Below are 138,280 nucleotides of genomic sequence, written 5' to 3' on the forward strand. Positions count from 1 at the left end.
ATGGAAGGGTCTTTTCCGGGGGGGGGGCATCTAGGTTAGAATGGTGGGAGAGATTGACTTCTATGCCCTTTAGCCTGGGTAGGAAAGAAATCAAAACTAGGAGGTGGAGGTCAAGAATTTAGTTCACCTGGGCCAGGGGATTTGAATTCATCAGTTGGTGCTCCCTTACTAGCTCCTTATTTATCTTGATTTTCAACTCTCTATTAGCCATTTTTCTTATGTCATTTTGCAGGGCAAAATGTCTCTTGCTTCTCTCTGTTATCAGATATCATTGTCCCATCTGTCCCCATTGCTAGGCCTATACCTTCTTGCATCTTCCTTTTTCTCCATTGTAGCTAAAACAAAACAAAACAAAACAAAACCCAACAACTATTTTTTTTAACTCATATGTACAAAAATATTTATAGCAGCTTTTTGTGGTAGTATAGAACTTGAAACTAAAAGGGTGACACTCATCTCTTGGCAAATGACTGAACAAATGATTATATATGAATATAGTGGAATATTATTGTGTCAGAATAAACAATGAAAGGGACAGTTTCAGAGAAACCTGGGAAGGCTTTTATGAAATCATGAAGAGGAAAAGTGAGAGAACTAAATTTTGCATAAATTTGCATTAAAAATTTCTATGCAGTTTGACACATGTGCAGATGTTTCTAATGTGTCTCAGCTTTTGGTATTTGCTAGAATCCTCTTAATAATGGAATCCATGTTTGTGAGCTTCTAAAGGACAGATGTACCAGAGGAGTTATTTTCTTAGCAGTATATGCTTTCTGGAAAAAAAAAACCTCAGCAAATGTTTTATGGAAATAATTATGTAAGTGTAGCAAGCAACTACTCTGGTTGGCATAAAGAAAGGATTCCCGGGTCACAGTAAACACACATGAAATTTATTCACTCCATGCCATTGTAGCTAAGAGGCTGGAAGCAGAGGGGCACAAAGTTTAAAGGAGGTTATTGAGGTGGATCAGTTAAGGGAAAAGGCCAGATTAGATGGTGCAGTGGATGGAGCACTAGGCCTGGAGTCAAGAAGACTCATCTTCCTGAGTTCAAATCCAGCCTCAGACACTTATGAGCTGTGTGACCCTGGGCAAGTCACTTAACCCTGTTTGCCTCAGTTTCCTCATCTGACAAATAAGCTGGAGAAGGAATTGGCAGACCACTCCAGTATCTCTGCTAAGAAAACCCCAAAACGGGTCACAAAGAGTTGGATACAACTGAAAAATGACTAAACAACAGTAAGATTTAATGGAGACTAGACCTGTAATGTTAGAATCTTTGCAATACTTTGTAAAGAGAATGACTGTGGAAATCTTTTGTACCTTAGAGGTTCACTGGGTAACTTATGGCAAAACACGTGAGTTGTCAAACTTAAAGGTAATGTATGAATTTATCTTTTACAAAAAGGCAAGTGTTTCAAATGTCCTAACCTTTTCTGTGATGACAAGTAGCTGTCAACAGTATGTTACCCACCAGATATAATTTTTAAAAGGCACACCTAATCTGTCTCTCCTGCTATTTTTCAAAAAATGAATGAGAAAGTAGCTGCTTTTCAAAAGAAAGTTGTGGTATGGAGAAAGCATTTTGAAAATAGATATTTGGAAATGCTTCCACCTTTTTTGTGATTTTGTTGCCAAAAATGTCACCTACAAAAACTCTTAATTGCAAATGTAAAAAAGTTGAAAATAGAATTTTCTAATAACCCATTTAAAAATCTTCCAAAGAGTTTCAGTGAGTTTTGAATTCATTCATTAAACGTTTAAACATTCAGTACCTTCTAGTGTTTAAGAACAACTGAATGACATCAGGGAAGAGGGAAATCTACCACGTTATTTTTAATAACAACCTTTGCATTAATTGGTGGATGGAATTGAAAAATGAATGTCATGATTTATTGAGGCCAACCACTTCTATTTGGATCTAATTATCTATGTGAGGTATCATTTTAGCTATGACAGCCATTAAAACCAAATTTTAAAAAAGTAAAATTAAAACTGAGATAACTTGAATTTAATAAATAAAAATTGAGATAACTTGAACTTAGAACTAGACCTTTAAATTGCTGTATTACAAATAGAAAAAAAAACACATTCCATAACACTGCTCTCATTAAAATAAGAATAATTTTAATATATAAATAAACTTTTTTGGAGTACAAGCACCCATCGCTAGTGGGTTACATGATCAAAAAAATGTAGAGACCAGTTCTCTCTGGAATCTAGCTTGATGTAGATATAGTGATACACACATATATGCAGGAATTTCTTTTTCCCTCTCTATATATTTGTATACAGATGTATACGGGTAGTTTTCCTTCTTTCCCATCCTTTAAAAAATGCTTTTGAGTTAGATAGGCAAGACACTTAGTTAAACATTCTTCCCAGCCTTTTTAAAAGGTGTCCTCGATCCCTGTCCAGGAATCTGTCATTCTTTTACTTTAAATTGTGATCCAAAAGTTCAAGTCTTTCCTCAGACACCAACTTCTCAGCCATCTTCTTAAACCAGTTTCTCTCTTCTGCATCTTTCGCTTTCAACATACAATGAGAAAAACACAACTTATGCCCCTGTAGTCTTCAGTTTCTTGGCCAGCATTTCATAATCTTTGGTAATTTCTTTTTAGTCCTTTCCAGCAATATCATTTGTGCCCAAACAAACATTGAAGCGACTGCTATGCGCACTGGGGATACAAAGAAAAAAAATAATCTTTGTCATTGAGCATACACAAACTACTGATGGAATCAGGCAAGGCTTGAAGTAGGTGCCACTAGGGTGGACCTTAAACAATGACATGGATTCTGGGATATAGAGATGAGGAAGGAGTGGACTCCAGGCCTGTGTAAATATACAGTCAAGAGACCGAATGTTGAGTTAAGAAATAACTAGTAATCTAGTGTGGACAGAAGGCAGAGTTCATGGAAGGGGATTGATGGAATATAAATCAAGAAAGATACATTGGAGCTGGATTGTAAAGAAGTAAAACTCTTGGAGTGGACAGAGGGGCTGGAGTCAGAGAACCGGGTGTGGATCTCTGCTGTTACTTATGACTAGTGTGACTGGGCAAATCAATTCCTTTGTACTCGTTTCCTTATCCATAAAAGGAAAGGTGTGAACAAAATGACTTCTGAGGTCCCTTCCAACTCTAAATCTATGAAAAGCCTCACTGAACACTTTATATTTTATCCAAAAACAAGAGTTCTTACTTTTTGTTGTTGTTTTGATCATGGAAAGCTTTGGCAGTCTAAGTAAAGCCTTGGGATCCCTTCTTAGAATAATGTTTTTAAATGCATAACATACATAGGGTTACAAAGGAAATCAATTATGTTGAAATATCAATTTTTTTAATAAAAGTTCAGAATCCAGGTTAAAAACTTCTGTCCTATAGGAAATAGGGAACCACTACAGGTTTTTGAATGGTGGTTAAGATGTGGTAAGTCTTGTGCTTTAGGAAAATTACTTTGGAAGTTGCGTTGTGGAAAGACTGGCAAGCTAAAAGAGTGGAAGTCTAGGAGACCCATTTGAACACTATTACAATAGTCTAGGTGAGAGATTATGAGAGATTGACTTATGTGGTAACTTAGGATGGTGTAGAAGGAGAGAGAGGGATGGATCAGAGAAACATCTTGGAGGTAGAAAAGAGAGTCATGTTTGGAGATAAGGGGGAGTGAGGCCACCTGTTCCTTTAACAGCCAAGCCCTGGCTATGTACTCATGCTTTTATCAGAATTTTTTAGGTGTTGAATGCCCTTACAAGTGGTCTTCAGGGCTCCCAACATCGACAGATTCAAAATTGTTATCAAGATTATCGAAGGATCATATCTCACTGAGGCTGGACAGAAAGGAAAAATAAGAGCTAACTTTAAACGGAAAGGATTGCTTTGTGAGGCAGCAGGCTCCACAATCATTGGATATTTTCAGTAGAGGGTGGTTGACTGCTTTTTTGGGGAGGGGGGTATTTTTGGCAGGGATCACCAGGAGACCATGGGTTGAATTTGATGCTCTGCCAATTATGATCCACCAGAGGGATGGAGTTGACAAAGCCAAACAAGTGGAGCCCATACAATCCCAGGAAGTTCAGAGGACAAGCATTTAAGTACCTACTGTGTGCCAGGCACTGTGCTAAGCACTTTACAAATATCTTATGTAATTCTCACAATGCTGGGAAGTACTATTATCATCCCCATTTTACAATTGAGGAAACTGAGGCAGGCAGAAGTTAAATGGCTTGCCCAAGGTCACATAGGATGCTAGATTTGAACTCACATCTTCCTGACTTCGGGTCCAGTGCTCTATATTAACTCTACCACCTGGCTGCCTCTAGTGTGGCAGAATATGCTCCACACACACCTGAGTCAAGCAGCACCAACTGGTTTCTTTGGAAAATGGAGAAAAGAAGTTATCGCCAACACTTGCCAAGGTTCTAGGACTGGTTTTGACACTTAGTTGTATGATGTTAGTAAGGCACATTCCTCCCCAAGAAGACTCATTTTTTTTTAAGACTCATCTCTCTGCTTGTGTAAAATGTGTGTGCCCATCAGAGTTTGAAAACTGGCTTAGATGCTTACTAGAAGTCTCTTCAAGTCAGTTTTCCTATCCGTAAAATGAGGTAATAACTTGCAGAATCTGCCTCACAGGGCTGTTGTGTTGCATAACCCTAGTGTTATAGAAGTGAGGGCTATTAATAGTGAGAGAAGCTGCAGCATAGTAAGGAGATCCAGTCCCAGCATGTTTTCTGGGACAAGATGGTCCTGATTTTTAACACTCATTTCCATGCATACCAGCTGAACTTACATTCTTTGACCTAGAACCTCTGGTTTCCCCCTCCTCCCCGCCCCCACTACTGGCTTAGGGTGAGGGTGCATCCAAGGGAACTCTTAAGGTGCAGGAGATACAGGTACTAACTCAGACAAAGGTTTAAGCATGAGGAGAGAGAGTATTATAGGGAGATGACTCCTGCCCCTTGGTTGTACTGCTAAGTTTAAAGCCTACTAATCTTTCAAGATTCAGCTAGACTCACCCTCTATCAAGAAAGCTCTGAAAGCTAGATTGTAAACTCTCTTCAGCCCAGGGACTGTCACTCTTCTCTGCATATCTGTCAAGGTTTTTGCCCATAGTAGGAATTCAATAAATGCTTAAAACACTTCTGGGTCCTCAGATTGCCCTAAACAGACATTGGAATTGGGCATATGGGTTTTAATGGAAACTTTCCAATCAAAACATTTATTAAGTGCCTGCTATGTGTTAGGCACTGTGTTAAGCATAGGGAATACAAAAAGACAAAAGACAGTCTTTGCCTTCTAGGAGGTTACAATCTAACAGAAGAAACAAATAAATACATACAAACCAGCTACATATAGGATAAACAGGAGATAATTAACAGAGGGAAGGCACTAGAATTAAAAGGGCTTAGGGAAGGCTTCCAGAAAAGGGGAGTTTAGTTGGGACTTCAAAGGAAGCCAGGGAGGTCAGCAGGTGGAGTGGAGGAGGGAGAGCATTCCAGCCATGGGGCACGGCCACAGAGAATGCCTGGAGCCAAGAGATGGAGTGTCTTGTTTGTGAAACAGCCAGGAGGCCAGTGTCACCAGATCGAAGAGTATGTGGTGGGAAGCAAGGCTGGGAAGTCAGGAAGGGGCTAGGTTGTGAAGGGCTTTGGATGTCTAATAGCATTTTGTATTGATCAGGGAGGCAACTGAGAGACACCAAGTGTTACACAGTGTTTGCGTATGTAATGTGGCCAGACCTGTGTTTTAAGAATATCACTTTGGTGGCTTATAACTGTCCTCCATCCCCCTACTCAGAACTAAAACCAGTCCAGTGGGTATTTTCCTATTTTAGAATTCAAATGTGAACTGACCCAGTCCAGCTAAATTGGTGGTTCTCACCTTTTTGGGAGAGGACACTCACGGTAGCTTGATTAGGTGTCATGAGTCCTGAAATGCTATGGGCTTCATATTTTAAAAATAAAGATGAATTAAAGTGAATTGTTTTTTGAATTCGATAACACTCTTCCAAGGAGAGCACAAAAACCCAGATGTAGAATACCAGCTCTAGAGTGGGTGGCCCACAAATCCTGCTGCTCAAAGTGAACAAAAATTGGCTAAAAACACTCCTGTCCACACAGGGATCAAGTAAGGAATGGAAAGAGTTCAGCTGGAAGGAATGAGACTCTAACCAAAAGCACACAGGGAATTAGATAAGAATCTCCTTAAAATTTAATTGACTAAATGTGTTACATTCAGTTTCCATGTGTTTCTTCTGGACAAAGAATCGGCATAAATACAAACAAGCTTCTGTGCCTTCTCTAACAAAGAGATAAAATACTTGAGAGGAGGGAACAGAGTTCACATCTTCATATTTACATGTTGTCTTTACTTTACAACTTAGTGCCAGAAATATTTACAGAAAATACAATAACAAAAAAAAAGATCATGTCTTGGCAACATACAGAAGTTCATACAAATTGTATTGTGATTTCAAGCAAATATTGGCTACTGCTCACTGCCAGCCACAACTACAAAGCCTGAGAAAGACACCCTCTATTCACTTCTAGAGAAAGTCTTGAAATGTGAAATTTCAAATGACACCCTTTTTTCTTACCATTTAATAAAGAAAATTAGTTCAGGGACACAAGTTGAGAGAGTGACTATTATATGTGAAGCAGATGTACCCATCTGCTGAGAAACTGTTTGATTCAATGTTCTATGAGTGGTATTTCCTAAGATTTGTCTTTGCAGCAGCTCTCTAAATACAGAAAGCATTTAAGATGGTTTAAATGCACAAAACAATACTTTTAGGAAGATATAATCCAGTGCTTAAATGGGACTTGAAATTGTTTTTAAATAGAAAAATTTAATTGCCAGATAGGTAAGTAATGTCGAATTCTCTGATATCACAAAATTATATAATCTGCCATCCAGGTCAGTTGTACTCACCATTCTGAGTAAAATTTAACCTTCCAATAATATTAAGTTATACTGATGCATTTGGGTACTTGAAAAACAAGTACTTCCCAACAAATGCAAAAGAGGTAACAGTTTGTGAAGGCCTCGTATCCTGGCCAATCTGTAGCCAACACATATTATTTACCATTATTAACTACTTTGCATTTCTTGAAAGGGTATTGGTAGAGGAGAAGGATGGACACAACTCCTCAGAATAGAAAATGCTAAAAGGAGAAGAGAAAGAAAAATGTCACAAAATTATATTGTCTACTGTAGGAATGGTAAAGAGAGGAAAGAACAAATAAAATAGACCAAGAGGATAAGTAGCCAAGAAAGGTGTTAAAAGCACAGGAAAACTGACCGGTCATCCCCACTCATCTTCAGAGCTGCTGAATAAACTGCTGCAATAAACCTGGAAGTTTATTCCAAAAGACATCTTAACAGTAATTTACCTTCAGAAAAGCGTGTGTGTGTGTGTATGTACATGAACATGTGCTACAGAGGTTGTCCTTAGAACTGAAATTCTGTAACTCTACCCTATGTTCATGTAACGCACTCATCCTCCAGGGGAGGTCAAACAGTCCATTAGCTACCTGTAGTAAAGTCACGTATGGTGACTAAATATATTTTTAAGACAAATATATTATAGATGAAGTAAACTAAAGTAGCTTTTGAGGTCCAAAAGTGGTTATTGAGCATATGCAGAAAAATTCAATTATATGGAATAGTAAAGACTTCTATGTGACAACTGAGCACATGCATTGGCCATTTAATCAGTGAACTAAATATGCTTCCCACAGGCCTAATATTAACCAGAGTGATTTGTGTATAGTAAAGACAGTGGGTGAGTGTAGTGATCATGCACTCCCACCAACACTGTGCTGAAATCCAGAGATTTTGATCAGAAAGTTCCCCTACGGCCACAGCAGTTACTTTTACCTGACCTCCAGGCACTAAGGCAGAACTCATGTCTGTTTTTGCTTATGATGCAGATTTTGGGTTTTTAGATTTTCAGAGAGGTTACTGAGCCCCACTGTTTTCTTTCCACTAACAGCATGCATACAATACTCCTTTTCCACAAACATGACATTCTCCATGGCTTATTCATTTATTTGAGAGGGAAATTATGTAGAAATGCTAGTAAAAAGAAGTGGAGTCAGGAACATTTTCTTTTTCATGAATACAGACTTTCCTGACATCAACACTATTGCAAAAATTAAGTTTTATTTGAAGAATATTGCATAAGCATGACATTAGTCAATTACCTTTAAATTTTAGGATTTCAAAAGTTCTAAGTCAGTACTGTAGTCTTCTTGACTTATTAAACTGAAAGATAAGACCAGTTTTTCCTTGCAATGTGCAAACCCCTGTTGTCCCGTCGAGATTTCCCACAAACAGCCAATTAATTTTTATGGTAGAACAAACTTATTATGCTTCCCTTGCTACATGAGCAATTTGGAAATGTCTAATTCTAGCTTGGCTGGAAAGGAAACAGTCATTAGAATTGTATTATACTAGTGGGGGAAAGCTGGGTTAGTAAAAAGAAATGACCTGGATACTAAGGAAGAGTTTAAAAAACAAAACACTGCAGAGCAAACTTGGAAACAAAAGCCGTCAGATTCACATTTCTGCCTACAGATGGCAAACTGCATACCTTACTGAATAATATGAAGTGGACCTGAGCAGGGGAAGGTGGGTGGTTAAAAACTAAACTAGACAGAAAACCAAACAGAACACTGTATCTACCAACTATGCTTTGTGTAAAAGTGAACAAATTCAACGGAAAGTAGTGTGATCAATCTCCTCTGAATTTGAATTGGTTATTTAAATACCTGAAGATAAAATAATCACCAATAAATAATAAAGGGAAGAAAAGAGGAAGAATATTGTCTTACCCTGCTCTAGGAATTGCTATAAGGATACTGTGAATCCACCTAAAATCCTTCATCATAGGAAGAACAGTAAAAGTCAGGTGGATGGGGGGGATGTCTACAATCACAATAGGGATTTTAATGTGTAGCATGTCTTCAGATTAGCAAAGGCTAGAACACAAAACAAATGACAAACAGAAACAATTTCTGTAGGAACCCAATAATGTAGTTATTAATGCTGAGGACATTCCTGGATAACAGGCAATTACTTTTTGCAATACAAACTGACTCAGTGAAGTTTAGTTTATACTTTCAAAATTCATAATTACGCATTCATAATATACATTTTTCTGTTGGGTCCTGACATTAAAAACAGATCATACATAAATCCAAACAATTTTCAACAGTAGTTGTGAGCTGAAATTTATTGAAACCAACAAGTAATCTTGTAACATTTCAACTCTTCTTTCCCAGTGTTTTACAAACACTTTTCTTTCTACTACGCTGAACTGGACACAAGTTGAATGATGAATTTTCACTTGTTTTTCTACACTGCCAGGAAATGAAGAAAGCAGAACTTCCACCCTGGATGTGATCCTGACAGGCTCCTTTCTGTGGTAAATAGTGGTTGTTTTTAGACAGATGGTCTGTATAAATGAGTAGAATGATGGTGACATTGACATATTTGTTATTTTTTATACATGAAGATGAATATTTGAAGATGAATATTTGAATGTCAGACCTTTAAAAATATCTGCACAAGAGATATTTATGGGTTCTTCTTTTTGTAAAGCTGATGGTAGAATAAAAGGCTAGAATTCTTCTCACTTTTCTCCCCAGCACAAGCAACTCCAGATTTGGGGAATCAGTCATTTGAGATTTTAGGAGAGGAACCAATTTGGTACTGAACCTCCTGGAAAAATGAGCGGTGTAAGACTATCTCCGACTGCCAGTTTAGAAACCACTTCATGTGCTATTCCTCTTTTCTTGATGAACACATTTATCAGAGCTGTTTACAGTTTCTCTCGAAATGTACTATTTAAGTAAAACTGTCATTTTAAAAAAGAAAGTTGTATTGGATAAAATTTATACCACTCTATTGAGGGGTTTATGATTGTGTTTGGGAGACCTCCTCTCACCAGAAAGCAGAAAATCTTCTTAAGTTATATTTAGAATAGTGTCTCTTCTGTTTCGGTGATTGAAAGATAAGCTTTTTTTTTTTTGGTGGTGGTGGTACTTTTCTTCTCCAAGTCAATACTAGTAACATATTTCCATTGTTCCCTCTGGTAGCCACCAATCTCTGATCTAATAGCTATCTTTGGAGGACCTTGGTTTAAGAATCGCAGTTCTTGAGCCCAACCTCCTGGAAAAGTGAAGTATAAAATTCTGGCTCTAGCTGCTTATTTCTGTATTTATTGACAATATCTGCAATCTTCTGTTTTCGTCGCACGTGTGGAGGATTGTAGGAGTCACTCTCTAGCCTCTTTCTTCTACAAATATTTATTACAGTCTGCCTTACTAAGAAACCTTAAAAACAAAAAGAATTTTTAAACAAATGTTAAAAGTCATCTGTGTATACTATCAGAATTAAGTTAAAACATTTTTTTGGGGGGGGGGAAATTCCCTTTTTTTTTTTTTGGGCTAGGCAATGGAGTTAAGTGACTTGCCTAGGGTCACACACCTAGTAAGTGTTATGTGTTGGAGGCTGGATTTGAACTCAGGTCCTCCTGAATCCAGGGCTGGTGCTCCATCCACTGCACCACCTAGCTGTCCCTACATTTTTATTTTGTAAACACCTTTGCAATACTTAATTCTGTCTGTGACATTTTAAATCCTCCTAAGGACCAATACAGCACTTCTGAGATAAAGCTCACTGAAGAGAGCAACTAAAAGGGATATAATAAAATCAAAATATCTTCTAATTTTCTCTATCAAGTCCTGGGGTACAGCTACTTTTATTTAAGAGCTATATATCCCGAGTTATATTTTCCCTTGCTTTCACTCATAGGAAAAAGAAAAGCTTAAACACCTTTCTCACTTTACCTTTTTATTAGCAGCAGTAAAAAATAATCATAGCTGTCAGCTCAGCATGATCACTTTCTCCTTTATAGTCTATAAAAAGGCAGTGAAAAGAACAATGAATTGGTGGGGTCAGAAGGCCTAAGACCAAGTCCTGGCTTTGCCATTAACAAACTTGTGGAACCCTGAACAAGTCCCTTGCCCTTACTGGGTCTTAGTTTTTTCTTTGTAAGAGAATTGGGAAGGATAAGAAGAGTGTGAGTTGGTATTTTTAAGGTCCATTAAAGCTTTAAAATGCTATGGTCCTATGGTAAAATAAGTTATAATTTTTTATGCTTAGTATTTAAAGTCCTTACCAAGTGCTCTCCTGCTGACAATCATCCCATCCACCAGTGGGATGACCATGTTAAACTTTCCAGTAGCTCCTTGAATTTTTATTCTGAATAATCCAGTTTTTAGAGGGTGGATGAAAATGACAGGAACTTCTTTTTCAAGGGTGGCTGATGATCTTAAAGAGGGAAAAAAGGGAACAAACTTGTTAAACTAGATAAAACATAGGTGTGTTACCAGTAAGCTTAAAGAAAGGAGTTAATGTCTTTCCATAACATAGTAACTGCCTACAAGGAGTGACTGGGAGGGTATCAGCAGGCCCTGCCTGCTGGAAACAACCCTCCATGACTTCCATGGTAGTATGCTTGGCTCTTTTCCCATTTTTTTCCAGCTGGACAAAAAGAACTGATGTATTATGATTATCTTTAGAAAGGGTTTGGTAAAAAAGGAGCTGGGAGTGGGGATTCACATGTAGTAAAGGAGGTTTGTTTAAAAGTTCTTTCATTAACACTGTTAAGGGAAAAAACCAAAAATCTGGCCTTCCAGAGGAATGGAGCAAATGGATAATTAGGTTTCAATCAGCAACTGCAGTTTTAACTTAAAGGAAAAGTGTGGCACCCCATGAAGGAAAGAACCTGGCAGGGAAGGCACCTCCATCCTGAAGTGATATCTTGAGGGAGGGGTGGAAAGTGCTAAAGACAAACTTCACAATATTTCTTGGACAGTGTCTCCACACAGATAAATCCCATGAAAGAGGTTTTATTGTCAAAGTGGCCAGATATGTCCCAAAGTATCATGAGAAAAATGACATCTCAATGAAAGGATACCTTACTTGAAGAAAACCTGGAAAAGATGTGATCTACAAAGATAAATGAAGGGCAGTTATTTGTGGGATAGAAGGGCTCTTCATTTTGTAAATTCCTCTAAGTTTAAAGCAATCTGATTTACATTTAATTTACACAAACATTTTCAGGACCACACCTATTATATGAGGCAATGTTACCAATTTGAAGGTTCAAGTCATTTCTTGGTTACTGCAAGCTAATTTCCTTTTTTTCAATAGGGTCAATCAAAGTAATAGGAGATGAAGGGGATTTAGACAAAACATACTTCAAAAGTAAACTCCTGCCAAAAAAAAAAAAGGTGCCCTTTTACCCATGTGAAATCCAAATTCTGCCACTTTGGCAACAAAAGCAACACTTTCCCCTGCAAAGCACTGCAGCAGTTGAGTGTCTGGGCTCGAAGGGCAGCAAAGGCACAGGAAGGGAATGGCTCCTGCATGAGCACAGCCTACCTCAGAGAAGTGCTGCTGTTCAGAGTTGTTTCTACACCAGTGCTGATCTCTGACATCAGATCAGAAAGGGGAAAGTTTTCTGCAAGAAATCAGCATTTGATCACAATTATGATTTTGCTACATCTCTGCTTACTTGAAAGTGAATAAAACCCAGCATGTTTTACTTAGTTCCTAAACAACAGACAATAACAGAATAGCAAAAAAAGCCGCCAATCAAACCAAACAATAAAACCTTTTATGAAGCTTCCAAGCAAGGTCAAGACAGGCTTAGGTTAATTAATTCATGGCTCCAAATGGGTTATTCAAAAGGGATATTGATGGGATAATCTAACCTTTGGGGACCTCAAAGAGCACCTTTGGAACCTTCCCATAAAATACTGCTTGGCCACAGTCTGAAAAAGAGCACTGAGTTCAACAGACCCACTGGTCTGACCCCACATGCATTTGTTATGCTCTTATGTAGTTTATATGACTGTAAGGAGAAAATTATGTACAGCTACAAATGAAAAAGGAAAAAAACCTCCCAAACTTTTAAACTCTACCATGACTTCTCACCTCCCAACCAATATAAGGAGAAATATTCATAAAAAGAAGTCCCAGGGAAAGCTTATGTGAACCAATACAGAGTGAAGTAAGTAGAACCCAGACAACAATGTACACAAGGAGGACAATGTAAACGGACAGAACACAGTGATAATTACCACACTGGCCCCCAAAGTGAGCCTGCCTCCCTTCCCTGGAGATGCTGGGGGGCAGGGGAACAAAGACGGTGTTGTCAGGCCTCCATACACCGACAGATGTGGGGGATGTTGCTTAGTTTTGCTGAACTGTTTATTTCTTTTTTAATCTTTATTTCAAGGGAAGGCTTGCTGGGGAGGGGAGGGAGCAGAAGGGATATATTTGGAAATGAAGGTAATGTTAAAACAAAAGGCATCAGCTATTTTAAAAAGGTTCCATGGGGTAAAGGTGGAAAAAAGCTTTCTTCTCTTTCTCTTTATGGGTGTTTGAAGAAGAACTGGGGAATTTTTTGTAGAGCAGCAATTTTATTTTATTTTTTTAGGTAATTGGGGTTAAGTGACTTGCCCAGGGTCACACAGCTAGTAAGTGTGTCAAGTGTTTGGTCTGGGGCCAGATTTGAACTCAGGTACTCCTGATTCCAGGGCCAGTGCTCTATCTACTGCGCCACCTAGCTGCCCCTACAGCAGCAATTTTAGTTGAAGCATCAATTGTGGCAAGATGAACTTTAAAAAAATTGAAAAAAATGTTGTTCTTACATCACCTTAATTTCTAAATATAACTCTCTCCTATCCAGAGTGTCATCCCTCATAATGAAGAAAAAAAAGTTCAGTAAAACTTACCAATACATTAACTGAATATGTCAGAATAAATAACATTAAGCACCCAAAAATCTTTCACCTCTACAAACAAGGGGAAAAGGGGCATCTTCTTATCTCTTCTTGAGGGGCAAGCTTGATCATTATTAATTACACAGCACTCAGTTTTGGTTTTTTTCTTTTCATTTTACATTGTTGTAGCATTTAGTATATATTGTTTTCCTGGTTTTGCTTCCTTCACTTTGCATCAGTTCAAATAAAAAGTTTTCCAAGCTTCTCTGAATTCTTCATGTTCATCTTTTCTTATGGCAACATAATATTCTATTACATTCACATAATAAAAATAATGACAATAACTAAAAGTACATAATCACTTTAAGGTTGGTCAAGTGTTTTATATGAGTTCATCATTTGAGCCTCACAACAAATCCGTGCAGCAGGTGCTAGTAATACCCTCATTTTACAGATGAGGGAACTGAGAACAGAGGTCCAATGACGCTGGCAAGTGTCTGAGAGAGAAGGTGAACTCAGATCTTCTCGACTCTAGCCGCTATACTACCTAGCTGGCACTAATTATTGCATCATAATTTGTTTAATCATTCCCCACTCAGCTGGCATCTAGTTTCCACTTCTTTGTTGCTACATGCGGTGTTCTACAAATATTCTGATGTCTATGAGGTCTTTCTAACTTTGACTTCCCTGAAATACATGTCTTTGAGGGGCGTCTCTTAGTGAAAAGGGCACATACGGACACTTTAAATCACTCAGCATAATTCTAAATCACTTTCCAGAAAGGTTAGAGACCATTTTGCAAGCTCCACTAACAATGTATTAGTGTACCTGCCTTTCCCATAACTGTTCTAACATGTTTTTCCATCTTTTGACATTTTTATGGTATATGCCTTTAAAACTTCTTACTTCAAGGATCCATCTGAATCCTCCCTCCACCACAACTCCCTGTACAATTTTAATAGACAGTTTTGTGTATTGCTCCAAACCCCTCAACGCCAGCTTTGGAGGACGGCCTATCCTGCTCTGAGCCTCTGCAGGCTGGCAGGACCTGCTCCAGCTTGTGCTCTGCAAGGATATGTCATCATGAGGCAGTGCTTTAACAGAAGCTTTTAAAAAATGTGATGGAAAATTTCCCCAAGTCACCGTTACTGGTGCTATGTTGTTACATTTAGACTTACAAAGAAAAACCTGATACTCTTACCTATGTCATCATAACGTTCAACCCAGACAACAGACACCTTAGTCTCTGGTCCCATTGGTGGAACAGTTCGGCCCTGAGGCAACTTCTTTAGACGGGAAGTAGGACTTAACTATAAGTGGGAGAGAAAAGAAAATGAATTACAAAGGAGTTTACTCCTTGATTAATTGGCAAAGTAAAATTTGTTAATAGTGATTCGTTTATTAATAGGAGCAATTTAAGTCAATATTTATTCATCTTTCTATGTGCAGAAGAAGACTATGCTGGACACGTAGGGTAAATTCAAAGTTTAGGTAAGATATGGTCCCTGCTGTCACGGAGTACATATAGTCTATTAGGGAGAGATGACATAAATTCAGATAACTCTAAAATGAAATAATACATAAATGCATCAGTGAGATTTAACATAAAGTGCTGACTAAAGAAATCTAGTTCTATAAGAAGGAAGGTTTGAGAAGAATCTTAGCCAATTCCAGGCTCCCAATCAAGACATAATTAGGAGATTGCTGAATGTATTGATAAGCAAATATATGATTATGTCTTATGTATAAGGCACTGTTTAATGCTGTAAACCATGCAGGAAAACATATGTTGTAGATTGAAGAGAGGGAAGCAGAGGACATTTGATAAAAAGGACAGTGCCAAAATATTAGCTATAAACATACAATTATTAGTTATAAATCTACAAACACTATAAGTGTTTGAAAACATACTAATACATTGCCTTACCTTCTGAGAGGAATTAAGATTGTCTGTATGATTAGGGAAAAGTTCAAGGGTAAGTGATGGTTGTTTTAGTATTCCAGGCAGAAGATCCATATTTGAATCACTTTCTTGGTCTGAGACGTTGCTTTCTACTGAATCAGCTGCGGAGTATAACAATAACAACAACAATAATGACAAATTTGCTAATTTTTTGAGCCAAAAGAGTTAAAAATTACATATGTCAATGACTGCATTAACTTAACCTCCCAAGACAATGCATTAAAAATGCCCATTCATTTATTATTTTTGGAAAATATTTTAAATAGGTCTGTAAAGAGGCAGAGGAAGGTCAATTTTGAGTAAAATGAAAGCTTCTCAAAAGCCAGGGCTGTTTAGTTTTTAAGTCTTTTTATCCTCAGTGCCTAAGCACAGTATTTAGCACAATATTAACAGGCATTTAGTAAATGTTTTTTGAATTGAAAACACAAAATCTTGTTTCAAAGACTTACTTTATTGTTTAAATAATATAAAATATTAGATATATTCAGAAATACTAGGGCTAAAATAATTCCATAATATATGAATATTAATTCAATCCAATTCACATTTAATAAGTAGCTCCAGTACGCCAGGCAACTGTGCTAGGAGAGGAAAACAAAAGTGTGTGACCCAGAATTTTAAGAGCTTGACAGAATGTTGCAGTCATTTAGCCTACCTTCTTTCATTTTGTCCTCAATGAACAATCTAATGGGACAATGAGACTGACATATGAAATAATCAGGTTAACTACAAGACAGAATCTAATAATTATGATAATGACATAATGGTTTAAGCTTTTTTAATCCTTTATACATCTTCTTATGATTCCCACAACAATCCCTGCAAAGTAGGGCCAGGCCAGACATCCCCATTTTAAGGTGAGAAAACTAAGGCACAGAGGTTAGATAACTTGCCCAAGGATACCCTGGCTAGTTAAGTGGCAAAGGTAGATTTCTGAACTCAAGGCTTCTGACTCCAAATCCAGTGTTCTTTTTACCTCTTCTCTTCTCCCTTTATATTCTTTTACTTGGTAATCTCAACAGCTCCCATGGGGTCAATTATCTATGCTGATGATTCTCAAATCTACCTACCCAGCTTTAACCTCTCTCTTGATATCCAGTCTCCTAGATCCAGGTACCTACTGGAAATTGTGAACTACATGTCCTGTAGACACTTTTAAGTTTAATAAGTCCAAAACTGAACTAAGTATCTTTCCCTCCACCAACTCCCCTGCCACTTTTCTTGCTAAGTTTCTGCTTACAGTCAAGGGCATCACCATCCTCTCAGTCACTCAGGCTCAAAACCTCAGAGTCATCCTCAAATCTTCACTGCCTCACCTCCTCCACTCCCTAAATCTAATCTATTGCCAAGGCCTGTGTTGATTTTTCCTCTGTAACATCTCTCAGATATGCCTCCTTCTCTCTGACACTAACACCACCCTGATGCCGGTCCTCATCACCTCATGCCTGGACTGTTGCAATAGCTGCTGGTGGGTCTACCTGCCTCAAGTCACTTCCCACTACAATCTGTCCTCCAAGGTGATCTAGAAGTGCAGTTCTGACCATGTCACCCTCTTCCTCTCTTAACAAACTCTAGTGGTTCCCTATCACCTCTGGGGTCAAACAGAAAAATCCTCTGGGATTCAAAGTCCTTCATAACCTGGACTCTACCTTTCTTACACCTCATATCCCCTCTCCCTCCACATTCTCTACAATCCTTCCTTGCTTTTCAAACAAGACCCATCATTTCCCAACTCTGGGCAATTTTACTGGCTGTCTCTCGTACCTGGAATGCTCTCCTTTCTCATCTCTGCTTCCTGGCTTTCCTGGATTGCTTTAAGTCCCAGCTAAAATCCCACCTTCTACAAGAGGTCTTTCCAGATTCCTCTTAATTCTAGTGCCACCTTTCAGTTGACTGTTTCCAATTCATCCTGTACATAGCTTGTTTACGTGTAATTGTTTACATGCTGTCTCTTCCATTAGACTGTGAATCTCTGAGGGAAGGTACTTGTCTTTTGCTTTTCTTTATATCCCCAACACTTAGCACAGTGCTTGGTACATAATAGAAGCTTACTATCAATCTACAAACATTTATCTAAGCTCAAGGAACTCTGCTAGACTCTGAGAAATGAAGATGACAAAAAAAAATCAAAGTATTTATACTCAAGAAGCATGTTACCTAGCTGGGTGAGACTACCATGTACATAAATGTACATATACACATATGTACATAGATACATATGAAACAGATACAAAGCAGATACCAGGCATTGAGAGGTAGGGGAGGTCCTTCGATAAGCTAGAAGGATCAGAAAAGGCTTCCTGTAAAAGGTGGTACCTGAGCGAACTTTGAAGGAAACTGGGAATCCTGAGGGTTAGAGGCAAAGAGGGAATGTACTTCAGGCATGGAGTTCAGTCAGTACAAAGGCACGAATATGGTAGATGGAATGTCATGTAATAAGGAAGAGTAAGAAGGCTAGCTTGGCTGGACTGTACTATGTGGGAAGAGAAATAATGTGTAATAAGGCTAGGAAGGTAGGTTAATGGTAGGCAACATAGGTCTTTAAATGCCAAAGAAAAGTTTATATTTTATCCTAGAGGTAATAGGGAACCACTGGAGTTGACTGTGTAGGGGAATGACATTATTTGATTTTCAACTTAGAGAAATATCTGTGGTAGCTGTGTGGAGGAAGACTTAGGGTTGAGAGAGACTTGAAGCAAGGGAGACCAATTAGGAGGTTATTGTATGAGTTCAGGCCAGTGATGAGGAGGGCGTGAACTAGCCCGGTGACCATATGAGTAGGGAGAAGGGGTTGGATGTCAGAGGTGGTGTAATATGTCATAGCCGAATCAAGCGGCTCCAGTTCGTGGAGTAGACATTACATGATTTAAGAGGTCAAGAAATGGCAAAACCCTTTTGGGCAAGAGATTTAGGGAAGATTTATAGATGAGATATGTCTTAAGACAGACCTTGAAAGAGATGATAAGCAGTTATAACATTCTCTAAGATTAACAAACCATGACACACAGTTACAACTACCATGCTACTTTAAGAATACCCTGATTCTTTCTTCTACATTCCCATGCTCTCGCCAGGCAAACACCTACTTACCTCCTTCTACAAACTTGGCTGGCTAAAACCTGGGATTGATTCTTGTCCTGGCAAGATGTATAAGAAGTTTCCATTAGATTGTGACACCCTTGAGGGCAGGTACTGTTCTTCGCCTTTCTTTGTATTCCTTGTGCTATGCTTAGCATGATGCCTGGTACACAGTTAGTGCTTAATAAATGCCTGTAGACTGATCAGGGCAGGAATGTGCTTCAGAACCAAGGTTTCCTTAGAAAAATTGTCTTACATTTGCTCCGCTTCTGTCCCTGCAAGTTTGATTCTCATGAATATTCTAATTTCTGTTTTCTAACTAACAAATAAGTAGCAAAATCAGTACTGAACCCAAGTTCCTGGAGAGAAAAGCCAGGAATACAGATCAATATACTAGCCTGGAAAAAAATAAGCTTGCGGTGATTCATAAGGTTAGCTAGTCAATAAGCGTTCATTAAGCACTTACTATGTGCTAGCTGCTATGCTAAAAACACTGAAGACACAAAGAAAGGCAAAATACAGTCCTTGCCCTCAAGGAACTCACATCCTAATGCAGGGAGACAACACATAAATATGTACAGAACAGATGGAAGTTAATTTCAGAGGGGGAAGGCAGCAGCAGCTGAGGGAGAATGGGAAAAGCTTCTGGCACAAGGCAGGATTTGAGATGAGTCTTGAAGAAAGCTTGGGAAATAAAGAAGCTGAGGGGAGGTGGAGTATTGAGGAGATGGGAAAGGGAGTGTAGTCTGTGAAAAACAGCAAGCGGGCTGGTGCAGCAGGATGGCAGGAGCCAAGCCGGGAAGAGCTGAAGAACTCAGCTTCTCTTCTAAGAGCCAGCCTCAGGAAGTGAGCATGACTTTTATGAAGATGGGGATGTCAGCTCCCCAGAAAGGAGTGAATGGAGTTTCTATTCCTGGAAATCATTGAGACAATGTGGAAAATAGCCTAGGTTTTTCCATGCCCAAAGACGTGGGATTAGAACAAAAAACATCCTGAGCTCTCTACTAACTTGAAGAATGCATGTGAAAAATATGTAAAAGGACCATTTTGGATCAAGTAAAATCATCAAAAACTGGAAAACAAGGCTGATCATAAGAAGTTATAAAAAGATAAGGCTTATTTAGTCTGAGATAGACAGGTGAGGGGTAACTTCTGGTAAAGAGTTATTATAATGACGGTTAAAAATGTAAAAGAGACTTTGTTAAAAATTAAGAGGAAAAACAACTGTTTTGGATGCTATACATACAATAATACACAGAGGCAGAAGAATGCAGAAAATGTTCTTACTTAAAGATTCCACAGGTGAGGGAACAACAAAAGCCATTTCTGTAAGGGCATCAGCATAATACAACACCTTTTTCTGTCCATTGAAAATACTTGCTCCGATATCTTCACATGGAACTATTTCCTCTAGGAACACAAAACCAAGTGTTACAAGGAGTATACAAGTTCAGCAGAATGCCAACTACCTAGCTTCATAGCATTTTATATAGTTGCTAAAATTGTATAGTGGTAAAAGGGAAGTCTCTATCCATTACCAGCTTCTGTGTCAGAACATAATGTAAATATTCTAGAAAAGGGTTTTCCATCAACACTTTTGATTTTGTAATTATAAAAACTAATTTATTCGGTTCTGTAACAACTTTCCCATATGGTAACTAGCTCCTAGTTGGTAAAGCCTTTACTTTGACACTAGAAGGGAGGTATGGGAGCAGAGGTATCATCCACTGTCTTATTGGGGAGGGAGGAAGAAAGTGGAAAGAAGGGAAAGGAAGAGGAAAAGGAAAGAAGGATGGAAGGTGGAAGGAAGAAGGAAAGAAGACAGAGAAAAAGGGAGGGAGGGAGGGAGGAAGGAAGGAAGGAAGGAAGGAAGGAAGGAAGGAAGGAAGGAAGGAAGGAAGGAAGGAAGGAAGGAAGGAAGGAAGAAGGAAGGAAGGAAGGAAGGAAGGAAGGAAGGAAGGAAGGAAGGAAGGAAGGAAGGAAGGAAGGAAGGAAGGGACCAGGCTGTGGCAGGGGCCAGGGTTGCCATTTTAGAAGGCATGTGTGTACATGTTATGTTCTCTTGTTATTATTACTTTCAGTAGACAAGCACTGACAGTCGGTTTTAGGTTCCATTTTCTTCCTAGATATCTTGAAAATTTAGTAAACTAAATTAAAATGTTTACAGAATTTTCCTAATAGAAGTTAGGTAGAATAATGGACATATTAGATACCATTGCTAAGTTTAAATTAAAAAAAGCAATTTGCCTCAAAATCTTAATATTTTTTAGTTGAATAATATAGTTTTACCTTGTTCAGGTACATCAGTATCACCGTGAGTGTTAATAGACCAACTTGTTGAAACATGTCCAGTCCAACCAGGGTGCTTCCCTATATCCACCGACCAGCCAAGAGACAACAAAAATTCTAAGAAATGAGGCTGAACATTTTTGGAAGACTCAGCATTCTTCAGAATCTGAAATACATACCAGGAACAGAAATAATAAAGGAAGAAACCAATTAAAAAAATCTGAATTTAAAAATAAAAAATAATTTGACAACTTTTTTAAGTATTTGGTAACTTAAAGTTAGTACCAGTTCATAACCATCTTAATAAATGGTCCTAAATACCATTCCTTAGTTCAAAGAGAAAAACAACTGTAAAGTAGCATGTGTTCTCACTCTGGAAACCCTTTTCCACAATATATATATACTATGCAAATCAGGAGCAATACTAAGGGTTCTTTTTTCATTGTCTTTAGCTGCCCAACATGTAAAGGGAGTGATCTGCTGACAAGATGGGGCAGTAAACTATTCTTTAGACTCACTTCAGGAGCTCTGATTGGTTCACAAAAAACAAGCAATTACTAATTCAGAACAAAAGAGGGGAAGAATAGTCTGTATGAGTTCTTGGTACATATTTATTAAAACTTGATCTTTTTATTCCTTGAGTATCCCTCAAAAATTTTATAAGTTCTAAAACGTCTTGTAATAAACTTCATGCAATTTAAATTCCATAAGACGTGAACCATCCCACAGATATTAATACAAATTTCTTTCATTTTGTTTTTTTTTCCTTCTCACCAGTTTAATTGCTGGACATCCCATCCCTGTGCTATTTCTTCTCAGCAAAAGTTTATATTTTATGCTATTTCCTCTGTGATTTGTCAAGGATGTAATTTTTTCTTTCATCTACCCCTTAATTCTAACATTTAAAAATGCTTTCATATTCTCCTTGAGTCCTTTTTCGAAATTTTATTTGATTTCATGTTCTGGGTTCTATCACCTCTACAAATCTCTTGAATCTGATCCCTCCAAACCTTCAATATTTCTTTATACTCTAGCTTGATAATCTGGTCCACCTTAAAAAAATAAATTACTAACTTAGTCACCATCAACACCACCTCCAAAAACAAATGAATGCAAAACAAGGGATAAAAATCTCATCCCAAACCCACAGTCTTTCAACAAGGCAGAATAAACAAATTTAAACATTAAGTAGCATAAGCCAAGCTAACCTTATTTCTTTTTTTGAAAATGGGATTACATAGTCTAATTGCTAATAAATTTCTATGTGCTAGAGAAAGGGAAATTGAGTTTCATTTCTACTATCTGAAGCTTTATTTCAACGTAAACCAAATTAATTTACTTGAATATTCATCTTTCTACTTGAGCAACTTAGGTAGAGAAAATGAAATCTCCAGACAAAAAACATATTGCTCTAAATAGATAAACAAGCAAATAAACAAACAAACCCCAGGTTTATTTGACTGGTAGGTCAGAGGACATCTACAGATACTATTTACCTAGATTTTAGCTAAGCATTTCATTAACATTCTCATCTATTCTTTCAGACAAGTTGCAAGGATATGGATTAGACAACAGGACAGTTAGATTCAGAATTAGTTCAGGGTTTGCTAGTAAAAGGCATCAAATGTCCGTTTTTGGGCCTGGGCTATTTAACATTTTTATCAATAAGTAGAATAAAGGCATAGACAGCAGTCTTATTACATTTGGACATGACTCAAGGCTGGGAGGGATAGGTAATGCATTTAATGAAAGGATCTAAAAAGATCTTGACAGGCTAGACACATTGAGTCGAATCTAAGAAGATAAAATTTCATCAGGATAATATAAGGCAGTCCTATATAGTGGAGACAATTCTGGGCTTAGAAAATTCTATGTCTAGGGCAGCTAAGTGGTGCAGTGAATAGAGCACTGGCCTTGGAGTCAGGAGGACCTGAGTTCAAATCCAGCCTCAGACACTTAACACTTACTAGCTGTGTGACCTTGGGCAAGTCACTCAACTCCAACTGCCTCACCAAAAAGCAAAAAAGAAGAAGAAGAAGAAAATTCTATGTCTGACACCTGCTGTGCCACCCTGAACAAATCACTTAAGTTCTATACAACTCAGGCAACTCTCCATGATTTATTTATTAAAATGCAGACAGGTTAGATTCTGTATAGGGAGGAAGGTAGGGAAGGAGTTTCTCAAGCTAACCAAAACATAGGTCCTTTGAATATATGTAAAGCTTTATGCTTGCGTTCCAAAAAAAAAAATCAACCTCAAAAGTACAAAATGGGGGAGAGAAGGTCACATTTTTGGCATCTGAAAAACACCTGAAGGTTTTTATGGACTACATAATTTTAATAGTGTGATACAGCAGCTAAAAAAACTAATGCCCTCTTGTACTGCACAGGCAAACACAGTGTTCAGAGCAAAAGTAATTAAAGTCCCTACTATCTTCTGCTCTCATCAGACTAGATTTGTAGTACTTTCTTTGCTTCTGGCCATCACATTTTAAGAAGGATATTGATAAACTGGACAGTGCCCAGAGAAGATGAGACCAAGATGGTGAAGGGCCTCAAGATCATATGCAACATGATTATTGGTTGAAGAAACTGAGCATATTTAGCCTGCAGAAGAGAAGACTTGAGAGAGGGAACTGATGGCTATTTCGAAACACCTGAATAGCTGTCAATAAGGAAGGGATTAAGGTTGTTTTGTCCAGAGGGTAGAAATTTTAAGGAAAATTTTGGCTCACATTAAGTAAACTTTTTTTTTTTAACAAAAATGGAATGGGCTGCCTTAGGAGATAGTAGTTTACATCTCTTTAAATCAAGGCTGGATATCCACTTGTTGGGTATATTATGAAGAGGGAAATCGTGGTCAGACAGAAGTTGGACTAGATGGTCTCTGCAGTCCTTTCCAATTTGGATCTGGTGATTCTAAAAGAAAACGTTTTTGTATTCTCCTCCAAAATCGCCCAAAGCATTGCCATCTTTTGGCTTTTTTCTCCTTCCTCTTGTGTTTCTTAAAAACAAAAAACAAGAAAAACCCCAAAAAACAGTAGGGAGGCAGAGCCAAGATGGTGGAGAGAAGCCAGGAAGTTGCCTGAGCTCTCCCTAGTTTCCTTCGGAAACAACATTAAATCAAGTCTCTAAAAAGATTCTGCAGCAACAGAATCCACAAAAAGACAGAATGAAACAATTTTCCAGCCCAAGATAACTGAGAAGGACCTACAAGGAAAGGTCTGTCTTACTTGGATAAAAGGGGAACACAGCCCAATACAGGTAGTATCCAGGCAAGCCAGCAGGAGGCTCTTAGCTACCGCACAGATCAGCAACTGAGGTTCCATGGTTCTGGCTCAGCAGGCCAGCTGTGAAACCTCTAGCCCCAGTGCAGCAGACAAACTGCCAGCCCCAGAACCCAGGGCACAATAAGCAAGACTAGACTAGACCACAGTGGGCAAGCCGCCAGCCCCAGAGGCTCTAGCACAGATAGCCAGTGACCAGGCCCTTACCCCTCTGTTGCAAGAAGCTTGGGACAGTGCCCCCAGGAACAGAGCTCAACCTTTTCAAATAAGCAAAAAACAAAAAAGAGCCCTGACCATAGAAAGCTACTATGGCAATAGAGAAGATCCAAATACAAACTCAGAAAAGGACAACGATGTCAAAATGCCTACATGCAAAGCCTCAAAGGGATATGAATGGTCTCGAGCCCAAAAAGTGCTCTCGTAAGAGCACAAAAAGGATTTTAAAAATCAAGTAAGAGAGGCAGAAGAAAAATGAGGGAAAGAAATGAGAGTTATGCAAGAGAATTATGAAAAAACAGTCAACAACATGGAAAAGGAAGCACAAAAATTGACTGAAGAAAACAACTCCTTAAAAAATAGAATTAGCCAAATGGAAGAGGAGGTACAAAAGGTAACTGAAGAAAATAATACATTAAAAATTAGAACTGGGCAAGTGGAAGCTAATGATTCTATGAGACATCACGAATCAGACAAACAAAATCAAAAGAATGAAAAAATAGCAGAAAATATAAAAACACCTCACTGGAAAAATAACTGACCTGGGAAATAGATCCAAGAGAGGTAATTAAAGAATTACTGAACTATCTGAAAGCCATGATTAAAAAAAAAAAGCCTAGACAACATCTTTCAAGAAATTAACAAAGAAAACTGCCCTGATACCCTAAAACCAGAGGGTAAAATAGTCATTGAAAGAATCCATCGATCACCTCTTGAAGGAAATCCTAAAATGAAAACTCCAAGGAATACTGTAGCCAAATTCCAGAACTATCAGGTCAAAGAGAAACAATTCAAATATCAAGGAGCCATAGTCAGGATTACATAGGATTTAGCAGCTTCTACATTAAAGGATCAGAAGGCTTGGAATATGATATTCTGGAAGGCAAAAGAACTTGGATTACAACCAAGAATCAACTATCTAGCAAAACTGAGTATAATCTTTCAGGGGAAAAGATGCACATGAAATGAAATAGAGTACTTTCAAACATTCCTGATGAAGACTAGAGTAAAGGTAAAAGGTGGAGCAGAATACTTCAGCTTAAGTAAAAAAAGCAGGCGTAGCAATCCTAATCTCACACAGAGCAAAAGCAAAAATTGATCTAATTAAAAGAGACAAGAAAGGAAACTACATCTTGCTAAAAGGTACCACAAAATAGGAGGTAATATAAATACTAAACATATAAGCACCAAGTGGTATAGCATCCAAATTCTTAGAGGAGAAGTTAAGTGAAAAAAAGACAGTAAAACTATACTAGTGGGGGACCTCAACCTCCCTGGAGAGACCTGAATGGGGACAGAATGGAACATACATTTTTCTCAGTGGTACATGGCACCTACACAAAAACTGACCATGTATTAGGGCACAAAAACCTCATAATCCAATGCAGAAAGGCAGAAATATTAAATGCATCCTTTTCAGATGATGATGTAATAAAAATTACATGTAATAAAGAGCCAGGGAAAGGCAGATTAAAAATTCATCAGAAACTAAATAATCTAATTCTAAAGAATGCATGGATCAAATTACAAATCAGAAACAATCAATTTCATGAAAGAGAAAGACAATAATGAGAAACCAGCAAAATTTATGGGATACAGCTAAAGCAGTATTTAGGAGAAATTTTATATCTCTAAATGTTTACGTGAATAAAATAGAGAAAGAGCAGATCAATAATTGGGCATGCAACTAAAAAAGCTAGAAAAAGAACAAATTAAAAACCCCTAATTAAATACCAAATTAGAAATTCTGAGAATCAGAACAGAGATTAATAAAACTGAAAGTGAGAAAACTATGGAGCTAATAAATAAAACTAAGAGCTGGTTTTATAAAAAAAAAAGTAAGCCTTTGGTTAATTTAATTTAAAAAAAGAAAGAAGAAAACGAGGGCAGGTAGGTGGCACGGTGGACAGAGCACCGGCCCTGGAGTCAGGAGGTCCTGAGTTCAAATCCGACCTCAGACACATAACACTCACTAGCTGTGTGACTCTGGGCAAGTCATTTAACCCCAACTGCCTCACAAAAAGAAGAAGAAGACAATCACCACCACCACCACCAAATTACCAGTATAAAAATGAAAAGGGTCAAATTTACCACCAATGAAGAGGAAATTAAAGCAACAATGAAGAATTATTTTATCCAACTGTATGTCAATAAATCTGACAATCTAAGTGAAATGGATGAATATTTACAAAAATATAAACTGCCTAGATTAACAGAAGATGAAATAAAATATTTAAATAATCCCATTTTAGAAAAAGAAACTGAACAAGCCATCAATGAACTGTCTATGAAAAAATCTCCAAGGCCAGATGGATTTACAAGTGAATTCTACAAAACATTTAAAGAATAATTAATTACAATACTCCATATAAACTATTTGGAAAAAGAGGTGAAAGAGTTATACCAAATTCCTTTTGTGACACAAATATGGTGCTGATCCAAAACAGCGAAAAAAAATTATAGACTAATTTCCCTAATGAATATTGATGTAAAAACTTTAAATAAGGGGCAGCCAGGTGGCGCAGTGGATAGAGCTCCAGCCTTGGAGTCAGAAGGACCTGAGTTCAAATCCAACCTCAGACACTTGACACACTAGCTGTGTTACCCTGGGAAAGTCAATTAACCCCAATTGCCTCACCAAAAAACAAACAAAACAAAACAAAAATTTTAAATAAAATATTAGCAAAGAGATTATAGCAAGTTATCACAAGGACCAGGTGGGATTAATACCAGGAATGCAGGGCTGGTTCAATATTAGGAAAACTATTAGTGTTATTTACTATATCAATAACAAAGCAAACAGAAATGATATGATTATCTCAATAGATGCAGAAAAAGCTTTTGACAAAATACAGCACCCATTCCTATTAAAAACACTAGAATATAGGAATAAATGGAGTTTTCCTTAAAATGATAAGTACCATCTATCTAAAACTATCAGCAAGCATTATCTGTGACAGGGATAAGGTAGAAGCCTTCCCAATAAGATCAGGGGTGAAAAAAGGATGCCCATTATGACTACTATTATTCAATATTGTACCAGAAATGTTAGCTTTAGCAATAATAAAAGAAAAAGAAATAGAAGAAATTAGATTAGGCAATGAGGAAACAAAACTATCACTTTTTTTTTAAATAAATTTTTTTTAAAAACATATGTTTTTAAAACTTTGGGTTACAAATTTTCTACCTTCCTCCCTTCCCACCCACCCTCATTGAAAAGGCAAGCATCTTGATACAGGTTATACATGTGCTGTCATGCAAAACACTTCCATAGTAGTCATGTTGTGAAAAACTAAGTATATTTCTCTTCATCCTATCCTACCCCCCATTTATTCTATTCTCTCTTTTGACCTTGCCCCTCCTCAGAAGTGTTTGCTTCTGATTATCCCCTCCCCCAATCTGCCCTCCCCTCTATCAACCCCCGGCTCTCTTGTCCCCTTCTCCTCCTATTTTCCTGTAGGGTAAGATAGATTTCCATACCCCACTGTGCATATTATTCCCTCCTTAAGCCAAATACTATGAGAATAAGATCCACTCATTCCCTCTCACCTTCCCCCATTTCCCCTCCACTGTAAAAGCCTTTTCTGGTTTGTTTCATGTGAGATAATTTACCCCATTCTACTTCTCCCTTTCTCCTTCTCCCAGTATAATCCTCTCTCACCCCTTAATTTTATTCTCCAGATATCATCCCTTCATCTTCAACTCACCCTGTGCCATCTATCTATCTATCTATCTATCTATCTATCTATCTATCTATCTATCTATCTATCTATCTATCTATCTATCTATCCATCCACCCATACATATAATTCCCCCCCACACACACACTAATACTGACAAAGGACTCATGAGTTACAAATATCATCTTTCCATGCAGGAATGTAAACAGTTCAACCCGGATAAGTCTCTTATGATTTCTCTTTCCTGTTTACCTCTTCCATGTTTCACTTGAGCCTTATATTTGAAAGTCAAATTTTATATTCAGCTCTGGTCTTTTCCTCAGGAATGCTTGAAAGTCCCCTATTTCATTGAATGACCATTTTTCACCCTGAAGGATTATACTCAGTTTTTCTGGGTAGGTGATTCTGGGTTGTAATCCTATCTCCTTTGCCCTCTGGAATATTATATTCCATGTCCTCTGGTCCCTTAATGTAGAAGCTGCTAAATCTTGTCTTCTCCTGATTGTGTTTCCACAATACTTGAATTGTTTCCTTCTGGCTGCCTGTAATATTTTCTCCTTGACCTGGGAACTTTGGAATTTGGCTACAATATTCCTAAGAGTTTTCCTTTGGGGATATCTTTCAGGAGGTGATCGGTGGATTCTTTCAATTTCTATTTTGCTCTCTGGTTCTAAAATTTCAGGGCAGTTTTCCTTGATAATTTCCTTTTTTTTTCTTTTTTGCTAGGCAGTGGGGTTAAGTGACTTGCCCAGGGCCACACAGCTAGCAAGTGTTATGTGTCTGAGGCCAGATTTGAAGTCAGGTCCTCCTGAATCCAGGGCCGGTGCTCTATCCACTGCACCACCTTGCTGCCCCGATAACTTCTTGAAAGGTGATGTGTAGGCTCTTTTTTTGATCATTGCTTTTAGAAAGTCCAATAATATTTAAGTTCTCTCTCCTGGATCTATTTTCCAGGTCAGTTGTTTTTCCTGCGAGATATTTCCCATTTTCTTCTATTTTTTCATTCTTTTGGATTAGTTTTACAGTGTTTATTTCTCATAAAGTCACTAGCTTCCAATTGCTCCATTCTAATTTTTAAGGAAGTATTTTCTTCAGTAAGCTTTTGGACTTCCTTTTCCATCTGGCCAATTTTGCTTTTTAGGGCATTCTTCTCCTCATTGGCTTTTTGGACCTCTTTTGCCATTTGGGTTAGGCTATTTTTTAAGGTGTTATTTTCTTCAGTATTTTTTTGGGTCCCCTTTAGCATCACTCTCAGTTTTTCCTCTACTTCTCTTACTTGCTTCTCAAAATCCTTTTTGAGCTCTTCCATGCCCTGGGACCAAATCATATTTTTCTTAGAGGCTTTGGATGTAGAAGCTTTGGCTTCGTTGTCTTCTTCTGGTTGTATGTTTTGATCTTCTTTGTCACCAAAGTAAGATAATATAGTCTGACTCTTTTTGTGCTGCTTGATCATGATCCCAGCCAATTACCTGAGTTCCTTCCAAGGTGCTATGATCAAGGGTGAGGTGTTTACTCCTTTTCTGTCCTGTGCTCTGCTCTATGAATGACCACAAGAGCTCTTGTGAGGAAGATTTCCTCTCCACAGCCACTACAAACTCCACCGCTCCTTGCCCCAGGACTGCCACCCAGAACTGTGATCCAGATCCAAGCATGGGAAAAGCAAGAGAATCCTGCCTCAGCAAAGAGATCTCTGCAATCCCCCTCTGATCAGCCACTCGATTTCCCCTCAGTCTGTGGGCTGGAAACAGGAGGAAGCTGCGACCCTGGGGCTGACCTCAGGGAACGGGGCTGGGACCCTGAGCTTCTCTCTCACCACAGAAACAGACTTTTCCTACTGACCTTCTAAGTTCTCTTTGGTGTTCATGGGTTGAGAAGTCTGGAAACCACCACAGCTGCCTGCGATTCAATCCTCTGAGGCTTGCTCCAGGTTGGCTGCAACCTGTGTGCCCATGCCGAACTGCACTCCTCTACCAGCCTGACACAATACACCTTTCTGATCAACCATCTGGGGGCTGGAAATTTGTTTCACTTTGTCTTTTTGTGGGTTCTACTGCTTTAGAATTTGTTTAGGGCCATTTTTATAGGTATTTGGAGGGGTTTGGGGGAGAGCTCAAGCAAGTCGCTACTTTTACTCCACCGTCTTGGCTCCACCCCCAAAACTATCACTCTTTGCAGATGATACGATGGGACACTTAGAGAATCTTAGAGAATCAACTAAAAAATCTACTTGAAATAATTAACAACTTTAGGAAAGTTGCAAGATACAAAACAAACTCGGATAAATAATCATATATTTCTATATATTACTAACAAAGCTCAGCAAGAAGAGATAGAGAAATTCCACTTAAAATTAACTGTAAACAATATAAAATATTTGGGAGTCTCCTTGTCAAGACAAATATGAACACAATTACAAAACACTTTTCACGCAGATAAAGTCAGATCTAAACAACTGGAAAAATCTCAATTGCTCATGTGCAGGCCGAGCTAATATGAAAAAAAAAAAAGAAAATTCTACTTAATTAATTTACCTATTCTGTGTCACACCAATCAAATTACCAAAAATTATTTTATAAAGCTAGAAAAAAAATTCATCTGGAAAAGGTCAAGCATATCAAGGGAATTAATGAAATGCAAATAAAAATTAATGAAATGCAAAAAAATGCAAATGAAGGTGGCCTAGTGTACCAGATCTAAAAATATATTATAAAAAGCAGTAATCATCAAAACTATTTGATACTGGCTAAGAAATAGAGTGGTGGATCAGTGGAATAGATTAGGTACATAAGATACAGTGGTAAATGATCATAGTAATACACTGTTTGAGAAACCCAAAGACTCCAGCTTCTGAGATAAGAAATCACTATTTGACAAAAACTGCTGGGAAAACTGGAAAATAGTAAGGCAGAAACCAACATCTCACACCATATACCAAGATTAAGATCAAAATGGGTACACGATTTAGACATATAGGGTGATACCATAAGCAAATTAGGAGAGCAAGGAATAATTTACCTGTCAGATCTATGGAGAAGGGAAGAATTTATAACCAAACAAGAGACAGAGAATATTATGAAACGCAAAATGGATAATTTTGGTTACATGAAATTAAAAAGGTTTTGCACAAACAAAACCAATGCAACCAAGATTAGAAGGAAAGCAGAAAGATGGGAAGCAATTTTTACAGCAAAGTTTCTGATAAAGGTCTCATTTCTCAAATATATAGAGAACTAAGTCAAATTTATAAGAATACACATTATTCTCCAATTGATAAATGGCCAAAGGATATGAATAGGCAGTTTTCAGATGGAGAAATTAAAGCTATCTATAATCATATGAAAAAATGCTATAAATCACTATTGACTAGAGAAATGCAAATCAAAACAACTCTTAGGTACCACATCACACCTATCACACTGGCTAACATGACAAAACAGGAAAACGATAAATGTTGGCAAAGATGTGGGAAAACTGGGACACTAATGCATTGTTGGTGTAGTTGTGAACTGATCCAACCATTCTGAAGAGCAATTTGGAACTATGACCAAAGGGCAATCAAATTCTTTGATTCAGAAATACTACTACTAGGTCTGTATCCCAAAGAGATCATAAAAAAGGGAAAAGCACCTACATGTACAAAAATATTTATAGTAGATCTTTTTGTTGTGGCAAAAAACTGGAAAGTTAGGGAATACAGATCAACTGGGGAATGGCTGAACAAGTTGTGGTATACGAACGTAATGGAATACTATTATGCTATAAGAAATAATGAGCAGGCTGATTTCAGAAAAACCTGGCAAGATTTATATGAAATGATGCAAAGTGAAGTAAGCAGAACCAGGAGAACATTGTACACAGTAACAGCAACATTGTGTAATGATCAACTATGATTGACTTAGCAGCTCTTCTTAGCAATACAGTGATCTAAGCCAATTCCAAAAAGCTCATGATGGAAAATGCAGAGAAAGAACTATGGAATCCAAATGCAGACTGAAGCATACTATTTTCATTTTTTGTGTTGTGTGGCTTTTCTCTTTTGTTCTGTTTCTTCTTTCACAATATGACTAATGAAGAAATATGTTTACATGACTGCACATGTACAACACATATCAGACTGCTTGCCATCTTGGGGAAGGGGGATGGGATGGAGGGAAGGTGAAAAAATTTGAAACTCAAAATCTCATAAGAAATGAATGATGAAAACCATATTTATATGTAATTGGAAAAAATAAAATACTATGTATACCAAAAAAAAATTAGTTGGCTAAAAACCGACTCTATAGGACTAAAGAAGTCTACCAACTTTTTTGACTCAAAATGTAAAATGAGACATACATTTTTGAATGTGGCCAATTTGGGAATTTGTTTGTTTGACTGCACACAAGAGATTTGTTTTTCTTTTCTTGGGGGGGGGGAGGAAGATGTGAGAAAAAGTGAATTCCTGAAAATTGAAAAAACTTTTAAAAAAGAACTGCAAAATATATAGTTGGTCAGTGTGTATAACAGTTCCAATTTTGCTGATTTCACTCCATTTCACCTCCTACAGATCTTTCCCTATTTCTTTGAATGCTACCTATTGATTTTTTTTTTTAAAGAACATAATGTTATTCCATTACACTGACATATCATAGTTTACTGTCATTTCCCAATTAACAGACATATAGTTTGCTTCTAGTTTTATTGCTATTAGAAAAAGGGAAGTAAGATCCTTTATACCAGATAGATCCTTTTTTCCATTTCAAGATTTCTTAGGATAAAGTCATAGCAATGAAATTATGAGGCAAAAGCTATGATTAGTTTTGTGAATTATTATATACTGTTCTTCAAATGTTTGCCTTAGAATTCAAAATCCCATCAACAACCTTTTAGAGAATTTGTTTTCCCATAGTTTCACAACACTCAGTTTTATTACAAAAATTATTAAAAATTTTTTTGGTATTTTTGTCATTCTGAAGTCAGTTTATCTTAAGAGTGTTTGTATTTTCATTTCTCTGATGCTTAGGGAATTTGAACATTTTGTCAACAATTTCTATTTCCTCTATCATAAACTGTCTATTAATGTCCCTTGATCTCTAGTTCATACTTCTTCTGGCTCCCTTTCTGATATCTGTATGCATCTGAATTTCCTGGCTCCTAAGATGCAAGAAGAAATGCTATAGAATTTTAGTGCTAGAATGAGTATTTCAGACCATTTAGTGCAAACCTCTCAATTTTAAAGGTGAGGAAACTGAAGCTCCATTAAAGGACTTAAAAGCAAAGTCACACAGCAAGAGGTAGAACCAGGACACTTACTCCATCCTCCACTCCCCCGTCCCAACCCATTCTTCTTATATAACATTCCTGTTACACAATCTGGTGTGTGAGTTCTACCATACTATCTAGAAGCATGTTTGTCAAGGCTAAGCATCTAAAGAAGGCATCACAGATTTTTACTCAGCAAGCATGAGGATTCTACTCCAAAGCCTTTAAAGAGCATTAACTGGGCAGGAAATGACAAAGGGATATTGAATTTTCACTTGCACATTTGATGATGATTTATTATACAACGAATAATTATGAACTCAATCATATGCATCACTTAATCTTAGTTAAGCATAGTACTTTATAAGACCTCAAAATGGTAAATGAACTGATTTAACTGGCCCTTTTAACCAAAAATGTATAAATCTGATTAATAGATATGCTATAATTTCAGAAATATTTTATTTTCATGTATGACTGACTTTCAACTGACACTGGACCTTGAGAATCATTCTTTTAACAAACACATATTAAGTGCTGTGTACACACTACTGTGCTATGTGCTAGGAAAGAAATAAAGTTTAGAAAACAATGCCTCTGACTTCATGGGTTTCAAACTATCTCTGTTTTGTCTCTCTATGTCAATTGCTTTTGTTCAGTTGTATCTGACCCTTCATGACCCTATTTTGGGGCTTTCCTGGTAAAGATATTAGAGTGCTTTGCCTCTTCCTTGTCCAGCTCATTTTACAGATGAGAAGCTGAGACAAATGGGATAAGTGACTTGCCCACGGTCACACAACTAGTACATTTCTGAGGCCACATTTGAACTCAGGAAGGTGAGTCTTCCTGACTTCAGGACCAGTGTTCTATCCACTGTGCCACCTATCTGTATCTCTATATCAATTAATAATCTATAAATAAGCACTGATATGTTCTAGAAGAGCTGCATTTATAACATTTTATTTTTAATAGCACTTAATGGAGTCAGGACAAAGAGGATCATAAGCAATGTCTCTGAAACTTAGACTACATTTCTCTCCTCACCTTTTCCCCTTGGAATCCTTAGCTTCCAAACCCAGTGCTTTGCTTGATTTTTCCAGTTGTTAATGTTATATTTGCTTATCTATGTACATGTTGTAGTCCTCAGTGCCTTGCACATACTAAGAGCTTAATAAATGTTTGCAAGTGAATGTCAACATTTAGAATGTGTAAAAATATTACCTCACTATTGGGGTCTTATAGTTGAATTCTTCCTAGTGATGTCACAGAGCAATGACAAAATAACCAAGAAGGACAGGCGATCAATTTATTTAAGTATCTCTGTGAAGGCTATTTTTTTGTATATTTAATTTTAATTTAATTGGAGTGACAGAATGGGAATAAAATCCAAACCCAGCTACTTAAAAAAATGCAGAACCATCTTATTAAAATGAGCAAAGCATTTCATTTTTTCAGTTAAAAAATTCAAACAGCTACTTAAGAATATAAACTCCTCGACAGCAGGGACTATTTCATTTTTGCATTTGAATTCCTAGCAGGTATATAGCAGGTACTTAAAAATGCCTGCTGATTTTTGGATTTGAAAAAAAAGCTTATTTATATTTATTATAAATAACCCATTTTAAATATCATGCACAAATTTCATATGACAAGAAGAAAAAATGAGTACAGAAGACTTTGATACTAATAGCCTTAGTCTGTATTCCCTTAAAAAATTAAGGCCCATAGTATTTGGCAGAAAAGATGCTGTGATATATTCAGAATACTTACCTCTTGACTTGTTTTCTGGTATGCTTTCATGTAGAAAATAAAAACCGTATCAAAGGGTCGACATGGTAAGAGATCCAAATAGCCAATGTCATCAAAAAATCCAGAAATGGTTGAGTCAAGTGCAATAAGGTGAGGAGGTAGACGACTATTTGTAGGTTCCTTTCCATCCAAAAACAAACAGAACAAAACAAACTATTTAAAATTTCTATTAGCAGTTAAAGAATTAATGTAAGTAAAGAAGTTTAACATGTACTTTAAAATCTCCTTTTAATTATCAAAGTTTGAAGACAACACAAACTAAAAAGGAGTCCCATTACAGATAATAATAATAGGTAGTATTTACATAGCACTTTAAGATTTGCAAAGTACGTTAGAAATATTTCATTTTATCCACACAACTGAGAGGTAGGTGCTATTATTTTATTATTACATGTTATGCTATTCTCCATCTTTATAGATTAAGAAACTGACCCAGAGTAAATGACTTACCCAGGGTCACACAACTACTAAGTGTCTGAGGCAGAATTCAAACTCAAGTTTTCCTGATCTCAGATTCAATGTTCTATCAACTGTAACTAACACTTAATTGTCTTAAAAATGATATACCTATCTTAAAATTATAGGCCTATTTATGTTACGGCTGTAGATTAAAGGTCAGCTAATAATCACAGTAAAGACAGAACAGTTGGTACACTCATACAAATATGTTCTGTATTTTTACATCCCAGACATCATAACAGGGACCAAATAAACAGTCCAGTGCTAGTGGTTCTAGCTTAAGTAAATTAGCATTTGAAATAATGATAATGCTAATGATACACATTCATGAAGCACTTTTCTTATAATCCCTCTGAGGTACATAGTATGTGATTCCCACTGAATGAAGGAAGGCAACATAGAGGCTTAGAGAGTGTAAGTAGATCTGCCCAGGGTCACACAGGCAATACTGGATTGGAAGCCTGGGTTTCAGTCCAGTACTGCTTCCTTTACACCACTGGACTTTCTAGGCTGAAGAGAAACAGTAAACAATGATTGCTTTTGATTGCTTTGCTGCATACACTAGCTAGAATTCATCTTTGGGGAAAAAAAAAAAGAACACCAAACTTATTCTGGTCATCTTTTGCTTTTACATTACTTTCATTTCCAAATACACCACTCCTCAATCTTCTATCAAGCCATCCCTTGCAACAAGGAATTTGAAAGATAGAAAAAAAGAGTTCCCACAAAATCAAGCAAAATACATCATCGGCCAAGTCTGACAGCATAGGCCATATGTAATTCAGTCTTTCAACTATGACAAAATGACATGTTCTCTTAGTAAGGTATAATGTCTCCCTTGCTGTTTCAGAACATCAGTGGAGCTGCTGAAACTGATCTATCAGAACAGCTTCTAAACAAGGAGGAAGACACAAGGGGACAACAATTCTACACCGCTGACACTCCTCCTTTTCCTCACCTATTTCAGAATAGGTGGAAATGAAGGGAATGCTTCTCAATAAACCAATTTTTGGATTAGCTCTATACCCTTCGAAGTTTAACCTTCACAGTAGGTATAAAATATGAACTATTTCTGGATATTTCAACTGAGCAGTGATCTTTGAAGTGTACTAAGAATCCAGGCTTGCTAATGATCAAATGAGAAGTATGCACTTGTGAAGTGCTTAGCACAGTGTCTGTCACAGAGTAGGCACTTAATAAACACCTATTCCCTTTCTTTCTCTTCCCCTATATATATATATATATATATATAAATGATATATATATATATAAATGATATATATAACATAAATAATATTATATACATAAATATAATGTATACGTGTGTGTGTATCTACATGTACGTAAATAAATATAAATGATAGAGTCCATAAGATGCATTCTCTGTGGATTGCTATGTTCTCAAAATACATCAATTCACATATAACAACATACTCATCATATCGATCCCTGTTGTTGTTCAGCTGTTTCAGTCATGTCCAACTCTTTATAACCCCATTTGAGGTTTTCTTGTCAAAGAAATGGTTTGCCATTTCCTTTTCCAGCTCATTTTACAGATGAGGAAACTGAAGCAGACAGGGTTAAGTGACTTGCCCAGGGTCATACAGCTACTCAGCGTCTGAGGCCAGACTCATGACGATGAGTCTTCTTGACTCTAGTCTGGCACTCTATCCAGTGCACCACCTAGCTACCCATTTGATCCCTGGAACACAATAACTTCTCCTCTATGAAATTTGCACAAACACAAGAGTGGTCCACATAAACTCACTGGACCAAAACAGATAAAAAATATATACTGCCTAAACTATGACTTGCAATCAGCCAAGCACTCCATTAATGAGCTGAGCCTGGGACTGAGTAGGTGGCGGAGACACGGACAGACTGAATTTGGAAATTGTACTGCTTTCGATGCTTCTAAACTCCTCAGTAGAGCAAAAGTACATCTCTTTAACACCAATATTTCCAAAGTGGCACTATATATGGTTAGCAAATCATGGAATATCATGCTTATAGAAGAATCAAAATTATAAACATAGCCAAGGGTAAGGAATAGTAACACATGGCAGATATAACAGATAGGTTACACCACATTACTAGTGATAATGTTCAGGTTATGAGTGGGATAAAAGGCAACATTTTGGACATGTATGAGCACAAAAGGAGGTGGGCTGGTCAAACAACAACAAAAGATGAGACAGGCAGCCTGAGTGGCATATGGGTATTACCAAGATATTAAAAGAATGAAACGCAGGCCTCTCAGAATTTCAGGAAAGACAGACTATAAGAATACTTCAGTATGAGAGTAAAAAAGATTTGATTTGCATTGGTGGAAAGTGTACCCAGACTAACGAAGTCACAGATCCATTAAATGTCAAATAAGTCCCCCTGGCGATCCATGGAATGGACCAAATGAAAATTCTGAGCCAAAACAGGTCTAACAAAGAAAAAAATAGCACAGTTATGACTCTGAGGATCCTACACTTGAGAGAAATAAGCCATTTTCACACTACTGCTACTGACATGTCTTCCAGTTTGTTTTAGGATAAGGTGAAGAGATTGCATACAGGCCCCAAGGATGGCAAATTAGAAGCAAAGTGCTACAGAGGATTATATCCAAAGAACTGATCTTGCTTTTTTCTCCCCAACAGTCCTAATCTTGTAATAAAATATCTTGATTCCAGATATCTAAAATTAATAGAACTGTCTTGCTTTTGTTCTTCCCCTGGATAGTAAGACCTATGAACTAAGGGCAAGCTGGATATGATCAAACAGGAGACAGAAAGTTTTTTTAAAATACAGACATCTTGAGTGTCAGTGAACTGAAATGAATGGGAATAGATAAATTTAATTCGTTACACATACTATACTACTGTGGGCAAGAATATCTTAGAAGAAATGGAATAGCCCTCATGGTCAACAAAAGGGTAAGAAACACAGTACTGGGATATAATGTAAAAATGACAGAATATCTGTTTGAACCCAAGGCAAACTATTCAACATCACTGTAATACAAGTCTGTATTCCAACCACTGATGCCAAAGAGGCCAAAGTTGCCCAATTCTATGAAGACCCACAACTTCTAGAAATAACACCAAAAAAAAAATGTCACATTCATCAAAAAGAATTGAAGTGCTAAAGTAGAAAATCAAAAGATATGGAATATCTTATGGAGTAAGATATGGAATAAGAGACAAGTTTGACCTTGAAGTACAAAATGAAGCAGAGGCAGAGACGAACTGAGTTTTGTCAAGATTACTTCCTGGTCATAGCAAACACTTTTTTTCAACAACTCAAAAGGTGACTCTACACATGGACGTCACCAGATGGTGATCAGACCTGATTATATACGTTGCAACTAGAGGTGGAGAAACTCTATACAGTCATTTAAAACAAGACCTGGAAATAACTGTGGCTCATATTGTGTGCTTTTTTCATTGCAAAATTCAGACTTAAATCAAAGAAAGACTATATAGGTATGACCTAAATAATGTCCCTTATGAATATGAAGTAGAGGGGCGATGAATATATTTAAGGGATTAGATCTGATACAGTACCTGAAGAACTATGTTCACAATATTGTAGAGGAGGCCATACCAAAAACCATTCCAAAGAAAAAATAAGTATAAGAAAGCAAAATGGCTGTCTGAGGAGACTTTAAAAATAGCTGGGGAAAGAGGGGAAGTGAAAGTCAAAGGAGAAAGAGAAAAATATAAAAATATACCCAATTGAATGCAGGAGTCTTAAATAAGCAATGCAAACAAATGGAAGAATATAAGACAAGAGATCCCTTCAATGAAATTAGAGATATCAAGGGAAAACTTCAAGCAAAAACGGGTATGATTAACAAAAAAAATGGCAGGGACTTAACAGAGGTGGCAAGAATATACAGAAGAATTGAAAGATATAACATCATTCTTAACTACAATGGTGTGGTTACTGATCTACAGCCATACATCTTGGAAAGTGAAGTCAAGTGGGCCTTAGGAAGCATCACTAACAATAAGGCTAGTGGAGGTGATGGAATTCCAACTGAGCTATTTAAAATCCTAAAAGATAATGCTGTTAAAGAACTACACTTAATATGGTAGCGAATTCAGAAAACACAAGATGGCCACCAGATTGGAAAAGATCAGTTTATGTCTCAATCCTAAAGAAGGGCAATGCCAAAAAATGTTCAAATTATCAAACAATTGTGCACATTTCACATATTAGCAAGATTCTGCAATCTAGGCTTCAACAATATGTGAACCAAGAATTACCAGAAGTGTAGGCTAGTTTTCAAAGAGGCAGAGGAACTAGAGACCAAATTGCCAACATTTGCTGGATTATGGAGAAAGCAAGGGAGTTCCAGGAAAACATATTCTTCACTGACTACACTAAAGTCTTTGACTACGGATCACAACAAAACGAGATGGGAGTACCAGATCATCTTACTTGTCTCTTGAGGAATCTATATGTGGGTCAGGAAGCAACAGTTAGAACTGAACATGGAACAACTGCTTGGTTTAAGACTGGAAAAGGAGTGTGACAAGGCGATACACTGTCACCTTATTTATTTAACTTACATTCAGAGTACATCATGTGAAATGGTTGAAGTGAAAGCTGGAATTAAGGTTGCCAGGATAATATCAATTATCTCATATATACAGATGACAATGCCAAAAAGTGAAGAATTAAGAAGCCTTTTGATGATGATGATGAAAGAAAACAATGTAAAAACTAGCTTGAAGCTTAAGGTTTAAAAACAAACAAAAAAAACCCAGCTAAGATCACGGTAACTAGTCCTATCACTTCCTGGCAAAGAGAGAGAGAAGAAATGGAAGCAATGTCAGATTTTATACTCTTGGGCTTAAAGATCACTGCAGGTAGTGAGTGCAGCCATGAAATTAAAAGACATTTGCTCCTTGGAAGGAAAGCTATGGCAAATCTAGACAGAACACTAAAAAGTAGAGATATCACCTTGCTGACAAAGGTCTGTATAGTTAAAGCTATGGTTTTTCCAGTAACAATGTATGGCCATGAGAGTTGGCCTATAAAGAAAGCTGAGCACCACAGAATCAACATTTTTGAACTGTAGTGCTGGAAAAGATTTTGAGAGTTCCTTGAACAGTAAGATCAAATCAGTCAATACTTAAAGAAATTAATTCAGGCTATTTATTGGAAAGACAAATACTGAAGATGAAGCTAGGACTTACTGAAAAAGACCATGAGTTTGGGAAAGATTGAAGGCAAATGGAGAAGGAGATGGCGGAGGATGAAATGGATATATAATGTCATGAAAGCAATGAACATGAGCTTGGACAGACTTTAGGAGACAGTAGAGGAGAGAAGGGCTTGACATGCTATGGTTCACAGGGTCACAAAGAATCATACACGAATGAACATCTGAAAAACAACTTGCTTTTATTCTGTTGTGTCAAATGGCAAATATAAGGTTAATTTTCTAGAAGAATTTTTTGGAATAGTCTATAGCAGAGGTGTCCTTTGGGCCTCAACTCACCCACAATACTCCTAAGTATGCTCCAAAGCAGCTTAAAATGTAATGGGAAAATATTTAAAAAATAAAAATACAAGAAAACACATATGTCACATTTTAAAAATAACTCAATATGTGCCCTGCAGGGATCCTTATATATGGATTAGTGGTTCCTGTTTCTATTTGACACAACCAAACCATACATCTTAAACACCATCTTGTATGGGCTGCTTGTAATAGCTGTTGATACTTATATAAAGAGGTTTTGTGGGGACAGAAACTAATTACTATGGTACTTTAAAAAAAACCTAGATTTCAATTATCCCATTAGTATTTATTGTTCATTACTAGGGATATTTGAGAGCTAGAAGCATTAGGGAACTCAAGGAAATATATTTGAATGTATGTGCAAAAAGAATCATCTTGGGACCAGAAAAAAACTGCAATTCAAGTATGAATATATGCATGAAGGCACCTATAGAATGAGTCACCAGGGCTTCCACACATGGAATGAATCATACGTGCAGATAATAAAAACACCAATGACATGCAAGTTTTCCCACTTCACCCTAGAAAATTTGAATGGAATCCTTCTATGACCATAAACAAAAAAATAAGATTAACTGTGCCATTTGTAAACGCATTGTATTTGTGTGTCATAAGTACTTACATCTCTAGCATCTAATACAAGTGTATAAAACTACTTGCACATAAAAATGTGACAAAATTACCTTTAATGCCTCTAATGACAAAAACCCAAAGTGTGAAAGAAAAAGGCGTGCTGTTTGGAATTCCTGGGCAGGAGGTGGGGGTTTACAGTCAGTAACTGGGTCAGGGAAACTTTTCTTCCGCCACTCCTCTTCACTTTGCTGCTCAATGGATATCTCATAAGTGATCTGCTGGGCCATGCCATTCCTCAATTTTTCATGTCTCTCTTCTAACTGAAATGCATTAAAGACATCATATTTGCATGGTATGACTTTAAAAATAATGTGAAGTCTATATTTAACATAAAATTTAAAACATTTATTAATTCTATAATTAAAATTAAATAAAAAAATTCAAGCAGTAAGTGAAATTCAATGCACAGCATACTACTGAATAGTATTCCAGGATACTGACAAGCACAAGAAATAAACAATAGTTAGGAACTAGTGTCTTACTTCCTCATTTACGATTTCGTGCAAGTCAGGAATGCTCAGATCTGCTTTTACAAAAGGAATTTTGTCCACCTCTTCAGGAAATGGTCGATGCTTCACTGTATATTTAATTCCAACGTCATTTTTAGGAAGTGGACGAGGTTCTGGCACAAAAAGCTGTCAAAATGAAGCAAAGAAATTTATATGGTCTAAGTACCCATTTATAATATATAATGTAATACAGAAACTAAAGTCCTACCTTCTGCAAGAAGCCTTTCCTGATTCCCCCTTAATTCTAGTACTTTCCCTCTGATGACTATTTCCACTTTTTCCTGTATTTAGCTTGTTTGTACATAATTATTTGTACGCTGACTCTTCCATTACACCATGAGTTTCTTGAGAGTAGAGATTGTTTACCCCTTTCAGTCTTGCCCCCCACCAAACTCTTGAAGAAAGAGCTACACAATAATAATAAAAGATTTGGGAAAGGAATGAAGTAATGAAAGCCTTTTATCTCTTAATTAATCTCTTCTTCTTCCCATTACTTGCTGTAACATAAAGCCTGGAGAGATGGTCTTATGCTAGACCAGACACTGGGGTTATGAATTGATGGCTATAATACTAGCACAGGGAGTATAAAACTAGAGAACAGGGACAAGGTTTTCGTCTTCTATGAGAGAAGTTTTAGGAGACAAGGTATTTTTGCCTCTCCTACCATTTTTTTGCTTGAGAGGTTTTTTAAAAAAAAATTATGCTAGGGTTTACATTATCTTATTTGAGCCTCATAGCAAAACTGTGAAACAGGTTAAATATTATTATTCCAATTTCACATATAAGCAAACTAAGCATCAGAAATTAAGTGAATGTGATAAATATATGCTCTTATTTTCTAGGAGAAATCTGGGTTTGATTTATTGGGTCCAACTGTCTAAAACATATTGTCAAGATCAAAAAGATTTTGGTTTTATATGCCTTTTGTTCTACTGAAGAATCCTGAAAAGTAGGTTTAACACTAGGAACAACTTTGGTGCTAAGCTATCAAAAGTTTTTAATAAGTTTTGACACTAAAGCATCAACGAATAATAACAGTATATATTGTCCTATCCTGGAGACATATATATGTGTTATAATAGAAACCAAAGCCTTAATCCCAAATATGAAAATCTTGGCAACATATTTTTGCCAAGTTATTTTGGGTCAAAGGGATTTGTTACTACCCTTTAGGTCATGCCAAACAGACAGTCTTCTGTGGGTATATTTAGACCTCTGGGGAAGTTTTCAGAGTATTAAAGACAGCTGGAATGGTATTAAGCAACAATGCACGTGTCAACAATACAGAGCATGATTCTCTGATGGTACAATCCACACCTGAAATGTCATGGGCATTTCTAGAAGCTGCATTAACTCTAAGAAAACAAAGATATCATTTAGTGACTTGCTTCTTCAGTATTACATAATCATTTAGAGACTTTAAAATGTTGCTACAAGATAGGGAATATGATGAAACTATGGGCTGAATGTAATGTCACCAAGAGAATAGTGGTAGTGTGTCCCATGTGCTGAAAAATTTCTTATTGAAAAAGAAAACAAAGTTCAGGGTGTTCAGCTAGTTTTTAGATAAGCTACTACTCATCTAGGTTTCTTTCAATTTTAAGGAAATTATAGGCTCACAGGACCTTAGAAATTGTCTAATCCAACTCTTTCATTTAGAGGCAGCTGGTGATGCAGTAGATAAAGTGCTGGGCTTGGAGCCAGGAAAACCTGAGTTCAAATTGAGCCTCAAACACTTCCTAGCTATCTGAGCCTGGGAAAGTCACTTAATTCATCTCTGCCTCAGTTTCTGCAACTGTAAAATGCAGATAATGATAGCAGCTACTTCACACGATTGTTGTAAGGATCAAATGAGATAATATTTGTAAAGTACTTAGCATGCCCGGGCACACAGTAGGAACTAAATGAATTCTTCTTCTCCTTACCCTTAACTTTAAGGACAAAGAAAAACTTAAAACTTTAGAGAGGAAAAGTGATTTGCCCAAGATCACATAGCTGGTAAATAGCAGAGCCAGGATTTAAACCCAGGTCCACTAATTTCAAATTCAATGTTCTCTCCCCTGGACCACACTATCTCCTCAACACTGCATACATAGTATTTACAAATACAGCCTGTTATCAAATACAAAAGGTAAGAAAGTAACTTCACATAAGCTGTAAAAAAAATTTTTGTTAGAGAGTTGTATTCCATAAAACTTCAAAAAGAACAACAACAACAACAATAACAACAATAGGATTTTAAACTTTTTTGGAAATTTAGTGATTTTGTTTTTGTGGTAATGCTATTTAATCTGTAAATAAAAATGCACCAACTCTCCCCTCCCTGTTATTGCCCTCTGAGTTTTGACAGATACCTTCTGATTTGCTTTTGCCCCTCTTGGTAAAAGGGAAAGCTGCTGGGCCCAAGCAAGTCTTCCAGACATTCCACGGACCAAAACAGTGACAGATGGAAAAAAATCATCTGTAAGGAGAAGTTCAGAAAAGACAATTTAGAATTCAGATACAATGGCAATTTTTTAAAAATTAAAATCTTTAATTAACTATAGAAATAAACCAAATATTCTATCTTCCTACAATTTATGATTCTCAATAATCAGTCATGCCAAAGTAAGTATTTATCAACAACCAATATCACCCAATTTTCTTATCACTTCAAGGTAAAAATACTAATTCACTTCTGATCCACAGATAAGTTGTGTTATCTCCATTCAGTGCACACTGAATCCTTCTCTTGCGTAATTGTCCAGTCTTGTGATCCTAGAACATTTTGGATTTGTCTTTTTACCATTTATTCCCTATCAAAATCTCTTCCAAGTAAAGTAAGGTTTTTAATAACTGTTAGGTTTTTAGTAAATGAACTGATACCAAAACATTTATAATATTGATTAATTTAATTCACAATGACTGATAACGGCTAAATATGCTCTCCTACCCTGTAGATCAGGCCTGCACAACTTGTGCCAGCCTGCACAATCTGTGGCCCTCAGGCCACTTACAGCCCTCTGGCTGCTTGCAGGATGCCAAAAGAGTTCGGGTGGCTTGCAGAAAAAAGTAGAAGAAAACATCCTTTGTATGTAGAGGAAATCCTTTGGCTTGCTGCAAGTGCCCAAGCTGTAGGTGGCTTCTGGGCAGCAGGCTGTGCAGGCGTGCTGTAGATCCATCACCATCTACACAGTGCTCAATGGCATCACTGATCTAATCTTTCCTCACTGATCTTCTAATATCCTAATAGGCTCTTGTTATCAGTGAATAGAAGGAAGAAGTTGATACAGAAGATACACCGAGAGATTTGGATTATTGTTCAGATCATGTGACTAAACAAACTTGTTGGGGAGTTGGCTCAGAACTGAATAAAATGGAGGAGTTGCATGATGGCTAGTTTAAGAAATTTTAATTTACTTAAGGATAAAGCTCTGACTCCTCATGGAAAAATTATGGGAGATCAGTTTTAAAGGAAGGAAAGGACATGATCTGGCAGATCAATAAAGAACTTGTAAATTCTTTATTTCCTCTCAGTATTCTTCAGTACACGATCTCTGGACAGACTGCCAGCAGGTCTTACAAAGATTCAAAGGGATCCAAAATGAACAGTCTGCTTGTTAGTGGAATGATGCCTTTACTCTCTATCTTCCTACCATGACTTCAGTGTTTTCTGCTATACCATAATACCTCAACTGTTCTATTTGGCAAGCTGCTAGTGGTATCTGTCAAAAACTTGCCCAAAGTCCACATTCTTCTGACCAGCACCTTTCTCTTGTACCAGGACTCTTCTGTAATATCTTTAGGACCTACACTCACATTTCCCTAAATAATCCTTCCAAAGGCAGAATACCTTAAAAATCCCCATTAAGGAAGTCTTATAAATTCAGTATAAAAGCCACTTACTCTGTTCATTCCCTAGGGGTTGCTCCAGCATTGCAAGGATGACACTATTATCCAGGACAAAGTATCGAAAACTGTGTCTGTTTACAGTAGGCAGCCTGGAACATTTTATCAAAGTAGTTTCATTCACCAGGCTACAAGAAGATGCAGGACCACTGGGTGAAGGGAATGCACCAAGTAACTGCATGATGCTGCAGGGTACAGAAGACAGTTCAGTTAACAATTTCCAAAAGCATGAACCTTTAGCCTACTTTAGTCATCAGTATCGGTATACTATTTCCATGTAGTCATTCTTAGATCTCACTTTAATTAGCTCCTTAACATCATTTACCCTGAACTTCTGCAGTTCTTGTTAGCACTTTTCATGACTTCTATACTGCACCTTGAATTATAGTTATTTGTATATGCATTTTATTCTGTATTAGGCTATAAATAACTTCAGGGAAGGGACCACAGTTTACTTTCTATTCCTTATAGCACTTAGCATAGTCACCTGTGCATATTAGGATTTGAATAACTATCTGTTAACACAGAATTATCTATGCCACATAATTTGGCACTTGATCATATATTGTTTTACATGAGTCTATGTTTATTTTGTGTAAGCATTATTTCCCTAGAGACTGAATTTCTGGAAAGCAGAAATTAAATCAGTTTCCTTGTTACTCCACTCATTGCATAGTAGCACTGAGGTACAGAAAAAAAATAACTTGATGATTGATATAAACTTGCAATGTCAAGTTCAAGAGAAGCATAGAATAGGAAGAACGCTGGACTAGAGAGACATCATGAGACCCAAGCTTTTGCGTCCATTCTACCACTTATTTAGCAAATTGCTAAACTTCTCTTGGCCTCAGTTTCCTCCTCTATAAAATAAAACAGGTTGGTCTAAGTGGTCTCCAGGGTCCCTTCCACACATCTAAAAATCTATGATTCTAATAAACTTTCCTTTATTATTAGATTCTCAATAGTTAATTCAATTACAACATTTATTCAGTGTGAAGGCTTATTTTTGCTGAGCTTTCACCTAAGTTTAACTAGCTCCTTTTATCTACTATAATAGTTAGTTTTAAGGAGATTGATCAGCAAAGAACTGGAAAATCAATGTATCTGTCAGCCTCTGAATTTTTCATTTCTTAGTTCAATAGCACATGGCATACACCTTGCAAGGTAGAAATAAATCTTGCTTATTTTCAAGTTGGAGAATACAAAGCATACAACAGTTAGCTACATCATACAATGTTTCACAACCAGTGAGAGGATGAGAGAATTTACGACTATCAAACTATTAGATCATAATCCCTAACTAACAGCTTCCATACCATGTAAGGGTAGCTTCAGCTGCATCCTTTACCCTCATAGATGCAGGATTTGGCTCCTTATCTCCTTTGTATTTGATCTCTTGTTCACTACTCCTGGACTTGCTTCCTGAGATACCCAATTCCACAATCTCTAGTACCTCTTTTAAGCAATCCTAAAGGTGAAGAAAGAAGATTTATTAAATTCTTCATGAAAAATGAAATGTGAATGTTCCTTTTTCTTAGATGGTCAGAGAATGCATGATTACTGAAAAAAAATTCAATTCAATTATGATGTTTTGTGACTATGTAGAGTTTTAGGGTGAGGGTAGAGGATGAGTAAAGGCAGAAAATATTTTATATAGATATATTTGTATAAACCTTCTTTTAAAATACTGTGGCTGTCATACAAATCTGTTCTAACATTTCTTAACTATGAAGTTGTGAGGGGCATACCAAAAATTCTGCTAGTAATGGATAGTTAAGACAATGATAAGGTATTGAAAGAGAAGCTTAAATTATTCCTGACATGTACAAGCCATTTCTTGCATCTTTACTTTGGAGAATGCATGGAAAAAATGGAAATATTTTCTATTATGCCACTTTCTTTTTGTAAAATGCTTAAAAAATCTTTAAAGAGAAAGAATTCTAAAAGTTCTACTATTAAACCAACATGTGTTTCCCCTTTTACACTGTATAATAACAAGGTGGCTGCCCTCTACAGGGCATTAGATTAGTTCTTCTTCCCTTTAAAAAAAAAGAAGGAATCACATCACCATACCAAAATGTTCAGATGCTAGCTTAATGCTTCTCTATTCATTTGTCACTGATTTTATAACCTAGGCAGCAATTCACCTTATTTAAATGATTTGTCATTGATACAGACTACTGGCTAATATAACAGGAGGTTTCCATCTTTCTGAAATAAACTTTAGAGCTTTTCATGAACTGAGAGCAAATTTAACCAAGGTTTCATATATCAACATATTAACATAGCCTCATTAATTAAAACATTTCCTTGTCCCAACTAATTACAGGCTACACTGTACCTGGCAAGTGTACCAAGCAGGATTAGAGTCACATTGATGGCCAATAAATACTTAAGTACAGCAATTTTTAAAACAGAATGTCATATTTTAATTAAAGGATTTCTCCTGCTTAACATGCACCCAGAGCTAGTGCTCTCACCTTTTCATCAAGCATGTCAGGATGTTCTGTCAGCCAAACACAAAGACACTGAAAAGCTGCAACAATCATGGAGTGGAGATCTCTGGAGTGGAGCGGGGCTGGCCGACTACACTGGTACACAATGTAGCCACACACTGAACTGATGGCTCTCTTTTGGTCTGCTGAGTCGACTGTCACCTTCACCTAAGGATATTTAGGTTAGGAAGGTAATAATTAGTTGATATCACTTTCACATCTATGACAACTAGCATGTATTGAGTATCAATTAAATATGCAAGGCACTATAGAATACCTTGTTTTTCTACATATATAAGGTGGAGAAAAGTCTGAGATATCACTAAAAATATATATATACTAGAAGTGGTGGTAATACACTTCACAAATGTCAGGCTATAAAACATCTTTCAGAATTTTCAGGTCCCTAAAATGTCATCTCCTTGTGTCTAAAAGTGAAGGAGTAGCCACAAATTCAATCTGCCATGTCTTTGTTTTAAGACACTCTTCCGTGGACTTCTGAGGTCTATGGACAGTTTAAAAATCTCCAGTACGGATGCATCCATGTGTCAAGTCTCACTGCACAGCCACCCTGACTAAAACAGAGATGTCAAACTGGAGATATTAATTAACCAAATTAAAATATACAGTAATCAGGAGATGTTGAACAAAATTTAAAATACAATACAACAGATAATGTTAATGTAAAGTTTTCTAAGTTAATATGTGGCTGTAGAGATCTGTTTCTATTTGAGTTTGACACCACTATTGCAGAGAACAAAATTCCTTAGCTTGGAATTTAAAGCTCTGTGAAATGTGGTTTGAGCAAACCTTTCCAGATTTCTCTCATTTTTCCTCTTCACTTGCTGTATACTCTGGCCAAACTAGTTCAGCATGTACTCCTCCATCTCTGCCTAGTGAACTATTTCTCTTCTTTCAAGGCCCAGCTCAGGTGCTATACCTTCTCCATGATGACTTCCCTGATTGCCTGAACTAGAAGTAATCTTCCCTCCTTGTATCTGTCATTCTACTATGTCCTTTCTTGTGCAAATCATATTCTAACTTGTAATAAATTTTGATGTGTTGTGGTGTGGAAGTGACTCTATACTCTCAAATGCTATACCAGCAGAGAGTAAACTGGCACGACCACAATTTAGAAAGGTTTAGTGTGAAGGACTATTGTCAGAGCTTATGTCTGCTGTCCTAGGAACTACCTAGCTAAATCTGGAGAGGTACATCATCAAATCTCTTGAAAGTTGATGAATTTCTAGGCCACAGAAATCCTGGAAGATTATTTACTAATTTATAGAGTGCTTACCATCAGTGGGGCAGCAATGTGTCTGGCCTAACAGTTAGGAGGACTAACATTCCTGAGTTCAAATATGGCCACAGACACTCACTAGCTGTGTGACCCTAAACAAGTAACTTAACCCTGTTTGCCTCAGTTTCCTCATCTGTAAAATGAGCTAGAGAAGGAAATGGCAAACCACTCTAGTATCTTTACCAAGAAAACCCAAATGGGGTCAGAGTTGGACAAGACTGAAATGACACAACAACAAATACCATCTGAAATGACAAAATATCCACACTGATAAAATTATATATTCTTGAAGATTTTCAATGTCATTTTTGGGGAATATATTTCATACTTCCTACTAGATTATTAGCTCCTTAAAAATGAAGATCATGTCATTTTTCAACTTGCTATTCTCAGATTCAACCACAGTACCTAACACACAACTAGGTATATAAAAGCCATTACCTGAATTAAATTTGATGAGTGTTCTCTATGTATGCATATATACATATATAAATATATGTACGCCATCTTATTGTTTTCATTGGTTCTAATGTAAGAAACATATTATAGGTCCCCTTTCATAGAACTTTGTTTTTAGGTTTGTTTTAATTTACAGTTCATGTAAAAATACAGCCAACTCTTGATCATCCATATTATTACGTAACAGATAAAACATAACTATACTAAGCTAAAACTACACACAGTCTTTCCTCACCTTTGCCAGTCCAGAAAGAAGCTCTAACGCAGCCAATGATATACTCATGTCCTGACGCCACTGAGAATTGAGTCTTTGGGTTACAAGGTGAATGCTGCGAATCAGGAGGCCGGCAGCTGTATCTGTATTAAGAGCTAGGATATAACCCCAATGCCACATACCACAGGGAGGGAAAACAACTAAGCATTAGTAACAATAAGCAAAGCATTCCCTTAGGCACAAACCAAAGCAGCCACAATAAGCACCTGGACAATGAATTTAGCAATTTACATGTAGGCTGATTAATCAGCATACCACACTAACATGTTATTTATTTGAATCTGAGCAGCTTCTAACATCAAAGCAGAATTCTATCAAGTTGATCTAAGTGGAATTTTGATAGTTAAACATTCTTTAGAAAAACTTTGAACCTTTAAATATTATTAGCTAACAGGTCTTCGTTCCATTTTTAAAAAGCATAATGAAAATTGTTATAGGCTTCTCAAGCAAAAATTTTTTTGATTTTTTTGTGTACTGAAGTATGGAGTCTAAGTTTTTAGTGCATCCATATATGGTGGAGATCACCCTTGGCAGCTATTACCCACTGCCTTTAAGGTTTAACCCTCACAGAAAATATTACATGCAATAGCTAATTTTAAAAATTTTACTATCCAGAACTCTATTCCTGAATGTAAAAAAAATTAACATTCCCAACCCCCTGTGTTTTATTTGGCTGCCAATTCTAAAAGTAAAAGAAAGTGCTATTTTGGTAATGCAAAATTAGGAGACTATGAAACTTGTGGGACATTATACCTGTCAATCCTATTGGGAAGAGGGCAGTGACAACAGAAAAAGGAATGGTCATTAAAAAGAGAGACATATATGCAGCACACTAACACAAATCTGGATTTCTTAGCGAAACTTTTTGCAACATTACAAGCAGAACTTACTAACAGTTCATCAAAATGCTGAAACAGACTAGTCACTTCACACATGCCTATTGGGACACATACAGCAAAAAAAAACTGCTTCAATATCAAAATCATATTTATATTCTCTTAAACATTACCTTACTGATTTCTAGGGTATACAGAACCCATATATATATATATATATATATATACATAAATACACACAATGAATAGTGTAAGAAATATTTTAAAGAACACATATTAGTGAATTCAATAATTAATCAAATGTGCATTTGAATAACTCATAATAAAGATTTTACACATGGCATATCCAAGGTCAGTTTATTGGGAAATGAGTTTAGGTGAGAAACACATTTAGTTTAATTCAAAATAAACAGATGCTAAACTCACACATAAGTAAACAATTCAACCTTGGATTAATGTCTACTTTGTAAATACAATGTCTTTCTACATAAAATACCTAAAGGCACACAAAGTTACAAAACCCATCAAAAACAATACTCTGAAGTCAAAATACTTAGTAAAATGCTTTGTTGAGCAGGTGACTGGCAAGTGTCATTTATATTAATCAATGAAATAATGTCCTAATCTCATACTGTAGTACATAAGTGGTTTTAAACATGAGGGTGTTTTCAGAGTGGTACAGTAATTGAAAGAAATATAAGTGATATGAAATGAATATAAAACAACGTAGCTGAATTCAAAATACCTTAGTCTTTTTTAGCCCTGATTAACATCTAGAGAAGGACTAGTAGTGTTCTCCCAGTCATTTTCAAATACGTAAAAATTAGTCAAAAATTTACTAAATAAAATTTCCCAAAACAATGTTATTCTTAGACTGCTTTAAAATTTCAAAGAAATATACAACTTACCATAATCTCTTAGAAGAGCCTGGGCAGGTCTTTCACTGTCTGGGGTTGTAGGTTCTGTGCTTCCTCCACTTGCTGAACTAATGCCACTGTTAGTACGACTATGACTTTTCAGGTTTTCTTCACCATTCTAGCCAAATTGAAGATGATTTAAATACAGAAATACCACAACCATTGACATTTGGGGGTAATGAAATGCAATATGTGAATAAGCAAGAAAACTCAATATCAGAAAAACATAATCTACATAGGTAGGCTATTTTTATTAATGACAGGAACAAAAAGCTGCTTGCCAATATAGTAGACCTCATTTACCTTATTTATAGATTCATATATTGGGAGCAAGGAGTGGAGACGGAAGAAAGCAGGGCAGGACTGACTCTTAACAGCCCTTTCCTGTTTTTATCAAGGTGGTGCCATGGAAATTATACCAGATATACATCTAGAGATTCTAGGTTTCAAATGCTGGCTCTGTCATTGATTAGCTGGTATGACGTAGGTGAGTCAGGATTTCTCTGTATCTCCCTTTCCCCAAGAGTACAATGACTTGATACAATCTGAGGTCCGGGTCTAAATCAATGATTCAGTCTGAGAAAGAGGTTTTTTTTTTAACTATCAGTCTCCCCAACAAAGCTCCTAAATAACAAATGAACAGAGATATATCACCAATGATAAACACCAGAACACCAGTGTTTTCATGACCAAGATCAGCTTCTGGACTGGTGGTAGTGAAGGGATATGTTATGAAGGACATTTCATTTATAAAGAATTTACAGTAATTAGCTCAGCAAAACAATGTCACAGTAAGCCATTACTTAGGTCATAAAAATAGCCACCTTGAAAGGCATCACATTTTCTAATGGCCGACTTTAAAACAGAAGTAAAAAAGTAAGCCTCTATTTAACCAATGAAAAAGTTCTCAAAGGTCCAAATGTGTCTTAAAAATCACAATAGAACACACTTTATGAAGTAACTTAAATTCTTTGACAAAATTCCAGGCAGAAAGGTAAATGCTTCTTACCATTTCCATCTGACAGCCAATGGCTTCTAAAAGTGCTGAATCTTGAACAATATTTAACATTGCACCTATAACAAAGTAAGAAAGTATTTTATGTAGGATACATAGCAAGAGTTTTTTAATATCAAAATGGATAAAGTATCACTTAGGAAAACTGAGAAGGACCTGTGACAGACACATGAATTTTGTTTTTTGCTGAGGATTATGAAAACTATTTCTTAAAAACTAAGAATTTGATTGACTGTTTAAGAAAAACTGGGAAAGGCATAAAATCAAAGAGCAAGAATAGTACATGTATTTTCTAAGTCACTGAAAATAAAAGGAATTTCACGGTTTAAGTTTTATTTTATTTAAGATTAACAAAATAAATATTAGGCTCAAAAATATTAGGGCACTGTATGATTTTTAAGGTCAAATGCAATGAAGTTATTTTTAAAAGAGAATTTAGCACTACCTTTAAACATTTCAATAATGCAAAAAAAACTGGGGACAAAATGCCACCAGAGACCCAATACTTTAATAAGTGACTTAAGTCACTCTATCTTATTTCTTCATGTATGTCTGAAGCTCAGGTTTGGGGCACAGGTCTTCCTCAATCTTAATATGGACTTTGAGTGCAGTATTCTTTCTACCATACCACACTGACCCATATTACTTGAAAGGCTGTTAAGCAGAAAAGGGATTAGACTTATTCTCTATGGCTTTAGATAGTAAGCCACAGAAAGGCTCATTTTAGCCTTCTACAATGAAATAAGTAGCCTCATAAAGTAGTGAATTCCCCATCACCGAAGGTATTCATGCTAAGGCCAAGTAACTATAATAGGGATAATGTAAATGGACGTTGTAGGGGAAAAATGTTTGGACTAATTTAATCTCTAAGGTTCCAATTCTAACAGTCCTATGTTTTCATGAATTCCTAAATAATACCAACAGCAAGACTGAAAGCAGCTACTAAAACTGGGTGGGTATGTGAGGTGGGAGAAGGAATAGAGGCTATAAATTTACTGTTAACAATGCTACAAGAGCGAGAGGCCAGAAAGAAAACATAGCTAGCACTCAACTTTAAAACAACTTCTGGAGACATATGTACCCATCCTTACAAAAGCAAGGGTCTGAATGGTATGCAACTCTAGGGGTGAGTTGAAGCCATTTGGGGTGAGTTACCCTTTCCCCTTGGCCTCAGGGCTAACTACTGGACTACAGGCAAGAGCAATGAAGAAATGTTGACAGCTAGAGGGGAACAGAAACAATGTTCTGAAGCAATCTTTATATTACAAAGGTAAAAAAGCACAGAGGGAGAAAAAAAGAAAATTGACCAAGAAAATATTCCAAAGCATGCCAGAATGAATAGGAGCACAAGGGTCATATGAAGAGAAGTTCCCCCTCCCTTCTCTGCCTACTATTCCTTTTTAAAGCTCCTCATCTATTTTTGTCGTTGGCACTTGAAGTCTCCTATATTCTAAATCTTGGCACTCTCTGACTCTTACATTTATTTCTATCACATCCCCAAAGTCCCATCAATTCTACCTCATTAATATCTCTAAATTCTGTCCCCTCTTTTCCAGTTCCACTGTCATACTGTGCTAAGAAGCCTTCATTATTACCCACTTGGACCATTACCATAGCCTCCTTACAGATCTTTCTATTCTTGCTCACTCCTAAACAAATCCATTTCACATGCTACTGCCAGAATAGTCTTTTTTTTTTTCCATGACTCAATCTGGACACGTTACACTTTGGTTTAAAACCTTATTGCCTACCAAGTAAATTTCCAATTCCTTAGTCTTATATTTGAGGCCCTCCACAATTTTGCTACCACTCAGTCTTTCCAATCCTGTTCTCCAAGCATACTTCCCTCCCCAACTGTATTCTATGTTCTAGCCAGATTACAAAATCTGTCTCCTTGAATTTTCCCAGCTGCACCTTTGTTCACATTATTCCCTGTACCAGAATATCCTCCCTTTCCCTCTTTGCCTGTTGAAACCTATCTATCTTTTAGAGCACTCTCCCAACATCAACGGGCTTCCCTTCCTTGGATCCAAATGCTTTTTGTACCTCTCTTACACAAATAACAGATAGATAGTAAGATAGTAAGTATATACGCATATTTCCTCTACTAGACTGTAAGCTTTGGAGAGGACGGACACCACGTCTGACTTTTCTAAACTTTTTCTTTCTTCTGGCACAGTACTATGAACATTTTTGGTGGGTGTAGTGCTGGAATTTAGTAGTCACAGTGTGGAAATTTGTTCCACCTATGAAAATTAGCAATTTATCTTAAATTTATAGTTTTAAGAGAAGGTACCCAACAAGGTTAAATGTTGTCACATAGTGTCACAACTGGTATTTATCAGAGGTAGGACTTAAAGTCAGGTCTTTCTAACTCCAAAGCCAACTCTCTAGCCGCAATGCAACCCTCCCTCACACTCTGAATATAGTCAATGTTTAATAAAACTTTGTAGAATTAAAATTCACATAAAAATCAAATCTTCCAGTTTAAGTCTTACCACCTGCCCTAAGTATAGGATCAGTGTAACTACTACTGTCATTCAGCTTATGTCACATCAGCCAGCCTTGCCTTGCCTTTATGACATGCCCATGGTCAGTACTGCCTGAGATTTTAACTTATATAAGAAGTATGAACACAAACCTAATATCATCTGAGTGTTGTTGGGGTCCGTTTCAGTTTGCAAGGCACCTATTAGTATATTCACAAGCCTCAATTTCAGTGACAGAAAAGTTATTGGTTTATCATATGAAGAGCTGTCGTCATTACTAAACTTTCCTTCCAGAACCACCTAGAGAAAAAATAAATAACATTGAACATTAACTATCCTGAATAATGAACTCAAGCAACAGAGCTGCTCTAGAGGGAGAAGAAAGGATCTGCCTGCAACCATGGCTTCCAATCTTATCACTTCCAGCCTCTTTGCCCTCTTCTGGGGCATGAAAACATGAGTTATCTATGTCTTATCAAAAGAGTAAATGTTCAGTTAAGCTGTGGTGGCAGTCTGAGAAAAGAGAATACCACCCTCAAATCATTAGGTCATCACTGACACTTGGAATACAGAGGAAAAAAAAATTTCCATTCACATTTTAAAAAACTACTTAGACCTGAATTGGCACACAAGAAAGAGGACAGAAGGAACTCAAAATATTACCTCAGATTTGACATTGCCAAAATGATGAGGGAGTGGTAACAAGGAAAGTAGAATATTAATAGAGGCTCTTCTTAACTCGGTTGGGTTTACGTAGGTTTTGAATTTTGAGAGTTCCCTGCAAATGGATAAAATAGTAAACAGCTTAGAAGATGAGCAGAAAGAAGTTCAGAGGTGACAAAAAGAAGTAGGGCAGTGCTGGAACTACCATGTTAAACATACAATATACTTTAAAAAACAAAATAAGTTGTGCATAGTAAAGATTCATGGTTTCACAAACAATCTTTTTTTCTGTTCTTTGTATTGGGAAATATTAATGTTAGTTGATATTTGTCAGGTTGTTAATAGGTAAAAAAAAATTAAAAGAAAAAATAAACAAATGGCTCACAGTAATTCTGAAACGAATAGCACCTACCAGGGTCGTTGTAAGGATTAAATGGGATAATATTTGTAAAGCACTTAGCACAGTGCCTGGCATTTAACAGGTGCTTATTAAATGCTTCTTTCCTTCCTTCCTTTGCTTTACAATTCTATTTTCTATCTCATAAGTGTCTACTTTCACTGAGGTTGGGATTGTTTTGTGAATTCCTAAGCCTAGTAACTGTTAAACTATACTACAATGTTTTTATTTGAAAAAACTTAGAGGTGAAGACTTTTCCTAAGTATGGTATATTAAAAGCCCAAGATTGAGAGTAAGAGTTGAAAGACACCTTAGAACTCCCAACATTTGTACAGATGAGAAAAATTGAGACTATAAGGCTCCATGACATACCCAGTATCATAATAAGTAGCAGTACTGGGACACAAACTTAGGGCCTTTGACTCCAAATTTGGTGACCTCTATACTCCATCACATTGTTCTGTCATCTGCAGACCTGACCTAACTTTCTCCCACATCTTCAGGACGAGCCCAAACTGATTTAACAATTCACTGACAACAGAAAGAGAGAATATCAGACTCAGTTGACAAGCTGATTTTGCTGAGTTGCCTTTTTTCTTTTTTGTTATAAAGGATCGCCAAGGGAGAGAAGGGGAGGAGGCATACATTTGGAAATGAAAATGATGTAAAAACAAAAAGGATATTAAAAAACCAGCAGGAAAGGACTTCAAGCACAGAATAGATTTAGGCAACTGACAGCCTTCAGATGGGATTGGAGTCTTTTCAGTTACTGAGTGCCTTGGCAGGTGAGTCAGGTCAGACAATCAGGCAGTGAAAAGGGCATGCACAGTGGCAAAATCTAACTGAAAAAGAAGCTACTTGCTAAAACAATGTACAAAGTGTGACTTACCTATCAGGCAATATGGTTTCAAGAGCTGAAATAAAGTAAGGAACCACAACATCAATCCCTTTCAGATCACAGCAGAATAAATGAGGTGAGTTTAGAATAATGCTGGCCAAGACAGGGTGGCATACATAATCAGTTATCTGCAAACCTTGAATTAAAAGCATGTAAAATCTAGAAAAGTAAGAGAAAGATTTTAAATATATGAAGCTACAACCTTCCATTCATCATTATCAGATAATATTAATTTTCAGCAGTCAATCAGAAGTACATTCCTACCTTTTAGTATATCCATCTTTAAAAGATATTTTCCCTATAGCAAAAGCTTCCATTTAAAACCACAAAGTGACAAGCCAGTTAGTTATCTGTTTTTAATGAATATAAAGTACTGGCTGACCCTTTCCCACAGGGCTTCTCCACAGTTAAGTTTTACCAAAGTCCAAAGGATCAAAAAGCAGTTCCAATGACTGTCAATAAACTTAACAGTTCTATACAACACCCTATTTTTGATGAATATGTCGCAGAATTTTCAGCACTCTGTAAGCATTTATCTTAGCATTATTTTAATGAGAAGATGTATTTGCTTTTTTTTTTTCATATTTAAAGGACAAATGGGGAAACACTTCCATTTAACCCTATATTCCTATTTTCGGAAGAAAAGGAAAAGTTACAAGATATTACAGATGAGGGTTTCCTAACCTGTAGGGTCCACCAACCCCAAAGAGTCTATGAATTTGGATGAGAAAAAAAAATTACATCTTTACTTTACTAACCTCTAACAGAAATTTAGCATTTCCTTCAATTACTTTAAAACATTCTGAGAAAAGGGTCCAGAAGTTTCACCATACTGCCAAAGGCATGCATGACACAAAAATGGTTAACAACCCTTCTTAGGGAAAAAACAGAGCTGAAATAGGCTATTTAAACAGCTTCTTGTTTGCATATAAAACCTGCTACTAGACATGTGAGATTATGCTGGTCCCTAAGGGGTTCCCATCTCATCAGTGCCGGGGTTTCTTAGATTGCACCTAAAAGCATCTTCTCTTTTTGCTCCTTTGTACTAATTCACCTAGCATTCTTCTTTCAAACATTCTAATACTAGTAACTAAAATTATATTTTCTCCATGAAGACACTTCTGAATGACTAGAAGAATAATTTCTTCTTTGCCTCACCATGCTTAAACAAAACTCATGTGACTCTATTTTAAGATCTGTGATCCATCAGTGTTGGTATTCCCTTTACTAACTAATTTACAATCCTGTAAGCATTAGAAGATGGCCATGGAATCACACAATCTCAGAGCTAGATGAGATCTCTGGAGCCATTTAGTCTAACTGGTACTTGAACCAGAATTCCTTATACAATAAACCTGGCAAGTGGTCCTCCAGCCTTTGCTGCCTTCTAAGCTAGTACCATGTCCCTTGTGGAGAGCCTTAATTCTATAAAGGGTCAAAACCATGCTTGTTAAAATGTCTATGCATGGCTCCCAATTCACCCTCTGAGGCTAAGCAAAATCATCTCATTCCCTTTCCATGTGACAGCCCTTCAAATATTTAAAAGGCAGCCATCATGTCCCTACCTTTTACCAAATCTTTTCCAAGCAAAAAATCTCAACTTCTTTGGATTTGGCTAAAATGTCTAGTGTTTTTCACATGGCATAATCTCAAAGTCTTTCACTATTCTAAGTGCTACTCTCCTCTGGATGTGGCTCTCCGGCTTACCAATATCCCCTTAAAATGTGTCACCTAGAATTAAAAATAATACTCTAGATGTGGTCAGAACCGGACAGTGACAGGACTATCATTTCCCCTGCTGTAGATATTACGCCTCTAGATTCAGCCCAAGATCACATTAGTGTTTTGTTTTGTTTTTTTTCTGGCTACCACGACATACTGTTAACTTATACTGAGCTATGAGAATTGATGGATGGGAAGATTCTTTCCGATTAATCTAGCATAGTCTTCAAGTGACAGATATAGCCCATCAGTGGGCCCATACATGAAGCTTTTCAAGCTTGTAGTCTGTTAGTACAGTCTTTGAAAACCCAGGGTCACCTCCATGCCAAAATTAAGGTTTGGTAGATTTTAATAGATGCATTTAATCCTCTGCTGTTACAGAATGAAAACACTATGTCATGCAGTAGCTTTGAAATTTTTCTTTATCTGTCTTGGTTCATCTTATAAATTTCCCCTAAACAAACCAAAAAATGAACTATTCCAATAATTCACTTTATAACATGCATAACCTAATACCACACATACGAAGGTACTCTAATGCATCTGATGATGATGATGATGATAATCATGATCATACCAAGAATCATACTAGGGTAAGTTTCCTTTTGGAAGGTCTAAAGCAGGTTAGGATCCAGGAAACTCTAGGAAACTTGCACCCGAGTGCAAGAACTATGTCTGATTTATCTTTATGTGCCCTCCACAACTAGCACAGTGAAATGCACACAGCAGGCTTTTAATAAATATTAAAAGAATGAATAAGGGCTTTAGAAAATGACATAAGCCCAGGTGGAAAGCAGTAAGACCTGGTGGTAATAAGGGAAGGAAGATGAGCTAAGTGAAGGGCAAATAATAATGATTAAGTTCTGTTGACTTAAGTCAAAATGGAAGAAGGCTGGAGACGCACAATTACATGGCATGTACTTATATTCAATTACACTGTAAAGAACAGATATGGGGACATTCAGACGTATATACATACTAGCTTCTCTCAGAACTTAGTCCTTTCTCCACGGGAGATAAGGAATGAGGGATAAGACGCTGTTCTGCAATATAGTATCAATATCTGGAATGTCATATGTTCAAAGGTTCTCTGTAAAGTACTGAACAGCAGCTGTTCAGGAAGAGAAACAAGTTTCCACTAATCACATCTAAAAATAAGAATACCCATCTCAAAGGACCAGGTACCTCAATCTGGAAGAAACCACATGCTCTCTGGTAAATAAGTGCTCCTAAGGAATTCTAAAGGAAAGAGTAATTGTTGCTATGAAGGCCCAAGAAAAGAAATATCCCAATTATTTGGAGGCCTTTACAAGTATTTTGGATCACTGTCTATTTGTTTGTTCAATCTACTGAATCATAATACATTTCTTTTTTATAACTCAAGCTGTAGTAATAGAAAAACTAGAATAAAGTCTTAGACCTGGATAAATAAGCTGGCAGAATCTCTTCTCCAGTCTTCTTGCTACAAAAAATCCTACATAGTGTCCCACAAGCCTCAGCTCTTCCTGCTTCATAGTTATCAGGAAATTCACTTGCATCAAACATGAGATTGGAAGCCATGGTGTCTGTGGACATTTGTGACCCTTTCCGGCGAAACTCCACACTAGCTTGTGTCGTTAAAGCTGAGGAGAGAAAAGGGAGGGCTTTATTGTATTAGTCAATATGCCAAATAGGCTCATGGGATCCTGGACACAAAGATCCAATTTGGTAATTATTTTAAAAACTGCTTAAATAGGATCCAATAATGCTTCTGTTTAGCAACTATTTATAAATTTAAGAATGAAGGGCTATTTGAATTCTTCTCTAAGAATGGACAATAGTTAAATCAGAGTGGCACTACAGATTTTAATAAACACTACAAGAAGCATTTTTCAACTGGAACATATTTAGTCCACTTAAAATTATGCATATATCTATACATGTGTATAGATATATGATGCAAAATAGAGCATTTTTATTTCTTAGTTTCCATTTCTTTTCCTATAGAAGTTTTTCAAGCGACGGAGAAAATTAGCCAGTAAAACTTGTTATTTTCCTACTAGCAGTCTTCAATGTAAGAATCCATACAGGCTACAGTAGGACAGTACTGGTGGTGGGAGAGGAATAAAATTCTCACCTGACTATAAAGCATAAACCAAATATTCTCCCAACCAAGCAAAATGAATATGAATTTCAACCATCACAGGTAAAAACTAAATCTAAGTTGAGGCTAGGGTATAAAAAAGAAGTTGGATATATAAATAGACAACGAGAGAGATATTATCATGCTCACTGTTGTAGGGGGCAGGGAGGAAGGAAGGAGGTCACTGAAACAGAAGCCCTTTGAAAGTTGCTTTTATTTTTAACAAAAAAAATCTGATTTAATATTATATTAAAATCATTACAAAATGTCTTTTTTAGATCTTTAAAAAATAGTATAAATTATTTGGCATATGAGATATTTAATGGAATATGTAAGCAAAGCATAAATCTTTATGCAACTTCCCATGAGCCATTTTGGTCCTGAATAAGCTATTTAGCATAATATACTTAGAAAACACTACATGCAGAATGCATACAAATCAAAACACTAGGTCTGTAAAAATAAGCTTAAAGCTTAAAAAAAACAAAAAAGCCAAAACACAGTTAGTGCAAAGTCCTGGAATTCATGACATGACCAGACTAGTGTACAGAAATAATGGGACTGATTCAGGCAGATTAATTTTTGCTTTTGCCAACAATCTTCCCCATTCAAAACACAAAAATTATTTTCCTTCCCAAATGCAAAAGCTACAAGAGACAATGACAATGACAACCAAATTAAAAATGGAATTATGAACAAAATAAAAAACATGATTGCAATTAAGGAAAAGCTACTGGTTCCTACTTACAAGATTTATAAGAAAGAAGAATTTGGATAAAAGATGCTGCAAGATAATAGAAATAAATGGAAACAAATCAAAGGACAGCAGTAGTTATAAAATACTTTAAAGATGGTGAAATTTTATTATAGTTAAGAAGCTTTCAGCTTTTTAAAAAATTAGATTAAAAGCTTTATGATATAGCAAGCTAGTTCAAACACATAGGAAACTGGCATTCAGGTCCAAAATTATGATTTTGTATCATGCAAAACAATGAACGAAGAAAATTATACAATTACAAATAGTTGAGGCTTTGATCTGCTCGTATCAACGTGCATTAAAATTTTAATTCATTAACCCTTCCCAGCTCAATGTCACTTTTATGAAATATAGTATGCTATAATTTTAATCTCAAACTAATAGGTCAAAGGAACAGGCATTTTAAAGCTGAGGTGAGCTGTGTAGCAAAATCCTTTTATGATCAGCTAGTACTTGCGAAATGGATGAAAATGGTGGTTCCTGGAGACCAATTTCCTATTCTATCTCCAAACTCTGAGTAGCTTTTGATTTCTTTACCTACTTACAATACCTCAATTATTTTACAGTCTTCACTATACTCTGGCAATCCTGTCTAAAGCATGTAAAAGAAAAGTTGTCCTGAAGTTCTTTAGTGAAGAATGAAAGCTGGTCTCACTCTTTCATGAAAAAACCATGACTAGAATGAAAAAGTTGTGCTAAACACACATCTAATTCTGGTTTTAGCACAAATGTCTTCTGGTAAAAGATTATCATTAGTACAGATCCACCGGAACAAGCTATTTAGAGACTAAAAAGACTCACAAGAACCCTACACCACAGAGAAATGAAGTCGAGATCCTCTGAGATTGTGGAATCTAGTGCCAACAGTAAAGAATGTTTGAAATCAACTTTTGGAAAAAAAGAAAAACAAAAATATGCTTTGATAAAAATTCTAAAAATAGTCTCTAAAGACAAGTCTGACTACAAAACAAGTAATTGTTTTAAATGTCAATGCGGCTTGGAACAACTCTGAATAAAAAGTAAATGCTCATTCTAGAAAATGTCATTCCCAGATGGTAAGTCTTCTTTTCAAAGTTGTTTCTGAACAATTTCCACATACTTATTAAACACTACTATTTGCATTCCTTAACATTCAAATTTGTTCTTATAAAGCAAAATATTATGAACTTAGAAATGTTACATTTCTCTTGAATTAAGAGGTTATAGAAAACATTAATTTGAAGCCAAATGACAGAAAAAAGAATCATTAATTATAAGGTGTTTGTGCATGACTAGGAATTAACTATTTTAAGTGCTCAATCTACCTATATTTGTGAGAACAGTTCTCCACATTTACACTTTTTCTGAACTTAAAAGAATTTGCTTTTTGACTGTTTACATTATTGGCCCTCATTTTGAAATAAGTTATAGTAATACTTTGTTATATTCTGCTGGCATGTGATGAAAGCATGACCTCATGATATAGTTAATAAAATGGAAAATTTTTTCTCTGAAATAAACATTCTCCAAAGTAATGTTAATATTAACCACTCTTTATTAATTTTATTATCCTTACCTGACTTTCATCCCCTAATCCCAGAAAGAAAGTGCTTTCTTGTAAAGTAATCAGTAAATTCTGGCAGATCCATGAATATAGGCACTATAAATATTAAACATATTCTTTTAAAAAAAAGAAAGCACTACCATCTCTGGACAAGGTAACAAATGGACTAGGTCTTTGTCTCCTACCTGCTTTAATTTTGTTTTTTTTTTCTTAAGTGAGGCAATCGGGGTTAAGTAACTTGACCAAGGTCACACAGCTAGTATGTGTCAAGTGTTTGTTCTGAGGCCGCATTTGAACTCAGATGCTCCTGACTTCAGGGCTGGTGCTCTACCCACTGTGCCACCTAGCTGCCCCCTGCTTTAATTTCGTAATGGCAAACCTAGACATTGATATCATGGCTGAATCCTTAATATCACTCTTGACAAAGAGTAAGATTAAATAAAATTACCATTCCAGCAAACCGTATTTTAAAATGAAGCTATGAAAGAGGTGTATTTTACATTTCACCAAGATCAGTCATGCTTTCATAATCTAAAGTCAAATTGCTACAATTTCACAAAAGAGAAATTGCTATGCTATTTTCCAGTTTTTGTGTGTACAATTTTACTGACATTTTACCACAGGCATACCCCAACTCATGTCATTAATTGATCTATTATGCAGAAACACAATGTTAAGCAAAATACCATTTTAGGAGACAGTCCACAGGGACAGAAATAAGCAGAACTAAAACAGCAAGGATGGGGAACACTGACCTCTCAGAGTGGAAATGGGTGCGAGAAGCAGAAGTCAGAGCCACCGGATTAGGCGGCATCCATATGAACATAACCATAAAATAGCGTTTGTGAGGGCATGGCAAGGCATAAAGGTCTTCATGATGTTACTATGAAATGGTACTGGTTTAGGTAATGTTTTGTGGGGTATGCCTGTAGCTAAGAAAAACACTTCACCTAAGTCAAGTTCTTAAGTCAAAAAAATCATGATTCTTTGCGTCGATGTTACTTTCCTGGCTAACATGAAGAGGACTGCCAGGAAATAAAATAACATTAATTTTGAGTCAATTGAAATTGACTAATATAATTTATCGCTCAATTAAAAAAAGAGAAAGAGAGAGACAGAGTGAAGCCCAAACCCAACAAAACATACCTACAATGGGCTGGTGGCAAAAACTCCAATTTCAGTTGGTTGAATTCATAGGGTTTAAAGCTGGATGGGACCTTAGAGATCCTCTGGTCCAACCCCCTCATTTTACAGAGGAGTAAACTGAAGCCCAGAGAGGGGAAGGGACTTGCCCAAGGTCACACAGGTAGTAAGTGGCAGTTCAGCTGGAAGGGGTTAACCATAACACACTGCTTTGTTAGAAAGAATTTTTTTAGGTATGTGTTAATCTTGCAGGTAGGAAATGTCAGAAAACAAGAAAAGAAAAGTATACGTATTTGTTGAGTAATATTTACCAGTCATGCTGCTGTCTCTATTTAGCCCACTGTGAAGTTTACAATGAACAAATGATGCATCAAATAACCATGATCCAAAGAGATTCAAGATGCTATTCACTTTTGGCCTTCTCGGGGCAGGCAGCGGTCGAGGTTCTGAGCTAGTCTGGTTGGGACTAGAGAGTGGAGAAGTGGAAGACGTCTGGTGCGAGACTTTAGAGGCATGACCAATGTTAGCCTAGTGGAAGGACAAGAGGACCCCCCCACCCACAGAAAAAGTTTAAGACAAAGAGACCCAATTCAAGATCAGATGCTTAAAAAGTAAGGTGTAAAATAGAATTCTGATGACAATCAGAGATCTTACTGTGCTAGCCTTCACGGTTGCCTTATTCACAGTAACCGTTCGATGCCTTCGATTATGAGGGGGAGTTGTGCTGCTGGTAGTGCTCTGGGGCATGTTTAACCTGTTCACTGGTGTTGGTGGAGCACTGTCACTTCTAGGTCGAGAAATACCTAAAGCAAAAAAACACAGTAATGAGAAGAAACGGTCTTAGTTCAGAGGTTGGCATTACTCTTGAAGTTGTAACGTTTTACAGGACTATTATTACAAACATCTTCCCCACCCAAAACTGATAGTTTTCATGCTGACAAAATATTCACTTCCCACCATTACTTCACCTTGCCACTGGGACCTTGCCCTTTTACCCAACAGTTCCCTGAGACACTTCTATCTTGATTGGTAGCTGGGTCTCTCTGGGCGCTTCACTGCCCCCTTCTGGTTCTGGATCCATCATCAAATCAACTCTAAGGTTCCTCCTGCCATTCTATGCCCCTATGGTTCCATCCACGATCTCTGAAACTTGCTGAACCCAAATCCCTTCCCTGGTCACCACTCCCCTATACTCACTGTGTCCCCTAATTAGAATTTTGAGAGCAAGGAGTAGCTTAGCCCATAGTGTTTGGCCCGTAATAAGTTTTGAATAAATGCTTTTTCATTCACTTACAGTAAGTAGTTTAAACTCAGGATCCTAAAATAAGTTTAGGGATTTTTTTTAAATGATAAAACTAATTATATAAGAAAATTCTTTCTCTGAAAATGTAACTGAGATTCAAACTTCTTGCTTATTTGATATGCTATGATCCCTAGGAACCTGTAACAATTTTTTGAAAATTCACTTGAATGACTGTATCAAAGAATATCTGTCTTACAGTATCAAAAGGTACTATTTTAATTTGAAACAAATGTCTTAAATATAACTGGTGCCAAAAGACAAAGATCACCAAGTCTACTTGTGTTCCTGATCCCAGTCCCACCAGGCTACTTTAGGAGATTTTCACCTTGATCATCCTTTCAACTTTTTTCTAAAATTTTAATTATTTTTTTTTAAAAAAGCAATATTGATTTTTTTTTTTACCAGTTGCCTCCTCTCTTGGTTTCTGTGATATGCCACTATTGTATTTTGATTATCTTTTTTCTTCTCTGATTGCACTTTGAGTTTCCTTTGCTGGCTCATCATTCTCTTCCCATTGATAAATGTGGGCATTTACCAAGGTTCTATCCTAGGGTACCTTCTCTTCTCTCTCCCATTATTTCTCCTGATGATCTCATTAGCTTTAATTCAACAACCAGATTCTCTATGGACTCTCAGACTTTTATATTTTGTCTTTGTATGTATTCAACTCCAGGGTCTCTCTTGAAATCCATTAATTCCTCAATTAACTACTGAATGCCATGCATCTCCATCTGGCTATCCAGTAGGAATCTCAAACCCAAATCTTCTACTTCTCCCAAAACCAGACTCTTCTATTTCTCTTGACTGCACCACCATCTTTCTAATCTAGCCCCCCAGGGTTACAACCTTGGAAATATCTCTATCCAATCAGTTAAGCCTCCTTTCACAACATCTCTCATCTCTGTCTTCCTTCTCCTAAAACAACCTCCGCCCTAGTTCAGGACCTTATCACTCTTACCATGACTACTACATTAGTCTCCCAGTTATCTCCTTGTCTTCAGTCTCTTCTCTCCAACACACATCAGTCACAACTGCCCACCCACTCAAATCCTCAAAGGCCCCCTACTGCATCTAGCACAAAATACAAACAAGTCTGGCATTTAAAGAAAGCTTTCCACAATGACTCCCACCTACCACTGCACTCATTTCATATCAGTCCCCCTCCATGCACTCTCCATTTCTGTCCAACTGGCCTGCCTGGCATGCCTCGTCATGTCTGATTCTTTGTGACCCCATTTTCTTGGCAGAGATACTGGAGGGGTTTGCCATTTCCTTCTCTAGCTCATTTTGCAGATGAGGAACTGAGGCAAACAGGGTGAAGTGACTCGCCCAGGGTCACACAGCTAATAAGTGTCTGAGGACAGATCTGAACTCAGGAAGCTGAGTCTTCTTGATTCCAAGCCCAGTGCTCCATCCACTGCATCACTTGACTTTCTTTGTCTATAGGTCTATATACTAGGCACTATAAGATAGACTGAAACCATTTTGTAAGGCATTTAGATTTGTAACCAATTTAGATTAATTCCCAATATAAATCAATTCCCACAAGGACAACAAGAGCCTAAAAACAATCACTTTGGCCAGCAAATACTTAATCTCTTTGCCAAGTGAAGAGATATACCCACAGGAAAATCTAATGGTAGAGGATGGTACGTGATTTTGAGAAGTATCATGTCATAAAACAGCAAAAAGCTGTGGGGGGGTACACTGGGGAAGTGATTTTACAGAAAATTTGGCAACAGACCCAACTAAACCGAAATATCCTAAGGGCTTTTAAAGGGCAAAATTATAAGGATGACTAGAAATATTAAAAATAAAGAGGAAAAATCTGTAACCCTTGTCTCCATATCCATGATGGTGAAGCAACATTAATATTCTCATATTACAGTCACTGATGAACTACATGAACAAATAAAAACAGTACTCAAGAAAATGAAGAAGATGAGAATATCTGTGTTATACAAATATGTAGAGGGGGTCCACTGGAATTAGGGCTAGAAAATGGAACCATGTTCTAATGCATTAGAATATGAGCTCATTGCAAGTAGAGATTATTTCATTCTTTGTATTTGTGACCTTATTAGCTAGCCCAGGACCTGGTACATAATAGACATTTAATAAATATGAGTTGAAAGGCAGGTAGGTGACACAGTGGATAAAGCACCGGCCCTGGAGTCAGGAGGACCTGAGTTCAAACCCAACCTTAGACACATAACACTCATGTTAACCCCAACTGCATCACAAAAAAACTACCAGAAAAACAAGAAAAAAAATAAATATGAGTTTACTGATTGGAAGCAACACAAAGTTGAGAGACTGACTCTCAAAACACCTGAAAGAGTAGAGAATATTAAAGTGTTGGAAAAAAATCTCAGATTTTTTTATTACATAAAAAGGTGGGGGATAAAAATAACATTAACTACTGTTTCATGTTTTTACTTTCATATCTCTACAGAGAGATAAACTTATTCTTTATAAGGATAACTATATATACTCTCACCCTCTGAGGGTAACCTCAATGAGGGTCTGAGAAGGAAACAGACAGATTTTTGTAAAGGATATTCTACAGCAGGCCATATATACACATTCAGTTGACTAAATGGTATAGAAAATATAAGATTTATGCTTATTTTTTGTGGGTTAAAAAAAGCATTTACTTGATAGATATGCCAGAAAGGCTCTCCTCCATGACATCTCCCATAAATGTCAAAATTTTGCAAACTTTCTTGAAAGATATAAGAGGTTCAAATCAAAGAGGAATGGTGAAGTTTTTCTGATGTGCCTGTTTGCAGATGTTGTGTTGATTACAAGTTTTAGAACACTGCAGAGGCTCCTAAAGAAATCCATAATCACTTAGGAGTTTGGCTTAACAATCCATACACATTAAGAAAACCGGGGGAAAAAATGAAGAATACTTATTATCCAGATTACGATATACAGTTGAAAGGAAAATCCAAAGAGCTGGTCCCAAAACTGAACAGAAAGGGGGAAATGCGCTGTACTGCCTTTAGGGAACTGCATAGCATTTTGAATGGCTCCTTGTTTCTCTCTGAAACAAAGGCATATCTTGTTAACATCAGAGTTCTTTTAATGATACTGTAAGGCTTGCAAGTCATGGAATACTAGTATCCCCAAAATTCCATGTGTAAGTAACCAAAAAGGCAATGAAAAAGCACAAGGTAGGTACGAATAGAATCCAACAAATTTATCAATATGGTGCTGAGCAGGAGAAACAAGATAAAAGATATTATCAGAAAGCTGTATAACCAGAAAATAAGGTAAGCTGGTGATATATCAAGAGATAAACAATGGACAGACTGCCTGTTCTACTGGCATCCACACAATATTAAGAGATCTAGAAGAAAGAAACCAATGAAAGATTTATGGGAGGCTGTAGGAAAACAAATTGCACAGGATGAGAAGGTATGTATGGGCTGTGATCTGCACCCTTGAAGGGAGCATTTACAAGGGTGAGATTATAGATCCAAAATATCTGAGGCACTCTGGAGATACAGAAACAAAAATGAAAGAGAATAGCTCCTAACCTCAAAAAACTTACATTGTACTTAACTGGAATGCTTGAATTAAAAGAATGAACTAGAAGACCTCAAAGTACTTTCTACCCTTGTGTATTCTATGGCTGAAAAATACATCTTAATTTTGGTATATTTATTCCTAGATCCAGTTACTTACCAATAAATACAAAACTCACCTAGGAATGCATCCACCAAGCAGCTGATTCCACGCATAGCACGAAAAAATATATGAGGCAGATGTTTAAGGCAGGGATATTGATTCAATTCTTGTGTCATTCCACTCACATTCAGGAACTGTTCCTGAAATTTGGGAGTAGAGCTTATAATGGCTGGATTACTCAAATCCACGGGATTACTATCAAAAAAGAGAAAAAGTTTTACTTTACTAAATTAACTACAGTCCCTTAACAAGTAGAACTTTGATAATATAAAATGAGATACGATTTAAGATATGATTCAAGAAGGTCACTGTGTCTGTATATCAGTCCAGTTTTTATGTTACTCAGTCAAGTGTCACCTGTCCTCTCTACTCCTCAATTTCTGGATCTCCAAGATTGGTTTGGACTTGATAGCTTCAAAGTTCCATTCAATTCAACTTAAACAATAAGGACATACTACGTGCAAGCCACTGTTCTAGAATTAAGGTAAGGGTGCTAGGGTGAAGACAAAATGAAAAAGTCCCAGCACTAATGAAACTTAAATTCCACTGAGGGATATAATATATGCACAAATGAATATAATACAAAGAAATCTGAGGATGAAGAGAGTATTAACAACAGGAGTGGAAGGAGAGCAGAAATCAGGGAATACTTAAGAGGTATAAAGATGTGAGGAAGAAGCTCATTCTAGACGTAGGGGAGAGCCTGTATGAAGCTCCAGAGACATGCAATAGATTGTTGTGGAATAGTATACATGCCAGTATGCTTGAATGGACAATGCATGAAGAGTAACATGAAATAAGGATAGAAGGGTAGGCTGCAGCCAGACTGTAAAAAATCTTTAAATGGCCCACTAAAGTGTTTCTACTTTATCCTAGAGGCACTAGGAAGCCACCAAAGATGTCTGAGCAACTCTACTCTTTGACCCCATAACCAAGTTCCTCTACCTCTTTGGCATTCATTTTCCTCACCAACAAAATGGCAAAAAACAGGGGAAAGGGAATGAAGTGATCTCTAATATCTCTTCTAGTTCTAACAATTCTGTTTAAGGTTATGCCTTTCTTACACTTAGAATAGAGAGACAAATGTGGCCTTACAGCTAGTGGCCTAAGGATTTCCTGGCTCCAATACCTGTCTATGCTATTTATAAGAAAATGAGTGTCAAAGAAGGTGCATAGGGCCTGCTATTACTGCCTTCCTGGGAAAATGTCCAGTAGCGAAAAAGACACCACCCAATCTTTGCAATAAAACCTGTTAAATGTAGGAGACTTTCCCACCTACAAGAGGAAAACTTGACTACAAGTTTACATAAGCTCTTTCTTTGACTTGTCAGAGAATAAGATCACTGTATACTAGAGGGATTTTCAAATTTTTTGATGTCCACTAGCATGGATTTTATTTTTCCCAACCAATTACATGGATAAAATAGTAACAAAGAAATGGTAAGGTAAATCAGGCAATAATTGTAGAGATAAATATTTAACATAACAGTAAAATTCATGAACAGGTTTACACATGAATATCTGGATTCAGAATATATTTGAAATAGTTTATAACCACACAGATTAGCTATATAATCCCATAAAACTACATTTATACATAATTTGTTAGGAGTCCAATTTTCATTCATTGTCGTTAATATATAAAAATTAAAAAGAAAAACTTTAATCATTTAGCATGTAGGTAAAACATATAATTTGTTTTCTTAAAAATTAATAAAGCCTCATTTTCATTACAATATCAACATTTTTTTTTGTTGAAAACAACTCCCTAACACCTAGAAAAATGCTAAGAATGTAGTAGAAAATAATAAATACTAAAGAGAATTTTTTTTACCATACTGATTTACTTTAAAGAGTCTGGTAAAATGTAAACACTCTTTCTTGGATGAAAGAAATTATCTTATATTTTGATTTGGTTCAATTCAATAAACACTAAGCCTGTATTACATATTCTGAACAGTATTAGGCACTATTAAGATTTAAAAGAAGCATAAAAGAAGCTTTCAATCTCACTGAGGGGATAATGCATAAACAAGGGAAACACTTAAACAATACCTTAACATATGTAAAAAGCGAAACCATGTCTGTGCAATGCAGTCATTATCCATTTCAGGAGGGATAAGACTGGCATCTTCATCAGGAACTTTAAATGGAGGAAATGAAGGACCATACGTAAAACGTAGTAACCTAGGAAAAGAAATACTGATTCATGAAATTCACCCTTAAATCACTATAGAAAAAAACAAAAAGCATTAAAATATGAAGAGAAGACATCCAATTCAATTGAAAGCCAAAAGGTAGCCAAACTTCAGATGAACCTGGAAGGGGACACACAGCAAATAACATGATGTAATTTATTTGATTCTATCTCTCAAAACATACAATATAATTGTGTTAAGGGTTTTAGGTGACATTTTATTTCTCATTTAGGACATCTGAGTACAGACATTGATGGTTCTTAAATTTTCAATAAAAAAATTAAAGAAATAGCATAGATATATTCTAATTTACCAAACAAAAAAATTCACTTCTAGCAAGAACCTCTAGTGAATGTTACTAATCAATCATTTTACAAATTTCTTTTTTATAAAAAACATCTATTGCATAAAGCATTGAACCTGCTGAGGTACGCCATCATTTACTCAACAAATATTCATTGAGTACCTACTGTAACAGACAAGGGCCTTGTGTTAGTTACTATGGGGAATCAGGCATGGTCTCTGACTTCAAAGAATTTCTAAGCTAGTAGCAGGAGAATAACAAGTCAAAGTACAATAAGTGCCACAAAAAAAAGTAAAGTGCTTTAAGAATTCAGTAGAGGGGCAGAGCACACTTATTAGAAGAGAGTGGGAGTAGAAATCAAGCAAATCTTTATGAAAAAGGTAATATTTTGGCTGGGACTTGAAGGACAGGTAGAACTTTCACAAGCAGAAATGGAGTCGAGATATATAGCTTGAGTGATATTTTCACACATCTAAAGGATTGTCACAAAGAAGTGAGCTTAGATTTACCTTAATTGGTCCTGGAGAAGAGACACAGGATTAACTGACAGGAGCTTATAGGAAGGCATATTTTATCCCAAAATTAAAAAAAAAACCAAAAACCTTCCCAATACTTAGAACTTAGTTCAGTGAATGGAATTGTCTTCCTCAGGACACAGGGAATTTGTCATTAAAGGCCTTCAAGCAGGGGTTGGAGGTTGGGGATTTGTAGAAAAGAGTTGTGCTTCATGTAGGGGAAGGGCTAGACTAAAGGACCTCTGAGGTTCTTTCCAACTCAAGCACTAGGATTCTATCTTTAAATTCTATTTCACAAATAATTAAGATAAAAATTGGGGAAAATCTGCTTTGTTCAAATAAATAACCAAGGATTTTATCAATATAGTTAGTGTGACCAATTTAAGGAAGAAAACCACTTACCTAGAAGTGAGTGCACAAATAGCTTTGCTCCACTGCTCCACCACAGCTGGGTGATGCCTCCAGTTGGCCACCATCTCCTTGGCAGTTTTCCAGTAGGGTGGGGTTGGGAAACAACGGGTACAAGCTAGCAACCAGACCTCAAAGAGAACACCAATCAACTTCTCTGCTAGATTTTCAGCGATGCCACCTTACCAAGAGCGAAGAAAACATATATTTGGCATGCTTATTATGAAAACATTATAGGTCAAATATTCATGTGGGGAGAAGTCATAAAACAATTAAACAAACTTCACTGCATATGTATAGTCATAATAACTAGCATATTAGTCTGACATTTTGCCTTCAGATAATTATTGTCCTCAATAACGAAACTTTAAAATACACATTACAGCTAAGCTACTGTGACAGAAATCTTGAATAAATTCAAACTGAATTAAAATTTTTAGGTTAAATTGCCATTTGTCAAATAATAGCAATCAGTAAGAGTTTCAGCAAAGCTCTGATACCACTTTAATGCCCTCTTTTGTGCAATATTACACGCAAGGCACAAGGAGATTGACAAGGAAGGAGAAGGAATAACAAACACACAAATACCAATCTTTCATAAATGGAAATGCATCCCCCTGCTGCTGCTTTTAAATTACTGTGGGGAAAAAAAGAAGTTAGATGATAGATATCCTTTATTACAAGAGGCTTCAGAGGGCAGAACTAGGAGCAATGAACAGAAATTATAGAAGATTTCAGTTCAACAAAAAAGACAGGATTTTGCAATACTTAGAGCTACAGAAAGAGAAGAGAGAGAGAGAGAGAGAGAGAGAGAGAGAGAGAGAGAGAGAGAGAAAGAAAGAAAGAAAGAAAGAAAGAAAGAAAGAAAGAAAGAAAGAGAGAAAGAAAGAAAAAAAGCACTGCCCTGAGAAATAGTGAATTCCATGTCACTGAAAATGTTCAAGCTGAAGCTGAGGATGATTATAAAGGTGATTCCTATCTTAGATGAGAGACTGAACTAAATGACCTCTAGGTTCCTTCCAGCTGTGAGATTCTGATTCCTTTTTAAAAAGTATCCTCTGACAAAACTAATACAACCAAGATTAGATGGAAAACAGAAATCTGGAAAATAGTTTTTACAGTTAGTGTCTCTGACAAAGGCCTCATTTCTCAAACACATAGAGAACTGAGTCAAATTTATAAGAATACAAGTCATTCCCCAATTGATAAATGATCAAAGGATATGAAAAGGCAATTTTCAAATGAAGAAATCAAAGCTATCTATAGTCATATAAAAAAAAATGCTCTAAATCACTACTGATTAGAGAAATGCAAATTAAAACAACTCTGAAGTGCCATCTCACACCTATCAGATTGGCTAATATGACAGAAAAGGAAAATGATAAATATTGGAAAGAATGTGAGAAAATTGGGACACTAATGCACTACTGGAGTTGTGAACTGATCCAACCAGGCTGGGGAGCAATTTGGAACTATGCCCAAAGGGTTATAAAACTATGCATACCATTTGATTCAGTAACACCACTACTAGGTCTGTATCCCAAAGAGATAAAATTTTTTAAAAAGGGGAAAGGATCCATTTGTACAAAAACATTTATAGCAGCTTTTTGTGGTAGTAAAGAACTGGAAATTGAGTGGATGTACATCAATTGAGGAATGGCTGAACAAGTTGTGGTATATGCTAGTAATGCAATACTACTGTGCTATAAGAAATGATGAGAAGGCTGATTTCAGAAAAATCTGGAAAGACTTACAAACACTGTCGCAAAGTGAAGTGAGCAGAACCAGAACACCATATAGAGTAACAGTAATGTTGTATGATGCTGTGACTCAGCTATACCCAGCAATACAATGATACAAGACAATTCCAAAGGACTGAACTGATGAAATCTGAATGCAGATTGAAGCATACTATTTTTCACTTTATTTTTTTCTGTGTTTTTTTCAGGGGGGAGGGGAGAGTTGTATCTTCTTTTACAACATGACTAATATGGAAATAGGTTTTGCATATTTTCACATTTGCACATGTACAACCTGTATCAAATTGCTTACCATCTTTGAGGGAGGGGAAGGGAGAGGAAGAATTTGGAGTTCAAACTTCTAAAAAATGAATGTTAAAGATTGTTTTTACACGTATTTGGGGAAAAAAGAAAATTTTATTAATGTAAAAAAAAATCTTCTGAACACCAGCAGAAGGGGCAGATGAAACAAAGAAGATTTCTTCCTTGGAGAGGACATAGGAACTACAATGTTAATTTAGAAGACGTGTGTATTGCTTTCTAGTACACTTAAGAGTCTGTAATATGAGATTATCTTTAAATGGGTTAGATGTAGGACATTATGCTGCCATATTTACACAAGATGCAGGGTTTTTACAACAAAAGAGTTCCAAAGGCTGGATACCACAGTCATGTATATCTCATTTATGGTACGTAAAGTAGCTCAGATTTTTAGCCTCTACTTATAGGAAGCAGTGGTAAAAAGACGACAACAGGCGAAAGAGTAGGATGGAAGGAGATCATCAAAGAGGCAGCAGGAACAGAGATGTAGACCAAATCTGGGAAATGAAAAGGAAAAAGGATAAGGGGGTACTAAGGAAACTTAATAAAGGGAAAGGCTTAATAGGAAGAAAATGTATAAATAACACTGAGGACAGTACAGAAGGAGGTATGGGTCTATAATTTCACATCCTTCCCTCATTGTCCTCTCAAAAAAAGAAAATTTAGCCCTTTATTTAGGAAAGAGATTCTTAAAACTTTTTTTGTATCCTGGACTCCTCTCATAGTCCTGGACTCTTTCTCTGAATAATATTTTTAAATGCACAAAATATTAAAGATTGTAAAGGAAACCAATTACATTAAAATACTATTACCAAGATAGTCTTTAAAATACAAATTCATGGACCCCAGGTTAAGAACCCTTGATTTATATGTCATTCTGTTAACATACAATTGTAATTCAACCTTTTATAGTATTTCATAACTTTTTAATAAGACATATTGACAACTTTATATACATGTCATGATTTGTACCAGTTTTTTTCTTTAAATAAAACTAGAAGTTTATTATGTGCTCACATCAGAAAAATATAATGTTGGAAGTAATTACTGCTGAAGTATTATCAAGTTTTTGAAAGTTTCCAAATCTACAGAAATGCTAAGTTTGATTTACGGATGGTTACTCCTTATTGAAATTATCAGTCCATCAATGTCTTTTGAGATGAATTGCATTTAATTCAAATAAACATTTACTAAGCACCTACTATGGGCAAAAATAAGTTCTATGTGATAAAGAAGAAACAAATACCAGTTAAGACAGCTCCTCTCAATCGATGCATGCCAGCCTCTTCATTCACCCTTTCTATCCTCCTCTGGTTTTTATAAAATTTATGGATTAGAAAGATACATAAATACTCATGAGAGTACAAGAGATATGTTTTTTGTCACCTCTACTAAGCAAAAAAGGGTATAAGAAACTAACTTAGCAGATGCTGTTCAGAGGTTATATGGAGAAATTTCCACTGATAATGACCCACAGACTTTTTCCCCTGAGAAAAATCACTTATTTAGCTGCATCTGGGATGGTATCAGAAACACTAGAAACTCTACAGCTTGTACACCTAGGAATGACACCCTGCCTGGAAGTGAAGAGATCTACAACTACATTCTTTCATAAGGCTTTTTGACCTCAAAATAATGAAATTCACACATTTCCATAGAAGAAAGAAAAGAGGCTCCTATTTAACTCAGTCTCTACAGGAGGCATCTATGCCCACTCTCCATTCCTTTCACCTGTTGTGAATTCCACCCCACTTTTATTATTATTGTGAGAATCATGGCATCTAGTATAAGGCTCTGGAAGTATCATTATGGAATACAGGCCAAAATCACAGGCTGAGCTCCTGAATCAGGTCCAAACTCAGTTCCAATGGAAAAGAAAATGTATCTTCAAACAAACCACTTTCTCTGACACATCTTTGCTACTGATCATTTTAAGTACCTGAGAAAATTCTAAAGCTGATGTGTTCAAAGGTTACAATGTGGTTGAGGAACAGGGCCAAAAATAAGTTATTTTAAAAACAGAACAAAAAACTACAAAATAACCACAATGAAAAACCCCAAACACACCTACCTTGAACAGTTGGCATTGCCAGAAGAATGTCATTAATCTGCAGGAGAAATAATAATAAAACTTCCCATGTTTCTCGTGCCATGATGGTTGACTCACGGGCTAGTTTCTGGATGGCTCTCAAAACCTGTAAGCATAGTCTAATCTGACTGGACCCCTGTTCCTGCCTATAGAGAAAACAGATAACAGAATTGAAATAAACAGATTTGTTGCTAAATGCTTTCCCACAGAAGAGTCAAATCAACCATTCAGAGTACTGGAGTCACACTAAGATTATTTTTTTCATTTGAAAAATACTCTATTATCATGCTGAAACAGAAGGTCAAACCTAAGCAAGCATAAACATAGTCATACAAGCAAGTCTAGTTCTTAAGTTCTCACAATGGAATGTCAATGTGGCCTCTTTTGTGTCACGTACTTGAAACTTATGGTTCTCACTTTGATTATCAATATAGTACGACAAAGCTACAGGTACCTGTTAGAGGACATATGATCATGAATTGAATGAGATACAGCACCAGTCCAAAGCTTAAGACACCTGACATTTGAGAAGGATGGTCTAATGGACACATTAACTATACGTGTATCTAGATTCTTCAGATTCTAACCTTTTACTCTGTTAGAACATCAGAAAGCAAAATACTACATTATCCCAGCTCCTCACATAAGCTGATTTAATGCTATACACTCCGCCTTAATAGGATGATAAAATCACTTGGTTAAAATGTTTCTTTATCTTTTGTATAATTGCCTTTGGAAATACCATCCATTATGTCACTCAGCATCTTTACATAAAGTTCTGTAGAAAATGTTCCTGCCTGTGATCTTCAGAGAACACACATCATAAAAACCTAACATTTACTGATTCTATTGAACAAATTAAATCTTGATTTCTTAAAGGGAAGCAGCATGGTACAGTGAAAAGAAAACTGTATTAGAAAGTAAGAGTTCTGGTTTTTAAGTCCACATTCTGCTGCTAACTAAACTATGGAATTTTGAGCAAATCATTCTCAATTTCAATTCTTCCTTTTGTAAAATGAGAAGATTGGTCTAGATGATTTCAAGGGTACCTCCCTAGCTTCAATGTTCCATGAATATAAGGATTCCATCCTTAAACGGGATAAAATTAGCTTGGTGGTCAAAAGAAGTTACATCATTCATTCAAAAAGCATTAGGCATCTACTGTGTATGGGAAGTTGTGCTAGGTGTTAAAAAGTCATAAGACACTGTCCTTACTCCCTAAGACCTAACAATCTTGTATGGGAAAGACAGTTGTCCATCCCAGGTAAGAACAATGTGAGCAAAGGCACAGAGGAAAACCAAGACAGAATAAGATCAGGGAATGGCAAGAAATCCAGTGTGGATGGAATCAAGAATGCATGAAGGGACATGTACAGCGTGTCCCAAAAGTCTTAGTGCAATTTAAACATTTAACAGCTTAAACTGCACTAAGATTTTTGGGACACCTGTATAAGGCTAGGAAGGCAAGTGGGTTAGATTATAAAGGGCCCTGAGTGGTGGGCTAATGAAAGTTCCCTATAAGTCAGCAACTGTTAACAATAAGGATGGATAAAGCAGTATAATCAGATGGAATAAATGTATGGAGGAGGCAATGCTGAGTATAAAAGAGCAAGGAGTATTCTGAGTCCTTGAGTAGATGGGGGAGTGGGAGATGGAGCAGCCATCACTGGAACAGCAATATTCTCAAGAGAAGTCCAAATAAATTTAAGAGCATCAACAAAGTTTAAACCTGTACGGCAAAGAGGTTTTAAAAACCCTCTATCTCGGAATGAGCTACTGTTGTTGTTTTAAGGGGAGGTGGGCAATATTCATAAGACGTGTTAGATTAACACCATTCAGCCAACGATATGTAAAACTATTTGTGTCATTTAATGCAGAAAGAGATGATCTCAAACTCCAGCTGTTTGGTACAGTAAACAATACTCATCTGATATAACTTTACAGGACATAATTGGCCAGGTTCTTTCTAATATTTAGACATTTCTTAGGATATTGTAGATGAGTTGTAAGTAATGGATATACAGTTCTTAGAAAAAAGCCTGACTGCAAAGTAGCAACAAACATAGTAGAATGGAAAGAATTATAGAAATGGAGTCAGAAAACCTGGCTTGGAGTTCTGGCTCTGCCACTTACTACATGACTTTGGACAAGTTCACTTCAACTTCTCCAAACCTCAATTTCTTTATCAAAGAAATGGGCATAATGATCCCCGTACCACCTACTTCACATGGTTGTTATGGCGATCAAATAGAATAAACATATGTGGAAGTGCTCTGAAATCATGACGTGTGTATATGGAAGTGCATACATCTGAATTACTTTTAAGTAGGAGACAGGTTTTCGGTCTACTAGCGTGAAATGTCACAATGTCTTCACTTATGCTAACAAACATGCTAGAGGTGAAACTGAACATTCAAAGTGCATATCCACATATGGTTCAAGAAAAAGTCTAGTTGGGTAAATTTTATACAAATTCCTACTCAATTCTCCCTTTTAACTTGGAAGTACAACATTAGTCTCCAACTAGAAAGCCATCATCCAAAAGGCTAATAGTGCTTTATCAAAGTACTCATCATTAAACTACATTTTTTGAGTACTCGAAACTTTGTAAAGTACTTTTACCTCATTTGATCCTCAGAACAACCTCCTGAGGTAGGTAATACAGATATTAATGTTTTACACACACACACACACACACACACACACACACACACACTCCACTTAAAGATAATAAAACTGAGACTAAGAGGTTAACTAACTTGTTCATGGTCACACAGTAATTACAGATAGGATTCAAACCCAGATCTCTAAAGACCATCACTCCTTCCACTATACCAGTTATCTCTCAATTTCTATAATTTCTTAAAAAGAAAATTCTATGGTTCAAAAATATTTGATGATACTATGAAAAGTCAGAGAACTGCCAGTTATTTCTTAAATTGCTTCTTACCTTGGTACAAAAAGATTTTGCAGGTGTTTTAAAATAGTTTGAACATATAGGTTGGGTTCTTTGATGACTGGCAATGGAATGGAGTCTTTTGGTAATACTAGAGCCATAATCCAATCTGTATACACATCCACACAGTATTTTACAGTATCTCCATCCAATGGAAGGGTCAGTCCATAGCAAATCACTTCCATGGTCCATTTTACCTAAGCAAAGTAAAATACCAACATTAGATTACTGTTCTACTTTAAACACAATTGTAACTAAATAACGAGGCTACATTAACCACTTTTTACTGCTACAACACCAGAAGATACAGTACAGTCATCTTGATACACACATATTTACCTCGGACATAAATTTTCTAAATACCATGTATTACTACATGTATTCAAAGCAGAAACTTGAAACAAAAAACAAAGCACATTTTAAAATGGCAAACCTGCACAAAGCTTAATGCTTCTGGAGGAAAAAAAGGACATTCATGTCACTTTCAAGTTCTAGTCAAAAGTCAAACCCCCATCTATTCCTTCAAAACATCACATAAATCCAATAAGCACCTCTGTACTGTCACATATACTTTCCATTTTAGTTCAGTTCCTATCTTTAGGTGTAAATAATGAAGATAAAAGTGGGATCCAAATATTGCATTCATATCAGATCACTAATCTCTAGCTCAGCAGTACCTTACAGCCTGACTTTTTATAGTTTGGGCCCAAGACCTCTCACACTTTGATATTCAAATGCTGATTTTCAAAGGAACACTGCCTCCTAAGCCTCCAGTGACCTTTCCTATCCCCCTGAACTAAGAAACAATGGGGAGCCCTGAGATAAGCAGTTCCAAGGGATCTGAACTCCACTTCTAGCTCTGGCATCTCTTCTTCCCACCAGTCTCACTACTCTCTTCACTATTTTCCACTAGTATCATTCTTTCTCCACACCTCCAGAAAAGTAGGAATGGTCCTAGTTCCACACTAACCCAGAATTTGGCTCCTCTGCAGAAATCCTAAACCTATGACCATTTTCTCTCTCTGGAGAAGCCATATGAGGATAGGATGGTGATGGAGTTGTTATGAAGACAATAAGCTCGTAGTGACTGTTGCTTTTTTTAATAATGAGAATACATGCTAAGCCCTTCTAATCAGGGGTCTTCTAGAATTAAGATGGGAACTACAGTAGCAGGAGTAGAGGGCATACCTTACACATCTCCAAAATAAAGCTGGAACCTTTCATTTTAAAAAGCAGCTAGACTCTGAGTTGTGTGCCTATTTCAGTAGGAATGAAAAGGCCTCTCATAAACAAAAGGGTCCCAGCCAGTAGGGAATATAGATAATAAAATGATTCAATTCACTCCTGATTATACTCATTTACTTCAGAAATGGGGCACAAAACTAGATGGCGCTAAAAGAAAAATGCCTATGTTGTTAGGCAGTAATTGTAGCAGTAGGATATATTATACTTTTAAAAACCTGACAAGCCTGCAATACCTACTGTCTTTTAATGATGTTAAGTTTAAGTAAGCTGTATAGAGTAGAAGATAGCAGTTTCATATGTTGTCTTCTTTTTCTATTCTTTGTTCAGGGAAATGTTCACATTTACTCACGTCTGTACAATTTTATAATAATAAAAAAAATGCATCAAGTTTTTAGATACCCAACCATACAAAGACACACTTACTTCTTTGTCTGTTTTTAACAAACTTTCACTTCCAGCCCCCGAAGAGGCATTTAAGGCTTGTCCGAGAGGACGTACTACTGCATTTGCAACATCTCGTCCAACACTCTCAGGGTAGCTGTGAAGGACACTAGTATGACCCTGATCATTCTGAATAACCAAATGAAGTGACCGCCACTCAGAGTACATTGTGCCGCTAAAGTACTATCCAAAAGGTACCTGAAAAAAGCAAAAACAGTTATGTGACAGATACACTTTTGTAAATAAAAAATCTAATTTGTGCTTCATAGAGACATGAAATAAATCCAGAAGGAACATCATATTATCTCTTTTAAAACCGTGAACTACAAGCTGCAAACAATCAAATCAATGGATTCTATCTAAATGTTCCAGCATATGCCCTGAATAATACCTAGATGGAAGGCCAAATGAGGAATTAAAAACTTTGGCTCCACAGATAAGGTGCAACTGTGAGACCACTTAGCAAGTTTCTTAACCTCTCAAGTCTCAGTTTTCCTCAAGGTAAAATGGGCATGACAATATTTTGTTCACCTAAAAGAACTATTATAATGATCAAATACAAAAACACACACACATATATGTATATATAGACATATATATATATATGTCTGTATATACACACATAGATAGATAGACAGATGGACACATACATGAATGCTGTGAAAAGAGGAAAGATTCCCTCTTGAACAAGAATTACTGAGAAAAATGGAAAGCAGTTTGGCAGTAATTAGGCTAATATCAACAACTCATATCACACACCAAAATACAATTCAAGTGGATACATGATTTTAAAGAAGTCATTCCACCAACAAAAATATTAGAGACCTGAAGAGGCTACCATTCAGATCTATGGTTCTGGGAATAATTCCTCATTAGTCAAGTTATATAATACATCACAAAAAAAAAAAGGCATTTGAGACTACAAAAAAAATTAAAAAGCTTTTGCACAAACAAAATCAATGTAATCAAAGCAATAAAACCACTGCTGGGGGTGGGGGAGGCACAGAACTTCAATTCAAATATTTTTAGTATCTTAAGATACTGAGGGAATTGATATAAATATATAAAACAAGAACCATTCTCCAGTGGACAAATTCCCCAGTGGGTCAAAGGATTTGAATTGTTTACAAAGGAAGAAATGTAACCATATTTTTTTAAATGCTCTAAATTACTAAGAAGACAAATTATTAGGTTGGAGAGGTTATGGTAAAGCTAGGGATGCCAATATGCTGTTGATGGAGCTGCGAATTAACCCAATCATTCTGAAAAACAATTTGGATCCTAGAAAAACTGCTAAACTTTTCAGACCCTTCAACTTAGCAATCCCACTAGGGGGCATATACCCCGGGGGAGGTGCAGGAGGTGAGGGGAGAAGGTGTCACAGATCTCATGGAAACTAAAATGTTTATAGCTGTACTTTTGGTGTTAGAAAAAAAAACTGGAAACAAAATGAGTATCCATCAACTATGCACAAATTATGGTATACCAATGTAATGGAATATTATTGTGCATTAGGTACCTGCTTAATTCAGAGAATTCAGAAAATCTTAGAAAGGCTTAGAAATTGATACACAGCAGTTAATTAAAATAATATGTACATAGACCACAACAGCATAAAGGAAAACACTTAAAAAAAAAGAATTCAAGTCAATTCAATGACAAAGCTTGACTCCAAGGGACTGATGGCAAAACAAAACTTTCCCTCCTCTCAGTACAGAGGTGGTTGACTACATGTTTGGAATGGGATATATATGTCATCTAATTTAGTTAACATGCCAGTTTGCTTTACTTAACTTTACATCCCTTTATTGGTAAATGAAAGCAATGTTAAAAAAAAATCAATATAGCAAAGAACTGTAAACAGTAGATAACCACTGACTCCAGGCAGTGTCTAAACAAGTTGTGGTACATAAATGTATTGGAATGTTACTGTGCTTTAAGAAATGATGAATTTTTTTAAAAAAAATTATTTATTTTTAGCTTTCAACATTCACTTCCACAAGATTCTGAGTTTTAAATTTTCTCCCCCTCCCTCTCCTTCCCCCTCCCCAAGATGGCATGCAATCTGATACAGGCTTTACTTATACATTCATATTAAGCATATTTTCCCATCAGTCATGATGTAAAGAATTAAAACTGATGGGAGGAACCACAAGAATGAAGCAATAAAACAAAAGGAAAGCAAATAGTATGCTTCTATATGCCATTCAGACTCCTTAGTTCTTTCCCTGGATGTGGACAGCATTTTCCATCATAAGTCTTTTGGAGTTGTCTTAGATCCTTGCATTGCTGAGAAGAGCCAAGTCTATCAAAGTCAGTCAACACACAATGTGGCTGTTACTGTGTATAATGTTCTCCTGGTTCTGCTCACTTCACTCAACATCTGTTCATATAAATCTTTCCAGGTTTTTCTGAAGTCTGCCTGCTCATCATTTCTTATAGCACAATAGTATTCTACCACATTCATATACAACAACTTGTTCAGCCATCCCCAACTGATGACATTCAGCCATACCCTCAATTTCCAATTCTTTGCCACCACAAAAAGAGCTGCCATAAATATTTTTGCACAAATAGGTCCTCTTCCCTTTTTTTGGATGTCTTTGAGATACAGACCTAACAGTGGCATTGGTGGATCAGAGGATGTGCACAATTTTGTAGCTCTTTGGGCATAGTTCCAAATTGCTCTCCAGAATGGCTGGATCAGTTCACAACTCCACCAACAATGTATCAATGTCCCAATTTTCCCACATCTTCTCCAACATTTATCATAGAAATGATGAATTTTTCAAAAATGGTATGGTAGGAACAATATCCTAACTTCTCCCCTCATGCAGGTAAGGCTAGCTTTTCCTTAAAATGTTCCTAGAAAGGGGCAGCTAGGTGGCACAGTGGATAGAGCAGCATCCCTGGAGTCAGGAGGACCTGAGTTCAAATCCTGCCTCAGGCACATAACACTTACTGTGTGACTCTGGGTAAGTCACTTAACCCCAACTGCCTCACCCCCCCATCAAAAAAAATGTTCTTAGAAACTTGTTTGGTTCAAAGGGCAGCAGGCACAGATGCAAGCCCAGCAGATCCCAGCAGCAATGGCAACTCAGTGTCAGAATAAAAATAGCTAACATTTCTACAATGCTTTAAGGTTTGCAGAGCACTTTACAAATATTATCTCATTTTATCCTCACAACCATCCTGGGAAGTAGATGCTATTATTATCATCCCCATTTTACAAGTGAGGAAACTGAAGTCCAGAGACATTAAATGACCACACTACCCACAGTCACAAAACTATTAAGGGTCTGAGGTAGGATTTGAACTCTGGTCTTCCTGACTCCAAGTACAATGCTTTTACCCACCACACCACCTATCTGCTGAAGGGTGGATATCAGTACATTAAGTACAAAAGCCAAGCCCACTATAGCACACTATTTACTGTAATATAAAAAATGGCTGGCCTTTTCACATGGCTGCCAGTATACCACCCAGTGATCATGGTACAACTCCTCCCTAGGAAGGCTTGGAAGAGCAAATGACAGCATTGTTAGGGAGGGAGCTTCCTTTCTGGCAACAAGAGGGAGGTAAAAGTGTCTAACCAGCCTCCACAGAAGAAAAGAGGCAGTCACTCAGAGGCCTCTCATAAGGTAAAGCTTTTGCATTCCACCCCACTCCCTACCACAAGGCTCCCAACGTGTGCGTGTGTGTGTGGGAGTGGGGGACAGGTCTTGATTGGTAAGCCAGGAACCATCAAGTGAGTAGTGGTACAGGAAAATTACTTCTGACCTGTGATAAGACTGGATGACTATATAGGAAGTGTCATAATTTTTGCTAGAGCCCTGGTTTCTCTGATAATGCTGCTGCTCATGGTCACCTTTTACATTGAGAGACCTGCTGTGAACTATAAAGATCTGGCATCACTCACCACACAGATCTGACTGTTTAGACCTAGGATCTGAGCATTCCTGGGACTCCCCCAGATTTGGTCACTACTTTAGGAAACTGTTAGTTTACTATTTTCTCTTCCTCTTTCAGTGCTGCCTGTATCAGGCTTCTTAAATACGAGAGGTCAAGGTTGACCAGTAACAGCCCTAGAGTCATTTAAATGGTAGAAGATCCTCTAGAACAGTGATGTGAAACTCATAAAAACGGGGCCACTAAATGGTACACAAGAATCTACATAATGGGCTATATTATAATGACTTAGAAATCTACTTGTTTACATTTTTTTTATTAATACATCAACACATTAAAATCAGATGGAACTACAACTTAACCTAGTGTGAGCCACATTCAGGAGTGTTGTGGGCCATATGCTGCCCTCAGATCTTCTGTTTGACACCTCTGCTCTAGAAGACAATAAGGACCTTACCTCCAAGGGGTAAGAGCAATATCCTAACCCCTTCTCCCATGTAGGTTAGGCTAGTTTTTCCTTAAAAGGTACTAAGACATTCCCCAAGACTTGGCTGGCTCAGAGGACTAAAGGCTCACGCTACTGATGCCACTTACTTGTCATTTGGGTACAAAGCAACCATGAAGACCTGGAGGGGCTTTCAGATGCTACACAGTTCAAGTGTGACGGGAGCTTTACTCAGCTGAATCAAATCAAGGGATTCTCAATGCTTATCCTTGCTTTGCTGTTGTTAAGAAAATCTTTTGTTAACTGTTAAATGACCTATGAATGTCTAATTTTGTCTCAATATCAAACCCAAACTACTAGAGGATTATTAGCCTGAGTCAGGCTCAGCCCAGAACCCATGTGAAGCATATAATTTCACACTTTTTAAAAATATATTGGTTAATCTTGCTGAACTACCCTCTATCCCCATCTCACCCCACCTTTTAATTCTTTATTTTAAGAGATGGAGAGAGTGGAGGGAGGGATACACCAGGAAATGAAGGTGATATAAAAACAAAAGATACAAGTAAAACGAAAACTTGTTAAACACATCAATAAAACCTTTCAAATACTGTTAAACCTGCTAATAGTGCTACTAAGTGTAAGGGTCTGTTATTATTAAGAGCCCCAAGAAAACAGCTTCCTGGTCACTCCTTCCAAGAAACAGCTTCAGAGTCCTGTGAGTGGGAGGCTGGGAGGACTGCCATTCTGTGGGAGGTAGAAGAATTATAAATTCAGAGCTAGGACAATGTATACTGGTATGCTGACATATCCTTAGAATAGTCCAAAGCTCTCTTCCTAAAATGAGAATACACCAATAACTCAATATCCACTGGCAGACAGATCAACTGAAACTTGATTCAATTCTTTAACTGTAGAGAGGAAACAGCTAAAAGAATAACAGTGAAAAATACCCAAGAAAGGCGAGTCTGAGGATAGGATTCCCTCGACAGAACCATAAGCAAGAGTTGCCTGTTTTGGGTTAAAATGTCATCTTAGTAAAAGAACTTCACTGACTGAATTTTTCATTTCTAGACTTTGTGACCTCTTCTCACCCCTCTTTACACCACACTCCACTCTACCCCACCCAGTTCTTAGGGAAGTTTCTCTCAGTACTGTTAGATCTTATCTAAGCTGGACTAAGAGGGAAAGGTACCTATCTACATCTAGTCCAGAGAGGCCTCTAGAGAATGTGTCGGTCAATAACTTGTTTCTTAGGATAGAGTGGGGGCTATTAGGGAATTGAAAACAAAGGCCATAAAGGGCCAAAAGTCAATTGAGTGTTTTTATTTTGGCTAGGCAATGGGGTTAAGTGACTTGCCCAAGGTCACACAGCTACTAAGTGTTATGAGTCTGAGGCTGGATTTGAACTCAGGTCCTCCCAAATCCAGGGCCGGTGCTCTATCCACTGCGCCACCTAGCTGCCCCCAACTGAATACTGACACCTTCTCATCTGGGATTTTTCCTAACATAGCCCTTCAAATATGGGAAGGCAGTTATCAAGATTTTCTTTTCCCAAGTCTCTTCCAAGCTAAACTTTCCTAATTCTTTCAACTAGTTCCCATTATAGCTTTCAAACCCATCATGGTCTTGGAATCAATGTACTTTAGTTTTGATTCATCAACCTAAACTTTTTGATTTGTTTTGTTTTTGGCTAGGCAGTGGGATTAAGTGACTTGCCAAGGGTCACACAGCTAGTGAATGTTAAGTGTCTGAGGCCACATTTGAACTCAGGTCCTCCTGACTCTAAGGCTGGTGCTCTATCCACTTTACCACCTAGCTACCCCCTTAAACTTCACTGTTCTGCTGGCCCCTTGCTTTCTGCATGTCATAAAATTATTATCTGTTGCATGTTTTTAAAAAACAATTAAAATAAGACCTATCCTTTTGTCACTCTCAGGAACAAGTACTTCAACTACAAATGGTTTGTTACTACTGCTTTATTGGTAAAATTTTAAAATGTCAGTTGACCATATTTGTTTAAGAATAAATTAATAAATAGTACATCTTCTTTCACCAACTTTTCTCGAGATCATCACAGGAAGGACATCCTCTAAGGAGGAAGACAGAAGCAAACTGTGGTTCTACTATCCTCATCTTAGGTACCGCATGACCGCCAATGAATACCTAGGTATCTAGCTGCCCTCCTGATGAAACTGAGAATAGATCAACTGAATATAGCAAATTTTTGGCTAAAGCCACATTATTATCTCTTTCCTCCTTCAACAGAAGGATCTTGTGGGCTACAGTCAAATCACCAGTCACATTCTTCTCTTACCCTTGCCCTGGATCTGGACCCCTTTCCCAGAAGTCCTTCCCAAGTTGGTACAATAGTAGTTGGAGCTGTCAATATTACTGTTAGAAGGAGGTAAGTGGAGCCACTGCCATGATATTGGATTTTGAAGTGTTGTACATGTCTGGGAACGGGAAGGTAGGTTTGGTAATGGTGAAGATACGAGTTGCTAAAGCTGGATATAGTTTCACGATAGTATTACCAAGGGTTTCAGATCACTCTGAAGCATAGAATCCTGATTTCTATCTAATTTTAAAGTATTTTGCAAAACCTCCATTAATTAACAGATACTCAGCTGAAACGAGCAGAGTCAATTTAACATACCATTTTACTGTTTAATGAAGGTGTTGAGAGATTCATTCATTAATTCAACCAACACTTCTTAAATATCTACTATTACTACTATGCATAGGACTAAGTGCTGGTGAAAAGCCAAAACTCAAATTAAGAAGCAGTTAACTACCTACCTCAAAGGGCTACAAAGATACTGTGAAGCTTATTAATTTTTTTTTTCTGGCTAGGCAATTGGGGTTAAGTGACTTGCCCAGAGTCACACGACCAGTGAGTGTTATGTGTCTGAAGCTGGATTTGAACTCGGGTCCTCCTGACTTCACGGCCAGTGCTCTATCCACTTCACTACCTAGGCACCCCAAAATTTATTAATTTTTAAGCTTTTCAAAAGGAAATGCAGACATTGTAAAATGTAACTGTCAATACTAATTTGTTTAATTAAATGTGCCATTCACTACACTGAAAATATAACATAGCTCTCTTACTGTCTATAAACTAAAATATTAAAGTAGCTTTCAGATTAAGAACACATTTGCTTTTTTCCAGGGAATTCTCCTCTCTAACCCCCTACCCTGCCTCCATTTCTAAATTTAACAACAAATCACAATACTTTACACTTTAAATAACTTTACACATTACATATATGAATACAAAATAAAGCAACTTGGACAAAATTACACAGCTAGCAAATTAACTCTGCTCTGTGCTCCTTTTTACACTAAACCATGATGCTGTCCCAAATTTTCACTCATCTTTCCATTTGATCAAGTCATTGTTTATTCAATTTATAAGGCACTTTTCTTCTTAGTAGGTCACAGGAGCACACCTTTCCCCCTTGTAAAAATACAGATTATAATCTTATGTTAACAAGAAATTCACATATTGGTTTTTTAAAAAGATAGAATTAAATTACACTTCATTTTAAATAATATAATTCAGACCTTATTTTTACTATATCCACACTTGTGTAGATATTCAGACATATTAAAAAAGGGTAAAGTTTCTGTATGCTAAGCATTTTTGAATGCATGATCTTTAAGCCAGCAATCTAGCTCAAAAAACTTTATCTCCTGAATACCCCTGATTAGAATTTACCTGTAATTTTATGAAAATGAGACCAATGAGTCAAGAGGCCTGGGTTCTAGTCCCAGTTCTGCCAGTAATTAGCTGTGTACCAATGAGTAAGTCACTTGCCCTTTGTGGTCCTCAGTTTCCTTTTCTGTAAAAAGGGAGTGTGGCCTAAGGTAACTCTAAGGTCCCTTCCAGTTAAAATTCTAACGTAAAAAAACAGGTTCTAGGCTGCTAGGTACCATTCTTGCTCCAGGTTTTACTAATTTACTCTCCTGCTTCCTATACCCCTAGAATAATCAAGAGATGCCTCACAAAGATCTAGCCCACTCAAATTCTAACAAATCCATCATTAGAGTCAAACTCCTAATCTAGTGCATTTTCTACTACACTATGATATGCCCCTAAATATTTCCTACACACATGAAGATTGTTGGAAGGAGGGGCAAATCACATATCCCACTCCTCTACATATACCTTTCTTGCTACTTGTTGTTCAGAGTAAGGTACAACTAGGAGGAAACAGTAGTATTTAGCTACAGTCCAGTAGTTCTTCCAGAATTTCAACGTGCTGATAAAAGTTGTTGCTCACAGGCCATGAATATTCAACTTTAATAATTACTATCAATGTGAAAACGGTAGGCCACTAGGTGATAAAATAATTGGGGGCAGGTGGTGGCAGTGGCCAGTTACCTCATGAGTTCCCTTCTACTAAGGCATGGAGGACTTGTAATCTGCAACAATAAAATCATGAGCCTTACAAGTTGGCTAAGCTAAAGATATGACAAAGCGCTGGATATTTTGAAGTCTGGGGAGTGGAACACATATTTCTTTTTTTCCCCCTAGAACAACAGGAAAGTAAGAGAAGATGAAACTGAGGTAAATGGAAATACATGTAAACTTTTAAAGTGTCCTTTACAGATATAAAGTCCATTTGTTAGTTTAGGAATATACAAATAACATACATAGTTTGCTCATAAAATATTTCATGTATTTTAAAGGCAAGGACAATAATTACAAATCAAATTACTTTTAAATGTTTGAATTTTGTTACAAACAGAGCTTTAAAGAAACTACACCTCTCAGTATTTGCCAGTTTATGAGAAGGCAAAAAAAAAATAGAACAAATGATCAACAACTGAAGAAAGCTTGATTTTTTGCACTTATTACCTTCCAGTATTAAGTGGATACAGAAAAAAAATCATTTCCAGAAAAGGATCTGACAAAAGAGGGGGAGTAAACCATTCAACACTTATTTAATAACTTTTCTACATGGAACTTCGTCTCATTTCTTGGGTTGTAACTATACTTAGTTTTTGTTTCTTAGGATGCTTTTATCTACTTTAAGGACTTCTGAAATTGAAGTTTACTTGGATTGAGAAGATCTCTCTCTCTCTCTCTCTCTCTCTTTCTTCTCTCTCTTCTCTCTCTCTCACACACACACACACACACACACACATGCACACACACAGAGAGAATATTTTACTTCACTTGCCATAGAAGATGGAGGAATTTTAGGGAGAGAAGCAAGGAGTCAAAGGATAAAAAAGACCTGCCATCATGTTGGATGGTGGAATATTTTGAGCAGAATTCCATTTTTGGACTAAAAACCTAAAGATCTTCTATATTCTGCAACATTTAAAAATACTTTTCCAAAATTAAGTCTTAAATGAGTTGCTGGTTTTATAATTCAATTAAAAACAAAAGTATTACCATAGTTTATATTTTAGACTTAAGACTTTGACCCCAAGCTATTAGTAGATTGAAATGGCTAAGAGAATTTTTTCTATTTCTTAGAATTTCTTCTATAGTTGTAAAGAGAAATAAGTTTTTAAATTCTCAAGAGCAGCTGACTTTACCTGAGTCATGAAAAATGAATGTCAGATAAAGTATATGGTTTGATTAAGACAGTGATTTCTGGAACTAATTTAATAGAAAAATCTTTCTGAGTAGCTTTTAGAAATTATTGGGAAAAGATCGGAAAGTAACACATGAAAGTCTCATCTTTGAAATAAACATTTTATTAATCATTGAAATAAAAATCTCATAATCCAAGTTTTTTTTTCTAACTGGTTTGGCAGTGGTGAAGAAAAGTAAAATGAAGGAAAAAATCCATCTCCTTAAAATGTTTCTTATTTTTCCCTTTTGTGTATTTATATCTGTCCCAATTACAAGGGCACAATGGTATTGAATTTTACACTTAAAGGACCATCTTTAAGATGCAGTAGTTAAATCCTTCCTAGCTACTATTTCTATGGTTTACATCTTTACCTCCACTGAAAATTTCCTGGCCTTTCATCTTTCAACTACAGCTTTATATTTAGATTAATATCTTTCTCTTTAAGATTTAATAGATATTAGATATATCATGTAAACCTAGTCAGGACAGGTAAGTGGCGAAGTAAATAGAGCACCAGCCTGGAGTCAGGAGAAGCTGAGTTCAAATTTGGCCTCAAACACTTGACACTTACTAGCTGTGTGATCCTGGGCAAGTCACTTAACTCCCGATTACCTCACCAACAAACAAACAAACAAAAAAATAGCCCCACCAGGAACCTATTCTATAACAGAGATTACCAACTTTTTTTGTGATTGTTATACAGTCTTGTTTGATTTTTGTTGTTGTCAGACAATTCATACAAAGTAAGAGCTGGAAAAGATATTAAAGCTTGCCAATATTTCATTTTGCAAAAGAAACTGCTGTTCAAGGAGGTTAAATTAAGATTTCCCAATGTCACACAGTTTTACAACATTCCCCCCCCCATTGATAAGATTTTGTGTAGATATTCAGCATAACGGCTTTCTGGTGGGGAAAGGGAAGAAAGGTCCACTATTAAAATACCAAAAGGACCTAATTTTAAGATTGTTTCATCCATAAAGCAATCCCCTGGCATCAATTCTGAGGACCATATAATAGTGTAAGAAGCTATTAATTTTATAGTGGTTTTTGGACCCCATGGATTAAAAGGCAGTCAGAGACAGGTAACATTTAAAGGGAAGCAAATTATTATGCCTGTCATACAAACTGTGGCAATTGTTAAGATAACTGATTATAAATGGTGAGTTATAAGACAACATATTGGAAAAGAAAGAACACTGGAATTTCAAACTGTACTACAAAGCAGTAATCATTAAAATAATTTAGTACTGGTTAAAAATTAGAAAGGTCAATCAGTAGAAGAGCAGTATGTGCATACACAACACACAGAAGCAAAAAGAGTAGCATAATCTTTGACAAACCCAAAGACTCCAGTTCTGGGGGAGGACCCACTATTTGACATAAATTCCTGGGAAAAGGGGCAGCTAGGTGGCACAGTGGATAGAGCACTGGCCTTGGAGTCAGAAGGACCTAAGTTCAAATCAAGCCTCAGATACTTACTAGCTAGCTGTGTGACCCTGGGCAAGTCACTTAACCCCCACTGCCTCTAAAATTAAAAAAAAAAAACCCTGGGAAAACTGGACAAGTCTGGCAGAAATCAGATTGAAACTAATACTTCACATTATATACCAAGATAAGCTCCAAATTGATACATAAACTAAGTATAAAAGTTCATACAGTAAATCAGAGGAACAAGAAAGACATTGCCTTTCAAATCTTATGAACAGGGAAAGAGTTAATGACTAAACAAGCGACAGATTAACATACAAGATAAAATGGGCAATTTTAAATATGTAAAATTGTAAAGTTTTTGCACAAATTTAATGCAGTAAAAATCAGAAAGTAAACAACTGGGAAAAAAGTCTTTGTAGCAAGTCAAATTTACAAAATAGCCATTTCCCAATAGACAAATGGATATAAACAGGAAAAAATTTAAGCTATCAATAACAATAAAAAAAGTTCTAAATCACTACTAGAGAAATGCAAATTAAAGCAATTTTGTGGTGGCACTTCATACCCAAATTGGCAAAGATGACAAAAGAAGAAAAAAAGATAAGTATTGGAAGGGTTGCAGGAAAACAGGCACATGGATGCACTGTTGGTAGCCTTTAATTAGTCTAGCAAATGAAAAGCAATTTGGAGGTACGACCCACAAGTTACTAAACTGTGCACACCCTTTGACCCAGTGACACCATTTGTAAGGCTATACCCCAAAGAGATCAAAGAGGGAGAAAAAGGACCTATGTGCACAAAAATATTTATCCTATTTCTTTACATAGTATTCAAAAATTGAAACCAAAGGGGCTATCCTTTGGGGATAAATAAATGGCTGAACAAATTATGGTATACGAATATAATGGAATATTATTGTGCCATAAGAAATGGACAGTTTCAGAGGAACCTGGGAAGACCTTTATGAACTGATACAAAACAAAGTGAGCAGAATTAGAAGAACAATTTATATGATGACAACATTACAGAGGAAAAACAACTTTGAAAGACTTTAGAACTCTTCAATATAATGACAAACCATGAGTCCAAAAGACCTCAGATGAAACATGCTATTCATCTCCTGCCCAGACAGGTGATGAATTTTAAATGGAAAGACATAAATTTTCATGGGTATGTATTTATGTGGGCAAGAAGGGAATTTGTTTTGCTGGACTACATGTATTTATGTAGAAGATGTGGTTGTTTGTTTGTGGCTTTGGGGGTTTTTTTGGTTGTTCAATAGGTGGGGGTAGTGGGAGAGACAGATTATAAATGCATTTAAAATAATGTTTTAAGATATATTTTAAAAGAACATTGGACTATGAATCAGGAAACATGGGTTCTAGTTCCAACTCTCATTAACTAGCTGTATATCACTAGCTAAGCAATAAATTCTCCACATCTTTGGTTTACTTGTCTGTAAAATGGTAGCAAAACATGGGTATCCTATGTAGTAGGGTTGCTGTGAATATCAGATAACAGGTAAAAGTGTTTTAAGTACAAAGCAGTACATAAAAACATAAGTATCATTACCACCACCTCTCTAGACCCACAGTGAATCAGTCTATTAGGTAATTCAATTCAACTCCAATATTGCTTAAACATTTACAAAGGCACAAGGCCTTGTGCTGGGCAATGGAGAAATGGAATGGGTTGCACAGTAATGCTGTCAAACTCAAATAGAAACAGGGCTACTGAACTATACAGAAAGATCCTATGGGGAGCACACAATGACTTAGAAAACCACAAATGTACACTATGTTCTACTGAATTTTTATTTATTTTGTCAAATATTTCCCAATTACATTTTAATCTGATTCAGCCACTCAGGCAGGGTGCACCCCTGATGTAGGACTTGATGTGATTTGGAGACTATAAATTCATATGTGTCCTCTGCCTTGAAGTTTAATTGATCTAGTAGGGATACTAAGACCTAAACTAACAAAATATAAAAATAGCATAAGAAATTGTATTGATGCATGCATAAATACATTAATGTTCACAGAGCAAGGGATCATGTTTAGCTGACAGAGGTGGGGGAGGGAATTTGAACTAAGTCTTAAACAATGGGTAGAGTGGAAGAGGAGGGTATGGAGAAGGAGGAAGGAGAAAGAAGAGTGGAAGAGTAGTGAAGAGGACAGAAAAAATATTCCAGGCATGGGTTAGTTCAGTCTTATACCTTTGCTAAGCAAATTCACAGGACATGCATGAGGAACTAGTGAACAGACTGGTTTGGCTGGCACATGTTGTAAGACACATCAAGGGGAATAGTTTAAGGCAGGAAAAATAGACTCATTCATAGGAACATAGACTTAGAGCTGGAATGGGCCTAAGAGATCAATTAAATCAACACCCTGATTTTATAGTTGAAGAAAATGAAGCCCAGAAAGATGAAGCGATTTGCCCAAGGTCATACAGGTAGTAAGTAGCAAGCTAGATTTTCTTGGTATCCTGTCTCCAAATCTAATACCCTTTTCCTTGTGCCACTTAGGTTTTTTTTTCTTTTTTAGGCAATTGGGGTTAAGTGACTTGCCCAGGGGCACAGAGCTAGTAAGTGTCAAGTGTTTGGTCTGAGACTGGATTTGAACTCAGGTCCTCCTGACTTCAGCGTCAGTGCTCTATCCACTTCACCACCTAACTGTCCCACTACTTAGGTTTTAAGTGAGATTTTGGATCCCTCACCCTGAATACTTGTAAACACCTGTACCTCTTAACACAAGCTAAGGAAACTGGACTTCAGCAAGCAATGGTAAACAATCAAAGGGTTTTGAGCAGGGGAATGTACCTTAGAAAAATTAACCATGCCAGCTATTGTTAATAGTCAAGGGAAGAGGAAATAAAGGCTCAAACTAAAGTGAGAGTAGTAAGTCTGGAGGGGGAGGAGACAGGTCTAAAAGATGGTGTGGAAATAGAATTAATAAGTTAGACACCGGCTGAATGTAGGACAGAGAAGATTGAGTAAAAACATTTCTAGACTTCAGGCACTTGGGGGAAAACTAGCATTTATATAATTACTTTAAAGGTAACAATGTGCCTGGTACATGTTTACAATGTTACAGTGTCTAACACATAGTAAGCTCTTAATAAATGTTTTATGTGATTTCCACATACCATATTTCAGACTCAAAACAACTGTTCGAGGTATGGAGCACAGGTATCATTATCCCCATTTTTTCAGTTGTTTTTCAGTCATGTCTGACTCTTCATGACCCCATATGGGGTCATCTTGGTACAGATACCAAAGTGGTTTGCCATTTCCTTCTCCAGCTTATTTTACAAACGAGGAACTGAGGCAAACAAGGTTAACTGACTTACCCAGGGTCACACAACTAGTAAGTGTCTGAGGCTGGATTGAACTCAGGAAGATGAGTCTTCTTGACTCCAGGCCCGGCACTCTATGCATGATGCCACCTACCTGCCCATTTTACATATGAGGAAACTAAGGCTTGGAGAGCTAAAGCAACTTGTCCTTCTCCCCCCAAGTCAATTATTAAACTCCTACTATGTACCAGGTACTGTGCCAAAGCACTAAGCACTGTTGTCACAAGGTTAAAAATCTTCCAGAGGGAGAGGTTATTACTTTTTCAGTTACAGACCTTTACCTCTTGAAACAGGCACATTACAGAAGAACAGACAAGTCAAATTAGTGTATGAGTTTATTCACTGGCTTTATAATAGTCCAAAGTCCCTCTATTTATCAAACTCTCACATTACAGAAAACATAAGGCACATATCCTCCTTAACCCTTACCACTGCCATCCCCCCCTATCTTTACATGAAGGCCTTTTGTTTTTCTTTCTTTCTTTCTTTCTTTCTTTCTTTCTTTCTTTCTTTCTTTCTTTCTTTCTTTCTTTCTTTCCTTTCCTAGGCACTGGGGTTAAGTGACTTGCCCAAGGTCACACAGCTAGTAAGTGTGATGTGTCTGAGGCCACATTTGAACTCAGGTCCTCCTGAATCCAGGGCCAGGGCTCTTTCCACTGCACCACCTCGATGCCCCCTTTGCTTTTCTTTCTTAAAAAACACAGGAAATTCCAACTCAGTCCAGCTCAAGTCCCACCAATTCATTTTTCATACACAGCCTCTATATGTCTCTCCCCTACACAAAGGAAAGAGCATTAGGTTAAGAGTCAAAGGACCTGCATTCTCTACCTGTTCTGCTATTCACTATATGTGTGACTTCGGCCAAAGCACTTCCCTTCTCTGAGCCTGAGTTTCTTTTTGTAATTTAAGGGTAATGAGTCAGATTATTAATGCTGAAGCCCCTTCCAGTTCTAAATTCTAAGATCAACTCTTTCCAGTTTTAACTTACTAATACATGATTCAAAGCCTCCCATCCACTTATTTTGTTTCCTACCTTAAAAAAATCCACCAAGAGGCAGTGTGACAATGAGAAAGAATACTGACTTAAGTCAGAAGTCCTGTGTTCTAGTCTTGATCCTGTTACTAGCTAGCTGTGTAACCTTGATCAGTGTCCTCATATATAACATGGAGTTGGAGCAGATGTAAAGTCTCTTCCATGTGACATGCATGTATCTTGTTTGGAAGGGTTCTTTCTCTATTACAATACATTCTTAGGAACAGTCTAACCTGAGGTATAGACATAAAGAACATCCCTTAATTACTGCCCAACACTTTCCATCTTCTCTTGGGGAGCAGAATAGACAACTTACTGCTAATTGATCAGGCTTACTTGGATAGGGTTTCTTCCACACACAGAGGCCAGCAGAGGATACTCAGTATAACATTGTCTAAATTAGATGGTAAGAGACAACTCTGATGAGTATACGGATTTAATATAAGCAATATTACTAGCTCTTAGCCTGTCTACAAAAAACTAATTGTGTAACATGACAACCATGTCCAAACAATCCTAAAGCTCAGTAAAACTGCGCTGTTAAATGTAACATTAAACCTTGCATTTGGTTTATATATACACCAACATGTGTATACTGCAGAAGACCATTTAAGACTAGTCAAGAGAGACATTTTTTTCCTCAGGAAAAGCCACACCAAATCTTTTCACTATGATCTAAAAAAGCAGACATTTGTAAACCCCATTTTGTATACTTCAGTTCTTAATTCCACTATCAAAATCATTATCCCCATGTCTTTCATCTTTTAAATGTAGGTAGTAGCAATCAAGCAATTCTGTACTAAATAGGGGACACAGTAAATTATTAACTACTTTCAATTTTACACTAAGGAAATAATCTTTCTGACATTTGTAATATTATCTCTCTTGGTGACAACTATCAGCAGTCAACCAATGAATACATTACATGTTAACATTTATCAGGTGCTCACAAGAAGGTAACATTACATGATTCTCAAACTTTCTTTGAACAACACTGAGTTGCAGAATGAGTAAAGAGAGGCTGTGGAAGCATGAGAATTAAGAAGCATTCAGACTTCATATTAACTATAAGATCCTCACAGAGCAAACTAAGGAACAGTAATAGCATATCAGTGATTCACACCTAAAAGGATCCCACAAAGGTATGAGAAAAGAGGGTGGGGAGTATAGGAGGGTGTCTCTGTGTTAAGCCAAAAACAAACATAGAAATATTGGTAAACTCAGAATCACCACGAAATCTGTTAACTTCAAAGCTCTTCACAAGAAGTTAAGGAACGCACACTGTGATGTTATAAAACATTACAGCCTCTCACATTTATATAGTTGTGTACAGCTTACAAAGTACTTTCCTCACAATAACTGTGTGGTATAGGTAATTATCTCCATTTTGCAGAAGGGGAAACTGAGACTTATTGAGGTCAAATAACTTGCTTCCTAGCTACAGAACAAGTATGAGTTGGAGAACTTGCTCACAGAACTTGCATGAGTGGAAGAAAGAACTGGAACTCAGGTCTTCTCATCCAAATTCAGTGCTCTATTACACCACTCATTGTTTCATAATACTATGAAGTTGATAAACACATCCTTAAGTACTTCTAAACAAAAAAGGAAGGAAAACTATCTATAGTACAAGAACTGCCAGGCAATATCTATCAGAAACCGGACAAGACCCAGTAGGAAGCAAAATATACCCTAAAGTGAGAATTTCTTTTAAAGTACAAAGGCAAAAGTAGAAATTAGGTGCAGGTTGGGGACTACTAAAACAGAATGATGTCTGTGTAGTCAGAAGTGGTCTCGAGTCTCTGTATCTATTGTTTTTGCTTAAACTTTTTGCTTGTTTTTCTTTATCTGAAGGGATGATGGTGTGTGGGTGTGTGTGAGGGTTGTAGGAAATGATTGCTGCAAAGACAAAAGGCATCAATAAAATCTATTTTTAAAAGCGTCCTGAGACGTTCGCCCTTCCTCAGATTACCTAAATCGGAAAGTTACTAAAGGACAGTGTTAGGCACGGTGAAAGTGAAGCCGCATAAACCCAGCTCACAATCAAGAGTGAGATACCAAACCAAGTTCACTTTTACCTAGCCTGCTCTCCTGGAGAGCCGGGGCTGCTTTTCCCTTTCTCGGCATCCCCGGTGCTTAGCACTCGGCCTGGCCCTGGGACACAGCTCGCTGGTGACCTGACTTAGCCGTCTTGGCCCTAAGGCTGAGCACAGTATCTCGTGCCTCGATTCTCCCAACTTTCTTTGAGGCTAACTCGCCCTCGAGCCGCCTCGCTGACCCACTGCCCGGCATGGCCCTGCACAAGCACCAGAGTCGAGACCCACAGAACCAGGTCTCGGCGGGCAGGGCTTCGCACGCCGCGCTCCAAAAGGTGACTTCCAGCCAGACCCCACCTGGCCCCGGGCCCTCCTGCCCTCGCGATCCCTGGGGAGGGAGCAGGAAGGAGAGTCTCGTCCGAGAAGCCCCGCGCCCACCTCTGGGCACCCACTGTCCCCGCCCCCCTCCTCCTCGCCCGGCCCTGCACCCAGGGCCGGGATCCTCCCGCCGCCCAGCCCCGACGCCGACCGCGGGCAGGCCGCGCTTCCCGGCCCGGAGCCCCGCTCCGGACGCGGCCGGGGGCAGGCCAGTCCGTCAGTCCAGGGGCGGCGGGCAGCTGCCCGTCCCCGGGCGGGTCCTGCGGGCTAGACCCGGCCCGGCCCGGCGAGGCGCCGCCCTCGGGGTTACCTGCGCCGAGGGGCCAGGCCCGCATCGCTGGGCTGGGGCGGGGAGGGGAGGGCCACCGCCGCCGATCAGCCTTCCGCCTCAGGGGGCCGGCTCCATGGGGGCCGTGGCGGCCCAGGGCCTCTGTCCGTCAGGCCGCTGCAGAGAGAGAGAGAAGGAGGGCAGGGAGCGGCCCGAAAGGGCGAAGAAGGCTGGAGGGTCGGTCCCGAGGGCCGGCCGGCTGGCGGGCGACAGGTTTTAGCTCCCGCAACTTCCGACTGCGACTGCCGGGGGCGGCGGCGTCAAATAGCTCACCGAGGAAACCTCGCCATTGCGCATGTGCTGTGCATCCCAGACCTCCCCGCGAAAAAAGTCTCCCCTCCGCCCCTTCCTGGGGATAGGGCCGAGTTACAGGAACGGGGCGGGGAGGGGGAGGGAGAAGGAGGAAGAGAAGGGGAGGAAGGTGGAGAAGGGAATGACTTGGGAAGGCGGGGGCAGGAAGAGAGGGAGGCGGGAAAGGACTGGAGAAAGGGGGTGGGTCTCCTGACAAGACCCCACAATTGTAGGCTGAGAGGAAGGTAGAACCAGCATAAATTTTAAAATAGCAGTAATAGATTATTTTTATAATTTGTATTATATTAATTTTATACATATGAACATAATAGAAATAGATTTAGATTATTAATAAGCATATATTATATTTGAAACTAGGTGTATAGAACTTGGCCTGAAATCAGGAAGACCTGAATTCAAATTTGCCCTCAGACACTTACCGCTAGTGTCACCCTGGGCAAGTCACGTAACCCTGTTTGCCTCAATTTCCTCATTTGTAAAATGAGCTGGAGAAGGAAATGGCGAACCACTCCAGTATCTAAGAAAACCCCAAAAGGGGTCATGAAGAGTCCAACAACAATTGAAATGACTGAACAAGAATATTTCCATTATTTGCATATAGTATTTCCCAAGCATTTGAAGGCTTCCCCTGGTAGAAAAGGTGGATGAGAACAATTTGTTCCAATGGCCACGGAGACAGCTTAAACAGGCAGTGTGGAGGGAATAGAGCTTGGTCAGACATCAAAAATGCCAAGGTCATCTACTGTATCCTGGGAACTCCATAGGCATCTTGACTTTTGTCTTGTCACTGGACTTTGATGACTCTGGACAAGAGAGTGAGGCTGACAACTTTTTGCTCCTCTGCCTCACTTAAATCCAATTCACACTGATGCCAAGACATTACCCCGTGATGTCATTGGTCCTCTTAGAAAATGAAGGACAAACAACAATAATACATAAGTAATAATTTAAAAAGAGCAATTTCAGGGCCACAGTTGAATGAGGATGATTTTACCTATGAATATGATATTTGAGCATGGGCCCCCCAGCCAAAAAATGTTTCCCTGTCCAGATGCTCAAAGTGCCATAATATTCAATCTAGTGGTCCTTCCTTTGAAACGTAGATACCCCAGGAAGAAACAAAATAAGGTCACCCAAAGGGAAAGAGTTTATAAGGTCTTGGGAAAGCATGTTATGGACAGAAGGAGTCCAGTAAAGAAAAATGCCCATGAGGCACCCAGCACTAGCAATTTTGAGAAATAAGAATGCCTCTAAAGAGAATTCCAGGCTTAGGGAGACAACCAGTGAAAATGCATTGTAGAGTTGGAGATGGAGTGACTTGATCATCTGGTGGTTTTGTTTTGGTTTGGTTTTTTTAGGCAATTGGGGTTAAGTGACTTGCCCAGGGTCACACAGCTAGTAAGTGTCAAGTGTTTGATCTGAGGCCGGATTTGAACTCAGGTCCTCCCTGATTTCAGGGCGGGTTGCTCTATCCACTGCACCACCTAGCTGCCCCTTGATCATGTTTTACTGATAACTTTTGTCTTTACAACATATTTGTTTCTCAATATATCCCATTTCCTACCAAGTGAGCTCTCTTGTGATATTCTTTAAAAAAAAAAATTCTGCAAAACCAACAGCATCCACAGCAACATTCCATACCAATTGTCCCTCTAGGGAAAAGAGAGGTGCAATTTTCATCTCCTCTTTTAGCCATTATAATTGTTTTAATGTTCTTTGTGTCTGTATACATTCATGTTTTAATTGTGTTGTTTTCCTTAGTTTTGTTGGCTTTACTTTGCATCAGTCAATTTAAATCTTCTCATGTTTCCCTCAATCAGCCAATAAACATTTATTAAGTGCCTACAGTGTTCCAGTCTTTCTGCTAAACCATTGGGGATACAAAGAAAGCCAAAAGACAGCCCCTGTTCTCCAGGAGCTCGCAGTCTAATGCAAACAGCTACGTATTCATATTTGTTGTTTTGGAGGGCACAATAATATTCCATTATAATAATACATTACAATGTGTTTAGTCATCCCCCCGCCCCATCAGTGAACACACCCTTCATTTCCTGTTCTATACTACCACAAAAAGTACTGAAAGGCATTTCTTGTTTTATCTCATATTTGCCTTTGATGTGACAGCTTCTTCAGTAGGCTCATTTCAGGCCAAAGAATAACTGAGCTAAATCTAGAGAAGGTATTGGTATTGGAGATACACTTTGCTTACTTTTGGTTTTGCCTCAGCCAGGGATTATTAATCCTGGGTTTTTAGTTTAATAATTATATTTTAACATAATTAATTTCCTTTGTAATTCTATATATTTAAGAACATTATTTGAGAAGGGGGTCATGATAAGAACCCCTGTCCTAAGGCCAACTTAGCCCTCTTAACCTTTCTCTTTCTTTAATAGTTTTGAGTATATTAATCAACCAATGAACAAACAATTCCAGGCTCTGTGCTAGGAACTGGGGATGCAAAGACAAAAGGGTAGAATTCTGCTGGTTTTTTGTCTCAGTTTACTTGGACCCACCATGTTCTGCTACTGCAGAATGGTATAACTCTAATTCCACAGTCACTAGCTGCCCTCTGCAACCAATTTCCACTTAGTGGGGGAAAGAACAGAGCCATAGTTCCAGTGGTAAGGACTAGTTAAGCTCCATTGTGTTAATGCAGTCAATCAAAAAACTTTAATTAAGTTCCTGTTCTTAAAAAAATAATAATAAATGAAGTTCCCACTCTGTGCCAGATGTTGTGCTAAGTCTTGGGGTAGAGTGACAATAAGTTTGTTGCTTTGACGTGACTCCATGTTTTTGAAGCCACCATTTTATGACTGAGTAGTTGATATATGGGAGGCAGCTAAGTGGCTCAATAGATAGAACCTGAAGCTTGGCTCTGGCTGGGCTTGGAAAGATTTGAGTTCAAATCTGGCCTCAGACACTTATTAGCTGTGTGATCCTGGGCAAGTTATTTAACCTCTGTTTGCCTTAATCTACTGGAGAAGGAAATGGCAAACCATTCCAGTACCTTTGCCAAGAAGAGCTCACAGACAGTATAGTCCACAGGGTCACAAAGAGTGGGACATGACTAAACAGCAAAGTTGTTATATAAGTTGTTTTCCTGTGATAATGATTTGAGTGGTATAGTTTGGAAATGGTATGTTCAGTAAACAACTGCTAATGGAGTGTGTTCCCCAGATTTGGTAAACAACTGCTAATGACAAGTATCTTCCAAATCTAGCAAACAACTAATAAACACTTGCTAATGACATTTGTTTTTATTGATAGTTTCCTTTCATCATAAGCTTAGGTAATCAATCACTAATCAGAGCTTGGGTATAACCAGCTAAGGCCTATAGCTAAAACTATAAGAAACCCGTCTGGAGACCAACTCCTTCCACCTCCAAACCCTCCATCTCAGGCTCCAGTGTGATCTTAGGTCTCAACTGAGGGTGATGTCTGTGTGTCCCCTCCCCCACGCTTCAAACTCAAATTCCCCAAAATTGAGATTCAAGCATCTCCATGTTCACTTGAGGGCAAGGCTAACCGACTGACTTGTCAGGTGATGTCCTTAAATGGAGATACAACATGGCCTCTTGCTTGGAAGAGAGGGATCCTTGTCACTGACAGTAAGACAGGCTTACTGGGAAGCCCTGGGAAGTCAGGTTGATGGTTTGTTCCTAGTGGGGTTAATTTTTGTATTGTCTAAAGTTTGCATGCATTTGATTAATACAGTTTGAATGCTAGAATAGAGAAATGTAAGTCTAATTAGTGTTTCACACTAATTAGCACAAATAACAGCAAGTTGATTTTTCAAGTGCTTTATAGGAAGATATAAAGAAAGGCCAAAAAACCCCCAACCCAACAGTCCTATTCTCAAGGAGCTCATAGCCATATGGGGGAGACAATATGTAAACAATTATATAAAACAAGATTTATACACAGTAAATTGGAGATAACCAATAGAAGTAAGGCACTAACCTTGAAGGTTATTCTTGTAGAAGGTGGGATTTTAGCAGGACTTGTAGGAACCTCCAGCAAAGCTAGGAGATGAAGATGAGGAGAGATAGAATTATAGGTATAGGGAGACAGCTAGTGAAAATGAATGTAGAGTTTGAGATAGAATGACTAGAGATACAGCAGGAAGGACAGTTTCACTGAATAGGTAAGTATTTCTGTGGGAGTAAAGTATAAGAAGACTAGAAAGGGAGGAAGCAGCCAGCTTATGAAGGTCACTGAATGCCAAAGAAAGGATTTTACATTTGTTCCTATAGGTGATAAGGAGCCATAAGAATTAAGCAGGGAGTGACATGGTCAGACCTGAGCTTTAGAAAGACACTCTTTTAGTTGAATGGAGAAGAGATTGGAGTGGGGAAAGACTCGTGGCAGGCAGAACAACTCAGCAGACTATTGCAGTAGTCCAGATGTGAGATGATGAGGACCTTCATGGCAGTGTCAGAGAAGAAAAGGGGAGTACTGTTGCTTGAAGATAGAATTGAGAGGACTTGGCAACAGATTGGATTTGGGAGGATGAAAAAAAATAAGTGAGAAGGTGAGGATATAAGTCCGGGTGACTGGAAGGATAGTGATGTCCCTTACAATAGTGGGAAAGTTAGGAAGAGGGAAAGGCTTGGGGAAAAGATGATGGGTTCAGTTTTGGACATGTTGAGTTTAAGATGTCTATGGGACATACAGTTGGAGATATCTAATGGCAGTTGAAGATTTGAGTCTGGAGATTAAGAGAGAGATTAGGGCTGGATAAGTAGATCTGAGAATCATCAGCATTGAGATAATAATTGAATTTATGGGAACTGATGAGATGACCAAGTGAAAAAGGATGGAGAGAATATAAAGAGAGCCTTAAGTATGGAGGATACCCACACTTAATGGGCATGACCTGGGAAAAGATCCAGCAAAGGAGATTGAGGAATGGTCAAATAGGCAGGAGAAGTAGGGGAAGATAGTGTCATGAAAATCTAGAATGAAGAGAACATGAAGGAGAACAGGGTGATCAGCAGTGTGAAAAGCTGCAGAAAGGTCAAGAAGGATATTAATTAATCAAACAAGTTAAGTTAACCTTGGGAGTAGGAAGATCATTTCATTCATAGAAAAGGAAAGGGCTAAAAATAAGCATGATATATAGTTTGTTGTTTGTCCTTCAGTTTCGAAGCAGACTGATGACATCACACAGTGATGTCTTAATTAGAGTATGAATTAGATTTAAGTAAGGCAGAATTGCACAAAGTTGTCAGCCTTACTCTTGCAGAGTCACGAAAATCCAGTGGCAAAACAAATTGTCAAGATGACTGCCAATAGCCGAGATATATAGTGGATGATCTTAGCGTGTTTAATGTTTGACCAAGCTCTAAGCCTTCCACACCTTCAGCCATCTTAATGGCTGTTGGAAAAAATTGTTCTCATCTGCCCGTTCTTCATATGTTTGGGATAAACATCTTCCTAATTCACTGATAGGTTTAAGGCCTGTCAATTACCCTCAACCTGGTTTAGCCCATCTGCCAAGATGGTTTTATGAAGGTATGGCTGCTGTGCATGCTACCAGAGCCACAGCTGACAGCTGAGTATCGTGGGAACATAAACATTGAATGAGCAGCCCTGGAAAGGGCTTGGCAATCCTCAAATCAGAGATGCTAGTCCTCCCTGAACATTTAGTAACAAATTCTACTGCTACTCTACAGAGCTGAAGAGTAGTCCAACTTCTTAAAACTAATTCACCTAGGCTAATTCTCTTAAGTCAAGTCAACATGCATTTATTAAATACTTACTATGTGTTAAGTTCTAGGGAAACAAAGAAAGGCAAAAATAATCCCTTTCCTCAGAGAGCTCAGGTTCTAATAAGTCAGTTCAATTCACTTAAAGGCAATTTGCCTGGACTAAAATAGGATTACATTCATTCCTCAGTTATATTTACATATTCAATTCAACAAACATTTATTAAGCCACTACAATGTACAAGACACTGTGCTAACTCTGGGTATATAAAGACAGAAAATGATCTAGTTTGTGCCTTTAAGGAGCTTGAGGTGGCTAGGAGAACAGTGCCTCGTGTCAGGAAGACCTGAATTCAAAATTGACCTCAAATTTACTAGCTGTGTGACCCTGGGCAAGTCATTTAACCTCTGTTTGCCTCAGTTTCCTCAACTGTAAAATGGTGATAATAATGGTACCAACCTTCCAAGGCTGTTGTGAGGATCAAATGAGATAACATTTGTGAAAGCTTTTAGAAAAGGGCCTAGCAGATAGTAGGTGCTTAATAAATGTATTTTCCCCTTCCTTTCCCTTATATTCCATTTGGAGGATATAACATGTATGTAGATAAGCAAATGCAGTGTGATTTAAAAAAGAAAGAAACACTAGTAAAAGTGATTCTCAGGGAGATAAGAACTGAGTTGAACCTTGTAGGAAGGTGAGGATTCTGAAAGGCAAAAACTAGACGGAGTACTGTAGGGCTTGGGGTATGGCTTGTGTGAATGCAGAGTGGGGATGTTAAGTTTAAGAGGAATAGCTCATGGTCAAGTTTGGTTGGAACCCACAGTACTTAAAGGGAATAATGTAAGTTTGGAAAGATAAGATAGGATGCTGCTTGTGGAGAGCTAAGGAGAGTATATTTTATCCTAGAAGCAGCCAGGGAGCCACTGAAGGGTTTTTGGGGAAGGGAGTGACATGATCAGACAGACATGTACATACTTTAGAAAATGTATGTACCTTGTCAACTATGGGAGGTAAGAAGGTAAGTAGTCATGAGGACCTCATGGTGGCCATGCAAATGAAGGAGGAAAGAGCCACAGGTAAAATATTTTGTAGAGGTAGAATTGATAGGATTTGAGCATTGATTGTATATGAGAGATGACAGAGAGGGAAGAATGAAAGATAATCTTGAGGTTATATATCTGGGTGACTCCCCATCCCCACCAGGAGTGATAGTGGTATCCTGAACAGAAATAAGGAAGTTTGGAGGAAGCTAACATGTAGTACAATGGAAAGAGCATTGGCCCTAGAGTAAAGGGATCTGAGTTTAAACCTTCATACATGCTACCTAAGGCAAGTTATTTAACCTCGGTTTCAATTTCTTCACTTGTAAAATAAAAGAGGTTGTACTAGATGCTTTCTGTCATTCTATCCACGTCTAGATCTATAGTTGTTTCTGTTTTGGACGTTTTGAGTCCAAGATACTAATGAGACCTCAAGGTAGACTTGTCCAACAGGCAGTTGGCAATATAGGACTAGAGTTCAGAAAATAGCTGACTATATAGATTGGGCATCATCTCCATCTTTCAGAGGTTCCCAAACTTATTTGGCCTACTGTCCCTTTTTTAAAAAAATTACTCAGCAATCCCCTGGAAAACTAATTTCTTTAACCGTTTGATGGTTTGGGTTTTTTTTTATTTGCATTTTTTAAAAAGCATATCCTTTTTTGAATGACACATCTTAAATTTAATAATTTGTTATAAATTGTGGGTTTTTTCCAGCATTGAAATTTTGATGATACAATATTGTGTCATGTAACCATATAATATTGTATTGTAAACAAGTCATTACAGGCACATATTCCTGCTGATGTATACTGGACTTCCCAACAATGCACAACATGCTCACCTGCCAACACTTGCTTGTTAAGACCTGTCAGCAGACTTGACTGCTGATCAGTTGCATTTTGTGTGTTTATTTGGAAAACAGTATAATCACTGTGAGTTTAACTCTGTTACACAACAGATGAAACACGTATGAATGGTTTTTCAATGCCCCACCCAATTGCACCCAAGGCTACTACTACCCACCCTGGATCATTCCAGTGCCCCCCAAAGGGTGATATTATCCACTTTGGGAACCTATGAAAGATGATGACTGGACCCATGAATTTAGAGAGAGAAGATTGTTGGGCATATAGGCTTCTGAGCTAACTTCTGAGCTTATTCTCTAAGGTTAGTCTTGCTCTTACCCCCTGGGTAGAGAATTCATGAAGACCTAAGAAAAAGAGGAAAATTAAGAAGCACCAATAGAGCATTTGGTATTGATTTGTACCCTAAGAAGGAGTAAAATGAAGTTAAAGCCCCCAATAAGGAATTGATCCTTCAGGTTGTCTCCTTCAAAGCCGATTATTAATGACTGTGTATGTGGGTGATCAACATAGGAACAAGGAGAATCAGTCCTCAGAGTCTCAAATTTCTTTCTCTGATCCGTTTTCCTTGAGATTCCCTATCTCTTAAATTGCTCCCTGGTCTGTAATCCCTGGCAGCCCAAGGTCTCTATGACCCTTTGTTACATCATCACTTAAATCACAAGAGCCAGCTAGAGAGAAAAGCCAGCTTCAGTTTCACTGGCCTAGCCAGGACCATCCCCGGCTGGAAACAAGAAATGAAGTACCCCCTGGTGCCGCTGGTGAATGATCTCACGTTTTCCTTCCTCTTTTTTTGGCTGTGCCTGCCGTTTGGTCTGCTGCTGTTGTTCATGGTACTCTGGTTTGGTTTCCTCCTCAGGGAAGGTAAGGGTGATCTCACCTGTCCTGAATGGGGGAGGGTGGGGAGTTACAAAGCTTTGGGGCAAGAAGAGGAATAAGTTTCTTGAAACTGCTGCTGAGAAAGTTAAGTTCATATATATACATGTATAGACACAGATGAATAGATATATGTATGTGCATATTTTGCTGAATCAGTTGAAAAGTAGAAGTTTCTTTTCATAGAAGAAATGACACAGTCAGATTTTGATGTCTACAAAACTCTCTTATTCAAATGAATTTTTCTCCCCTCAGGGAATGGAGCTCTCAGGCTTAGTAGACAAATAATGCTAGCTTGTATTTTCATGGCCCTTTACAAAGTGCTTTTCTCACAAAAACCTGTGAGACAGGTAGAGTAAGTACCGTAATCTCCATTTTACGAATGGTGAAACTGTGGCTCAGATGCCTGAAATGATTTTTCCCAAGGTCAACACAGCTTAATAAGTGGCTGATTTGGGATTTGAACCCAGGCCTTATGACTTTAAGTCCTAGGTTTTTCCTGCTTACTGCTTCTCCAATAGATTGTTGTCAGTGATGTATTGTTATTTTGAGGGAGAGAGGAAAAAAAAATCATCTCTATGGGGAGTTCTCTTTTTTCGGTATGAAACTGCCTCAGATGGTATCTGAAAGAAGCTCTAGGTCTCAGGTTCTCAGAGCTTTAGGATGAGTTAGCATAGAATTCAGAGCTGGAAGGTACCTGAAAGATTATATAATTCAGCTTCTTCATTTTACAGATGAGGAAATTGATGTCTAAAGGAGTGACATGACTTACCTGGGTAATGAGAGTTAGGATTGGAACCCAGGTAGTGAGAGTTAGGATTGAAACCCAGGTTTTCTCATCCTAAATCTAGTCTTTTTTCACCAATACCTGGGGGGGGGTGAGATGGAGGGGAGTAGGACAATGAAAAAAAAAATATCTAGAAACCTCTGAGGCAGTTTGAGAGAGAGGGAAATGATATCTGTATGTTACCACGAAAGAGCCTGAATAGACAAAAGTTGTACAATCTTTGCTTCCATAGCTCTGATATGAGGAAATAGCTTTCCTCCCAGACTGAAATTTGCCTTGGAGTTCTCACATTCCTTTTTGCCCAGGACACTGTTTCCTCCCTCCTCCTCCCAACCCTTGCTCTACTTTTGCTCTGGCTATTAAACTTACCTTCTGACCTAATGGGCAGCACTTTCCTCTGGGTCTACTAGTTTTCCTTGACCCTTCCATCCACATAGTAAGAGTCACTCAGGGGTTCTTGTGCTAAAAGACAGCAACATATCAACAATAACCGTAAAATTAAATAACAATAATTTCCCATGGTCCTAGCACCCCCTGTTTTCCTTTCACTTCAAAGAATATTTGATTGAAAATATATCATTCTGTTTTGTCTAGAACTAGGACATATTTCATCTAGGGAGAAGGAAAGACTTCCCAACACTTTGTTGTCATTCAATCATTTCATTCGTGTTTGACTCTTCATGACCCCATTTTGGGTTTTCTTGGCAAAGATATTGGAGTGGTTTACCATTTCCTTCTCCAGCTCATTCTACAGATGAGGAAATTGAGACAAACAGGCTTAAGTGACTTGCCCAGGGTCACACAGCTAGTAAATGTTTGAGCTTGGATTTGAACTCAGAAAAATAAGTCTTCCCGACTCCTGGTATGGTACACCATTCACTGTGCTACCTAGCTGCCCTTCCTAACAATTAGAGCTGTCCGTCTCAGAAGGTAGTGAATTAATGCCCTCTCACCGGAGATCTTCAAGGAGAGGATAAAGGATCATTTACTGAGGATACTACAGGCAGGATGCCTGGTCAGAGAAGAGGAAAAGGAATAAGCTTTTATGGAGTACCTACTATGTGCCAGATATTGTGCTTCTTATATGCTTTACTCGTATTATCTCATTTGATCCTCACAACAACCCTGCGAGGTAGGTGTTATTATTATACCCCCATTTTACAGATGAGAAAACAGAGTCAGACAGAGGTTAAATGACTTGCCCAAGTTCTCACAATTACTAAGTGTCTAAGGTCAGATTTGAACTCAGGTCTTTCTGACTCCAGGACTAGCGCTTTCTCCACCTCACCACTCAGCTGCTTCATAGGATAGATAGGAGTGAGACTGTTGAGGTTTAGAGGTTTAGGGGTGATGGGACCCCAAAATCACAACATGTGGGTCTTCCCAAATGAATTTGACCCAAGCCTTCTTTCAGACAAAGACAAGATTTATTAAAGAATTCGCCATATTGGCCAGACTCTTAAGGAATGTGAACATTTCTTAGCTATTGGCTAGATTATAAGAATTTGAGCCCTTGGCTAGACTCTTAAAGAATCTGAGCCTTTGTATCACTAATGCAAGTGGGCCAGATTTTAAGAATCTGAGCCCCTTAATGGAGACAAGATGGACCTTATATACAGAAAGACTGGGGGAGGGATCCAGGAGTGGTCAAGTAGTTTGGAGTGAATGGAGGAAGAGTCTAAGGAGGATCAAGATGGGAGTGGCCAGTAAGCAGGGGTGAACAGGAAGCCAGGGACCTGGATCATGTGTCCAAAGGAGAATGGAGTGTGGGAAGTGGCCAGGGGCAATCAGGAGGTAACAAAACAGAATTGGGAGATTAGGTTTAGCCAACAATGAAAGACCAGTTAAGTGTATTATAGCCTCAGGCAAATGTCAGGGATTTGGGAAAGTCCAGAGGGATTTTCCTTTTTGGGGTCCAGATCCCAAAGACATGGTCTTTTCCTTTTAGGGGTTCAGATCCCATCCCCATCAAGGCTACTGGTCTCTTCCAACTCTGAGATTCTTGTTTTTGTCACAATCATTCTGGTTTTCTTCAGCTCTGTCCCTTGTCCCATCTGTGAGCCCTCTGATATTGCGGGAACTAAACTTGCCTTCCAGCAGGAGGCTGAATCTTCTGTTTCAGGCCTTGGGTTTCCCTTCTTCCAGAAATCGTGGACCTGTTTTCTAAAAGGGCCTTGCATCTGTATACCCATTACCCCTTTCTTAGCAGGTAGTGTCAGACCACTCATGCCTTATGACATGACATGAGTGAAGTGTTTTTTTTTTTGGTCAAGTCAAAAAGCAAACTCTTTTTCACACTATGTCCCGGGCATTGTCCTAAGTGCTGAGGATACAAAGAAAGACAGAAACAGTCTCTGCCTTCAACTGCTTCATATTCCAATGTGTATGTATATATACACACAAGATGTTTCCAGGGTAACTGGGAGGTAATCTCAGAGGGATGGCACTAATGGTGAGGTAGAAACTGGTAAAAGCCTTTTGCAAAAGATTTCAATTAAGTCTTTAAGAAAACCAGGGAGTAAAGATGAGGAGTACATTCAAGATATGGGGGACAGCCAGTGGAAAGGCAATGGAATCAAGAGATATGGAATGTCTTGTGTGAAGAACAGCAAGGATTCCACCGTATCATTGGATTAAAGAGTATATGTCACAGGAGGAAGGTCAAAGAAAACTAGAAAAGTAGGAATGGGCTTAAAAGCCAAAGGATTGGGAACCATATGGTAGGTAGTATAAAGGCAGGGACTCACCTACCTTTCCCAAATTCCCCTCTAAACAACTTTAAAATAATGCCTCAAAATGAATTCTCGAACAAACTTGGTTCTGGAACCAAGGAGAACCAACAAAAAGACAGAGCGAAACAATTTTCCAGCCCAAGACAACTTAGAAGGTTAGCAGGAAAGATCAGTCTCACTGGGGTGAGAGTGGAGTGCAGTCCTTATAGGCCTGGCCAGTGCAGGCCACACCACAGCAAACCAGCAGCAGACCTTGGCGGCAACTGATTCTGGCAGGAGCAAATGAATCAAAAGCAGTGGCTTCTGGAGCTCTCAGCCCACAGAGGGTAAGGGGGTCAGACATCTGGTCAGAAGGAGATGACAAGGGACCCTTTGCTGGTACTAGGTATAGAACTCTGTTGCATTGCCCATACATAGTTCTGGGTCACAGTCCCAGGGTGAGGAAGAGAAGGGGCACTAACACGTGAGAGCATGTAGCTACAGGGGCCCTGGTCACAGTTACAGGGCAGAGAAGAGTGCTTGTTGTCATGCACATGCCAGGAGAGCAGTGACTACACCTCTCCTTAGATTATATCACCTTAGAAGAACCAAAAACTTACAGATCCCCAGGACTAACTCTGAAAAAAGCAGCATGAAAACCCTGAAGCTTGGGAAAGTTCCCTCTCCCCTAACCCCAGGGGCAGAACTGAACTTTAACATAAATTTAAAAATTAAGAAATAAGCTGGAAAAATGAGCAAATCACAACAAAAAGGAACCTAAAGTTACTGTGGTGACAAGGAAGATGAAAACACAAACTTGGAAATAAAAAGTCAAAAATGCTATATTCCAAAGTCTCAAAGAAAAATGTGAATTGGTCTTGGGCCCAAAAAGAATTCTGGAAAAGCTCAAAAAGGCTTTTAGAAATCAAATAAGAGAGGTAGAGGAAAAAATTGGGAAAAGAAATGAGAGTGGTACAAGAAAACCATGAAAAAAAGAATCAACAGCTTGGTAAAGGAGACACAAAAAATACTGAAGAGAAGGACTCATTAAAAAGCAGAACTGGCCAAATGGAAAAGGAAGTCCAAAAGCTCACTGAAGAAAATACTTCCTTAAAAATTAGAATGGAGCAATTGGAAGCTAGTGACTTTATGAGAAATCAAGACATTGTAAAACAAAACCAAAAGGATGGAAAAATGGAAGACAATGTGAAATATCTCATTAGAAAAACAACTGACCTGGAAAATAGATTCAGGAGAGATGACTTTTAAATTATTGGACTATCTGAAAACCATGATCGAAAAAAGAGCCTAGACATCATCTTTCAAGAAATTATCAAGGAAAACTGCCCTGATATTCTAGAACCAGAGGGTAAAATAGAAATTGAAAGAATCCACTGATCACCTCCTGAAAGACATCCCCAAAGGAAAACTCCTAGGACTATTGTAGCCAAATTCCAGAGTTCCCAGGTCAAGGAGAAAATATTGCAAATATTCTATGCCTCAGGATCAGAACTTGATTACACTAATCGCTGCTAAAAACAAAATAAAACAAAAAAATGAGTAAGCAAAGGAGAAAGAATCCAACCACAGACAGCTACTATAGGGATAGAGAAGGTCTGGGTTTGTATTCAGAGGAAGATAGTGGAGCTAAAAAAGGCACTCCTTTTTCAATGAGAACCATCAAATGGCCCCAAGCACAAGAAGTGTTTTTGGAAGAACTTCGAAAGGACTTTAAAGATTAAATAAGAGAGGTCAAAGAAAAGTTAGAAAAAGAAAATGAGACTACCTGAAAATTATGATTAAAAAAAAAAGAATCTTGCTGCAAAATTACAAGATATCATCAAGGAAAATTGCCCTGAAGTTCTACAACAGACCTGTACAACATATGGCCCACATGCCACTTGTGGCCCACCAAAGGGTTTCAGGTGACTATCACGTGATCCATGGCAACCAACTATTGTCAGTCTGTCACTAGTCTAACCCACCTGTGGCCCAACAAGAAGGCAAAGCAGAAATAGAAAAAAAAAATCCACCCATCACTACCTGAAAGAGATCCCAGGAGGAAAACTTACAGGAATATCATAGCCAAGTTTCAAAGCTCCCAGGTTAAGGAGAAAATATCGGAAGCAACCATAAAAAAAACAAACAAAAAACCAATTTAAATCTCATGGAGCTATAATAAGGATTACACAAGACCTAGCAGCTACTGCATTGAAGGATCATAGGACTTAGAATACTATATTTCATAGAACAAAAGAGCTGGGGTTACACCCAAGGGTAACTTACCCAGCAAAGTTAAGTATGCTCCTGAATGAAAAAAAAATGGACATTTAGCGCACTGAAAGACTTTCAGGTATTTGTGACAAAAACAGCAGAACTTAAGGGAAAATTCTATATGTAAGATCCAGGAGAAATGTAAGGTAAACATTAAGGACCAATTATAAGGGACTCAATGAGGTCAAGTTGTTTACTTCTTGTATGTGAAAATATTATCGGTTCTTTTATGACTGCCATTTTTATTTGGATAGTTTGAAAAAAGGTGAGGACTGAGCTGTGTATGATGAGGTGATTCTAAAAAATAAAACACTGCTGGGAGAGAGAGAGAGGAGGAATTATACGAATGAGGCATAAAAGGAAAAATTGGTACAGAAGAAGCTAGTAGGGAAGAGGGCAGATAGGGCTGGGACCTTACTCTTGTCAGGAAGGGGTTAAAGAGGAAACAACACATATATCTCAAAGGGTGTAAAGGTCTTCTGAGTTCAGAAAGAATGAGGGCAAAGGGGATAAGGTAGGGGAGGGGATAAGGGAGGGACTCTTAGAAGAGTGAGAAGGGATAGGAATAGGGTGAGAAGGATAGTGAGGAAAAATAGGAAAGAAGAAAATATACAAGTAATTATAGCTTAGAATGTGAATGGGATGAATTTACCCATAAAATGGAAACGGATAGCAGATTAAAATGTTTAATTCAACAATATATTGCTTTCAGGAAATGCTATAAAAACGAGAGATTTACATAAACATAAAATGAAGGTCAAGAGTATAATTTACTATGTAAAAAAAGCAGGGGTAGTAGTCATGATCTCAGACGAGGTTAAAGCTAAAATGTGTGTGATTTGTCCTTCATTCTCAAAGAGGACCATGACAATCAGGGAGATGATGACATGACTTGCAATTGATTTTGATTTGAGTGGAGGAGGGCTGTGTGCAAAGTCATCAGCCTCACCTTCTCCTCCAGAGCCATCTGGAGGCCCAGTAGCCAGGACAACTGGAGATGACCCCTAAAGCTAAAATAGATTTAATCAAAAAAGAAAAAAAGGGGGCAGGTAGGTGGTGCAGTGGAGAGAGCACCGGCCTTGGATGCAGGAGGAGTTCAAATCCGGCCTCACACACATAATACTTACTAACTGTGTGACCCTGGGCAAGTCACTTAACCCCATTGCCTAGCCATTAAAAAAAAAGGAAGAAAAAAATAGGGAAGCTATATACTATGTGTCAGCCATATTATTCAATATTGTTTTAGACCATTTAAAATAACTAGACAGTATAAAAACAGCTGAGAGTATACTTGCCAAAACAGACACAGGAACTATATGTGAACATAAATATAAAACACTTTTTATAAAATAAAGTAATATTGAAAATATTGAAATAATTGAAGCAACATTTATTGTTCATGAGAGGGTAAAGCCAATATAATTTTTAAAATGACAATTTTATCTAACTGATCTATTTATATGTAATGCCATCCCAATTAAATTACTAAAAAAAAAAAGCCTATTGATTTAGAAAAGATAATAACAAAGTTATTAGGAACTTCAAAGAAACCAGGGGAAAAAAAGATGTAAAAGAAGCAGATTCAGTAGTATCAGACCTTAAACTATATTGTAAGGTGAGGGCATTGTTGGGGTGTAAAATGGATAATTTTGAATATTTTAAATAAAAAAATTTCTTGCATATAAATAAAACCAAGGCAACCAAGAACAGAAGGAATGCAGAAAATTTGGGGAAAACTTTCACAGACAATCTCTGAGATAGAATATGATTGGGTTGGGATGTTGCTGTGGTGTAGGAAATGATAAGCTGGTTGATTTAGAAAAACACAGAAAGACTTGGACCTATGAAGGAAGATGCTGTCTACCTTCAGAGAAACAGATGACAAGTAGAAATAAGCATAGTACAGTCTTACATATGTGTATGAGTGTATATGTGTATATATGGGAATGTTTATAGATATCTATGTATATGTGTGTACATATCTATATCTATCTATCTGTCTATCTCTGCTTTAATTGTAGCTTTCTTGGTGGGGAAGGGAGAGGAAAAATAAAGTAAAAAGTGCACAGCAGAGAACAAAAGAAAACATTCAGGGAAGCAAAGAAAAGCTGAACAGTTTTGAAAACAATGTGTAGTATTTATTATAGAGGTTTCCTTGAAATGGAAATGTATTAGTTCATATTGAATTCTCTCTTATATTCTTCTGTGTACATGACAATTTTTTTCTTGTTTTGTATTTTAGTTTAAAATAGATTTTAAAACTTACCAAAAAATTAAAATTGCATGATGACAAAAAAAAAATGTAGACCTGGGCAAATGGAAGCTAATCGCTCCATGAGACATCAAGAAACAATAAAACAAAGTCAAAAGAATGAAAAAATAGAAGCAAATGTGAACTATCTCATTGGAAAAACAACTGACCTGGAAAATAGATTGAGGAGAGATAATTTAAGAATTATCAGACTACCTGAAAGCCATGATCAAAAAAAGAGCCTACACATCATATTTCAAAAAATCATCAAGGAAAACTGTCCTGATACTTTAGAGCCAAAAGGTAAAGTAGAAATTGAAAAAATCCACCAATCATCTTCTGAAAGAGATCCCAAAATGAAAACTTCCAGGAATATTATAGCCAAATTCCAGAGTTCCCAGGTCAAGGGGAAAATATTACAAGCAGCCAGAAAGAAACAATTGAAATATTGTGGAGCCACAATCAGCATAAGACAAGATTTAGCATCCTCTACATTAAAGGAGTGGAGGGCTTAGAATATGATATTTCAGAGGGTAAAGGAATGAGGATTACTCAGCAAAACTGAGTATAATCCATCAGGGGAAAGAGTGGATATTCAATGAAATAGAGGACATTCAATCATTCCTGGTGAAAAGATCAGAGCTGAATAGAAAATCTGAGTTTCAAATACAAGACTCAAGAGATGCATAGAAAGGTAAACAGGAAAGAGAAAATTTAATTTTAATTTTAATAAGGATAAACTGTTTATATTCTTAAATGGGAAAATTATATTTGTAGCTCCCAAGAACTTGATTATTATTAGGGCAGTTAGAAGCAGTATACTTGATGAGGGCGGGGCCCAAGCCAAGATCTTCACCCTTTGCCCCAAAGGGAATCAGACTCACAGGCCCCAGACCCTCATCTCCCTTTGAAAGCCTTAGCTTTACCTTTTAATCTTATTCAGATGCGCCCTAAAAGCCTTAGGCTCCCTCTTGTCTATAGAAAGGCCTTCCTTTGTCTCCTTTTGAAAGTCCTAGCCCCACCTTGATTTTGTACAGATGCCTTTCAAACTTCTGCCTTCCTGTTCCTCCATTATCTATTCCCATTGTCTATTCAATCTGGCAGACCTCCCCAATTAGAATTGTTACCTAGACCTTTTACCCAACCCCCTTTTCTGGCCACCCAAAGTTACTTTAGTATTTAAGATCCACCTTGGCCCTCATTCAGATGCTGAGAATCTCACGCTCAAAAGGCTGAGAACCTCTCATTCCCGCTCGTCCTTACGGGCATCACCCGGCCTATATGTTTTACCACTAATAAACTTTTCCTCTGGCTGAAGAAGATTTGAGTTGAATTCTTTCAGGCAGGGCCCGGTACAATGATCTTGGGGTCCCAGCACCCCAAAACCCCTAGACCTCTTCATACATAGACAGAGAGCATGGATGTGGGTTAACTATGATGGATGATATCTAAAAATAAAATTGAGGAGTGAGAAAGAAGGATGACTATGGTGGAAGAAAGGGAGGAAGGGAGAGGTAGAATGGGGTAAATTATCTCACATAAAAGAAATGTGAAAAAGCTTTTACAGTAGAAGGAAAGATGGGAGGGGTGGCAGACAACCTTGTTCTCATTGCAATTGGCTCAAAGAGGGAATAGCATATACACTCAATTGGGTATAGAAATCTATCTTACCCAGGAGCAGCTAAGTGACACAGTGGATAGAGCATTTGCCCTGGCGTCAGGAGGACCTGAGCTCAAATCTGGCTTAGACCCTTGACACTTACTAGCTGTGTGATCCTGGGCAAATCACTCACCCCTTAAAAAAAATATATCTTACCCTACAGGGAAGTAGGAAGGGAAGGAGATAAGAAAAGTGGGGGAAGAGAGGCTGATAGAAGGGAGAGTGTATCGGGAGAGGTGGTGGTCAGAAGCAAAACACTTCTGAGGAGTCAGGGTGAAAAGAGAGAGAGAAGGGATAAACAAGAGGAAAATAGGATGGAGGAGAATACATAGTAATCATAACCACGGAAAAATGTTTACAGCAAGTTTCTCTGATAAAGGCCTTATTTTTCAAATATATAAAGAATGGAGTCAAATTTATAAGAATACAAGTTATTCCCCAATTGATGGATGGTCAAAGGACATGAATAGGTAGTTTAAAGATTAAAAAAAATCAAAGCCATCTATAGTCATATGAAAAAATGCTCTAAATCATTATTTATTAGAGAAATGCAAATTAAAACAACTCTGAGGAACCATCTCACACCTATCAGATTGGCAAAAAGACAGAAAGAGAAAATGATAAATGTTGGAGGGGATGTGGGAAAATTGGGGCACCAAATCACCATAGTTGGCATTGTAAACTGATTCAACCATTGTGGAGAACAATTTGGAACTATTCCCCAAAAGCTATAACACCATGCATATCCTTTGACCCAATAATACCATTATATTCCAAAGAGATGAGGGGAAAAAAAGGAAGAGAACCTATACATACACAAATATTTATAGCACTTCTTTTTCTGTGGTGACAAAGAGTTGTAAATTGAGGGGGGATGCCCATTAATGGAGGAATGGCGAAATAAGTTGTGGTATATGATTATGTTGGAATATTACTGTGCCATTAGGAATGATGAGCAGGCTGATTTCAGAAAAACCAGGAAAAACTTACATGAATTGATGCAAAATGAAGTGAGCAGAACCAGGAGAACCATATACACAGTAGCAGCAATTTTGATTGATGATTGGCTGTGAATGACAGCTATTCTCAGCAACACAATGGTCCAAGACAGTTCTGAAGGAGTTATGATGAAAAATGATATCCACCTCCAGAGAAAGAACTAAAGGAGTCTGAATGCAGATTGAAGCAAACTTTTTTTACTTTACTTTTCTTGTTTTTTTTGCGGGGAGCTGTGTTTTCTTTCACAACATGACTGAAATGGAAAATGTTTTGCGTGACTGTACATGTATAAACTATATCAAATTGCTTGCCTTCTAAATAAAAGGGGAGAGGAGGGAGAGAATTTGGAATTCAAAATTTAAAAAATGAATGTTAAAAATTATTTTTATATATAACTGGGAAAAAAATAAAATACTATAAAAACTTTTGAAAAAAGCCAAAGGATCTTATCCTGGGGATAATAAGAGAGCCACTGGAATTTATTGAGTAGGGTAGTAACATGATCAGCCTTGCACTTTATTTTTTTTATTTGTTAGATAGATTTATTTTTACCTTAAAAAATAATATTATAATTACTATATTTATTTTTTGTTTTTTAAAATTAATGTATTTTGAATTATCAACAATCACTTCCATAAGCTTTTGAGTTTTAAATTTTTCTCCCCCTTTTTCCCTGCCTCCCTCCCTAAGATGGCGCAAATCTGATATAGGCTGTACATATACATTCCTATTAAGCATATTTTCACATTAGTGATGTTGTAAGTAAGAATTAGAACCAATAGGAAGAACCACGAGAAAGCAGCCTTGCACTTTAAGATCACTTTGGCAGCTGAATTGATTGACTGGAGTGGAGAGAGAGTTGAGGCAGGGTGAACAACCAGAAAGCTATTGCACTAGTAACACAAGATGAGCCTGCACTAGGATGACAGCTATTTCAGAGGGAAGAATGCGATGTATAGGAGAGGTATTGCAAAGGTAGAAATGGCAAGGCTTAGAGAAGTGAATAGAGCACAAAGCAGGTGTTCAATCACTCACTCCTCATTGGTTAGTTGATTGCTAGAATCCAGTAGGAGCTGTTGCTGTCAGTGAGGAGAGAAGTGTGCCATGAATGCTCTCAAGGATGGGAATAGGAGGGAGAAAGAGTGGTGGGATCATCAAGAACTCTGGAGATCCATGTTATAGACTAGACCTCCTATCCTGCCTCCATGGGGCTTACAGTCTGATTAAGTTGATACTCATCACAGTGAAACTAAAAGTTGCTACTTAAAATACTTTCCACAAGGTTGGTATGAGAATGGCATGAAAAAGATTTTGGGAAATTGTAAATTGAGAACATGACTGATGTTGCTAATGATGATAGTGGTAGAATTAATATAGGAAAGGATCACATTTGTGTAGTCAAACAGGAGCTGGACTTGGAGTTAGTTAGGAGAGACCTAAGTTCACATTTTGCCTCCAGCATTTGCTATCTCTGTGATCCTGGGGAAGTCATCTCAACCCTCAGACTATTTTCTCATCTGTAAAATAAAGATGATACCTATCCCCCCTACCTCCCGAGGTTGTGAGGAGGATACAATTCAATACTCTATGTAAAAAAACACTTTGCAAATTAAAAAGTTCTCTATAAACATCAATGACTTATTTTGTGTATCTGTGGCCATGAGTGATACTCCTATAAAACAATATTGCCTGCTCAAGCTACTCTTCTTTACATGATTAAAGTGATGAAGAGGAAATATTGTGGTTACCATGGCTTCCAAAATGTAACATTCCTGCTTTTGTTGACCAGTAGATTCCAAGGAAAATGAATGTGATGTGTCCTGTGATTGGGAAGCCTGGGGCAAGAAACAAAGCCCACCACACTGGGACTGTTTCATCCAAAGCAGTGCGATTGAACCACTTGTCAGATGACCAGACTTTACCACGTAAGTAAAAACTAAGAAAGATTCCTTAGAGGAGGTGTTGTGGGATCTGATTTCTGAGGGTGAGAGTGAGGCCAAGGCCTATTGTCAGCATGAGGAGGATAGACAAAAACCTAAGGAAGAGCTGGGGCAGAGCTATTCTGTAGGTGTGAAAACAGGGCAAATGACCAGGACCCCCAGTGATACTTCTGTATTTCAGTTGTTATAGTAGCTGAGCATCTCTCCCAGCTTTAACTTTTGAGAGTTGGGGGGGGTAGTAATAGAAAAAAAAGCATTAGATTAGTTTAACATCTCACAGTTGCTATCTATTAACTGTGTGACACTGAGATGTCACCTCTCTGGGACTCAATTTTTCCTTTTCTGCAGAACCGAGAATGGGATGAAAATGTTTGGACTGAAAAACTCTAAGGTTTTCCTGCTAGTATAGATCTTGCGATTTCCAGATCATAGTCAGTGATTAGAACGCTGCTCATGCCAATAATGGTCAGCATTAGCTCAATCTTCTTGGGGATCAATTCCTTTCCCCCCCCGTTTCATGGTCATATAGAATACACTCCATGTCCCTACCATTAATTAAGGTAGTATGCCTGCAGATTGGAATACAGATTTTTTTAAAATGACATTGTTTCTGCCCTTGTGAAGCTTTTAATATCATAGGAAAGACTGAGATATACACACAAATAATTATACTACAAGACATAGAGAACATGACTAGGACAAGTCAGAGTGGCCTGAGAGATTCAAGGAGGCAGCCATCTTGCAAACAAGAGTTGATCAGTCAGAACCAGTACATTATCTCCCTTGACATCTGGTACAGTGCCCCCACATGTAGGACATACATAATACATGTTTGTTGAATGAACCAAATGAGAGATTGTAGAGAGTTCAGTGCAGATCCACTTCAATGACTAGAAGCAACTCCATGCCCCACCTCTTCATCAGGTTAGGTGCATTGTCTTCATAATAGTATGGGTCACTAGTGGATCCCATTTCCCACCTTAGCTTAAAAAAACCTCCAAAAACCCAACTTCTTGCAGTGCTTTAATTCTTTAACATGAAAGAAGTTGAAGGAACTAACCTTCTAGGTTTTCTTTTTTTAGCTTTGTTATCTCAGAGGAGAGAAGAGCTGATGAAGTGCAATACCAGTGTGACTTCTATATAGGTAGTCCTCAGAGATGGAATAGAATCAAAAGTGAGAGGCAACCAAAGGAAGAAATTGAGCATGATACTGACAGGAAAGATGACAGTAGAGAATACTCTTACTGCCAGGCTTGTGTCCATTCCTCTGATCCAGAGACTGGGGGCACAGAGGAACTCTTTTTTTCCCCCCATTATTGCAGGTGACCTACCATGGAACCCTGGGAAGAAACTGAGTCTTAATCAGAAGAATGCCTTGTGGGTTGCAGAAATGATGAGTGGCATGGCCACTCAGGCTTCCTGGATCATCGGGAGATGTCACTCAGCTTGTATTTATTAAGTGCTCACGGGGTTCATGGCTGTGTACTCAGAAAACTTGGTGGTACATAATAAAGAACTAAGGTGGTCTCTGGCATCAAAACATTTATAATTCAATAAGCTCCTCACAAATGATTCAAACTTAGAATTTCATTCATTTGACAAATACTTATTAATAACTTCCTATGTGCTTAGTCCTTCGTAGGTATTGGGGAAGAGGGCATAATATGGTTTCTTCTCTTAATCCATGTATTTACAAAGTGTATTGAGGTGAAAAGAGGGGGCTAAGATTGTGTTGGAGAGGGAGTGAGCTACTCTCATTCATCTGAAAAAGACTTCCTAGAAGAGGTGGATCTAGAGGGGAGAAGAAAGAGGGGGAAGGAAGCAGTATGGTGGGCAGAAAGGAAGCTATTCCATTAACAGAAAGCATGGTTTGGGAGAAGACTCAGCAGTGGAAGAAGGCATTGTCAGAAGGCCATTGTAGCTGGAACAAGGGCTCCAGGTAGGATATAGGGACAAAGAATAATGATCAGGGTTAAAGGAAGGAAGCTGAAAACTCTAAAGTAGTAAAAAATCCAGTATAGTATTCAAAAAGTGTATTTGATCTTAGGCTACATTAATCCTAGAGACAAAGCGTATAGGACTAGGGACACAACAGTCCTGCTATCCTGCTTATTTGTCAGATCATATATCATCATTGTGCCACCTTTTTAAAAAAAATTAATTTATTTTTAGTTTTTAACATTCACTTTCATAAGATTTTGAGTTTTAAATTTTCTCCTCCTCCCTTTCTTTCCTCCTCCCCAAGACAGCATGGAATCCGATATAGGCTCTACTTATACATTCACATTAAACGTATTTTTACATTAGTCATGATGTAAAGAAGAATTAACCCAGGAATTATATGAACATAATTACAAAACACTTTTCACACAAGTAAAGTCAGATCTAAATAATTGAAAAAACTGATATCAGTTGTTCGTGTGTAGGCTGATCTAATATAATAAAAATGACAATTCTACCTAAATTAATTTACTTAGAGCCATACCAATCAAACTACCAAAAATTATTTTATAGAGCTAGAAAAAATAATACCAAAATTTATCCGGAAAAACAAATGGTCCAGAATATCAAGGGAATTAATTAAAAGAAATGCTGGAAAAGGTGGCCTAGCCATACCAGATCTTAAATTATAATATAAAGCAGCAATCAATCATCAAAACTACTCGGTACTGGCTAAGAAATAGAGTGGTGGATCAGTGGAACAGGTTAGGTACACAAGATACAATAGTCAATGACTGTAGTAATCTACTGTTTGATAAACCCAAAGACCCTAGCTTGTGGGGATAAGAGCTCACTATTTGACAAAAACTGCTGGGAAAATTGGAAAATAGTAGGCAGAAACTGGGCATAGACCAACATCTTACACTGTATACCAAAATAAAGTCCAAATGGGTACATGATTTAGATATAAAAGCTGATACTATAAGCAATCTGGGAGAGCAAGGAATCACTTACCTGTCAGATTCATGGAGAATGGAAGAATTTACGACCAAACAAAAGACAGAGAACATTATGAAATGCAAAATGGATAATTTTGATTACGTTAGATTGAAAAGTTTTTGCACAAACAAAGCCAATGCAACCAAGATTAAGAGGGCAGGAGAAAATTGGGAAAGAATTTTTACAACCAGTATCTCTGATAAAGGCCATTTCTAAAAATGTAGACAACTGAATCAAATTTATAAGAATGTAAGTCATTCCCCAATTGATAAATGGTCAAGGGATATAAATAGGCAGTTTTCAGATGAAGAAATTAAAGCTATCTACAATCATATGAAAAAATGCTCTAAATCACTATTGATTAGAGAAATGCAAATCAAAACAGCTCTTAGGTACCACATCACAATTATCAGATTTACTAACATAACAAAACAGGAGAACGATAAATGTTGGAGAAGATGTAGGAAAATTGGAACACTAATGCATTGCTGGTGGAGTTGTGAACTGATCCAACCATTCTGGAGAGCAATTTGGAACTATGCCCAAAGGGCTATAAAAATGTGTATGCCCTTTGACCCAGCAATACCACTCCTAGAGTTATATCCCGAAGAGATAATAAAAATGGGAAAAGGACCCACATGTACAAAAGAATTTTAGCAGCTCTTTTTGTGGTGGCCAAGAATTGGAAATTGAGGGGGTGCTCATCAGTTGGGGAATGACTGAACAAGTTGTGGTCTATGAATGTAACAGAATACTATAATGCTATAAGAAATGATGAGCAGGCAGACTTCAGAAAAACCTGGAAAGGCTTACATGAACTGATGCTGAGTGAAGTGAGCAGAACCAGGAGAACATTGTACACAATAAGAACCACATCGTGTGATGACTAACTTTGAAGACTTAGTTCTTCTCAGCAATGCAAGGATCTAAGACAACTTCAAAAGACTCATGATGGAAAATTCTATCCACATCCAGAGAAAGAATTCTGGAATCTGAATGCAGATCAAAGCATAACTATTTGCTCTCTCTCTCTTTTTTTGTTTGTTTCTTCTTTTTCGTGGTTCCTCCCATTAGTTCTAATTCTTCTTTACAACATGACTAATGTGAAAATATGTTTAATAAGAATGTATATGTAGAGCCTATATCAGATTGCATGCTGTCTTGGGGAGGGGAGAAGGGAGGGAGGCGGAGAAAATTTAAAACTCAAAAGCTTGTGGAAGTGAATATTGAAAGCTAAAAATAAAGTTAAAATTTTTTTAAAAAAATTAGAATTAATGGGAGGAACCACGAGAAATAAGAAACAAAACGAAACAAAAGGAGAGCAAATAGTATGCTTCCATCTGCATTCAGACTCCATAGTTCTTTCTCTAGATGTGGACAGCATTTTCCATCATGAGTCTTTTGGAGTCGTCTTAGATCCTTGCATTACTGAGAAGAGTCGAGTCTATCAAAGTCCGTAATCTCACCGTGTGGCTGTTACTGTGTACAGTGTTCTCCTGGTTCTGCTCATTTCTTAATGCCACATTTTAAGAAAGATATTGATAAGCTAAAGAGCATCCAGACAAGAGCAACCTATACAGCAGAGACTCAAGGTCTTGCCAGATGTGAGTCAATTGAAGGGATTGGAGAACTTTACCCGGGAAAGAGAAAAGTTAAGAAAGAGGGCGTGACAGATGCCTTATTAAAAGGCCGTCAGGGCAGGATTTGGTTTGTCGCGTTTGGCCCCAGATGGTATAACCAGGAACAAAGGGTGAGAGTGGCCAAGAAGCAAAGTTAGCTCAATGAAATAAAAAAAAGAGAAAAGATCTCTAGTGAGGAGAAACCCCCTACTTTCTCAGGCAGTCCAATATGCTTTTGGTTTGTTCTAATCATTAGGTGTTTTTTATTTTTTTATTTTTTGCTTTTTGGTGAAGCAATTAGGGTTAAGAGACTTGCCCAGGGTCATATAGCTAGGAAGTGTCAACTGCCTAAGGCTGAATTTGAACTCAGGTCCTCCTGACTCCAGGGCCGGAGTTTTATCCACTGCTTCACCTAGCTTCCCCTCAGTTGGTTTCTCTTTACATTGACTCAAATTCTACCTCTGCAAATTCTGCCCATTCCTCCTGGTTCTGGGGCCAAACAGAATGAGTCTAATCCTTCATTCAACTGAAAGTCTTGCAAATACTTGAAGGCAGCTGTCACGTGCTCTCTAAATTTTCTGCTCTCTTCACTCTTCAAGTGATCCTCATATGGCATAATCTCAAAATGCTTCACCATCCTAATTACCCTTTTTTGGGGTATTCTCCAGCTTTTTGATGTCCTTCCTTAAATGTGGTGCTCAGAACCAAATGCAGGACTTCAGAAAGCATTGTGATGCAATGGAAAGAATGAAGAATTTGGAGTCTTGGGATCTGAGTTTGAATTCCACGTCTGCCACCTGTGGGGTTTTGAACAAGACACCCTAAGCCTCCATTGGCCTCAGCTTCCTCATCTGTAAAATGAAGGGATTGGGTTTAATGGCCTCTAAGGTCCCTTCCCACTCCAAGTCTATCATCAGTCATATGAGGGATGACCTGACCAAAGTAGAGTACTGGGGAATCATCACCTCCCTTACTCTGGACAATGTGCCAATTTTTCTTCCTGCAATTTAAGATGCTGTTAGTTTTTTGGGCTTTGATTCATAATGAACTTGTAGTTCACTAAGACCCCTGGATCTTTTTTTCATATAAACTACTATCTAGCCACATTTAACACATCTTCTATACAGGAAATTTTTTTTTCTAACTGAAGTATAGAGCTTTATGCACTAATTCCTATTAAATGTTATCTTATTCAAAAAAATTAAGACTCAATGTACTGCCAGACTGTTGAGATGTTTTTGGATCCTGGCTCTATCATTTAACACGTTAGCTATCCTTACTAACCTTATGTCCTCTAAAAATCTGAAAAGTACATGAATCTATTTTTCAATCCAAATTTATAAAAACATCAAATAGCAATACAGGGCCAAGAATAGATCCTAGAGGCACTCCGTTAGAGGTCTCTTTTCAAGTTGTCATTGAAACATTAAGGAATACTTTTTTGGGTCCAATAATTTAGCCAGTTTTAAATATAATCTATCCATACAATCATCTAACTCAAACTCTGCCCATAAGCACAGCATGAAACAATTATGCTGTAAGGTGTGTGTTGACCAAATTAGATGTGTATTCTATATGTGTTGTTTAAATGTGGCTCAGAAGAAGCATTGATATCCCTGGAATATTTCTCATTTGTCGCCAAGGAACACTCATTCCTTCCTTCAGGGGAATGGAAGAAGGCAGTTATGAGTCTGGCCACTTTGCCTCTGAGAGAAGGGGGACACTGGACCAAAATTATATTTATTTGCCTTCCTAGGTTCAAGCTACTTTCTTTCTTGGTCACACTATCCCTTAAAGGTGAGGGTTATAACATACTGTGCTTGTACTTGGAGGCTTGACTCTCTCCCATCAAATGTACAAAAGGCCATCACAAAGGGTGGGTAGTGAATAAACCCGTTTATCCAAGCAAACACTCAACAGTTTGGGAATAGCATTAAAGAAGGCAGATGGCAGGGGTGACCAGGGTTAAGGATTGATATGCCACTAACATTGGCAGAACAAAAGGGCAAGAAATTAAAGGATGGAAGACAGGATGTGGTAGAGTGGATTAGTTATAGGCTTAAGACTATGAAGGTCAAGAAGATGAGTACAGGAGAAGGATGATGGACTGGGAGGACAGGCAGGATCGGTAAGATTAAAGGTTGTGTTGGAGTTGAAGCCTAGCTTTGGGAGGAGTGAACAAGTGCAAGATGGAAAGACAGGACATTATTGTTAAAGAAGGGAGTTTCAGAATATGAAGTTGTTGGAGGTAGGATAGTTTTGGGTGACGGCACGATCTAGGGTGTGGTGTCTCTGTGTAGCTGAAGTAGGTCATGGGATGCAGAGCCATAACTAACAATTTTTATATCTAGGATGAGCAATGAAAACTGTCCAGAGTAAGTCGTACAGAGGTGGTAGTTGCTGTTTGTCCTTTGTTCTTGAAGAGGACCATGACATCAGGAGGGTTATGCCATGACTTGCAAGTGAATACCAGAGGTACTCACAGCTGGAAGAATGGATATACACCTTTCATGTGGAGATAGAGACCTCATGATATCCAAAGGCCACTACTGAAGCCGCTGCCCAATCCCTAAGTCCTGGAGTAATCAGACCATTTGGCAGCTTCATAGAACACAGATCATATATTCATAGCTAGAAGGGAACTTAGAGTTCATCCAGTGATCTCATTCGTTTTACAGATGAGGAAACTAGAAAGAGAGGCCAAGAGAGATTAAAGTGGTTTGTACAAAGTTACTTTAAATGATAGAGCCAGAAATAGAATGCAGGTTTTCTGATAGGAACCCCAACCTTTTTGTGAGTATTAAATGAAAACAAATGTCTTTGAGTGGAGTAGAGCTTAGAAGACATGGGGAGCTAAACCAGGCAGGAGACACTGGACAAAACCAGGATTATTGTTGTTCAGCCATTTTTCAGTCATGTTTAACTCTTCGTGACCCCCATTTGGGGTTTTCTTGGCAAAGAGACTGGAGTGGTTTGCCATTTCCTTCTCCAACTCGTTTTATGGATGAGGAAACTGAGGCAAACAGGGTTAAGTAACTTATCCAGGGTCATACAGCTAGTAAATGTCTGAGGCCAGATTTGAACTCAGGAAAATAAGTCTTCTTGACTACAGGCCTGGTGCTTTATCGACCTAGCTGTTTGGACCAGGATTATGAGTAGATCAGCTAGACAGCTGCCTAAAGCGCTACCTAAGGAGGTACATAATGAAAAGCACAAATAGATTTTCAAATGTGTACAGTCTGAATGACAGAAAATTCCACTCTCCAGGACTGGCAGGAATCAATTTTGTGATAAAGTAACTGTTACAGTTAAAGACTCAGAACCTTAGGTGGATGTTTATACACAGGGGTGGTAGGTGCCATTTTCAAACTTGAGGGGATATGGGGTGTAATTTTCAAACCTGGACTAGGACATGTATTTGAATCTACTTTGCCCTGGCTCTGATGGAAACCTTAAAATCCATGAATTGGTAGGTAGAGTGGAGGAGAGGGTGGGGGTGAAAGTAGACAGCAAGAGTAGAAGGCAGCCCATTGACTAGGGGGAGAAATAATGTCATGCCACATGGAATGTTTTCCAGCTCCTTGAATGCATAAGGTAAGTCCAGGAAGCAGTTTCCAGTGTCTTTCATAGGACGGAAGGAACCTTAGCAATCAGCTCTTTCTACTCCATGTTACCAGTGCAGGTAAGAGGTTATATAACTTGCCCAAAGTCACAAAGTAAATGCCAGATCTAGGATTAAAACTCAATGTCTTCTAAATTCCGTGTTCATTTCATTACATGGTGCTATCCATGCGTTCTTAGCTTGTTATAAAGGGGAGCAACTCCAACCCACCCCATACAGAAGGAAGGTCATGCCAACAGAAATTGAGGTGGTGAATTTCCCATCTCTGAGGGTGTTGAAATGGAAGCTGAATGAGGTGGGATGGAGCACTGGGCATGGAATCATGAAGATGAGTTCAAGTCCTGCCTCAGATGCTTACTGGCTTTGTGACCCTGGGCAAGTCACTTAAACTTTGATTGCCTCAGTTTCCTTAGCTATGAAAATGAAAGGATTGGATTTGATTGCCCCTTAGAGATCCTTTCGGCTCTAAATATATGATTCTATGATATACGACCCTATGTGGAAAGAACATTAGATATGGAATCAGAAAAATCCTGTGTCTGCCATTCACAATCTTTGTGACCTTGAGCAAATCACTTAGCCTCCTTAAGTCCAAGTTTCCTCATGTATAAAATGAAAGGTTTGTGCTAGATCTTTCCAACTCTCAATCTACAACTCTATAATCTTAATATGAGAATGACTGGTTGGATGGAAGGTGTGTTGTATTGGGGAGGAAGGGAGGGAATGGAAGAAAAGAACTAATGGTTTGAGGTAAAGCATGTGTTGCATAGTATCAGCGACTAATTTAGGGCTTTATCAGATAAGAATTTAAGATCTATCATTCATTTAATAAACATTAAGGGACTAGAGTGCTGAGCCTAGAGTGGAAGACTAACCTACTTAAGTTCAAATTCCACCTCAGATACTTACTAGCTGTGTGACTCTGGGAAAGTCACCTCACCCTGTTTTCCTCAATTTCCTCATCTGTAAAATGAGCTGGAGAAGGAAACGGCACACCACTCCAGTATCTCTGCCAAGAAAACCCCAAATGGGGTCACGAAGAGTTGGACAGGATTGAAAACAAATGAACAGCAACAAGGGACTGCTATGTGCAGTGCACCGTATGAGACATTGAGGGCAATTTAAGTGTAGCCCTTTATAAACTCTTGAGTATGCTTGTTCCAATTCCCATTCTCACAGTGAGTTAGATGCTTGAACAAAGCTGTATCTCCTCAGTGTTTCAGGTAGGCACTTGAGGAGCTGGGGGTGATGCACATGGTAAGCACCTAATAAATATTTTTCCTCCCTTTCCTTCCCCTTTCCTTCCCCTTTCTTTTCCTTTCCTTCCCCTTTCTTTTCCTTTCCTTCCCCTTTCTTTTCCTTTCCTTCCCCTTTCTTTTCCTTTCCTTCCCCTTTCTTTTCCTTTCCTTCCCCTTTCTTTTCCTTTCCTTTCCTTTCCTTTCCTTTCCTTTCCTTTCCTTTCCTTTCCTTTCCTTTCCTTTCCTTTCCTTTCCTTTCCTTTCCTTTCCTTTCCTTTCCTTTCCTTTCCTTTCCTTTCCTTTCCTTTCCTTTCCTTTCCTTTCCTTTCCTTTCCCCTTCTTCCACTCCCTCCTTCCTTTCTTCTCTCTGTCCCTTCCTTCCTTCCTCCCTCCCTTCCTTCCTCCTCCTTCTCTCTCTTCCTTCACTCCCTCCCTTCTTTCCTCCCTTCCCTTCTTCTGCCCTTCCTTCCATCCTTCTTGTTATTATATATTTTCTTCTCTCTGCTTGCTTCACTCTGCATCCATTCATGTAGATCTTCCCATGCTTCTCTGAATTCATATTCTTCATTTCTCATGGCACAGTAAGGAAGTTTGTTTAGCCATTCCTCAATTGAATTACATCCACTTTGTTTCCAATTCTTTGCTATTACAGAAAGCAGTGCTATAAATATTTTGATATATATGGAGATTTTCTTCTTATCAATGGTCTCTTTGAAATGTAAGCCTAGTAATGGATCTTTGACTCAAAGGGTATGGATATTTTAGTAGGACACTTAAGTTATTTCTTATTGAATGAACCAAAATCTGTTTCTTTGAAACTTCTGTTGGTGTGACTGCTCTCATTTTTTGTTTTTTGTTGTTTTGTTGTTTTTTGTTTTCTCCAAACTTCTCACTGCTCTCCACTGGCATGATCTCTCCCACACGATCTGCATCCACTGGCACGGTCACTCCTGCTTAGTCTGCTTTCTATCCCCCAGTAGTGTGGTCTCTTCTCCTTGGTTTTCTTACCACTCCCCTATGTTTACCTGTATATACTCACCAATGAATAGCTTCGTGTTTCTCAAAACAGTGGGGAAAGCACCAAACTTAGTACCCTAAGACCAGAGTTTGAATCCTAGCTCTGCCACTCACTCACTATCTGTATATGACCATGGGCAAATTGCTTGGCCTTGGGTACCCTCTCTGGACCTCAATTTCCTCCTCTGTAAAATGAGAAAGTTGGACTAGATCATCTCTAAGGGCCTTCTAGTTCAAGCTCTATGATCTTATAATCTCGGTTTGTTTCACCAAACTTTCTCTGAACACTCTATGTGTAAATAGAGTGTATTAGATGGGACAGATGAGGGGGTTTCTTCTCTGGCTATAGTTCTCAGCAATCTCTATATGTCCATAGAGAAACTCCTAATATCTCCTCATGGAGGGTCATCCTTCAACTTTCCTTTAGAGTTTTCCAGCTCTATAGGATGGGGTATCCTTTTCTCTAGGGGACTATATATACACATCTGAACTTTTCAGGGATTAGCTGCCTAGCCCAGCTTTCTCAGTTTATCCCCTTTAGGCACTGAACCTCAATAAGAAAACTTCCTTGGTCTATCATGCTATTCATGCCTTTCCACAAGTTCAGGGAGACCTGCTTTTGAAGTCTGATTCCATTCCCAAGTCTGTGTACTTGGGGCTTATCCTCAGTTCTCCAGGTTGGTAGACTAGGCCTTGGCAATCATCTATAGATCACTTGAGTTTCAGAAGTACATATTCAAAGAATCACAGAATCTCAGAGTTGGAAGGAACCTCAGAGGTCATCCTTGGATGACCTGTATACGGTTTGGAGTTTCAAGTGTACAGTTTCAAGTGGACTGGATACAATCCACTTGAAGACTTGGAGTGATAATGAACTAACCAACACTTGAGGTAGCCCATTTCAGTTTTGGACAATTATATCATGTCCTACCATGTTGTATTATACCTCACATTATTATACTACACTTATCATTATATACTATGTTAATTACATTATATTATGTTATGTTGTGATATGATATAAATTATATTACATGCCAAAATCAACTTCTCCAAAACTTCCTCTTATTGTTTCTAGTTCTTCCCTCTTGGGCTAAATGGAATACTCAACCCCATCTCTCCATGACAGTTCATTAAATACTAGAAGATGGTGATGATGTCTCCCCTGAATCTTTTCTTCTTGGGATTAAGTAGTCTTATTATAGCTTATAATAAGGCAGCTAGGTGGTGCAGTAGATATAGGAGTCAGGAAGACCTGAATTCAAATTAAGACTCAGACATGAGTTATGTGACCCTGGGCAAATCACTAAACCTGTCTGCTTCAGTTTCTTCAACTGTGAAATGGGGATTATAATAATACCTACCTCCTAGGGTTGTTGTGAGGATCAAATAAGGTAACATCTGTAAAGTACTTAGCACAGTGCCTGGCATATAATAGGTGCCTAATAAATGCTTGTTCTCTTCCCCTCTTCCCTGGCTAATATGTCGATAGGATGGGAATAAATTCTGTGTAATAGGAAGTTAGACTACATTAGATGATTTCTTAGTGTAAATAGATCTAACCTGCAAGGTTGCTCTTTCTAGCTCTGAAACTTATTATACAAATGATGAGCTCTATGATCTATGGGGTACACTGGAGCCAACTAAAACCCACTCACAAGAGCCAATTGTTAAATCTTCAGAGTATTTTCACCATGGAAATTGGCAAATCACACAAATCGGAGCTAGATTTATTGTTTTGTTGATTGTCTAGAGTTAAGAAAATGATGGAGAAAATGTTAATAATGAAGATTGATCTTGAAAGTGTGGCCTACATATATTTTTTTTCCCCTGGAGAACCAGTTGTCAGACATTTACCAGCCTGCCACTGTGTGATATATGATCTAATATCCTATAGTGTTTCCTAGAGAAGTTTTAAAGCAGCTCTTTGGCTCCTGTGCTTAATGACTGCTGGAAAAAAGGCCAGACAAGAGAGACCTAACCATGTTCTCTGAGGCTAAAGCTCTCTTCCTGACCTGCCTCTGACAAATATCATGGGATATTTAAATCAAATTATTCTAGGCTAAAGTTTGACTTAAAACTGAGATTTTAAATATAAAATGGGGTAGTAGTTCTGAGTGGCTTTGCCAACAGCTTTGACTCACTCTTTAGGTAAGGTCTGACATACTTGGAACTCACATAAAGGCCTGGAGCTGAAAAGAGGAGAAAAGCCTGGATTTTTGAAGGAAGGAAAATGTTAATATTTATCAGTCACTATGAATAACTCCCAGAGGTTGCTGGCTTTTTTCAACAACACAGAATGCATTGCATGTATTGTATTGTGACTTGCAAGGTCACCTAGTGTGAGGGATTCTATTATCTGGAGTCCCCTGAGCTGGAAGGAGGCACGCCCTCTGTCGCTAGGATTCCCTAGTACTTCCCTGGCGCCTCCCAAAAAAGTCCTTCCTGGGCTCCTTCAATACTGGAACTGAACTTGGCTCTCTGCTGCCTTTTAGTGGCCATGACTAGCAGCAGCACCTCAACCATGCCGGAGAGGGTTGCTTGTGATATGTCATATTAGGGATAAACCTGGAAATAGAAAAGAACTTTGATTATGGGATTTAGAGAGGGAAACACTTTTACAAATCATCTATCCCAACCCTTTAATTTTATAGATGGAGAAACTGAGGCGTAGACAGGTGAAATGACTAAGTCTAGGGCTCTTTTCACTGCCTCCCTCTTGCTCTGTTTATTATTTCAATTTGAAACATACTCTTCAGACTGCATATCATCCTACTCTTGCCCTAATTTAGGCCTACTGAGTTCCTAACCCCCTCTAATGCCACCATCTCCAATAAGTTACCCCCTGAATTCCCTCAGGTGGAAGTCATCTCTCTCTACTCTCTGCTTACAGAGCCCTGGTATCCCTTATCACATTCTGCCTTGTATTATAATCATCTGTGTGCATGTTGTATTCCCCTAGACTGTGAGATTATTGAGGGCAGGGGCCAGTTTTTGATTTATTTTTGTATTTCCCTCAGAGATCAACACTGAGAATTATACTTTTTTCCTCTTGTTATTATTCAGTCGTTTTCACTTCTGTCTGACCCTTTGTGACACCATTTGAGGTCTTCTTTGCAAAGATGCTGGAGTGGTTTGCCATTTCCTTCTTCAGCTCATTTTATAGATGAGGAAACTGAAGCAAACAGGGTTAAGTTACTTGCGCAGGATCACACAGCTAGTAAGTTTCTGAGGCCAGATTTAAACTCGGGAAGACCATTCTTCCTGAATTCCAGGACTGGCACTCTAATCTACTGTGCTACCTACCTGTTCCTTCCCTTGTTATATTTTCATTTTTATTGATGTGTTTTTTTAACATTACAAATATCCATAATTTACTCCCATTTTGTGAGAGTTTCCTTATAACAAAGTAAAACCTACAGTGTACTTCATCTCAATGTTCATCTGACATTTCACATCTGTAACACCCTTGACCTCCCTATTTTTTTTTACTTAACAGAATCTATTTTCCCTATCTCCCACTACATTTTTTAAAAAAGAAAGAAAAGCAAATTTCTCATAACAAAAATGCAGCCAAGCAAAATAAATTCCCTCAATGGTTGCATCTATTTCTTTCTTTCTTTCTTTCTTTCTTTCTTTCTTTCTTTCTTTCTTTCTTTCTTTCTTTCTTTCTTTCTTTCTTTCTTTCTTTCTTTCTTTCTTTCTTTCTTTCTTTCTTTCTTTCTGGTTTTGTTTTGCTTTGTAGACAATTGGGGTTAAGTGACTTGCCCAGGGTCACACAGATAGTAATGCGACAAATATTTGGTCTGAGGTCACATTTGAACTCAGGTCCTCCTGACTTCAGGGCCGGTGCTCTATCAACTGCACCATCTAGCTGCCTCAGTTGCATCTATTTCTATGTATTTCATTCTGCTCCCTAAATCATTCACCTGTCTGTGATGGATGAATAGCATTCTTCTTTATTGGGCCTCTGGTCATGGCATGGATAATAGTTCTTACAGTTTTCAAAGTTATTTGTCTTTAGAGTGTTGTTATTATGTAACTCAGGCCCGCACAACACACGGCCCGCGGGCTGCTTGTAGCATGGGCCATATGTTGTGCAGGCCTGATATAAATTGTTCTCTTGGATCAGCTCATTTCATTCTTCACTAGTTTATAAAAGTCTTCAAATGATTAACTTTTATAGTATTAATATTATAACATAAATTATTATTCAATTTCTGCTTAGTCCACTTGGCTTTAGTTCATACAAGCAGAAATGTCAAACTACCCTGCCTGGCCTTCAAAATTCTTCAGTGTGGACAGAACCAGTTTATCAAACAAATAAAAACGCTATACAACTTAGATAATGCTAATACACAATTTTCTAAGTTGATGAGATCTGTAAGGATACTTATGTACAATTTGGGGCACCCTTCCTCGATATTCCATTCTCATTTTTATTTGAGTTTGACACAATAGTACTTAAGAGTACAATAGTACTTAAGAGTACTTACATTACAGACTATTCCGCTTCATGGGTGTTCGGTGAATGTTGGTTGAACAAACCATAACATCATAGAATTCCTAAGAGGAAGGGACCTTAGAGATCCTTGAATTTGGTCCTCTCATTTTACAAATGAGGACATTGAGTCCCAGAGAAAAGAAATCATTTATCCAAGGACACAAAGAAAGGCAGTAACAAGAATCAAAATCTACATCCATTACCTTTTACACCTTACCACTGAATGACTTTTCTCAAACTACACAGAAGTGTAGTCTGCACTCAGACCTCTTCTACGCACAGAAAGTTCTCAAGGACCCAGGAACCTTGCAAACTTCAGGCATTCTTTCCACTTCCCCATGTATGATCCATGAATCCGAACCACAGCTTTGGATTCACAAGGATCTGGGCTGGATATTGAAAGAGTCTCAAAATAACTCAACATGGCTCATTTTACCTTAAACTAGAGTCTTTCCTGGGAGTACCAGAATTTGGTTTATATCTTTCTTTTTTTTCTTTTTTTGGGCTTTTGTCTTTCTAAGGGCTCTTATCTCCTGTGCAAGCATTCAGGCTGACAAAATACCAATTATAATACAAGTTTAATTTCACCCAACTGAAAATGCAAAGGACTAATACTGGAGTCCATCGTCAAGATAAATCTTTCACCTGATGTACTCTATCCCCTCAGGAATCTATACAATTGCTCTGACATATAGTACTGTTCTGGGGGAGGGATGGGCTTATGGAAAGAATCCAGAGTTGGAATGCCAGTCAACCTTCTAGACCAGAGGTTTCCAAACTTATTTG

The 138,280-nt window shown here is 37.7% G+C and overlaps 1 protein-coding gene across 5 annotated transcripts; it reads right to left on the bottom strand.

The window, feature by feature from the left end:
* Nucleotides 1-6,185: 6,185 nt before the first annotated feature.
* RALGAPB (Ral GTPase activating protein non-catalytic subunit beta) lies at nt 6,186-101,397 on the bottom strand. 5 transcript variants are annotated; one of them, XM_020990794.2, is made up of 31 exons: nt 101,112-101,395; nt 82,601-82,816; nt 80,927-81,129; nt 77,959-78,122; nt 73,822-74,008; nt 72,458-72,589; nt 70,419-70,597; nt 66,058-66,206; nt 65,715-65,931; nt 62,709-62,744; nt 61,259-61,460; nt 58,108-58,275; nt 56,822-56,936; nt 56,311-56,458; nt 53,664-53,728; nt 52,646-52,772; nt 50,863-50,984; nt 48,854-49,036; nt 47,690-47,841; nt 46,371-46,558; nt 44,840-44,946; nt 42,459-42,611; nt 42,027-42,236; nt 35,322-35,480; nt 21,128-21,293; nt 20,126-20,248; nt 15,725-15,861; nt 14,999-15,107; nt 12,452-12,530; nt 11,184-11,335; nt 6,186-10,335 (listed from the first exon to the last, which is right to left on the bottom strand). In XM_020990794.2, exons 2-31 carry the CDS (start codon nt 82,784-82,786, stop codon nt 10,142-10,144), a joined length of 4,512 nt encoding a protein of 1,503 aa, XP_020846453.1. In that variant the 5' UTR covers nt 82,787-82,816; nt 101,112-101,395; the 3' UTR covers nt 6,186-10,141. The 5 variants fall into 5 exon arrangements, with proteins under 5 accessions (XP_020846453.1, XP_020846452.1, XP_020846455.1 ...); XM_020990793.2 differs by having other exon boundaries at nt 50,863-50,996; nt 101,112-101,394; XM_020990797.2 differs by lacking the exon at nt 6,186-10,335 and adding an exon at nt 10,401-10,920 and having other exon boundaries at nt 50,863-50,996; nt 101,112-101,397.
* Between the last annotated feature and the right edge of the window lie 36,883 nt (nt 101,398-138,280).

This window comes from Phascolarctos cinereus, unplaced genomic scaffold (genome assembly GCF_003287225.1).
Source record: "Phascolarctos cinereus isolate Bilbo 61053 unplaced genomic scaffold, phaCin_HiC Scaffold_2;HRSCAF=192, whole genome shotgun sequence".
Lineage (NCBI taxonomy): Eukaryota > Metazoa > Chordata > Mammalia > Diprotodontia > Phascolarctidae > Phascolarctos > Phascolarctos cinereus.

What these genes read in the sequence shown, in the direction of transcription:
- RALGAPB (XM_020990793.2), bottom strand. Translation starts at nt 82,786, where the DNA reads ATGTACTCTGAGTGGCGGTCACTTCATTTGGTTATTCAGAATGATCAG. An exon ending in CAACCGTGAAGGCTAGCACA is followed by an intron (nt 65,932 to 66,057) that starts GTAAGATCTCTG and finishes TCCTTCCACTAG; the next exon opens with GCTAACATTGGTCATGCCTC. An exon ending in CTCACCTGTGGAATCTTTAA is followed by an intron (nt 15,862 to 20,125) that starts GTAAGAACATTT and finishes TATACTCCGCAG; the next exon opens with CTGATTCAGTAGAAAGCAAC.